The sequence below is a fragment of the Globicephala melas genome, chromosome X (genome assembly GCF_963455315.2).
Source record: "Globicephala melas chromosome X, mGloMel1.2, whole genome shotgun sequence".
Classification (NCBI taxonomy): domain Eukaryota; kingdom Metazoa; phylum Chordata; class Mammalia; order Artiodactyla; family Delphinidae; genus Globicephala; species Globicephala melas.
In genome coordinates, this window is record NC_083335.1 from 114,853,743 (window position 1) to 114,997,921 (window position 144,179).

Here is a 144,179-nt window from a genome sequence, read left to right on the forward strand (position 1 = left end):
ATCCAGATTGTAACCCAAACTCGTCATTTTGACTTACCTCAAAATTGTCCATTTCTCCCCATTTCCCTGCCTCTGCTCCAGGAGCCCCTCATCATTGTGCCCCTGGAGTGTCATCAGAACAGCCTCTTCTAGGGTGTGCTCTTGCCCCGGCCTTCCCTGCTCCACACTGCCCCCTAGGCTTAGTTCCCTGACCTGTGTCCACATCACCTCCTGCTTCTAAGCCTTCCAGCACTTCCTATCACCAGCAGGCTAGAGGGCAAGGGCCTCTCTGGCTGGCCTGCAGAGCATCACGTTTGGAACGTGTACTATCTACGAGCACGCTTCTGCTTCCTCCAAGTCACCAAAGCTGTAGCCACAAGGGTTTATCATCCCTTATGTGTATTCCTCTCCATGCCTCTACTTCCAGACCACTGTGCATACTGTTCCTGCTGCTAAGAATGCATGAGTCTCACTTCCAACCTCACGACAACCTGAGGAGACAGCCATTGTAGCACAGATGTTAAGAGAGAAGGCTCTGGAGTCAGACTGCCCAGGGTCACATAGGAGCCTGGCGCTTAGAAGGGCCCTGTGCTTGGTCTAACGTTCTGCTGCCACCATCTTGAAATTCTTAGCCACTTTGAAGAAAGGCACTGGGCTCACAGATTATGTAATGGTCCTGACTCTGACACTGACAAGCTGTGTAACTATAAAATAAAGATAACAGTAAAGGGCTTAGAACAGGGTGCATGACACTGGGAGTGATCAATAAATAAGACACATCGTTATCCCCCTCACACACGAGGAAACAGGCTCAGTGAGTTCATCAGCACCGCAAGGCTGTCACGTGATAGAAAGTGACATAATTCACTTTCACTTCTCTGTGACTGTGAACTTTCCTATGTAGCCCTGGCTCTTCTCAGCACGTGATCACATCTGCTCTCAGTGTATTAACTATGTGACAGTAGTCAAGGCCCGTCCATACCTCTTCTACTCCTTTTTCTAAAGCCTTGAAAGTTAGCTGAGCACAGAACTGGTAGTTCTCACATTTGATAAATGAGGACAGAGTAAATAAGTGACTGGCCTAAAAGCTCAAATCCAATTACCAGCTTTGCTGAAATAAAGATGGTGGCATCAGAGTCTGGGGCTCCTGGCACCCACTCATCAGGCTGTCTTGAGCCAGAACCCTGTTCCCTCTGCAAAGAGGCTAACAAACACACGATGGCCTGGGGGGAAAGGCTAATTACGGGGCCAATGGGAAGACATGTAGCCTTGATCTTTCCTGCAGCTCCCAGATTGCACTGCAGGAAGTGGGGTAGGTAGCTCCAGATGCTACCAAGAGATGCTTTTAATTGTCCTGTAGCTGTGACAGCTCAGCACCATGATTTCTGGTGATGCTGAGGTGCAGTACTATTGCTAATGTCAGCATTCATTCACACATTCATACGTTCTGAATCTAGTTATTATGTTCTGGTCTCGGGGAAGGTACCACGCTGGCAGAAAGTGACACAAAAGTGAGGAGAAAACTATCTTGCCTTTAGGGATTAGAGAAAAGGCTGACAGGGATGCCAAGAATTACAACCATATGGTAAACACTAAAAGCCAGGTATTATGGGAACTCAGGGGTGAAAGCAAAGGCCTACAAAGGGCAAGGGAAAAAAGACTCCCTCAGGAGGTGGAACGTGAGCTGTGACTTGAGGGGTGACGAGGCCTAATTGCCAGTCCACTGTATTCCTTTCCTATGGCTGCTGTAACAAATGACCACAAACTTAGCAGCTTAAACAACACAAATGTATCGTCTTACAGCTCTGGAGATCAGAAGTCCCTCACAGGCCTCACGGGGCCAAAATCAAGGTGCTGGAGGGCTGTGTCCCGTTCTGGAGGCTCTAGGGAAGAAGCTGCTTTCTCGCCTTTTGCAGCTTCTAGAAGCCGTCCACATTCCTTGGCTTGTGGCCCCTTCCTCCATCTTCAAAAACAGCAACATTGCATCTCTTTGACTCTTCCCCTGTAGCTACATTTCCTCTGGTTCTGCCTCCCTCTTCCCCTTGTGAGGACCCTTGGGACTACATGGGCCCCACCTGGATAATTCAGGACCCTCTCCCTGTTTTCAGGTCAGCTGACTAGCAACCTTCGTTCCAGCTGCAACTAAATTCCCTTCTGCCATGTGACCTTCATATTCATAGGTCCCAGACAGTAGGATGCAAACATCTTTGGGGGCCATGATTCTGCTTACTGCCCCCATTTTATAGATTACTTACTGTGTGGCCTTGAGCAGTTTGTTCTAGACTCTCTGAGCCTGAGGCTTCTCATCTGTAAAACGTAGAAATAACACCCGCCCTGCCCATCTCACAATGTGGCCCTGAGAATTGAATGAGATAGTGTATGTGAAAGAGCTTTAAAAAGAGTAAAGCCCTATGTTGGCATATATATTCCTACGGGGGGATGGGATGACAAGGATGTAACCTCTTGTGAGCATATGCTACATTCTAGGCAGGTTCTACAAGATGGTTTATCCAAGATGGTCCACATCTCTTCCCAGTTCCACATTCAGTGACGTCACACTGGTATCTTGAAATCAGCCATGGTGGGAGCATTGACACTACGGAAATTGGCAAACACTACAAACCGGGGGGCTTCCCATGCCCCGAACCAGTTGTTAAACTTTCCCAGCACATAACAGCTTTATCCCATTTATTTAAGACAAACCATCCGACATGGTTATGATTGCCTTAGAGTACAGATGAGCAAGGTGAAGCCCGAAGCCAGTGATAAACCTGCGTAAGATCACGCTCATGGCGAGAGGCGGGTGAGGCCAGCTTGTCACGTGCTCCAAGGCTCCGGTCCCTCCACCACACCCCACGACCATGCTACACCCCACCCCCCCACCAACTCTGCCTGCCCTTGAGAGGTCAGTTAGTCTAACTGTCCAAGAGAATCATGGGACTTAACAGCATGTTTAAAAATATAACCATCGGGCTTCCCTGGTGGTGCAGTGGTTAAGAATCCACCTGCCAATGCAGGGGACACGGGTCTGAGCCCTGGTCCGGGAAGATTCCACATGCCGCGGAGCAACTAGGCCCGTGCGTCACAACGACTGAGCCTGTGCTCTAGAGAGCCCGTGAGCCACAACTACTGAAGTCCACGTGCCACAACTACTGAAGCCCGTGCGCCTAGAGCCCATGCTCCGCAACAAGAGAAGCCACCGCAGTGAGAAGCCCGCGCACCGCAACGAACAGCAGCCCCCGCTCGCCACTAGAGAAAGCCCGCGCGCGGCAACGAAGACCCAACGCAGCCAAAAATGAATAAATTTATTTTTAAAAAATGTAACCATTGGGCTTCCCTGGTGGCGCAGTGGTTGAGAGTCCGCCTGCCGATGCAGGGGACACGGGTTCGTGCCCCGGTCCGGGAGGATCCCACATGCCGCGGAGCGGCTGTGCCCGTGAGCCATGGCCGCTGAGCCTGCGCGTCCGGAGCCTGTGCTCCGCAACGGGAGAGGCCACAGCAGTGAGAGGCCCGCGTAACGCAAAAAAAAAAAAAAAAAAAAAAAAAAAAAAAAAAAATGTAACCATCAATCTAAGGTGGTAGGCTTCACCGTCCAATGCGAAGGTTCAAAGGGACGTGATGCAAAAAAACTGCCAGATCACTCAAAAGCCGAAGTGCAGCATGGCTTCCTCTTAGGCAACGTGGAAGTATGTGAAGGTCAGCAAATACAACCCCTTCATTCACAGATGGATAAAGTAAATAACAGGCTGGTATTCTTTGGGAGCAGTGAATGGAGGCGATTTGAGAGAGAAAAAAACTGACTTTGCTTTATGCTCCATTTAAATCAGGTTCCCATTTCTCTGACCCTGTGCTAACTGTTCCTTCCTAAGGTTGGGGTTTTATTTGAAACTTGCTTAAGGCAGGAGGAATCTAGCTCGTGGGCGTGGGGATTTACTTAACACAGGAGCAAAGGCTCCCATCTAACAATGGTTCCCAGTCTTGGTTGAGCACTAGAATCACCCGGGGATCTTTGAAAACTCCAACTACCCAGGTTGCATTCAGACCAGTTAATCAGAAGCTCTGGGGTGGGAAACTCCCAGCTGATCCCCACGTGCAGCCCAGGAGAGACCCACTGCAGCCCAGTTTATTTTCCTCACTCCCACTTTACATTTCTGTTTCTGGGGTTTCCTGCTGTTTATAAAGTGTCTGTTTGAGAAAAGCTTAGCATCCAGTTACAGTTGGAGGCCCTGGCTGGGCAGGAGGTGAAAGGCCTCAGAACATTTTCTAGAACATGTTTCAGGGAATAAAGAAGCCCCACACTTAGAAAACCAGTTCTCCCAGCCTCGTGTAACTTCACCAGGAGCCAATAAAAAACTGGCACTTGAGTTTACTGGTTCCCGTCTAGATTGATTAAACCTAGAAATTGCTGGACAAACCATGTACGGTTTTATGAGAGAGAGCCCATTCTCTGATGTGCACTGATCCAGACTTTTATCAGCTCTCTTAGTCTCAACACATTTGCTCTGAGGCTGTAGTAGTACTGGTTGGAGGAGGATTTGAGTCCTCAGGCAGGTGAGAAGCTAGATCTCAGAGTAAACAATAAGGGTTTCCACACCCTGAGATCCTTGTGAAGCGAAAACCAAAGCTTTAGGCAGACCGCGGCTGCCACCTGTCGGCGGCGATGGGTGTTGACTGCTGTGGCAGAGTGAGTCGCACGCCCCCAGGTGGAGGTCAGTCCCAGCTGGACCCCGCTCACGCTGTCGCTCCACATTCACCAGCAATGCTGCAGGCAGAAAGGACTCTTCCTTAAACGTATCAGACGGGGTAATGCGAATAGGGAGACACACGCATCTAGTAGTTTACATTATCTTTGGACCACGTTCACTTGCCACTTAAATGAGCCTTCCTTTTGTAATGTTTCATGTTCTGTGATCAGAAAATCGTGATCATGTGTCCAGATTAGGGCCTAACTTGAAACTTCTGGCCACTGGAGGCTGGGAAGGTATGCAAAGCCATCCTGATGAGTTGAAGGGGCAGGGAGACCAGAAAAAGCCAACCTGTCACAGTAGCTGTTTGCTCAAACTATATCCCTTCAACATTGTTCAAAGGGATGTCATTAGAAATGCATTCGTTTGGTTTTAAGATACTGCCCTCCGTTAACAAACCATGGAAATCTCTGGAAAGGTTAACGTGTGCATCATTTATATAACAAACATATTCATCGGATTACTTTCCAGAATTTCACTCCCCATGTTTTAAACAACCGCTCTAAGGCCTTCTCACTATTTATAGAATTGTCAGCATTTCTGGGTTTACCGTATGTGGAACTATGGAGGGCTCCACTGCTTCAGTGAAAATGGCAGCCACTGAGGCAGGGCTGGAAGAGAAGTAATGGAATATCAAGAAGTATCGAGAAGGCTGAGTCGCACATAAAGTGAATGTGTCACTTTCTCCACCAAACTAGCCACTTTTAGGCCATGTGCATCATTTATACAATAAACATATTTATCAGTTCACTTTCCAGAATTTTATTCCACATTTATTAAACAAATGCTCTAAACTGTGCTTGGCACTTGGGAGGATACAGGTGTGAGCACATTGTGGTATAAATGTGGAATAAACTCTCTCCTGTTTTTTCCAAGTTTAATGACAAAAGTGGGCAACTTTTTATAATCCGTAGCCAATGGATAGAGACTTGGACTCTAAGAATTTAGTAAGTTTTCTTCTTGATAGGTGTAGCATATAAACTGTGGGAGGGGGCGCTACTGGCATGTAGAGGGTAGAGGCCAGGGATGCTGCTAAACATCCTACAGTGTACAGGACACCCCTCCCCCAACAAAGAATAATCTAGTCCAAAATGCCAGCAGTGCCAAGGCTGAGAAGCCCTGCCCTAAAGGCTCCCACCATCACCCAAAGTCAACAAGTCAAAACTGAAAACCAGTTCTCCCCAAAGTGGCCTGATTTTACAACTGATTCCTCATTCTCCTCCCAAATCTGTCAGCCTAAACCCTGGAAACCTTCCTGGGCTTCACTCCATAAATCCATTTAGTCTCCAAGGTGTGCGGATTTTTGCCTTAGAACCTGTTTCTGACTCATGTCTTCCCATTCTCCTGAATCTAGTCAAGTATCACTCTGCAGTATCATTTGTCCAGGATCATCTCTACTGGATTTGTACTCCTGGAGTTCAGGAATCCTGTACTTGCATCTTTCAGACCTCTGTGTCCAGTACCATGCCCAGTGGGTGGAACATTTAGGAAGAAATATATAGAAATATATAAGGAGAAAGATTTCTGGATCAATAAAAACAAATTTCTAACAATTAAAGAAAAATGTATACATAAAAGTTAAATGCTTTTTTTTTTTTTTTTTTTTTTGCGGTACGCGCGGGCCTCTTACTGTTGTGGCCTCTCCCGTTGCGGAGCACAGGCTCCGGACGCGCAGGCTCAGCGGCCATGGCTCACGGGCCCAGGTGCTCCACGGCATTTGGGATCCTCCCGGACCGGGGCACGAACCCGCGTCCCCTGCATCGGCAGGCGGACTCTCAACCACTGTGCCACCAGGGAAGCCCCAGACATAAATTTTAAACTTTCTTTGGGAAGCTCCACTCAATCATCGTTGTTACGTGCTCCTTATCTCTCAATTTGCTTATTATATACATGTCAAACAATAAGTTCTAGAGATCATAGGTAATATGTGGGTTATTACAGCCTGTGAAGCAGTTTATTTTCTGCTCCTTCCCTCAAATGCCTCTGAACTGTGACTTTTCCCACTCACCCCATCCTTCCTGTTCTTTCTCTTTCCCCCCCCACCACTGAACACAGCTAATACCTGTTCACCTTTAGCTACCTTTTAGCCTATGTGCTGAACCAGGAGAAGGAATTCCCTCTAAGGAAATCTTCAGGATTTTGTCTTTTTTGTGTTTTTTTCATGAGGTGACGCCTTTCAGTGGCCCTGCCATTATAAAATGGAGAGTAGGAAAAAACATGTAAACAGAAACAGAGAAATTGCTGTGTCATGCTCTCATTTTCCTCACAATTTCCTTGTTTTAAATTTTATTAACTAAATTTCTTAATATCTACTAAGCAGTCAATGATGACCATCTTTATGTATAGATACTTCTCCGCATATACTATATGTATACATTTTACATACGTGTACACATTTCATATTGGTTTCCAATGTAAGCAATATTGCTAGAGTGTCCAACCTTGGTTAGATCTGGTTGGCTGATTCAAAGGTGGAAATTCTTCCAAGATTAGAGACTAACTGCTTTAGTCATTCCCACTGGATCTGACATCTTTGAAAGCACAATATTCCTTAATAAGTCCCTAGAGAGCTCGTTAAGCCGCAGCAAAGTTTAGCCCAATCAATGGAAGTATCATGTCTGTTTTCAGTTCATGTCAAGTACTAAAATTATCCTTTGCATGGCCAATGATGCTTTAGAAATGAATATTAACCGCTTTATCCTATACCAAAGAAGATTCTATCATTTTTACAGTTTCATTATTTATTACTTCTGAATTATAATCTGCTTTGTTGTCACTTCTCTCTTTAGAAGCCATAATGTCCCCTCTGGAGACCCGGTAGGGCCAGTTCAAGGAGGGAATCAGCTGGATATAAAGGCCTCAAGGCACGTGGCCTAGACTATTATTTTGGGGGCTTTTAGAACAGAACAATCCATGGCAGAATAGCGACTGTCGCCGTGTACCCGGGAACATTTCCAGGGGCTCACTATGTTGGATGACTCTCTAGCAGGCCTTCAAATCCCTCTTGGAGATGGAAATGCCTGTTAGGAATACTCTGATAGCCAAGCCGTTCCCAAAGCTATTTGACCTCAGGAGAATTTCTGGTGGAGAACACACTCACTGTTATTATGTATCTGTTTGTGGATCATCACATGATCTCTATACTGTTGCACTCAACTGACTTCTTCGTCTATGCTGCACTTGCTCTGAATCACAGCCCAACAGTCAGAGAAGAATGCAAATGATTCTTGCCTGGGCGCAGAACCTCATGGACTCGGCATCACGGCATCCAAGATGGTTGGCGCTATATAGGACCCAACTGACAACCAGCATGCTTGCTACTGGGAGTGGGAAAGGGGGAAATGGAGGGTTAAGAAGCTCCCCACCACCACAGGCACTGCAGTGTGATATATGACAGTGTGACCTTCTGCTTATACCACATCTGTCCTGGCATGCAGCTGGAGAAGTCTATCTGAACCTTCATTCATACATTCATTCATTCACTTGAAAAGTATTTACTGAGAAGTTTATTGTGTATCAAGCATGGTAATGAACACTGGGGACAGAACGATGGATCAAAAGACATCTTCCCTCGTCCCTGGAAGCCACAGTCTAATGGAAGACCCATGTGTTAATAGCACTCTATCCATTTCTCTATCATCTACACAATAAAACTAGTGATCAATGCTAAGATGATAGTATAAGGGAGATTTAGAGGTTAGGGAATAGCCTCTGTAAGTGATACCTAACCTCTCCCTGTAGGATGAAGAGGAATTAGGTAAGTGAAGCCTGGAGGAAGAGGTGCCTCAGGGCAATAGCATGAGTGGAGGCCCTGACGCAAGAGGGTTTGGTGCGTTCTCAGCGTGAACCAAGGCCTGTGATGGGGACGCTTAGAGAGGAGGCTGGTGGGGCAGGAGAATGGGAGGTTATGGAGAGCGTTGTGTGCCTTGTTTAGGAATTAAGATTTTAAAGTTAATTCAGTACTCACACCTTTTACACGAATCACTGGCTACTACTGAATTGCAGGGACCAGAGTGGATACCAGGAAGCCAATGAGAGATGCTCGTAGCTTGGATAAGGCATGTTGATGATGGAGATGAAGACGGAGGACAGATGGGAGACAAATTTAAGAGGTGAAGTCAAGACTGCTAGATGAATGGTTGGGTGTGGGGGTGAGATGCAGGAGTCGACAGTGAGCCTCGGGTTTCTGGCTTGGGCACCTGCATGTGAGCTTTTCCTGCAAATCCAGACATCGCTCTTGGTCATCTCTGAGCTTCTGGTGTCATCATTACTGAGATAACTAGAGACTTATCCCTAAAATAGTCCAGGTAGAATGTCAAAGGAGAGGAAGACTGGGAAGGTAAGACAGAGGGGTCTTTTTTCTCTACTAGAAGTGCGTTTCTCACTAGAAATTAAAAGGCTCAAAAAATAAACAGCTTCCCAATGGCAATATTCTACTATCATAAGTGGGGTTTTTGTTTTTCTGTTGGAACCTCTAGTCTCTTCCCTTTGCACACTGAAGGGACATTTATAAAGACCATTTTCCATTTTGAGCCTTTGGCAGAGGAAGTCCTGAGATGCCTCCTGCAGGTTCAAAACACAGTTATCCCTTCCCTTGTTCCCCTAAGACTACAGTGTGATTGCTGAGTAAGACATGGGGCTTTACCAATTTCCCCATTCCCTGAAAGCACTCAAGGGCAGAAAGGAAGAGAACACAATTGTGCAAACTTCTTCTGTACTCACGGGAAATAATGGATACTATTATGGTTTTAAGTTCAAGGATAATGACGGTGGAAACCTGGCCATATCAGTATAATAGCTCTATTAATAGCTGAGAGGGAAATTGCCTTTATTCTTCCAATATTCATAAATGACTTTCCCTTTCACAAGGGCATTTTCAACTTTTGTGGAGTTCTGAGTGATTTCTAAAGAAGAAAAGCCATGGTTGTTGTTATGAGTTGAACTGTGTCCCCCCACCCCCAATTTTATGTTGAAGTCCTTCCAAACTCCCAGTACCTCGGAATGTGACCTCGTGGGGCTTCCCTGGTGCCGCAGTGGTTGAGAATCTGCCTGCCAATGCAGGGCACACGGGTTCGAGCCCTGGTCCGGGAAGATCCCACATGCCGCGGAGCCACTAAGCCCGTGCGCCACAACTACTGAGTCTGCGCTCTAGAGCCTGCGTGCCACAACGACTGAGCCCACGTGCTGCAATTACCAAAGCCCGTGTGCCTAGAGCCCGTGCTCTGCAACAAGAGAAACCACCGCAGGCTTCCCTGGTGGCACAGTGGTTAAGAATCCGCCTGCCAATGCAAGGGACACGGGTTTGAGTCCTGGTCCGGGAAGATCCCACATGCCGCGGAGCAACTAAGTCCATGCGCCACAACTACTGAGCCTGCGCTCTAGAGCCTGCAAGCTACAACTACTGAAGCCCGCGCGCCTAGAACCCGTGCTCCGCAATAAGAGAAGCGACTGCGATGAGAAGCCCGTGCACTGCAGTGAAGAGTAGCTCCCGCTCGCCGCAACTAGAGAAAGCCCGCGCGTAGCAACGAAGACCCAACGCAGCCAAAAATAAATAAATTTAAAAAAAAGAATGAGACCTCGTTTGGCAATAGGGCTGTTGCAGATCACATTAGTTAAAATGAAGCCATGCTGGAGTAGGCGTGGACCCTTAATCCAACATGACTGGCGTCCTTATAAGAAGAGAAGTGACACATAGAGGGAAGGCAGCCATGTAACAATGGAGGCAGAGATTGAAGTGATGCGTCTACAGCCAAGAAACGCCAAGGACTGCCAGCAAATACCAGGAGCTAGAAGAGGCAAGGAAGGATCCTCCCCTACACGTTTCAGAGGGATCACTGCCCGGTAGACACCTTGATTTCAGACTTCTAGCCTCTGGAACTGTGAGACAATAAACTTGTTTTTAAGCCACCCAGTTTGTGGTACTTTGTGATGGTGACCCTAGGAAACTAAATACAGTTGTAATGTTAGAAAATAACGTAGAGATCATGTAGTCCATTCTGCAAATGAGGAATCATGCTCAAAAGGTGGAGTGATTTGCTATGACCAGACCCGGGCATTTTACAGAGGCCAACAGAGATCAGTGCCAAAGAGGGATTTGGCAAATCTTAACCAGCTCCAAGAAAAAAGCAGAGGACCAAAGTGAGCTGATAGAGAGGACTTCAAGAGTGAAGAGTAGAAATGCCAGGAGCTTCAGACATGGTGGGGCGATGCTAGAAAAGCCACCCAAAAAAGGGCAAAGAAGAGAAATAAGGCTGTCAGTAGATCCACAGAGTTGTACAACCATCACTATAATGACTTTTAGAACATTTGCCTCGCTCCAACAAGAAATCCTGTTACCATTTGCAGTCACTTCCCATCTTTTTACAATGCCCCAGCCCCCAGGGAACCACTTATTGCTGTCTCTATGGACTTGCCTATTCTAGACATTTCCTATAAACGGCATCATACAGTATGTGGTCTCTTGTGCCAGGCTTCTTTCACTGAGCATCAGGTTTCCAAGGCACATCCATGTTGTAGTGTGTGTCAGTACTTCCTTCCTTTCTAAGGCTGAATAATATTCCGTTGTATGGCTATATCCCATTTTATTTATCCATTGGTTAGCTGATAGATTTTGGCCATTTTGGAACCAACACGTATAAGTTGTTCAAAAAGCATTTGTCCATTAAGTAGAAATTGTGAATTGAAGAAGATAGATGAGATAAAAGGTGAGATATCCCAGGCCCGATACTTTTGTATTCTCACCACCAAAAATGATAATGGGGGAGGATGGAGCCTTGAAAAAGACAGAAGAGGTTTGGAATGTGTGAGGCCTATTCTATCTCAATAGAAGGGGTCTGCGGACCTAATTATGGCTAAAGTGTTAATGCTCTAACTCTTGGCTCCTTTAGGATGTAGCAATGAGCATTGTGTGGAGGGTTTCCAGTACTGTGGTAGGACCAGCTGGAGCATGGAGGCCTGGCAGACCTCCCAGAGAGTCCTTCACACACACAGATGTTGACTGCTGGAACACAGCTGCTCCTTCCCACAGCTCTCTCTTCCTTCCCCTCTTTCACCCCGAGGAAACATGCTCACCTGAAGCCCGGACTTGGAGAGGGGAGAGCAGGCCAGCCACCATTGGTCCAACGACTCCGCACAAGTGTGCTCTGACACAGTGACATCTGGTGCACACAGGAGGTGCTCCCTCAATTTTTGTTGCATGAACAGTGTAAAATATTTGAGTAGGAACCAGCTGCATCAAAAGAATGGAGACTGCCCTCCGAGACGGAGTCTCCACGTGGCAGGAAACGGTACTGAGAGTGCAGAGAATGCACCCCAGGGTGCGACTCAGCATCAGTCTGCAGACCACTTTATCACTGCACTAAACTTAGTCTATAAAGATAGGTATACGTGAACACGAAGATATAAGTATTTTAGAATTATCTGTAATACCAAAAGATTGGAAGCAATCTAAATGTTCAGCAATAAAGGATGGGGAAAATACCTTCTGATACATTCGTATAAGTCAGTACCATTGCAGCCGTTAGAAAGAAAAATATACACTGAGAAATTGTAAGTGAAAAGAGCAAAATGTAGAAGAGTAGTATAGAGTCTGCTCCTTTATAGTAAAAGAGCAATTAAAGGCTTAGATATGCAAACTGAAAGCTTCTAGAAGTTGTGGCAGAGACTGCTAGCTATCTCCCAAATCCCTTCTCTTGCTTCCACAGTTATATTTGAAATATATATATTTCCCAGCATACCTTGCAGTTATGTGGCGTCAAATAGGTCCTCACTAATGGAAGGGGAGCAGATGTTTGCCGCTGTTGAGTCTAGGCCTTAAGACACTGGTCTGAGTATTCTTCCTTGTTATTTTTCCCCCTGCCTACAGTGGGAACCCACCCTCACTGGTGACCCTGCCTGGACGATGGAGGTGATGCCAATTCCCCGGGGGACAGCAGAGCAACAAGAGAAAGGAACATGGGATCTTGAATGGCCATGTAGAGCAGAGCTGCCCTGCCAACCCAAACTATTCTCATTGGAACTGTTATGGGTGTCTCAGTCCGTCCAGGGTGCTATCACAAAATACCAGAGATCGGGTGGCTTATAAAAAACAAACATTTATTTCTCAAAATTCTGGAGGCTGGGAAGTCCAAGATCATGGCACTGGCAGATTCAGTGTCTGGTGAGAGCACGCTTCCTAGGTAGCTATCTTTTTGCTGTACCGTCACATGGTGGAAGGGGCAAGGGAGGGTTCTTGGACCACTTTTATAAGGGCACTAATCACATTCATGACGGATCTGCTCTCATGACCTAATCGCCTCCCAAAGGTCCAACCTCCTAACACCATCACCTTGGGGGTTAGGTTTCAACATGTGAATTTTGGGAGGACACAAACATTCAGGCCATAGCGTATGGGATAAAGAAATAAACTTCAGTATTGTTGGATCTCTTGGTTACAGCAACTGAGCCTTTACACTTATAATACAAAAGGATACATAAGAACTATTTTTTTTTTTTCGCGGTACGCGGGCCTCTCACTGTGTGCCCTCTCCCGTTGCGGAGCACAGGCTCCGGACGCGCAGGCTCAGCGGCCATGGCTCTCGGGCCCAGCCGCTCTGCGGCATGTGGGATCTTCCCGGACCGGGGCACGAACCCGTGTCCCCTGCATCGGCAGGCGGACTCTCAATCACTGTGCCACCAGGGAAGCCCTACATAAGAACTTTTAACAGTGATTGGCTCTAGGAAGCGAAGTTGTGTTGGGAGGGAGACTGAAATTTAATCATACATCCCTTTGTAAAATTTGAATTTTTAAAAGCTTGTATATGGGTATTATCATATATTCATTTAAAAATAACAGAAGACAAAACAATGCTTTCTCTTTAACAAATTAGAGGTCTGGGAGACACCGCTTCGGCAAAGATCCCCGGTGCTCTCCTTACTTGCTGCAAGTAATAATCCTTCCTTCTCCCGCAAAACATAACAAAACCAACCAACCAACCAACAAAATTACAGTTCTGATTTTTCCATAATGGTATCTTAAATGAGGAATGAATGAGTTTCAAGAACAAATGTTTTTATTAACCATTGATTTCACTACCTTCACTTTATGAAGATGTTTGCTAAGGAAAAGGTAAAATTGTTTGTGACTTTCATTAACTTGTCATTCTGTCAACAGGACACTGCCAAAGTATGTGAGCTTAACATAGACCTGTAATCACTACCACTGAAAACATGTACATTTTTATTTTACCAAAACAATCAGAGAACACAGGAATGAGCTTCTACCAGACAGCAAGTTAATGTGGCATCCACAGGAACGAGCTGTAACTGCACCCCACCATGAATGGTCCTGCTTTTAGACATTTGTCTTCATGCCTCAACAAATGCAAGCATAAATACCTTTCTATTAACATCATGGGCACAGAACAGGGTTCAACGTGACAAAGCTAAAATCGTCCTTGACTGATTTCCACTTTGTCCATGTTACACTAAGACACATCATTTCGTTCAGTTCCTTAGAAACTCATATTTAAAGGTAACTCATGCTGCAAGATTAATTAAGAGACTGTACTTAAGGTAGTAAGGTGCACTGGAGATTTTTCTTCTTTTCATTCTAAAGGGACTTTACTTTCTTACGCTCGAATAATTTCCAGTTATTTTCAGTTCAAGTTCATAAGGTACCTCTTCAAGATTCATACTACACTGGATAGAAGATGCTATGGACAGATGCAGAGGAACCAAGGGGTAGCAGAGGTGGTAGGGAATGCCAACATTGTTACATGTGGCAGAACTGCATAAAGGGTACCGACAGGTAGGCATTCTGACATTACGTCTTCTGAGTAGGAACTAAAGATAGAATTTCTCTGTTAATAATTATCTTAATGTACAAACTTTATGAAAACTGTTCTCCCTTTGATTTCTACCAAAGCTTTTTCTTCCTAAGTATTCTCCAAAAACCCAGTGTTGATGGTATTTTATTTTATTTTTTAATCCCCCGGGCTTTTATTTATTTTTTAAATTATAGTTGATTTGCAATGTTGTGTTAATTTCTGCTGTACAGCCAAGTGACAGTTATATATACATTCTTTTTTAGTATTCTTTTCCATTATGGTTTATCCCAGGACACTGAATATAGTTCTCTGTGCTGTACAGTAGGACCTTGTTGTCCATCTATTCTATATGGAATAGTTTGCATCTACTAACCCCAAACTCCCAGTCCCTCCCCTTCCCCCTTGGCAACCAAGTCTGTTCTCTGTCCATGAGTCTGTTTCTGCTTCGTAGATAGGTTCCTTTGTGTCATATTTTAGATTCCACATATAAGTGATACCATATGGTATTTATCTTTCTCTTTCTGACTTACTTCACGTAGTATGATAATCTCCAGGTGCGTCCATGTTGCTGCAAATGGTGTTATTTCGTTCTTTTTTTATGGCTGAGTAGTATTCCACTGTATATATGTACTACATCTTCTTTATCCATCCATCTGTCGATGGACATTTAGGTAACTTATTTTATATTATAGATCTGTTTCCCTACTGTGTATTTATTATATGCTCATGATGTGAAATGAAGCACTTTAATCATTAATATCATGATTTACAGCAATAGCAATTGACAGATACTCCAAATGCTTCTAATTTAGCTACACACTTTTATAAAATGGTTAAGAAGTAAAAAAAACAAAAGCAAAACACTTTAAATACCATCCATCTTAGCCTTTAAATGGCATCTAAACCTTAGAAGTGAAATATTATAGCCAGTATTTATAAAAGTAATTGTAAAAGAAGGACTAATGCAAACACAGCGTAATATAACCACATGGCCATGGATATATGATAAATCTAAATAGCAACTTAACATCAGAAGTATCATAGTTGCAAAAGTTCTGAGATATTGAAATGAAGGTATAGTAGGCCAACTGCTAAGATGGCCACAATGGTCCCCTCTCCTGGCATTCACCATTTATGACCAAGATGGCAGGCTGAGCAAGGCTATCACAACCGCCCATCTCGGTCATGGACCACTTTTCCAGGACTGAGGTGATCACTCCCATGGTGCTGGCAGGGCCGGTGATTTAACTCTAACAAGCAGACTATGGCCAAGGTGATGGGTTATCACTTCCCTGATTAGACTACAAAGATGGCGACTTCCACGGTGTCAGCAATCTCTCTCTCTTTTTGGCTTTGATGAAGCAAGCTGCCACAGCAAGGAGTCCACATGGCCGGGAACTGAGGGCAGCCTTGGGCCAACAGCCCAGGAAGAACTCAACCCTGAAAACCACCACATGAGTGTGAGCTCAGAAGTGGACGCTAACCCTAGCAGATGCCTGTGGCCCTGGCTGACACGGCGATTACAGCCTTTGAGAGGCCCTGAGCAGAGGACCCAGCGATAAGCCACGCCTGGACTCCTGATCCAGAGACTATGATATAACAAATTGTATCATTTTAAGCCATTAAGTTTGGGGGTAATTTGTTACACACCAAGTGATAGCTAAGACAGAAGGGTCACTGCTGTGCATTCTTAGTATGTTGGTGAACCCAGACTTAACATCAGTTAGTACTGCTTAATGGAATCGACATACAAATTGTTATACCGTGAATCATTTGCAGTTAAGACGACATTTTTCAGACTCTGCCAAAACAAGCCTTCCGCCTTGGGGTTGTCGGGCCACTGGAGGATGGAGCTCTTGCAGATCCTCTGCCGCAGCCTCAAATACTGCGAATGCTGCAACACTGGCTCCAGCAGAATAAAGACGATCACATCCATATTCTCATCGATTAGCCTCTGCAAGGCCAAGTAGAAAGCTGTTTTAAAGTTCCAGTTTTTGGCATACTTTTTGGTTAGAACAAATATTGTTTTCCTGCTTTGGTTGATGCTCTGCATGAGGTTGTCGATGATGGCGAGTCCCGGGTCCCAATCCCTTTCCTCTAAACAGAGGAGCACATTTTTGTCCTCACTCTCTTCCAGGTGGAAGCGCAGCTCATTGATCACCCAGTCCGTGACAGAGGCATCTTTGGTGTCATAAGAAACGTAAGCATCGTAGAAAGTCTGGGATGTGGAAAGAGACCTGTAGCCTTTTACCTTAGCTAAGCACACATGATAGAGAAACCAAGCATCCCAGTAAAACCAATGATGAGCCAGGGCAGCCAGCATAACTGAGATGGTGACAAAAAAGGTGAAGAAACAGAATATTGCCGCAATGGTATCTGAAACACAAGTTGTGAGCTCTAGACTCACAATACTCTTGCCTTGTTGATCCCCAGGACTGGCGCAAATGACATCTGTCAATCTGGGAATTGTGACGTTCAGATTCCCATCCATCCATTCTCGAAAATCTCCGATGTCACAGGTACAGTCAAAAGGGTTTCTACCTAGTTCCAAAATGGCTAACTTGGTGGCGGTCTTAGTTTCAAACGTGGATTTGTTGATCATCTTGAGCTGGTTGGCACTTAAATCGAGGTGTGTCAGACTGCTGGCTTCGGAAAGAAAGCCGGACGGCAGGTGGGAAATCCTGTTTTGACCCAGGAGCAGTGTCTCAAGAGAAGATGTGAATTTCGATAGGCTGTCAGTTACAAAGAACAGCTCGTTCCCACTTAAGTCAAGCAAGCAGAGATGAGGAAACTGCTGTAGTAATGACCAGTTAAAGAAATTTAACCTATTATCATTTATATATAGTTCGGTGAGACTCCGGGGCAAGTTAAGGAAGGCTTCATCGGGGATACGCTGAAGGTTATTAGAGGCTAAATGAAGCCGTGTCAGATTGCTGAGATATTTAAAAATTTGCCAGTACCTGACATCTTGAGCATTCCACAAAAGGTCAAGGCGGTTTCCACTGAAAACTAATTCTTCCAGGGACATGCTTTTCAGGTATGGTTCTGTTAAAGTAAAAATACTATTGTAGCTCAAGTTTAAAACTTTCAGCTGAGTTAAATTTTGAATAAATCCTAGACGGTGTGTTACCCCTGCTATTCGGAAGTAGTGCGCATTGTAGCTCAGATCTAGAACTTCTAACAATGGCAATTCGCTGAAAGCAGCGTCATCGTCAAAGTCTAGTCTGTTGTTTGTCAAGTCCAAATACTTGATACCACGCAAAAGTGAAAACTCAGTTCCATTTAACGCTTGACCGTTGCCATTTGAAGACAGATTTAAACAGGAAATGTTCCTAAAACCTTCAAATTGCTTTATCCCAATAAAGAAAATACTGTTCAAGCTTAAATCTAAGGCTTTGCCGTAATTGGAACATTGTGGCTTTATCAAAGGATTGGTGTTATGATAAAAATTCGAATGTGGGTCAAACTCAGTAACTGCTGACCGTGGCTTAAGGATATGCCTTTGGAAAGAGGAGCCATTTGCATTTTGTTGCTTGGTATCACTGACCAAGGGTGATATTCTGTTTTCGGACAAGTAAATGATTTTCAGGTTGGAGAACGACTGGAAAACGGTAAAATCAATTTGCTTAATAAAATTAACGCCCAAGTTGATAGCCATTAAATTTGAGAGGTTCCTCAGGGGCTGGAAATCTTCGTTTCTAAGTTCCTGGAACACATAACCTCTTAAATGCAATATCTGGAGAGATGTAAGCTTTGAAAAATTTTGAGAAATATTAATGTACTGTGGATATTTTTTCAGCTCATAGTTGTAAGATAAGTCAAGTATTTCTAAGGAGGGCAGTTTTGCCAAAAATTCCCCAGAGGCTATTTCGTCCATTAAATAGTTGAATTCGAGATGCAGCACCTTTAGATGATGCATGTTGTCAAACCAGGTCGCAGGAACCTTCCGGAGCGAAGTGCTAGAGAGGTTTAGGTAGCGAAGTTGGGTCAGGGTTTGAAAAGCAAGAGGATGTATCTGAATTGAAGCACCTCCTTTGCAAGGTATGCAGGGAAATGGCGCGTTAAAACATCTCGGGCAGTTCCCACTTAAATCTAGTACTTTTAAATTTCTCAGTCCCTTGAAGTCTTCTTGACTGATGTTTTTGATCTTGGTGTTGCTAAGATAGAGCTCTGTTAGGGAGCTTGGCAGTTTGGGTGGCACGTGGAAAAGGGGATTAAAAGATAATGACAGCACCTTCAACTTGGTAAGGTTTTCAAAGGTTCCATCTTCTACGGCAAAGGTTTCATTACAAGCAAAGTAACAGTTCCAGCCCAAATAGAGACTTTCCAGATTCCTAAGTCCAGAAGTGTTCTTTTTCGTTAACACAGTTATTCTATTTTGAATTAGACTAAGTTCTTTCAAAGATTTTGGCAAACCAGCCGGTACTTCTTGTAACTGGTTGTCTTCAAGCAGTAACTCCCTTAGGTTTTTTAGGTTGAGAAATGCCCCGTCTGTAATAGTCATACCGTTCTTTACAGCAGGATTTTCATTCTGGGGCCACAGCTTGACGTTATGGTTTAGATCGATCTTAGTCAGATTTTGCAGCCCTTGAAATGATTCATTTGTTATGCGTCTGATGAAATTACCAGATAGGTCTAGTTCTGTCACACTTTTGTCCACTGTTTGGGGTACCTCGTGTAATCGACGATTGTTACATTCTGCAATAACGGAGCCATTTCGTTTTGTCTCATCGCAAGGATAGCTTCTAGAATAATTTGCTTCAGCGAAGAACTCACAGGAATCAGAGATTAGCAGGAAAAGGCAGGTCAGAAGCAAAAAGTGAAGAGTCATGTTTTCCTAAAGAAAATCAAAGTGGAGTCACAATATGAGAGGGGCAATATTTGCCGGGCATTTCATGATGAAATTCAGTGCTTCAACCATACTTGGCCTGAGCTTTGAAGTGGGAGTTCTCTTAACTGTTAAATACACTGCATTAAATTAGGTTCCAAACGATTTTAGTTTTTGACCGTGTTCAGCTTCATGGTGCTCAAAGAAGTGAAAGATGAAGCTATCTGAGATGTGATGACAAGAAAACCTGAAAAGCTTTTGCAGAAGCACTCATCAAGATGCCTCACCACCATAACGGGCCTGATGCTGGACCCTGGCTATGGTTCACGCCAGATCTATAGCACAGCAAGCTATACATCTGTCGCTTCGACCTATTAGCATAACTCGATGAAACTTTGGCCAGTCCCAAGGAGAGTCCAGATCCGGAGATGACCTTTCACCTACACAGCATATATTTTATTGGTACTTCCCACAATTTTTCTATACCTCTATGATGGTATGTATCAAATTCTCTTATGTCCTAGCATGAAAGTGGACATTTTCTGTCGATAATAATAGCAAACAAAGTGTCACGTTTTACGCCAAACGTAAACATTTTCTCACCGATGTTTATGTTCCCAGTAACAAACGGGACAGGTTCTATTATTATCCACATTTTGTAAGTGAAGAAACAAACTCAGAGACTTAACTAACTTTCAGAAGGATAACACACTGTAGAGGGGAGACGAGTCCATCTGATTCCAACATGGCATTTTTAATCACTAACCATCGTGCTATACAATCTCATTTTGAAATCTTTATGCCAGAACAGTTCCTCAAATGTAGACAGCACTCAAAAAATGTTTTCTAAGGAGGCTACTATTTATATGTCCCTTATCATACAAACATTGGCATGAATAGCTGTTCTTCTGCTTTTGTAAACTTCTGTGGGGAAGACATGACGCTTTATATTTTTATGCATCCTTTGTAACATTTAGTAGAGTGCCTCACTTTCTGCGACTCTTTCAGGGGCTGAATATATTATTTTGGTAATTATACGAAGCAATGAACAGATTAATGTGATTGGTATGATCAAGGGTTATAGTCAAAAAAACTCTCAAAATCTTATTTCGCCGGGTGTGGAGACCAATCTTTACTAAACTATTTTTCACTAAAGCCCAACTCACGTCCTTATTGTGAGTTAAACCAAGTACGTGCTTTCTTTTTAAATTCTCCTGGAATTCAGGGTTAGTGAACTAACAGTCACTGCCATACCCTTCCTATATTAGAAAAGATTTTTACATGGATGTTGAGTATTCTGAGGATCAATAATTACTGCCATTTGTAACAGCTAAGGAAAAGCCAGCTCCTTATGAGATGAAAACTAAAGTGGAACAGAACTTCCAGACATTTTCAGTCTCTCGTAGTTATCTCCAACTACAGCACCATCAAGGTGCCGCTGCTTAATGTTTAACTTTTACTAAAAGAAAGCCCTGCTTTACCTGGTGTGATAGGCAGAATTTTAAGATGATTCCTATGACTTTTGCCCCTTGGTATTACTCCTGTAATTATGTTACATTATGCGACAAAAAGGAGATTATCTAGATGGCCCTAATCTAATCATATATGCCTTTAAAAGCAGAGAGTTTTTTCTGGTTAGTAGCAGAAGAAGAGTCAGAGAGATGGGAAGCAGGAGAAGAATTGGACACATAACTGCAGACTTAAAGATGGAGGGGGTGGGCCCCTGACAAGGAATGCAGGCAGCGTGTAGAAGCTGACAGTGGCTCCCTGTTGACAGTTAGTAAGGAAATGGGGGCCCTGATCTTACAACCACAAAGAACTAAAGCTGACTGACAGCCCAAATGAATTTGGAAATGGATCCTCAGCCAGAGCCTTGAGATAAGAGTCCAGCTGGCCAACACCTTGATTTTAGCCTTATGAGACCTAAAGCAGAGATCCCAGGCAAGCCTAACCCACAGAAATTTAAGCTAATAAATGTGTATTGTTTGAAGTGTTTCAGTTTGGGGTTATTTGTTACACAGCAATAGAAGACTAATACATCTAGGTGGGCTTCCCTGGTGGTGCAGTGGTTAAGAATCCGCCTGCCGATGCAGGGGACATGGCTTCAATCCCTGGTCCGGGAAGATCCCACATGCCGTGGAGCAACTGAGCCTGTGAGCCGCAACTACTGAGCCTGTGCTCTAGAGCACCAGAGCACCCGTGCTCTGCAACAAGAGAAGCCACCGCAATGAGAAGTCCGCGCACCACAACAAAAAGTAGCCCCCGCTCACTGCAACTAGAGAAAGCCTGCGCGCAGCAACGAAGGCCCAACACAGCCAAAAATAAATTAATTAATTAAAAAAAAACACTTAAAAAAAAAAAGAGAATACATCTAGAAAATGTGTGTTAAAAGATGATTCACAGCTTGAAAATATGCAGCTTTTGCAGATGCCACTCCAGGTCTCAAAGTTCTACATCTCCACTGGGAGACACAGGTGTGCCAAGGAGGTAACGAAGCTCGGGGATGCGAGGAACTTTGGCAAGTAACCCAGGCAATATTACGTTTGCTCAGCACCTAAGCAGATCTGAGACTATGTGACTTCCAAGTGTGAACATTTTGGAAGTTACTTCCTGACTCTTCCTTGTCCTCTCCTAGCTAGTGGGTGGCCTTGGGGGGGTCTATTTGATGACACGCACAGCTTATTAGTTAGCTCTACAGTCTAGTGGGTTAAACAGACGTGAGTGAAACACAACATTACGAGATTTCAACGGTGACACAAAGAAGTAAGTGACACTAGAAGAGCCTAAAAAGAGGAGGATTTGACCTCTTCACGGAGGCTGGGAAAGGTTTCCCTGAGGAAGTGGAACTTGAACTGTGATTTTAAGGTTGATTTGGCATGTATAAAACAGAAAGAGGTCAAAAGAATGTCCCAGCGTATGCAAAGGCCCTGCGTGTATTCCTTTGATTTTCCCGTGCTGTGTCTTCAGAGGAGCCCTGGACAGGAATCAAGAGGGGCATGGTGTGGGCCTGAGACAAAGCACACCAGGTTTCAAGTCCTCAAAGTCGACTGAAACCTGCAGAGAACTGCTTGCAACAGTAGGACTCAGAATAAGAAGCGGGGCTAAGAGGATTGGAATGGCACGGGAGAGATGACAAACAGAGATGTTGCAGAGGTCCTCAGCATCTCCATGTCACTACAGTCAATGGACATTTTTCAGTCCTCGTCTGAACGAGCACGTGAATGTAAGGGACTGAAAGAAAGTCAGGGATGTTAAGAAAAGATGAGAGTGGATTTTGATCTTGATCTGAGGAGCAATGCAAGCCTTTGAAGGTGGTACCATGCTCATTATTCTACAGTCATCACTGGCAAGAGGGCACAGACCTTCAGGAGCAAGGTGATGGTAGCGTGAACCAAGTTGGTGGCAATGGAGATAAAGAGAAATGGATTCAAGAGATACTTAGGAAGTAACACTGAGAAACATGGCAATAGATTATAATGGGGAGGTTGGATTATGAGGGAGAGGGAAGAATTCACGGTGACTTCCAGGTTTCTGGTCTGTGCAACTAGATGAATGAGAGAGAGGGTGCCATTCACTGAGGGAAAAGATCATTTGGAGCTGGGGAAGCGGGGAGTGAATAGTATTAATTAAATTTGACATGCTGAACTTGAGCTGAGTTTGTGATCTTCCAGTGGAGACATCCAGTAGGCAGTTACATATGTGCATCTCCGACTCAGAGGAGAGTTCTGGTACAGGGATGAATTTGGGAGTCATGACAAGTACAGCCATGAGTGTGAATGAGATCATCCAGGGCAGTGTAAGCCATAAAGGATCTTCCACATTTCAGTTCTACAACAACAATTTTAGCACCTGTTTTTCTAGTACTTTTATGATTTCATTTTCTTCTATTGAAATATCTTATCCCACTGAAATTGTTTTGGCATAAAATGTGAGGTGGGGACCCACATTATTTTTTTCTAAATGGAGACCTGGTTGCCCCACCATCATTTATTGAATAATCTTTTGCTCACCAATCTGATTGCTCCCTTTATCATATGCTAACTTTCCTATGTATTTCGATCTATTTCTAGACTCTTACTCAATTTCGCCAATCTCTTCATCATTCACATGCTGGTACCACATGTCTTAATAATTACAGTTTTTAGGTATGCTGGCATCTGATAGGGCAAGTCCTGTTCATCATTCTTCTTTTGTGAATGGATCACTCCTATCTTACCTTCTAACAGGTTCTCACGGGTGTACACTAAAACTGTAGATTTCTATATATTAATTTTATACCAAATCGCTATACTAAATTCTCTGATTATTTGGAATAGTTGCCTCTCCATGTGATTTTCTTGGCTAAGCAATTAAACCGTCTACAAATAATGATGATCTTATCACCCTTTATGCAATCTAATTTATTTTTATTGTCTAATTGCATTGCCTAGTTACTCCAGAATCATGAAAAAATAATAGAGCAGAGGTCAAAAAAAAAAAAAAGCAAAGACTGACCAGTTAAACCACACACAGATGTAAATTCTGCCTTACAAAAAGCACAGTAAGCAATGCCAAAAGTGAAATAAAGTAGGAGAAAGTATTTGCAGTTCATATCACAGATAAGGGGGTGATATGTTTGATATGTAAAGACTTTTTAAGCATAACTGAAAAGACAAATTATTCAATAAAAAATGAACAAAAACATATTAACAGACAGTTCACAGAAAGGAAACACAAATGGCTCTTAAAGGAAAATATACTCAACTTCACTCAAAAAATTACAGAGATACCATTTTTCACTGATTCTACTGCGTAGGTGAGGCCACCTCTAAGATGGAGAGAAATCTGTAATATCTATCAAAATTGGAGAGATATACTTAGATTCAGCAATTTTAATTCTAGAAGCAGATTGTAAGAGAGACCCTCACATGTACAAATGCCTATATACAAGGATGTTCCATGCAGGGCTGTTAGCAATAGCAAAAGACTGGAAATAATCTAAATGCCTATGAGTAGTGGTCTTGTTAAATAAACCAGGATGTTATATTCATACAATGGAATACTATGCAGCAATTAAAAAGGAAAAGGTAGCTCTATATTCACTTATTCATTCATTCAAAAATATTTATTAAGCATGTACTTTATTTTGGGGACTGTTTTTTTTGTTTTTGTTTTTGTTTTTTTATGGTACGCGGGCCTCTCACTGTTGTGGCCTCTCCCGTTGCGGAGCACAGGCTCCGGACACGCAGGCTCAGCGGCCATGGCTCACGGGCCCAGCCGCTCCATGGCATGTGGGATCTTCCCGGACCGGGGCACGAACCCGCGTACCCTGCATCGGCAGGCGGACTCTCAACCGCTGTGCCACCAGGGAAGCCCCTTGGGGACTGTTTTCAAGCTGGGAATATAGCAATGAACAAAACAGATGAAATTACCTGCCCCTTCGGAGGTTACATTACAAGATGTTAGATGGTGGAAAGTACTAGGGAGCAAAATAAGGATGGGAAAGGGGATGGTCACGTAGACTGCCCCTCAGTTGGGATATGTCTGACATCTTTGTCGTGATTAGACTGGGGTAATGGGTTTGGGGGAGGACAACCTGAGAGGTCAAGTGCCACTTGAGTCACAGCTCACCTAGGGCACATACACAACTTTCACTGTTGGTGTGGACCCTGATCACCTGGCTGAGGCAGTGCTTGTCAGCTTCCTATTATACTTTTTAATTATAGCTTAATAAAAAAAATTTAAAATTCATTTTTAAAAAGTCCCCTGGGGAACAGATGGCCAGGTGGTTGCAGACTCTTCTCCTAGAGTGGTAAACAGAGTGCTGTTGGTAGGCAAGACACTTTTATGTGGTTACCTGGGGGGGTCCAGAGGACAGGGCGGTGCTGTGCAGCCTTCCTAGCCTCAAGTTAAGGCCTCAACATCTAATTCCAAACGTGACTGTCACACAACACTGAGCAATTGAGGAGAAAAGCCTCTAGGAGGCGCCGGAGACCAGAAGAAGAGCCTCTTGACACTTCAGGATGAAAACGGCCTCCCAGAGAATCTGAGGCAACTTAAAACAAAGCTTGGAACATGGAAATGAGCAGAACATTGCAGAAAGGATTTCTGAGTGAAGAGCTTGACGTTCCTAACTCCACCCTCCCGAAAATGTGTCCTGAGGTAAGAACAGGAGTTGACAAGTTCCAAATAACTTCAGTTTGAAGAGAAGTACATGGACAGGAAGAGTGGGAGGCGGGGAGCAGGCAGTTAGCAAAGATGCTGCAGAGAAAACCCTGATTGTTCAGGCTTCTCCATCCACCTCAGGGCCTCACAGATGCAAAACGGACTGCAAGGGCTCATAAACATTCAAGGGCTCTGAGGTGAGACAGCAGAGCCCAAAGCCCGGGGCAGCAAGAGCCCCACCTCTCCAGCCAAGTCCCTCCTCCTGGCCACACCCATGCCTCTGGCTTCCAAAAGCCTTGGCTCCAAAGGACATCAAAGGGAACCAGGTCCCAGAGAACTAAGAAGGATACTGGAGAGAATTTATCCCCATTAAGGTGTAACCAATGAATAAAAAACATCCAGCCTGGCAGAAGAAAAATGGCAACTCAGCAAATAAAATAGAGAAATGGCAACTACGCGGGAGACGCGGAAGAAAAAGAAGAGAAATGGCAACTCTGTAAATAGAGGGAAAAGGGGCAATTATGCAAATAAGGTAGAAAGTAAAACTATGCAAATAAAACAGAGAGAGACAGAGAGAGAAAGAAAGAGAGAGAGGAAGAGAGAGAGGAAGGAAGGAAGAAAGAAAAGAGATTTCTGTTGTTTGAGGCTGACAGCTGAAGGCGCCCATTAAAGTGAGAGCAAAGGGCTAGAAGCCTACAAGGTGAGAAAGGGCATGAGAGGAGACCACAGCAGACAAGGAATGTGTATGAAGTTGAGGAAGATGGAAAGCAGGTGGATGAGTGGTAAGTGGCACAGCAGAGCAGAGAAGGCTAAAGCCAACCAGAGCGAGGTCAATTCACAGCATACAAGCCCGGAAAGGCTCCGGGGCCGGCGGGCAAGAGTCAGGGCGGCGGTATGCCTGGCAGGGCTGCACAGGGGACGGGTTGAAAGTCTGCATGAGAAGTTAGACCCCTCCTGATTCACTCCCTGAGACTTACTACCTCGAAAGGTTGAATCCAGAGCCTTCGGTTCAGGAATTCAGGCACAAGTGAAGGCAGGGGCAAACTGTCAAAAAGCAAACAGGAGGGTTAAAGCACAGTGTGTATCTGGAGCGCAGAATCCCATCCTCTTCCCTCCTCTGGCTCTGGGGCCTCTGACATCCACCTGGTTTATAAACGCCCCACTCCAGCACCCCAGGCAGGAGATTGGAGCATCTCATTGGGAAGACGGACAGGCACAGCAGCAGGGCCATGAGTGTAAAATTTAAGGGGACCCCCAAAAATGTAGTCATCAAGATGAATATAGTTTTAAAAAAGTAAAGTCCCTGATGGACTATATATCAGCATTAAATAACGACAGAATCGGACCCTGCACTTGCAAAGCAGTGTTTCACCTGCCTCACCCCATCCCGGCTCTGGTTCCAAGAAAACTTGATTTACCGAAATAGGCAACCAGCCTGAGGACCAGAGTTTGCCTATTTGATTTTTAAAATACAGCACTAAGATATTATGTATGTTGATTGCTGAGCTTTTGGGGACCCTATCTCCCTGAAATTCTCCACCAAACCAAGTGCTTCACTCTCCTCACCCTAGCCCTTGCCCTGCACCACAACAAAAATCCCCAATCACACTGGCACACCCTAACCAGAAGCTGGCTCCCATCCTACGCTGGGACCTATCGTTGGGAAGGCCAGTCCTTGCAGCTGAAGCTTCTCATTAGCTGTTTGGTGTCCCACTCCTGAGTATGAAATAACCGTCAGCGCCAGTCACCTGGAATTCACCCAGCATCAAAGAAAGATGGACACAAGCAAAAAGAAAAGACAAATCACAGACACAGCAATTGATAGAATCAGGTCTTCTGGCACCCAGGACAGTGGTTGATGCTTCATTTTCTTAATGCACATCCTGTCTTGTACAGATGCTCAATCCTCCCTCTGCAATTCTGAAATCCTTAAAAATCTGAGCACCAGAAGATTTTCGGGCTTTATCGTAACTTATTTGGCAGCAAAACCTGATCCAAACTGACCTAAGGCTAGTATGATCTTTATTTATCCACTTAGCAGGAGCCCTCTGGTTTCACGGCAGAAATCGCCATTGTGCGTAATCATCAGGGCTGCCGTCGGCCCATCGGAAGTATTCTCTAATAAATCCTGTATATACCATCTTCTCTTGCTAAAATACAAATTCTGAGCTTTGACACAATTCTGGCCTACAGGTTTCAGGTAAGGGACTGTGAGTTGATATTTAAACCTCCTTCACTGGAAACACATTAGCGATTCCTGAATTGTCCTTGGCATATATTAAATCAGAAAAGAGAACGTGGTTGTCAATGGGACCAAGTTATGACTTTCATGGGCCTGAGATACTTTGGCCCTCATGTGCCCCTTCCTCCATAAAGAAAAAAAATAGTAAAAATTATATTTTATGACCACGTTGGTATAAAGACAAATATAATCCAGGCTGGAATATATTCATTCTTTTGCTGATTTTTAAAAGAAATTAAAATCTTTGCTTGAAGCATCATGGGCCCGAGGTCCTGTGTCTTCTGTGCCCAAAGTGAGACTGGCCCTGGTTGTCAATGATGGCATCTTGGGGCTCAGATCAGGTCCCCAGAAACTCGACAAGATAAGTAGGAGACACTTACTGAAAAGCAAGGTAAATATTAGATTGGGAGAGGCTGAAGGGAAGGCCGAGGGTTGAGTGTAAGTGGCAGGAAAGAGGACCAGAAAAGGAGAGTGTTGCAGGTTGAATTATGTCCCCCCAAAATGACATGTTGACGTTTTAGCCTCTACACGTGAACGTGATCTTATTTGGAAATAGGATGTTTGCAGATGGAATCAAGTTAAGATGAGGTCATACCAGACTAGGATGGGCCCTAATTCAATGACTGATGTCCTTATAAGAAGAGGGAAGTGTGGACACAGACACACTTCGGAAAGAAGACCATGGGAAGATAGAGCAGAGATTGGAAGGATGCAGTTACAGGCCAAGTAACGTCAAGGCCTGCCGGCCACCCCCAGAAGCTGGGAGAAAGGCATGGCCCAGATTTTCCCTCTCAGCCTCCAAGAAGGAACCCACCTTGTTGACAACACCTGGATTTCAGACTTCCGGCCTCCAGAATTGGGAGAGGATAAATTTCTGTTGTTTTGAATCACCAGATTGGTGGTACTCTGCAACAGCAGCCCCAGGGAACAGATGGGAAAAGCAGAGAGCAGGGGAGTAAGTGCTGACCGGTGGAACCCACTGCTGAGACAAGTTCAAGCTGCCAGAAAAAGCCCTTTGGTCAGGCCAGTGAGCTCAGTGCATAGCACACCCTGCTAAGGATGACTGGGTCTACACGGTCTCAGTCTTTCGCTGGGTGCTGCCTTGGAACACACAGAAAAAAAAAATCAAGACCCATTTCTTTAAAGAAAGCATATGGGGCTGCCCTGGTGGCGCAGTGGTTGAGAATCTGCCCACTAATGCAGGGGACACGGGTTCGAGCCCTGGTCTGGGAAGATCCCACATGCCGCGGAGCAACTAGGCCCGTGAGCCACAACTACTCAGCCTGCGCGTCTGGAGCCTGTGCTCTACAACAAGAGAGGCCGCGACAGTGAGAGGCCCGCGCACCGCAATGAAGAGTGGGCCCCCGCTCGCCGCAACTAGAGAAAGCCCTTGCACAGAAACGAAGACCCAACACAGCCAAAAATTAATTAATTAATTAAAGTACCCTTAATTTAAAAAAAAAAAAAAAAGCATATGAATCACACGCAAAAATGAAATTTGTGGGCTTCCCTGGTGGCACAGTGGTTGAGAGTCCACCTGCCGATGCAGGGGACACAGGTTCGTGCACTGGTCTGGGAAGATCCCACATGCCGTGGAGCGGCTGGGCCTGTGAGCCATGGCCGCTGAGCCTGCGCGTCCGGAGCCTGTGCTCCGCAACGGGAGAGGCCACAACAGTGAGAGGCCCGCATACCGCAAAAAAAAAAAAAAGAAAAAGAAATTTGCTTCACTTCCTGCACCCTGCCGAATATAGCATTGCATGCTACTGAGGAAGTAATTTCACAACCGTTTTTCTGGTTTCCACGGCAAATCAGATCTTTGGTTGGGTCCATGGTATACGATAAGCCCATCCTCTCCTTTGGGCTCTGAGGGAACCAAACGGCACAACGAAAACAACCTATCTCAGTCCCCACCTACATCTTCCTTTTCACCTTGGGCCCCAGTGGACACCAAAAACATAACTGTGAAAGGCCAGTGCAGTTTCAGGAACAGCTCAATAAAGCCTGCCTTAGCTGAGTGCACCCTGGGAGTCAGAGTGAGCCCAGGAGCCATGCTCAGAGCCCAGCCCATGGGGCGAGAGCTGTAGGCAGGGCAGAGACCACAAGTGCGGGGTGCAAAGGCAGCAAACCCCACCATGCGAGGCTAAAATAAACCCTGCAGGTTTTACCATAACACAATCTAGGGTGAAGGTGGTCTGTGAGGCATCTACAGCTGCCTTCCTGGAACAGACAGCTTTTTATCTTTTCACACCCCTTTCCTAGCCTGCAAGCAGTGATGTTGCAAAGCTGCCCCCTCCCTCCTCCCTCTTCGAAAGCTTCCTTTGCTAAGAGGTGATTTGCCTCAGACCATCTCCCCAGTTGCACCCCTTCCTCAGAATAGAGCCTGCTGATGCCCCCCTGACATGAAAGGATCAAGGGCACCTACTGATTATAAAATGTGATGAATCCGCCCAACTGAATGACTTAGCTGTGTGAGCATGACGCAGGACTCCACCAGAACTAAATGTTTGCCAAACTGGAAATATTTCTAATTTTTCATGGGTTCTGATGTGTTTGCAGTTGATATACTGATATTATGTATATTGATATTATTGATATTGATATAGTGATATTATGAAAGTAAATTAATAAAGAAATGGCTGGGCACACAGAATTTGTCACCTTACATGAAATTTACAGTTAATAATAGATACTTGACTTGATCCATTCCACGTTTGATGGATTCACTAACAGCTTTGGAAGACAAAAGAAACCACTACCACATTAAATGCACATATCGATTTCATACACATAAAAATATGAAAAATTATGCTGTTTGAATTCCAGGAAATACGGTAGCGTGTGTTTGTTGAGTGCTTTATCATGAAGCAAACACTGGGAGCACAAGTCATGCATTTTCTTGTCTGAGCTTCATAAAAATCAGTGAGGTGGGTGCTATCATAAGCCCCCATTTTACAGACATGGAACCTGAGGCTCAGAGGCTCATCTACCCAAGGTCACTTAGATGGTAGGTGGCAGACCGGAAAATTGAGCCTAGAGGTACCCACGTAGTTAACAAATTGGTACCAAGTGGCTGGTTGGCAGTGATGTGGTTTCAATTTTTGGCAGAAACACCAAAGCCATACCTGGAACCTTCTGGAATTAAATGCTGGGGGTATTACCCACCTTGCCTTTCCACTGATCAGTCTAACAGAGAGCACTTCCAGGTGCTCTGTAATTCCACAGAACAACTGGAAATCCACTGATTCTAGACATATTCACCAGCTAGTGGCTCTTCGTAACCACTTGAAGAGTCAACACAGCCTGTATTGTTAATGCCGATCCAGAACCATGGGTTATGCGTTTAAATGTACTGTGTCTGCATAGCCCTGAATAGTTCTAAATTGGGGATAATACTTTAAAAAATAACAAATCCCTCAACTCCATTTAGTAACTCAGTTGAACTCAAATGGTACTTCACTGGAATGACATACCCCTCAGTAGACCCCAGAGGTGATGCTGAGACACACAAATAATATCCAACTGAGTTTCCAAGCCTGACCCTGGGTCATGACGTCCTCCCCTGCGAGACATACCCTGATACTGTCAGTCTGGGTTTCCATGGGACTGCCTTCTCTCTCATCAACCCCCGTGCAGTTTGCAGGACTATTACATGAAAGAATGAGAAGCAGAATGAAGAATGGACTTGATCAAGTGCCCTCGCCCTGATCCACTGCCTCGGCTTTTCAGATAAGGCATACAAGGAACTTTGATTTTGCTTTCTGGAATCAAGCTAAGGGGCTAATGAATAAGCTTTGGGTCTTCCTGGAGGCCTTGTCAGCCCCTAAAAAAGTCTGTGCTCCTTAAGGAAAGGACCAAAAGAGCTGTTCAGATGCTGCCCGAAGACAGTGGCCCTCAACTTCAGCTGCCCATTGAGATACCTGGAAAGTTGAAAAGCTACGAATGCCCCAGCCCACTCCAGAGATGCTGATTCCATTAGTCTGTGGTTCAGCCTGGACAGCGGGATTTTTTAAAGCTCACTCTATGATTCTAGTATACAGTCAAGGCTAAGAACCTCTCCCCGAGGCCAGGAGTCGGCTAGGTCCTTGCCTTCCACCCTCCACCAATGACGGGGGTGGGGGGGCATTTTCCCAGTTTAGTTTTATTTTATCTTATTTCCACTTTCTTATAATACAATTATATTGGCTATCACAGCAGTTTACAAATATCAAGTCAAAACTGGATACGTTCAAATGCAATTCCATCTATGTCATTGGCCCTGCTGGCCTAATTCCTTATGAGCCCTTGCAGTCATTTTGTAAAGCATCAATTTCAGGGTAGACTTAATTTACTTTCAAGGTCTATAATGTGCATCACTGGATACAAAAAATGAACTTCAAGAGCTTATATATACATTAAATACTGGTAAAAAAAAAATAACTCCAAGAACTTCAATAAGCACTAAATGAGCGTGGAAAAAAAGATACTAAGGTAAATGTGGGATGGGAGTCTCTTGAAATCAGTCTTTGCAATGGCTCTTAAATCTCATTCAATTTTCTAGAAAACATACCATTTTTAAAAAATTGTAAAGGTTTTCAATCTGACAGTTCCTGACGGTAACAAATGCTGACCACCTGCTATGTCTAAACACTATAGAATATGATTACGGAAATAGTAACATCTTTACTTAAAAACTTTGAACAAGAAAAGTAGCAATTATGAATACACATTAAGCTCCTGGTAGCAGATGAAGTTTGGGCTTTGCCCAGGCACTAGCAAGCGGCCCGGAGTGAGCCAAGAGAGGCTGTCCTTTTCTGTGCAAAGAGCAAAGGACAAACACCTCCCCACCTGCTTTACCCCCAGCCCTTTCACTCTAGATGAGAATACCATTTCTGGCAGGACCAGAAAGTCATACCCCAGTTCAATTCCTAACTTGGAATTTGCTTCTTTTCCTCTTGAAAATGATAAGACCACTGCAGCATCTGATTTTTGAATTTCCTGCACACTGGACCACTCTGTCTACATTTAGAGTTGCCCCAAGACTTCGCCTTTTTATATTGATTTGCCCATCCATCACTTTCTTTGGTCACACCATTTGCCACCAAACCCTATTTCGGGGTCAGAAATCCTCTGTTTTCTTGGAAAGCTTTGTTAAAAGAATAGAAGGAGCTTACCACTCTTCTGGGGTCGTCCTTCCTAATAGCTCATTCTAGAACCTGCAGTGCTGCGGAGTGGTACCCGCTGTGCTACGGGCGCACATGGACAGAAACTAACCAACTTCCTAAAACTGGCCGCTTTACCATCAGCAGAACCTCGCCTGTGGTTTGCAAAAGCTTATGTGGGAAGAAGGGAACTTGTGATTTCGTAACTGTTGCCAAATCATTTATTGACTATGCTGTAAAATTTCAAAACTGAAATGGGGGCGTGTAGGAAAAAGTCATTTATAAAATGATTTAAATATAACCCGAGTCAGATCGATCCGGTGCATTTTTGTTAGTTTGGGTTTATCTGTGTGTACGTGAGGGCGGGTGAGGGGTGGCTAAAAGGATCCTCAGCAAAATGTTAAGAGCAGTGAGCTCTGGGAAGCAGGACTGGGGGGAAATGAGGGAGAAATGGGGAAATTTTTCCTTTTCCTTAAAAAATTTTAGTGTCTTTTCTTCAACTTTGTCACAAATGTGTACTTGATTTAGGATTGCACAAACTCATTTTTTCTCATAGAATTCATGGATGTAGTTAAATAACATCTGCACCGCTTCGTCTTTGTTCCACACATTTCCGGGACAGCACATGGTGAGGTGGGCATGGGTTCCTCACCAGGCAGTGGCCACAGAGTGTGCATCTCCCTCCTGGGTGTCCCTGCACCTCAGCCAGTACCCGGCACGTATTATAAGCTCAATAAATGTCCACTGAATGAGTGAGTGAATGGATGAGCAGAAGCATGAGGCAGGAAAATTTAATTTCCTGATTTGCTCTGATAAGTGAATTGGATTTTAAGCTCTCACAGAGAAGGCCCTGGAAGGTTTAGCCACAAGCAGGAGTCAGCAAACTCCAGCGTGTGGGCCAAATCTGCCCAGGGAGCAGAGAATGATTTTCACAGATGAACATTTGCCATCGATCTGATGAGACAGAACACTAACTGTAAACTCCAATGAGGCAAAAAGTTAGCATCCCCCCACCAAAGAATCCCATTCTTCTCATTATTAGACCTATATTACAAAAAAACTGCATTTGATGATTATATTTTAAATGTTATCAATGAAATAATTGTGTAATGTGCTTTTCTCTTATTCTATGAGTACCTACATAATGCCCTCAATTGGCCTCTTGGCCTGCAAAGCCTAAAATGTTTACTTTACAGAAAATATTTGCTGACCCCTGGCCAAAAGAATAGTCTAGAATGGGATATAATGTGCTTCATATTGCTTTCCTCTCCTTGAACCGGAGGAAACCACATTGGGGACAGGGTGGTAGGGACTGACATTTCTCTCTCTCTCTCTCTCTCACACTCACACACACACACACACACACACACACACACACACACACAATTATCATTTTTCCCTCAGGCCCTTGGTCTGCCTCTCTTGCATAACCTCTGTAAGACAATGTACGGGCTTTGGAAACCCTCTAACCACTGGTCCCTCAGGTGATTCAAGGCGTGACACATGGTGTGGGAAGGGATTCCTATGATGTCAGAGAACACGGCCCGTGGCTTCGTGGGCTCACCAAAAACCTGGGTAATAGTCACCTCAAAGACCTCATCTGGCCGCCACGCAGCCTCTTGCTTTCTCTTGAAACATTTGCTTGGAAATAAAGTTTAAGAAAGTAAGTCAAAATGACCACCAATATTGGAGTAGTGGAAAGCGATCAGCGTTTCTAGAAAAGCCAGACACACAGGGCCTGGCCTTCAGGCCACAGAATGTCGGCCAATCGTAGACCAGGCAGCTGGGATCACATAAAGCATGGCGCACACTTGGGTTATACTTGCCAACAGTCCAGTGCCCATGCCAGGCAAACAAGAAAAACGAGCTACTTAATTAAAATCAAATGAGCCATCACAGGTTTTTCCACAAAGCCAGTAACCATAAAAGATGAAAATGAAAATGGAATTGACACAAGGTCAGGACAGTCACAGCAAACCAGAAGTTTAGCCCACGTGGAAAGCAGTCCGAGGATCCGGCCCTCTGCCCAAGCCCAGAAACTGGCTATCAGGGGCCCAGTCTGCTCTCCCGGCCCTGCCCTGTGAGGGCACAGGGCTCCGGGCAGCTCTTCCCTGGTTCTTCCCTTTGCCATCCACGCTGACTCAAATCTTTATTTCGAAATGGAGATGATCGGTCATCAAGTGCTTCCACCTAGCAAGCCTACCAGACAGCACGCACTTCCCGGATGCACAAACCACCCTCTGGGGTGCTTGAGCCTCTCTGAGCCTCAGTTTTCTCAGCTCTCAAATGGGGAGAAGAATAACAGTATCTTTCTCTTACGGTGGCTTTAAGGATTAAATCATGCTTGCGGAACCCTTAGAACGTCCCTAACAGAGTGAACACTCAACTAGCAGAGCTAGGATTAATGTTACTACTCTCATTGTCATGGACTTCACTCACCTCTAGGCTGTTTCCCGCAGTAGGCCGGGAGGGCCACTCAAGGCGCTGGCTGTGACCCTTTCCTCTGGCGTCAATGAGCACCAGTGTACTCGTAGGGCCGCAGATGGCTTCAACCCATCAAGGCTGCAGTGAAATCCCGCGTGTGGACATACCGTGAAACCCTGGACATGGCTCAAGACCTAGGACAACATCAGGTGTTGGGAATCAGTTGTTTGTCCAAAATAATCAACATGAAATACAAAAAAGGCTAAAGCGGAAGGGGTGTTGTAAAAGAAACATTTCTCAAGCAAAGGATTTGGATGAAGAAATACACAAAAGGATTCCTCTACACAAGGCCAGATCTGATATGAGCCTGTTCTGGTTTTAAACTGAGGTGTAGAGCTCCTGAGGGGACAGCAAGCTGCCTTTTCCGATCAGTGCAGACACAGGTGACATGGGCCGCAGGAAGCAGGTATCGTCGGTCTGCTGGTTCTCCTGCTCTGGTTCGCTAAATCCTGAGCCCCGTAACCCACTTGCCCTGACTTACTCCTACCCCACTGCGTGCATCCCCACTGCAGAAGTTCTTGTCCATCTGTACTATCATTTCTCGTTTCAAACAAAAGCTTAAAGTGCTAGTCTATAGAATGCCTCAGTACCCATTAGAAAATGGCAGCCTTCTGCACGCAAAAGTTTGCTGAAAGCACTCTTCCTGTGGGCTGATGCATCCTCAAATCAGGGCACAGAGCTACATAAGAGGAGGTAGGGCTGGATTCCAGGCTCACTTGGTCATATGGCCAACTACCCTTGAGCAGTGGACAACCTGTGCAACTGTACATGGTGGCCCAGCTAAACCAAACTGAAACTCATTTCATCATGATGAATGGGACCATATCCTTTCAATAGCATCCCTGACTACCCAGAAACAGGGACAAGGCAAGGTCCCTGCAGTCCTCTGCAAATTCCCTTCTTGAGTCACTCAAAGGTTGCAGACCAGTTATCTGAAAACCTCGGTCTTTCCATCAGTTGAAACATCTTCCTGTGTTTCCTGACATCAGTGTCCCCCAGATGATGGGCCAAGACATCAAAAAAACCCAGAGCACTCTACAGGTGGAAGGGCCCCTTATTTCATGGATGAGGGAACCAAAGCCAAAGGTCAGGAGTGCAATGGTGCTGGAGAGGACTCTTGGAATTCTCACTGCTCCATTTCTGCTTTTGTGTTCTTTCTCCCTTCGTGAACGCCCTAAGTGAAGAGTCCAGCAGTATCAAGTACTCCATCAATATTTTGAGAAGAGGATGAGGGTGGGTTTTCTGGTCACATCAACCTTTTGTTCTTACTCCCCACCTCTTTTATTAAAATCTCATCATTATCATCAAGTTTCTCTTTCCAGTGACAGATTGTGTATACACCAATATTAATTCTTGCTGCTCCAGGTCTGCCAAAGCACATTTAGGTCTTGACAGATGTCCCTAGATCAAAAGGGATGAGTGAAGCAGAAAAGCCCCCACTCGAGACACAAACATCCTCCTCCCTAATGAAAACTGAATAAAGTATGGTGTTTAATTGATAATAATGTATCAATATTGGTCTGTTAATTGTGACAAATGTACCATAATCATATAAGATGCTAATGATAGGAGAAACTAGGCGTGGGGTACACAGAAACTCTGCGTACTGTCTTTGCAACTTTTCTGTAAATGTAAAACTATCCTAAAATTTAAAAGTTTATTTAAATATTAAAAATAAGTGACTATGTAAACTGAGTAAGGTTAAGATTCTCTCCATATGTGTCTATATATACAAATATATGTAAAATAAAATGTGAACTTTCTTGCTCAAAACAAGAAGAGGAAAGACAAAGCTGTTTTCAGAGGATCAAAAGCAGAAGGTGTGGACACTCATGATGTGTCCAGAAAGCAATGAACACAACGAAGTGGGCCATCGTGGTCCTTATCTCAGTCCTGGTTACTTGCACAGGGCCTGGCATACAGTAGGGACTCAATAAAAATTCCTTGTTGAGTGAAGGTGATGGAAGTAGAGCTATCAAAGAAGCCAGATAAAGAGCAGTCCAAGGAGAGGCAAACCTGGACCAAACAGTACTGGGAAAAACAGAGAGAAGAGGATGGTTCTTCTAGAATGCAGCTTTTAACACCTCAGCCACTGCCCTCCACCCTACCTGCTTACAAAAGCTCTCCAGAGGATTTCCCATTGCCTTCAATATAAGGTCTAACTTGCTTAGGATCACCAATGGGACCCTTTCTGATGAGCTCTGTCTCCCTTCCCAGCTCTTCAAGAGCCAAGCCCCCCTCTGACCCAGCACTCGTCTTTCAGACACGCTTGCATTTCCCCTTCCAGGTCCTGCTCATGCACCCCTCTGGGCGCACGCTCACACTGCCCCATCTCACCAACTCTGAGACGCGTGTCTGAATCAGTCCCACTCACGGCTGGGGTGGACCTCCTGCTCTGTGCTCCCAAAGGGCCAAGCCATCCTCTGCTTCCCTCTTTCAAGGCTCTTATCATTTATTAATTGACTATCCCGTGCCCCACTCTGGATGGGGGCTCCCTAAGGACAGGCATTTTATCATTTTATCCTTGAGCACCCACCTCAGTGGCTGGGGGATAGTAGAAGCTAAGCTCAGTGTTTTGGGAATAAAGGGAGGGAGGGATGAAGAGACAACGGAGGGTGGGAGGGGAAGAAAGGATGTGTTTCGTAGCCATGGCTGACCCTTAAGCAGAGCTTACTATGTGCCAGGGATTTTTCCTTGATTAATTTCTTTACCTCTCCCAGGAACCCTGTGATGGAGGGACTATTATTCCCAATTTATTCCCAATTTTCATACGAAGAAACTGAAGCACAAAGAGGTTAAAAAAGTCATGTTCCTGGAGGAATCAGGCTCCCTGACTTCAGACTATACTACAAAGCTACAGTAATCAAGACAGTATGGTACTGGCACAAAAACAGAAGGAGAGATCAATGGAACAGGATAGAAAGCCCAGAGATAAACCCACACACATATGGTCACCTTATCTTTGAAAAAGGAGGCAGGAATGTACAGTGGAGAAAGAACAGCCTCTTCAATAAGTGGTGCTGGGAAAACTGGACAGCTACATGTAAAAGTATGAGATTAGATCACTCCCTAACACCATATACAAAAATAAGCTCAAAATGGATTAAATACCTAAATGTAAGGCCAGAAACTATCAAACTCTTAGAGGAAAACATAGGCAGAACACTCTATGACATAAATCACAGCAAGATCCTTTTTGACCCACCTCCTAGAGAAATGGAAATAAAAACAAAAATAAAGTAATGGGACCTAATGAAACTTCAAAGCTTTGGCACAGCAAAGGAAACCATAAACAAGACCAAAAGACAACCCTCAGAATGGGAGAAAATATTTGCAAATGAAGCAACTGACAAAGGATTAATTTCCAAAATTTACAAGCAGCTCATGCAGCTCAATAACAAAAAAACAAACAACCCAATCCAAAAATGGGCAGAAGATCTAAACAGACATTTCTCCAAAGAAGATATACACACTGCCAACAAACACATGAAAGAATGCTCAACATCATTAATCATTAGAGAAATGCAAATCAAAACTACAATGAGATATCATCTCACACCAGTCAGAATGGCCATCATCAAAAAATCTAGAAACAATAAATGCTGGAGAGGGTGTGGAGAAAAGGGAACACTCCTGCACTGCCGGTGGGAATGTGAATTGGTACAGCCACTATGGAGAACAGTATGGAGGTTCCTTAAAAAACTACAAATAGAACTACCATATGACCCAGCAATCCCACTATTGGGCATATACCCTGAGAAAACCGTAATTCAAAAAGAGTCATGTACCAAAATGTTCATTGCAGCTCTATTTACGATAGCCCGGAGATGGAGACAACCTAAGTGCCCATCATCGGATGAATGGATAAAGAAGATGTGGCACATATACACAATGGAATATTACTCAGCCGTAAAAAGAAACGAAATTGAGCTATTTGTAATGAGGTGGATAGACCTAGAGTCTGTCATACAGAGTGAAGTAAGTCAGAAAGAGAGAGACAAATACCATATGCTAACACATATATATATGGAATTTAAGAAAAAAAAATGTCATGAAGAACCTAGAGGTAAGACAGGAATAAAGACACAGACCTACTGGAGAACGGACTTGAGGATATGGGGAGGGGGAAGGGTGAGCTGTGACAAAGCGAGAGAGAGGCATGGACATATATACACTACCAAACGTAAGGTGGATAGCTAGTGGGAAGCAGCCGCATAGCACAGGGAGATCAGCTCGGTGCTTTGTGACCGCCTGGAGGGGTGGGATAGGGAGGGTGGGAGGGAGGGAGGTGCAAGAGGGAAGAGATATGGGAACATATGTATATGTATGACTGATTCACTTTGTTATAAAGCAGAAACTAACACACCATTGTAAAGCAATTATACCCCAATAAAGATGTTAAAAAAGAAAAAAGTCACGTTCCTCTGGCTCCAGAACTGTGCTCTTAACCACTATCCAATATTCTAACTATGCACAGGATCGCAGGGACTTATAAAAAGTCACCTAATCTGGCAAAGAGAAGATTATTGGTGACACTCAAGAAAGTAGTTTTGAGTGTGGTAGAATCCAAAGCTGGGTTCTAAGGGGCTGAACAGTAGCGGAGGATGAGACCAAACATGATCACCTCCCAGCACCAACCCCAGCACACCAGATGAACTTTCCAGAAGGACTGCACTCATGACCATTATCTCGGCTCCAACTCCACCGTAAGCATGGACCCATGAGCCAGGAAGCAGGTTTCTCTGCAGTCTTAATCCAATCTTTCCCAATGGTCCCTCTCAATAGCTGTGGACCTCAGTCCTGCTCTTCAGTTGACGTGACCGCCCTTCACTCCTTGAGAAGGGCCTATGCCTTTCCCAACTCTGCAGCCTCTTGCTGCGCCTGTAGAGGTCTGTCCTTGCCCCACCTCACCCCAGCGCTGTGAATCACAGGAGCTTGCATTCTGTGATGGGTGGGTGCCTCTCGGCCGTGAGCATTTGGGACACAGCTGTCGGTGTCCTGCCCATCTCAACTGGCACCCACGTGGCCAGGCCCACCCAGCAGATGTGCGCTCTCCGTATTCAGTCCCCAGGCCCCTCCCTGCCTCGTGGCATTTCGTCTCCTCTGTGCCAGGCACCCACCTAAGGCACTACCCATGTACATTTCCCATTGTGTTTTGGTGGTTATTAAAATATGCACTTTTAGAGAAGGAAGCATGCTTGCAAAGGTTCAGTAATTCGCCCAAATGAACCGAAAGCTCTGTAGAACTTGTCACATTCTGCCCTGGATTATATTTTGGTAGGTCCATCTTACATTCTCTATCAGACCGTAAACCTTTTGAACCCAAGTGCTCTTTTTTTTCGGCCACGCCGCAAGGCTCGTGGGATCTTAGTTCCCCAACCAAGGATTGAACCCGTGCCCTTGGCAGTGAAAGCACAAAGTCCAAACCACTGGACTGCCACAGAATTCCCCCAGGGGCTGTTTTATTTGTCCAGCTTGGCCCTGTATACTTATCGGTTGACAAATGTTGGTGAAAATGAATGGGGAGCACAGAGGATTATATTAATAGAATTAAGGGACGTTTATTATATGTAAATCTTTTCTGATTATAATATTATCAACATTACATAGTTCTAAACATTCAAATTCAGGAATGTACAACATAGATGAAAGCCCTCCAAATTCCACTCCTCAAAGATAATGACTATTAACAGTTTGGTCTGTGTTCTTCAAGATTTTTCCTACGTATGTACTGACATATCATCACAAACAATTCTTTTACAAAAATGGGATCATATGATATACACTGCTCTTTACCACTTTTTTTCACCTAGCACTATTTTAGATACATAGATCTGTCTTATTATTTTTGTTTTGTTTTGTACCTAATAGTTATGTTATATACATTGTATGGACATAACATTTTATTTAATGACTCTCCTACTGACTGACACTTGGGTGTCCTAAATTATTTTTATTGAAGTATAGTTGACTTACAATATTGTGTTAGTTTCAGGTGTTTTACTTATAATAGCCAAGACATGAAAGCAACCCAAGTGCCCATCAACAGATGACTAGCTTAAGAAGATGTGGTATAGGGACTTCCCTGGCGGTCCAGCGGTTAAGACTCTGCGCTTCCACTGCAGGGGGCATGGATTCGATCTCTGGTCAGGGAACTAAGATCCCGCGCATGGTGTGGCAAAAAGAAAAAGATGTGGTGTGTGTACACACACACACGCGTGCGCGCGCGCGCGCTGGAATATTACTTAGCCATAAAAAAGAAAGAAATATTGTCTCCTGAATGTCACAACAAACATCTTTGGAGGGAAAATAATTTTAGAAGAACCACGTTCTGGTGAGGAGAAGCACCAGCAGGATGGAAGAGAGTGATTATGCCACAGATGGAGCACATCTGATAAAGCAAGTAGGCAAAAGGGCGTGAACCAGGAGCGGGGGTGGGTGGACTTGTAACTTAGGAAGGGGAAGAGGAAGGGACACCTAAGGGAGGGCCACCGCTCCTTGCAAACAGGATAGGCTGTTTGGGGAAAGAATCTTGGTTTTGTGAGCTGGTGCGGAGGACAGTTACATACAACATATTTTGATGTTGAGGGGAGGGGATTTGAAGAAGTGCACGTCAATGGGTCTCCAATTTCTTTGTCATTGATATAGGAGGTGAGGTTGGGTACTGGGGGGGAGCGCGGCTGGTGGGGGGGCGGGTATCAATACCAGAGGCTGAGAACATGCGAAAAGATTTGGGGGACAGCCACTTAATTCACATAGATGAGGACACTCTGAAAGCACGAGAACATTCTCTTAGGTTTGAGGCCCCGGGCTGGGTATGGAGAGGAAGACTCCAGAAGGTCTTAAATGGATTCCTCACAATCCCCAGGACCCCTTCTTCCCTCTCCGCACACCAACTTGTCTTTCTTTCCTCTTTCCTTCAAATCCTCTTTTCCCAATCTTCATCTCTCTCAACGTGGGGCTTTTAGAGTTGGAGGAAACCATTTCTGTTTCTCCCTTTCTGGATCTGCCACCTCCAAGGGACTTCAGAACCGCCTTCAGGGTCAGAAATTACTTCTGGAAGACCCAGCCCATGGCAAAGGAGTTAATAACCATCCTGCCACCAGGTGGCGCACCCTACCCAGTATTTCCCTTCCTGAACAGGCAGAGGAGTCCTTTTTGTGTGATATACATGGGATAAATTGAGTATAAAATTTTACACTGCTGCAAAGGTTAATAAACTACACATGTATAGGGGCTTCCCTGGTGACGCAGTGGTTGGGAGTCCGCCTGCCGATGCTCGGGAGGATCCCACATGCCGCAGAGCGGCTGGGCCAGTGAGCCATGGCCGCTGAGCCTGCGCGTCCGGAGCCCGTGCTCCGCAACGGGAGAGGCCACAACAGTGAGAGGCCCGCGTACCGCAAAAAAAAAAAAAAAAAAAAAAATTTACACATGTATAAAGGTCTTATTCTTCGTTTGGGGGCCGTTTCACGTTATGGCAATCCAAGCTTCCAAATAAAAACAAATTTTATTCACAATTTGCCATATGGGTCTCAAAGGTTTAAGATGCAAGAAAAGCAAAACCATGAAGCTTTTGCTCCCCCATTTGGGAATAGATAGAAAATTTTAACTAAGTAATGAGCTAGAGAAGTGTCAATTTCATAAGTTATGAAAGATGTGAAATAAAGCTCAGACTTCCCTGTATCTATTCTAAATTCACTTACTGAGTTAGATTTTGAGAAAACAAAACAAAACCAGATTACAAAAGAAATACTGCCAGGTGGAAAATGTTCCAAGAGTAGAACAGGTATCCGGTGTCTACCAAATGCGAGGTACACAAAGACAGCTTCATTTCTGTGAATCGAGTTCGTTTCTGTCCCTGAGCTTTCATCCTACCTGACTCTTCCGAAGGTTAACTCAGACCCTTGCCTCCCAGGAATTGTACACAGTTTCCGGCTCTCCTGTAGTGACACACGGGGGTGTGTCTTCATCTTCCACATGAAGTTGGCAGGTCCCCTCTTTTCTCTGAATCAACAGGCCTCCCCAGCCCTCCCATTCCCTTCCCTCTTGGCTTCTCTCTCCAAAAAAAGGTGGAGAAGCAACCTCGCCTTTTGCCATTCCTGGAGACCCAGATGTCCCTGAGTAGCTTTACCTCCACAAACCCCTCATGATCCCCTAAGACTATTAGGCTTTTAGAAGACAAAACTCCAAGAACTCACTTACCCCGCACATGTCCCCCGAGGCAATGGGCACAGAGCTTAAGGTCAGCGTGAACGGGAATGAAGGAAAAGGAAAGAAAACAGACGACAATCTCAAAGATGACTGAGCCTCCCAGTGCGATCTTACCCGCTAGGGCACGGTTTTGCATCTAGATCACGTGCATTGGGATCATCTAGCTCTTATTTAAAATGCAAATGTCAGGACTCAAGAAACTCAGGAGCTCGAGCGCAGAGCCAATGAAGTTTGAGGACCACTCAGTAGCATCAGCAGCCCCCGGGCCCAGCTTGTTAGAGATGCAAATTCTCAGGCTCCAACTTCAGACCTACCGAATCAGAAACTGATGTGAGACCCAGCAATCAGAGGTTTAACAAGCCCCTCAGGTGACTCTGATGCACGCTCAACTCTGAGAACCGGTTGCCTGCATATTGGAATCACCTGCAAGATTTCAAATCCAAACGCCCAGGCTCTCCCCCAGACCAGTTAAATCAGAAGCTTTATCGGTGGGGCCCAGGCATGGGGATTTTTGAAGAACCTCAGGTAATTTCAACGACAGCCAAGGTTAAGAACCACCGTAGCAAGTGGGGAAACAGATCTGAATCACCAGGACTGTCTCACAATAAATATCTCCTCCCTTCTGGGATAGCATGGTATTGTCCCCAGCCTGAGACTCTCTGCAGTTGTAGCCCTTGTTATTGATGGGACAGGGTCGTCTTACACCTGTGTGTTTGCATGGATTAAACCCTTAAATATAGGACTTAAACCCGTAAAACTCCTTGAGGAAAACATAGCAAAAAACCTCCTTGACACTGGTCAGTGTTTTTTTGGATATGACACCAGAAGCACAAGCAACAAAAGCAAAGATCAGCAAGTGGGACTACATCAAACTAAAGAGTTTCCGCACAGCAAAGAAAAACGTCGGCAAAATGAAAAGGCAATCTATGAAACAGGAGAAAATACTCGCAAACCATCCATCTGATTAGGGGTTAATATCCAAAATACATAAGGAACTCATACAACTCGATAGCAAAAAGCAAACAGTCAACTTAAAAATGGACAGAGGATCTGAATAGACGTTTTTCCAAAGAAGACATACAAATCGCCAATAGGTACATGAAAGGGTGCTGGGCATCAGTAGTCATCAGGGAAACACAAATCAAAACCACAATGAGATAACCCCTCACACCAGCTAGAATGGCCGTTATCAAAAAAACAAGAAATAGCAAGTGTTGGCGAGGATGTAGACAAAAAGGAACCCTTGTGCACTGTTGGTGAGAATGTACATTGGTGCAGCCACTATGGAAAACAGTACGGAGGTTCCTCAAAAAATTAAAAATACAGTTACCATATGATCCAGTAATTCCAGTTTTGGGTATTTATCCGAAGAAAACGAAAACACTAATTTGAAAAGATATCTGCACCCCCGTGTTCACTGAAGCATTGTTCACTCTAGTCAAGATATGGAAAAAACCTAAGTGTCCACTGATGGATGAATGGATAAAGAAAATGTGAGATATATATATATAAAATTCAGCCATAAAAATGAAGCAAATTCTACCATTTGGAACAACATGGATGAACGTGTAGGGCATCATGCTAAGTGAAATAAGTCGGACAGAGAAAGACAAATACTGTACGGTGTCTTTATAGGTGGAATCTAAAATAGTCAGACTCAGAATCAGGGAGTAGAATGGGGTGAGGGTGGCACTAAGGCAAACGGGAAGATGTCAGTCAAAGGGTACAAACTGTCAGTTATAAGATGAGTAAGCGCTGAGGATCAAATACACAGCATGATGATTACAGTTAATAAAACTGTATTTCACACTTGAAATTTGCTGAGTAGATGTTAAGTGTTCTCACCACACACTGCCAAAACTGGTAACTATTTCAGGTGATGGATGTGTGGTAATCATTTCACAATATATACATATATCAAACCATCACATTGTACACCTTCAATATATACAATTTTTATTTGCCAATTATGTCTCAATAAAATTGGGGAAAAAAGAAAAAGAAAACCGCCTGTCTAGAGTAATACACGTCAACAGCACGTCCACTGATAGAAACACAATTAGTAAAAATATTAAGATTCTGTTTACACCAAACTATACTAAATAGTCTTCTCTTATGAAAGCCAATTAGTTGCAAACACATGTTCATTTGTTCATGGGCACTAACCACCTGCATGAAAGTATAAAGTAACGGCTGTACTTGAGACTTTAATAAAATGAAATTCTGAAGCCATCAAGTACCTTGAAAACAGGAGTGCAACCAGAGTTCTGCTTTATGAGTTTGGAAATTGCACTTTCCTGTTTAAATATGTGACATGTTCAACCATATGTGGTTCCTTTAAATCTATTTCTAGACACTAAGTATATTTAAGGCAGTCACATGTAGCAAACCGGTTGTAGATACAATTGCACAGCATCTTGTTTCCTCTCCTTCACTACTAAACTAGCTTAAAGACTTACCTAAGTCTCTGTTAGCAGACTTTAATGTGTGTGTAGGAATCGCCTGGGGACCTGGGGCTCTTGTTCAAACGTACGTAGATTCTGATTCATGAGGTTTCGGGTGGGACCTGAGACTCTGTATTTCTAACAAGCTTCCCGAGGGTCACTTCCATTTCTCTCAATTAAATGGGCACTTTGCAGTCCTCATCTTCATTTCCGTGGCATGTGACACCATCCTCATCATCCTTGCTTCCTTGATTTCTTAGACACTGCTCTCCTCGTTTTTCTTCTATCTCTGTCTCCTCCTTTTCATTGTCCTTTTCAGGCTCATCTTCTGCCAGCTGCGAACAATTAGAATTCTTCAAAGCTCAATCCCCCTCATCTTTCCATTTACTCCATACCTTGCCCTTAGCTCAGTGGTTCTCAACTGAGGGGAGGTGTATCTTGTCCCCCAAGGGACGTCTGGCAGAGTATTTGTAGTTTTCACAACTCCAGGGGAGGGGAGGGAAGGGGCGATGCTCGTGGCGCCTAGTGGGTAGAGGCTGGGGATGCTAAATACCCTACAATGCACAGGACAGCTCTCCCCTCAAAAGCTCCCCCCCCCACACACAGACACCTCATCCCAATAAAGAATGCTTTGTCAGTAGCGCTGAGGTTAGTAAGGGCAGTGCTTCTTAAACTGTAAAATGCCTGGCAAACACCTGGGTCTGTTGCTGAAATTCAGATTCTGATTTATCAGGTACAAAGTGGGGCTTTTCTAAGGAACTCCCAGGAGGCGCTGACGATGTTGGTCCAGGGACCACTGTTTGAATAGCAAGTCCCTAGACTACATCATTTCTGCACAAGGTGTCCGTCACTGTCGTTGCTGCAGGAGACTTGAACTACGCATCTCTAGCTCAGCTCTCTTTCTTAGCTCCATAGACTGTGGCCAACTACTCACTCAGCATCTCCAGTTTGGGTATTGGAAAGCTCCCCAAATCAATATTACTAAGCCACACTTGTGATGTCCTACCTCCAAATACGGTCCTCTTCCAATGCTGTCTTGTCCAGTTAACTCATTTTTTACATCTCAGGTCGGTGGCTTTCCTTAGACAGCCTGCCCCTTCTGTTCCCCAACCGGACTCAGTTCTCTGATGTGTAACATGAGAATTACATAATCTTCTAGAACATTCCTCCTTTCCTTCAAAGCACTTGAATCCCCCTCAACACGACTATCTGATTGATGAGTTTCTGAATAAGCTCTGGGGAAACAGGGAATATTTCTATTTTTGCTCACCAGGGTCTCCTCAGCCCCTAGCACCATGCCTGGTCCATGGTGTGCACACAATAGTATTTATTGACTGCCTGAATAAAATGAATGAATGAATGAGTGAATGAATGAATGAGTACAACTGACAGCTTCTAAATACTACATCAATATAATGCAGAATACAAATTCTAAGTAACTACATCCTACACTATCTCATAAATGCTGAAATTATGGAACCCAATCAATAATATAGAGTCTTAGAAATGATACCTCTAGCGCCCCTGAAGGTAAGGACTCTCTACCTCCTGTAAGGATGAGAAACCTGTAAGTTTTGGTCTTAGGCTTTTAAAAGAAGAGTCTTCTTCATTTCATGAATCCAAGCATGGCCTGACGTTTTACAGACTAATTTATTAGTATAGTTCATTTAATTGAGATTTTACTCATTTATCATTGATTCAGAATGGCACTTTGGAAGGAGTTTTCTCTTCTCTTTACATTGTGACATCAACTCCTGAAATGGGGAAGGATGGTGACTAGAACTTCTTTCCTTTTACCCCTTCCTACGCTTCTCACGGGAGACAGAACGACTTGTCGGATTGGCGACAGTGGGGAAATGGTCACTGCGCCTGTTTGTTCCAGTCTCCTCCTGGCTCTTGTTCTCTAGGGGCAGCCCGAGCAGAGCAGAGCACACCCCCTCCTTGTTTCTACCGCCCTGAGGCAGGGTGCCCTCGCTCTGGGTTGAAAGCTTGTATTCCTTCTTCTTTTCTATCTGTAGCTGGGCGGAGCAACTCAATGGAGCCAGAGGGGTTGGAGAGTTATAAGACGACAAACGCAAGCTATTGGCATCAAATTTAGCAAATGCTGGGTCTTAACCCCCACCTGACGTCGGCGTGTATTGCTCAGCTGGAGAGAGGTATAAGTAACCAGGCTTCCCGCAGACCCCAACAACTCTGAAAAGTTCCCTTTCTAAATGGAATCCTAAATTTCCAAGTGAACTTCACCAAGGCTGGACTTGGTGCAACTTTGGTGTCCAGCGCCGCTTAGGGAGAGATCAACCCTGCCCGTCACATTCTCGGAAGAAAGCACTTTATACTTTTGTATATAAACCTCGGTATGGTCTCTCTCAACAGAGCTTTCTAAAAGAAGTTTTATGAAAACAGGCTATATCAGGAAAAATGTAAACTCACGTGTGACAATGGAGAAAACCAATTATACCTAGAGTCAGTGGGAATATCAGGAGAAGGTGGGGAGGGGTAAGAACGGGAAGAACTCAATTCTGATTCTTGGAGGTAAAGAAGCGTCACAGGGTCCTATGCAAATGAACATGGCACTCCTTCGTAATTCTGGCTTTTCTTCTTCTTCTTCTTGCAGGATCATAGGAAAAAGCAGAACTAGGGAAATATGGGAACTTGGATCAAGAAAAAGGGACTTTCCTCCGATAAGTTTTAAGCAGGAAGTGGTCAGCGTTCTCATGGTAGAAAGATTATGGAAAATGAAAAAATTATATTTAATAAAAAGCCTACAGAAATGAACTCTGGGTATCTGAGACATTTCTGGAAAGTCTGATGGACTTAAATTCAAAGAAAATGAGAGGAGACCAAATAGTGATTGAGAATACGTAATGCATGGAAGAGCTAACGAACGAAGTATCACCCTTTAAATTAAAAAAATTTTAATATACGATTATAATACATGAAATGTTGAGCATAAACTTTATACACAGCAGAAATGGCTAGTAGAAGAAAATTCCCAGATACTGTATGCTAAAAGAAAAAGATTAGAAATATTCACTGTATGAGGAATGTTCTATATAGGTATAATAGCAAGTGAGCATTCCATCATCTGTGACTTGCTTAATGTTGCCTGTGGGAAGCGGGCATGAAGCCCCCAAGCATCATGTCCACCCAGAGACAGTTTTCATGAACTCACAGTTCAGTAGGATGAAAAAGACGGCGAATCCTCAAACTATTAAATTACAACAGGCTTTAAAGATGCCATTTATGGGCTGGGGTGGGGATGAGGGGGTGGTGGAGGAGAACAGTTAGTAGTTAGATTATTCAGAAATAGACAGGGAGAGAGTGCTCAGTGAGTGAGACTGGAATCGAGAGAGCGACAGAGGGCACTAGAGAGATGCTAAGAGGGTGTCACTGCTACAAAAACCACGGTTTAACATGGGGGTCATGCTGTATGAAAAGAGGAAATGTGTCATACGGAAAAGAAGGCCGCTCACCCGGTTAACGCAGGTTTTTCATCTATGCCTGCACGTGCAAAGGGCAATGCACAGCCAGCCCCATCTTGAGACACCAAATCAAACAGTGGAAATAAGTGGTCAAAACAAAGATTTGATAGTCTGTGGTCTCCAGCATGTTTGACATTGCCGTCTCATCAATAAACAACATTGAACACACAGCCCGCCCTATTTCTGTATCAATGCACTGGGTATATGATAATATAGCCACAGACACACTTTCTAAAAGATGATTGTATCTATTCTTATATTTTCTTCCCACACCCCACTTTGGAGACCTAGCCAAGGGTCTCAGTAGCAGACCGGCAACACCCATGAGGTTCCATTAGGTGGCACTCTGCACCGTATAGGTAGAACCACAGTCAGTGTCCAATTCAGTCAGATACTAGGAAAATTACAGTCAAGACATCCTTTAAATCATGAACACAAGCAGCAGCTCTACTAGTCAGGACTTACGGGACTGCGCATCAGTTGTCCACCTGCCTCTGTCTCTACCCAAATCTGCTCAGTGTGCTTGCCCAAACTGTCTTCACATTTCAGCCCTGGACAGAACTGCCAATCCTGTACGGTTCGATTATATCCCTCCTGAAAACAAGTGCCTAATGGGAAGCAATTTGAGCTGAAGTGCAGCTCCATTTCCAAGCAGTGGGTTAAGAGTGCTGAGGGTTATACACAGAAGGAGAAAGAGAAATTGAGCATACCTGGGGGTTCGGGCTTTCTTTGCTGAAGTGATCCCTGAGATAACAGTCCCTGGTATCCCAAAGGAAGATGTGGCCCTTCCCAAACGGGGCTCTGCAGAGCAGCTGCTTCAGAAGCACTTGGGCTAGTTTCAGAAATGCAGAGTCCTGGGTCCCAGAGATCAGGACCTCTGGTGTGGAGGCCTGCAACCACATGGTTTCCAAGCTCCTTCGGTGATTCTGATTCCCTGTAAAATTGGAGAAACAGCTGACCTGGCTGGACAGAGCTGGGTCAGTTCGGGGCAGGGCCATCTACTGCCCCTGTGACCTTGGCAGTTGACTTAACATGTCTGACCCCACCTTCATCTCTGAGTTAACCCATCCTCTTTGACACGGGGCTCTTAATACCAGCCTCATAGAGCTGAGGTGAACATTTAACAGAATAAATGAAGCCTTGAACTTGGCTTTGCTGCTATTTTAATAAATATGATTCCTTCCCTCCTCTTCCTCCTGCAGCCCCCACTCGATAACACTGTCCCGGTACCAGTGACTTCACCCTCCGCCCTTCATCCTAAGATCCTCCTTGCTCTCTCCTCACCCTGTCATCCCCTTGGGGGCCTGTCCTCAAGAGTAGGAGCCAAATTGGTGATTATTTTAAAACTCATTCTTCTAATTCAGTTTCCTTCGAAAGGCAACTAAATGGTGGGAAATGAGGACCTAGGGCAGTGAGATGGGCACTGTAAACCATTTTATTTAATGCATATCACCTGCTTACAAGGTCCTGCTTGGCGGGCCTCCTCTTGGACCTGGCGCAGGAGTGTTACCCACTGTTCCAGGGTGACTGCAGGACAACAGGCTAGTTCTAACTGCCCAAACAGCCCCCCGACCCCTGCTCTTCTTAGCAGCTTGGTCCCCCTGGACAATGGGCCTCAGATATGGGTTCATGGAGATGTTCCTACAAACTTCTATGGCTCAAGACGTAAGTTCAGGAAATTCACTATTCTGAAAGCCTCTGGAATCTCTGACCCGCTACATCTCCTTGGCCAGTGAGAAGTGAAGTAGTCATGTGTATCATACAAGACAAAGATGGTGCCCTAGTTGGCTGTCTCTGTCTGGCCTTTGCTTCAGGGGTGTCACCAGCCAGAAGGACACTGAGAACCATTTTCTGTGTGTGGAAGCATCTGCCCGCCTCACCCTGACCACTGGCGGGCTCTAGGGATGTGTGAAAACTGCCACGAGGCCACGGGGGCTTCCTGTTATCCTCCAGAACCTAACAGACTCTCTCTGGAGGGTGCTTGTTGTGAGACACTGGGACTCAAACCTCCTCAGTCAGTTTGTCTGGGCTCTTCCAAAACAATTAATATAAATGACGAAGAGGGAGAAGGGATATATACATGAAGAAATACAATCATTGAAATGTCATGGCAAACACGTTAGAAATTAATTACAACCCAGCAGTAGGGTCATCTTGAGGCAGAGCACCAGATCTTACTCAGTTTCTTAACCCACATGCTTGAAAGTTGGGATAAGCTGAAAGAATATGAGTTTGAATGTGACAGAGAGTCCGGCCAGTGTCACCCAGGGAAGGTTTCACCATGCCAATTACAGAAGCTCGTGCTCACTGAAGCAGGTGGGGATTTACTCTGTATGTGTGGGAAAGAGACCAGTTTTAAACCAAAAGTACACACCAAACCACCGCTTCCGAACAGAAGAATCCACCTGCAACAACAGCTCTTTCTGTTCATTCTTGTGTAGGACACGAGGCTTGCCGTGGGTGCCTAAAGCCGAAAAGGAAACTGAGAGGGAGGGGAAGGCAAAAGAAGAGAGATGGAAAAACATATAAAACCCCAAACAGTGTGACACTGCCCTGTTGTCATCTCAGTGTCACCAGCATGGATGGCCCGTGTCACCAGGCCTTCTTCCACACAATCTCATCACAAGTTTGGGACTTTCTCCTCTCTTTGTAACCCTTCCCCTTCACTAGGTTGGTTGGTTGGTTGGTTGGTTGGTTGGTGCCTCTCGTGTTCTCCTTCATTACATTAACTCAATGACAGGGATTCACTTTCAGTCCTCGTGTTCTCCAGAGAACATCTTTTGAGTCGCCCTCAATCACGTTCTTTGGTCATTTCCCTCCCACACTGATATTTGTACTTCAGAAGATACAAAGAATTCCCAGTGCTTCTTAGGCTCAAGGGCTCGAGCTTCCAGCAGAGGTGACTGGTGGCATGTCCCACTACTAACTGCTCCTGAGGCCTGGTATCCCAAGGCTCTAAGGAGGGATGAGCTTCCACACCAGGCCAGTAAATCTGTCCCATAACCAGTGTTCTCTGCCCACTTGAGGGCGTGCAGGAGAGGTACAGGACAAATCAAACCTTATCCCCACCCCCGTTTTAAAACTGGGGCATAAATACCTCACAGGAGATGCAACCTGGTTCTCTCTGGTTAGGATGAGAAGGAGGAAGTAAATAAAAAGCATGTTTTATGGGGGTGGAGGGGGACAGGTTCCTGAAAAAGAAGAGTGTGCATCCTTGCTGTCCCCATTACAGTTTCCTTGGAGACTGGGGAACAAGACGCCCAGGTTGTTAAGTCACCACTGCCCCCCTCATATACTCTGTATTCCCTGACTACATTTAAGAGACCAGCTGGACCTAAGACCATTCAGACAGATAGAGCTGGAAGTAGATGTGAGGATGGGGCCAAGAGACCCTGAGTCAGCAGCAGGGCTATGGTTAGACTCATCTTCTCTCCGTTCTATGGGCTGCAAACACTTGCTTTGCCTTATTCTCAGCCTTAACACTTACCTGCCTAATGCTTCCCTTGGCTTGGATCCTAACAGATGCCCAAGTCTTGCTGAGGTACAGCCTCTATCCGAGGAGGAAGGACACACCCTGGCCAGGTTCAGGGTTGAAAGAGGTTGGGAACCCCTTGATGGTAGAGTGGGATTTATGGAGAATCAGGAGTCCCTTCTAGAGCAGCACCAACCAGAAGCGGGTCAGCTGAGAGCAGGACACTCAGAGCTTGGCAGGAGAACTAGCCATCATGCGCTCCTGGTGGCCTGAGTTGGTGGCTTTTGATCTGTGCCATCTATGAATGGCTCCAATAGAACAAGACTCCACAGAAGACTGTCAGGAGGTTCAAAGAGTGACTTGTCGAGATTACAAAGGAATTAAAATGAAAACCATCTGTTGAAGTGCTTTTGGTCATTTCTTACAACAAACCACTGTACACAATCTCATGTTGAAATACGTTGTGGTTTCTGAGTTGCATTGTTCTCAGTTTCCCTTCCTCTTGATCCATTTCAGATATTTAAGTTGTCTTCAAGTGCTTCATGAATCACCAAAATAGCTTAAACCTTATGTGTGTGTGTGTGTGTTTTGGCTGCACCTCGTGGCATGCGGGATCTTAGTTCCCCGACCAGGGATCGAACCCGTGCCCCCTGCAGTGGAAGCACAGAGTCTTAACCACTGGATCGCCAGGGAGGTCCCTGTATTTATGTGTTTTAATAGAAGAAAGTTTATCATGCCAAAGCCAATTTTTATGATGCTATCTTTGTTTTCACCGAAGAAGGCATCTATGAAGTACAATCAAGTTTATAGAGGTTGTCAGATCATTGGCTCTATTCAATCCAGAGATTAATTTGGGAATTTGTGACTCTTATTAATTGATTATGTGTCCTTTGGAAATAATTTATATACTGTGTATGGATAGCCATCCTTAAAGTAAAACCTGTGGCTTTTCCACATACGAGGAAAATACAGTATCTCCCAGCTCATACTCTCAGATGTGAACCCTTACACACTATCTTCCAAAGGGCACAGACACCTCTGTAGATAACTTCTTTCACGAAATAAAAGCAAATTGGTCACGTTTCAAACTTTGAACTCATGCAGATTTATACCCACTTGGAAGGTGTGTCTTCAGAACATCTTGGTCCTTTCTGTTCTTTTTCTGAGTAGTGAAGCCGAAGCTCAAGACTGAGGCTTTCTCAGTGTTAAGGTCGAAAAACCTCTGTTCCTCCCCCGACCCCCAAATTTAAAGGAATCCATGCAGTTGTCATCCCTGCCTGATAATTCTAAATAAATACACGCTCTTGGGGTCCTTCTTCAGAGTTTACCACCCAAATCGTCTAATGTTGATGGATCAAGGTTTCAGATGATTATAAATATACAGTATTAGTTAACAAAGCAGTTTGAAAGATCATTGGATGAGGCAATTTTTCTTTGGATACAGTACTTTTCAATGCAGATGAAAATATTTGTCTTAGCTTGGTTGCTATAACAAAACATCACAAACTGGGTGGCTTAAAGAACAAACATTTATTTCTCACAGGTCTGAAGGACGGAAGTCTGAGATCAGAGTGCCAACACGATCTGGTTCTGGTGAGAGTCCTCTTGTGGCTTGCAGACTGCCCACTTCTCTTTGTATCCTCAGTCCTCTGGCTGCTTCTTCTAAGGCAGTAATCCCATCATGAGGGCTCCACTCTCGTGACCTAATCACCTCTCAAAAACCCCGCCTCCTAATACCATCATATTGGGGGTTAGGATTTCAACATATGAATTTGGGGGTGGGCACAAACATTTAGTCCACAGCAATATTTAAGCAGGTAAATTATCATCAAAGGTGAAGAGCATCATTTTGCATAAAGGCAGAGCACTTTATTTTTCTCCCATTTGTAAGGAGACTATGTCCATCAATGGCAAAGATGTTTCTATTTCCCCACAGAACCCAATAACAGGCCCAGGGGAAACGAGCGAGGAGCACTTGAGCAGCAACCACCTGTTGGGTGCCAACACTCAGTCTGCACAGAAGGGGGTGCTAGATTACACTCAAGCAATTGGTTGAGGAGTTAACTGTTTTTGTTTTTGGTTTATTCCCACTAATTAACTCTGGTGCATTTTAATGTCATATAGGTAGACCCTGAGCATTTTTTTTTTACCCTATTTCCACACATACCAGTACTTCTTAAGGGTAGAAATGCAGTTCTTCTCAATTTAGTGACTGTGTGTTTACGTAATAATCACAATTCCAGGAGAATCAAAGTGCCATGTCCTCTACTTGCCACCCTTCTCCCAACAGTATTTTATACAGGAGCAGAAGGCAGAGACTCAACTGCAAATGGAGACAGAGAGAGCTAAGAAAGATGACTTGACGCTTATATAAATCCCAATTTTCCAGTTCCTCTGTCATCTATCGGTGACTCCTCTCCAATATGGGCAATCTCAGGGCTTGGAAAAGTTTAAAACACTCTTTTGGTGGGACACGGATGAGCCAATCTAGGCAGCCGAGCCTCTCCTTGGTAAGTTAGGCAGTCACATTTTGCAAAGAAGGGCTAGGCTGTCTCTTTGAACACCTGACTGTAGGTCACGTGATTGTCTGTGGCCAGGGCGTTTTTCAGACACTGCCAGAAGTACGGATGAGCCTGTGGGTTTGTTGGCCACTCAAGGACAGAACTCCCACAGAGCCTCTTCCGGAGCTGGAGAAACTTGGACTTCTGAAGGGGCTTCTCAAGGAATATCAAGATAATTACGTCCACTTTTTCATCCATGAGCCTCTGATGGGACAAGTAAAATGCTATCTTAAAATTCTCAGTCTTTGCATACTTGTCTGTCATGACAAACACTGTCTTTTTGCTAAGCTGTATGCTCTGGGAAAGATTTTCCAGAACAGGCTGCCCTGGTAACCAGTCCCTTTCCTCGAGACATAAATTAAAACATTTCTCTCTTGGGTCTTCCAATTTGGCCACCAGCTCATCCAAAACCCACTCTGTCACTGCTGGGTCTTTAGTGTCATACACAATAAAAGCATCGTAGCAAGAATTTGGTGATATCAGACGTCGATAGCCCTTTATTTTGGCCTTACAGAAATGGTAACTATACCACACATCCCAGAAATAGAGATGGTTTGCTGTTGTGATCATCATCAGAAAGAGAGCTGCCGATATGGAAAGTGAGAACAGGACAAAGTTAGTCAGATCTAACTCACAGGTATATAGATCCAGAGACACTACACTCTGGCCCTTGTGTGCTCCTGGTCCCATACAGGTCACATCTGTGGCCAAGTAAGGAATCGTCACCTCTGTATGGTTAACCCACCAGACAAACCACACAGCATCACAGTTGCACAGAAACCGATTGTGATGCAAAAACAGAATGTTCAGGTTGTTGAGGACGTTTTCTGGAAAACTAGTCTTTTGGATAACCTGGATTTTATTCGAGCTCAGGTCCAGATGCCGTAACTGGAAAGCATCTTGTAGAAAATACTTTGTCAGGTGCCTGATTTGATTGTTCTTAAGTATGAGTTTCTTGAGGCTGTGGGAACAGTTGGATAATCTCTCAGGGACAGTCTTCAGTTGGTTGTAGCTGAGGTCCAACGTTTCTAGATTGCTCAGGTACTGGAGTCTTCCCCAGTTGAAAGACGTGAGCCCATTTTTGGCCAAGGAGAGAGTCTTCAGATTTGGAGGCATACCATCAAAAACTCCACTAGGTAAGAAACGCAGGGAATTTTCAGAGATGTCTAATTCCTCTAAGCTCAGCAGATTCTTAAAGAGTTTTAAGTATCTATTATCACCATCTCTCCATAAAATATCCAAATGATTGCCTCTGAATTCCAGAATTTTAAGAGATTCGCTCTCCATGGTCCTGCTGGTGGAGGTAGCGATGTCATTGTTGTTCATCATCAGTTTCTTCAGAACCTTTAGGTTCTTGGTGAAGTTTAGCATGTGAGTTATTCCTTCTGATTGAAAATAATGGCTGTTACTACTTATATCTAGGACTTCCAGGTTGCGTAGCTCCTCAAATGCCGTTGAGTAGAGTAAATCAAGCCGATTGTTAGAGAAGTCCAAATATTTCAACTCCACTAAAGGCTGAAATTCACTACCATTAAGCGTCTGGCTAATGCTATTTCCCGATAAGTTTAGGCATTTGAGGAAAGAAAGATGCTGAAACTCAGAAGACTTGATAAAAAATATATTATTTCCACTTAGGTCCAAGGTCGGCCCATACTTGTAACAATCTTCATTAAGAGACAAGAGAGAAGGAGGCTCTTTGCTTTTGGACCTGCAACTCCTTGCAAATTCATCATACCTGAAATAATGTAATGCTTCAAGGACGTGGGGCCCATGACCTTCTACAGAAGTTCTCATGTTAGAGCAGAAGCCATCTTCACTTGAATCTCCTGAAGGTGATATTTTATTCACTGAGAGATCTATGAATTTCAATGTTTTAAATTGGTTAAATATGCTGAGGTCAGCGATTTTTATAAAGTTAGTGCCAAGATCAAGAACTTCAAGATTGGAAAGATTATGTAATGGGGAGAGGTATGAACTTCTCAGCTCTTTAAAGACATAGCCTTTGATCCGCAAAACTTTCAAGTTTTTCAGTGAAGAAAATGCATCTGACAGATTCATAAATGCACGATAGACCTGAAGTTCATAATTGAAAGACAGATCCAATTGGACAAGGTTGTGGAGAAGATGCAAAAATTTGGCATCCCCAATTTCTTTGGCCAAGAAGTTTTGGGAAAGATCTAGTTCTTTAAGTTTGTTAACGTTTTTAAACCATCTTTGGGGCACATGCTGAAGAGAGTTACTGTGTAGACGTAAAATTTGTAATTCTGTCAATGCATCAAAAGCATTTAGGTCGATATGTAGGGGAGAATTATTTTCACAGGGTGTACAAGGAAACGGAGCATTATAACAACGAGGGCAATTTCCACTTAGGTCAAGAACTTGCAGTCGATTGAGGTTATTAAAATCATCTTCTTGGATCTTCGCAATGATGTTGTTATAAAGATAGAGTTCAGTTAAAGTAGGTGGCAAAATAGTGGGGACAGCTGAGATATTGTTGTCTTTTAGGGAGAGCAATTTTAAATTTGTCATATTTAGAAAAGCATCTTTTTCAATGGAAAACGAAACATTACAAGGATTGCGATAGTAACAGTTTTGGCCCAGGTAGAGTATTTCGAGGTTGGCCAGTTCTGTTAGGTTCTCTTTCATGATCGAAAAGATGTTGTTGGCCTCAAGGCTCAGCAGCTGTAAGCTGGGAGGAAGATCCTGAGGTATTTCTAGAAGCTGGTTTCCATCCAGGTAAAGAGATTTTAAATAAGTGAGTTTACTAAAGCTGCTGGGTTCAATCTGCAGCCTTCTGGTGCACACATTGTCTTTTGGCCCCGGTCGAACAGGTACACAGTTGCATCTGAAATCGATCTCTACCAGGTGGTCCAGCCGGTAGAAGGACGCTGGAGAGATACCCGCTATATGGTTAATAGTGAGGGTGAGGTTGGTGGCATTGGTGGGAATGTCTCCAGGAATTTCTGTCAAATGCTTGTCTGTGCAGTCCACGATCACATGGGCGTTTGGAGCATCCAGAGTGACATCACAGGGCAGAGTTTTAGGAAACCATCTAGCCCCAAGGAGTTCGGAAATTAGGATCATGTTAAAAAGGATGAGGAATTGTCTCTTCGAGGTCCACATTAGAAACACCTGAAAGCATAAGAAAGAACAAATGGTCCTTCTAAAATACACCAAGAATCAGAATTTAAAATTCCCGTTTGCTGCCTCTCTTTTGCTACATTTGAAACTAAATAGTCCGGGTTGATGGTTCTCACCGGTCTAAACAGCACCCCGACCTCCACCCCATGACTGTAGTTGTCAATTACTGAGGTTCATAAAAAATTTAGTTACATATTTAGCTTTTAGCATCTTAGCTTTTCAGTATTATAGCTTTTAAGTTGGGAGAAGCAGCGTTTTCCTATTCACTGTTATTTAGAATGCTGCAATGGAAGAGCCATCAGTTAGCTGCCGAAGTCTGAAATTTGAGAGGGGTGTGCGGGGGTGAAGGAATGTTAAAATGCAGCTACATCTGGAAAGAAAAACTTTAGTGCAGTTAATGTTTGTTTGTTAAGCCTGCTCTGGCACACATTAGAAGAGTCCTTCACAATACTCGAGCCTCTTAATATTCTAAGGAGGGAAACAAAGGTGATCCATTACCCCCATTTTACAGATTAAGACACAGCTCAGCGATATTAACTGATTTGTCCAAGGTCGCACAACTCCCGCCATTTTGGCACTACTATCTATAAGCCGGGCTTTCCTCTTGGGCTGTTTTTGGAAATCATCTCCGAGATGATTTGGGGATGAACGTTTTCCCTACACATTGGGTTTATATTACACAAATTTGGAAAGGGGAGGGTAGAGAGTCAGGGCACTGCCTGGGTGACCCCCAGTGGATCAAACAGGATACTCATGGGAAGGAAAAGGGAGGGGCTGTTAATAATTTATGCCAAGACTACAGGCATAAACTAAGACTCCCTCAGGCCAACTGAGACATGTGGGAACCTACTCTTAATGGCGATTCTTGGGCATCCAGGTTTAGCATGAGAGACACTTGCACCCTGGGAAGAAAGACCTTAAAAGGGAACATGTGACACACTTGAAGAGCTTTACTAACCATCATATTAACTCGAGCTTGCCCTGCGTAGGGTGGTTTAACCACAGGCTTGCTCTCCAGTTTCAGGACTTGTAGCAGTATTTTCCTCCAGAACACTGGTTTTCATTTAACCGGTGTTTATCCATGGAATGATCCAGCCTGTGTCTCTACAGCAGACTTCCAGCTCCATTAATGCTTCTGTCCTCCCAATTGACTGAATCAACCAGTCATACTGATATCTAATAAACCAAGTGTCTACTTCCCTTAATTCCTCCAATGGAGGGTAAATAAGCAAAATTTCCCCTCAGTTTTCTTTTTTTTTTCCGGTACACGGGCCTCTCACTGTTGTGGCCCCTCCCGTTGTGGAGCACAGGCTCGGGACGCGCAGGCTCAGCGGCCATGGCTCACGGGCCCAGCCGCTCCGCGGCATGTGGGCTCTTCCCGGACCGGGGCACGAACCCGTGTCCCCTGCATCGGCAGGCGGACTCTCAACCACTGCGCCACCAGGGAAGCCCGAGCCCTAACTTTTGATCACGGTGTCCAAAGCCTTCCATAATTTGGCTCCATCTCCTTGTCTAGGTTGACCGCATACAACTCCCCTACCAGCTTCTCTAATCACTGAGCCCAAGACCAGCTTGCAGTTCCCTGACCTGCAAGCCCCTCCACCTGGAGTCCTCTTCCCTACCATTGCCACCCACCAGAATTCTGGTTATCTTTTAAGGCTATACTTCTCAATCTGGAGCAGTCAGATCCCTGGGAAGATGTGGCAAAGGCCGGGAGTATGGGAAGCCCTTAGCTAAATAGTGTATCTTCCTTGGGCATCAATCTTACTCAAAGATTCAGGAAAAGCATCCACCACTCAGGGAAGAGGGATTAAGTCAAGATGCGGGGGAAGGGTTTTAGAAGAGGGAAAGGGGATAAGTACAGTGAGCTATTTGTATGGTCCCTGATAACAGGATCCCAGACCCTGAACCCATCCTCAGCTATGCTTCTGTCGGAAGACATGATGGGTTCATGAATCCCACTATCAAAAGGCAATAAGTAATGCTGCTAAGAGTGATATTAAGGACCAGGGAGGTCCAGGCAGGGACCAAATGGATAAATGACAAAGACAAATCATGAACCAGGTGCCCTCTTCCGATCCCATTCCCAGGAGCTGGGTCCAGCAAACCACTGACCTTAACACACTGGAGACCATGACTGTGACATTCGCAGCCTCTATACATGGACATATTATAAATTACAACGAATGCAAAATTAATCAGGAAGTCTTTTTCTCGCACCTGTCCACTTTTCTCCTTGTCTGCTACCCCAACCCTACTCCACTTTGCCATGAGGTCTCACCCTGTACTACACACTGGCCTCCGACCTGCTCTCCCTTGCCCCCTTCCTCCTCCACAATTCATCCATCAAGAGCATCAGAGCAGTCTTTATAAACACGAATCAGATCAACTACAGCGATTTCTTATTACATTTTGAATGAAGTCCAAAGTCTTCACCATTGTTTATATCGTGCATGTTCTGACTCCAGCCTATCACTCTGACCTTGAACCACCTTTCCCCTTCTTGGACCACACACCAGACATCCGGCCTGTTTTCTGTTCTGCACTTGAGCCAGTCTTGGCACTTGCTGTTCCGTCTTCCCGAAGTTATCTTTCTCCTCCTCTTCCCACAGCCAGGTCATTCTCATCCCTTGGCTGTCTGCTTAAATGACACATCCTCAGAGAGGCCGTCTCTAGGCAACTTTTCTAAATACCCTCCCATGTAAGAATAGTGATAAAGGCAGGAACAGTAGGTAACTTAGGTAGCATTTACCATATGCTGGGCAACGGTTTCAGTGCTTTACATATATGAACTCATTTAATCCTCATAATAACTGCATGAGGTCTTCGACCCCTTATCCACAGCCTTTGGACCTAGATGTGTTTTGGAACTCAGAATTTTTCGGATCGTAGAAGGTAATATGGTGCATGTACCTCGTATTATGTAATACTCCAACTGGAGTCTGGGGCAGTATCTCATAATCAAACACACAAAAATTTGTGCAGTGAAGCACAGGACTGTCCACTCTAAGTGAGATTTTAAAAAAGGAAGAACAACAACTACTACTACTACTACATAATTAGGTTCAGGTCAAGATGCACTTCCAAATGAGTTCAGATCAAGTCGTGTTTGCCATCAACTGAATTAGGACAAAGCTTTCAGTTAGGGGATTTTGGAATTGTAGACCTCTATTATCATTTCCATTTTACAGATGAGTCAACTGAGGCACAGAGAGGTATATGTACTCTGCACTAGACTACTCTGCTTTATTTCTTTCATAGCCTTAAGCACCATCAGAAATTATCTTGTTGATCGTTTATGTGCTTCTGGTTTACGTGCTTACTTGTTTTACATCTATTCTGCATGAAAACGTAAGCTTCAAGGGAGCAGGGTCTTGTGTGTCTTCATAAAAGACAATGTCTGGCACTTAATGCTGCATTATGTTTGCTAAATACATGAATGAAAGAATGAATGCATACATGAATGAATAGTGAAACAGGAAAATAGTTAAAAGAAATTTCTCCTTGGAGTAGGTTCCTTCAGACTACACCCCCAGCCTCCTCAGGGTCACATTCTCCCTCTTCTATTTGCCCTGGGGTTCCTTGGGGGGAAAAGTTTAGGAAGCTCTGCTTTTATAATGCCCAGTTCAAACCTATCTTCTTCAAGAAGCTTTCTGGGATCAACCCAGACAGAAGCAGTTGCCTTCTCCTCTCATCTCCTACTTCACTGATTACATGTTGAGCTTGTGAAAAGAACTCCAGATGGAGGTTAGACGAACTGGGTCCTGCCCTGCCTTCATAGTTCATTCTCTGTGTACCCTTCAGAGGTGGGCACTGTGCTCAGGAGGAGATCCCCTACAAGAGGATGATGGACACAGAAATAACAATATGGGATACCAAGGACCCAGACAACCTTCCTAGATCAAGACAATGGGCTTGGACTAGGAAATTCCCCAACAGTTCTTTAGCTTGAAACTGTACCAAGTATCTGGTGAGAAAGAATTTATTTAAAAAAAATCAGAATTCTACTGACTCATTCATTCTTTCATTTGACGAATATTGATTGGATACCTACTAGGAGCAGCAGATATAGAATCTCTGTCCTTAAAGAGCTCAAAGCCTAGTGGAGGAGGGAAAAAATATACAGATTTAAAATAGAATGTGGGGGACTTCCCTGGTGGCACAGTGGTTAAGAATCCACCTCCCAGTGCAGGGGACACGGGTTCAAGCCCTGGTCCGGGAAGCTCCCACATGCCACGGAGCAACTAAGCCAGACACCACAGCTACTGAGCCTGCGCTCTAGAGCCCGCAAGCCACAACTACGGAGCCCACTTGCCTAGAGCCCGTGCTCCGCAACAAGAGAAGCCACCGCGATGAGAAGCCCGTGCACCACAACGAAGAGTAGCCCCTGCTCACTGCAACTAGAGAAAGCTCACACGGAGCAACAAAGACCCAATGCAGCCAAAAATTAAAAAATAAATGAAAAATAAAATAAAATAGAATGTGGAACACCATTAGTTCTTTCCAGATGAGATGCTGCCACTTGCATATGTGTAGATTAACTGTATGTTGTTCTTATTCCAGGAGTATTTCCTGATACTCCCAATTCCTTTTATTATTCTCAGAGGCTCCAGAGATTGTTCTATATCTATATATTTTTCCCCTTTCTTTCATCTCATAGTGATAGAATCTCCATTTAGAGTTGGGCATATGCCACTCTGAAAAAAGATTATATTTCTCAGACTCCCTTGCAGCTATGACCATATGACTATGTTAAAGCCAATGTGATGGGAGAGGAAGTGAGATGTGAAATTTCTGGGACATGTCCTTAAACAGTGAGACTCTTCCCCTTCCTCCTGTCTACTTCCATCCGGCTTCTTGTAATATGGATATTGTAGCCACCATCTCGGAATGATGCAAACGAGGAAAATGTGCTAGGGTTGGTGAAGCAACAAGGTAGATGATCCAGAGTATGTAGATCCTTGCATGACCTCATAGAGCAGAGTGGAAACAAAAGCTCTGAACTGCTGACTTCTAGGAGTTTATGAGAAATCACAAGATTGTTATGCTCAGCCAGTGTTAATTGGAATTTCTATTGCATGACTGCAAACCTAATTTTAGTGGCGTAGAATTTAGAAAGACACAAATGTACATATCTATGAAACAGAAACAGACTCACAGATACAGAGAACAGACTTGTGGTTGGCAAGGGGGGTAGGGGAGAGATGGACTGGGAGTTTGGGATTAGCAGATGCAGACTAATATATATAGGATGGATAAACAACAAGGTCCTACTGTTGAACATGGGGAACTGTATTCAGTATCCTGTAATACACCATAATGGAAAAGAATATGATAAAGAACATACACATTAATGTATAACTGAGTCACTGTGCTGTACAGCGGAAATTAAGACAACATCGTAAATCAACTATACTTCAATAAAATTAATTTAAAAAGAAAGAAAGAAAGACTCAGGTATTGGAAACTAAAAAACTAGTGACCCATGTTACGCTGTCACAAAAACACTTGATACTACTGTCACCTATGCTACCTTGGAAGGCAGAATACCTGCCAACTGTGACTTTTGTTTTCCCGGTCTTATTGAAATATAATTGACATATAGCATTGTATTAGTTTTAGGTGTACAACATAATGATTTAATACATGTATATATCGTGAAATGATCACCACAGTTAGTTACCGTGCATCACTGCACATAGTTACAATTTTTTTCTTGTGATGAGAACTCTTAAGATCTACTGTCTTAGTAACTTTTAAATATGCAGTATAATATTATTAACTATAGTCACCACGCTGTACATGACATGCCCAGAATGCCAACTGCAACTTTACTCTTAGGGGAAATGGTTTGACAATATTCATAATGATGGCATGTGTTGATGACTTCTTCTTGTTCTAGGCAATCTTATGAGAGAAATGACCTATAGGGCTGAAGTTAGCCTAGCAGGAATGGGAGGCTAACTTTAGCTCCAGTTCTGCAAGCAGGGATAGAAGGAAATATAGCTTTGCTAAGTGAGGTTTTCTCTGCCTGCAGCCTAAACTCTAAAGATGATTAAGACTTCCTTAATTTGGGGCCTTGTGGGGTTGAAAAAGCCAACTGCCTTACCCCAAACAACAGCAGATGTCACAGATACAGCTTGAAGAGGAAGTAAGTGTATGCTCTCATGCATTTTTCGAGCACTTTCCATTAAGCATTTTCTAGCAGACAGTGAACGCCAGTCCAGGGCCCAAAAAATCTGATTAAGAGTGTTGCCTTCCTCTTGACTCAGACAGCCTCTGGGAAGTTGATTAAATTCAGAGAGAAGAACGCTGAGAGAATACAGAATCTTTAGACTTAAATGGTCTAAAGCTGCTCTGGCCAATGTGATAGCCACCAGTCACATGCGGTTGTTTACATTTAAATGAATTAAAATTAAGTGCAATTTTGAAATTCAGTTCCTCAGTCACACTAACCATATTTCAAGGGCTCAAAGTCACATCAGGCTCATGGCTACCGTATTTGAGCATGCAGATACGGGAACATTTTCCATCATTGTAGAAAGTTCTATTAGACAGTGCTGGTCAGGGCCAGGGCTTGGCAAACTTCTTCTGTAAAGGGCCAGACAGCCAATATTGTAGACCAAATTGAGGCTGTTATGTGGCTACTTAAATAACTATTTAGAACATAACGAATTAAGGTGGTCAGAACCATTCTTACCTCACAAAATCAGGTGGTGGGACAGATTTGGTCCAGAGCTCATAGTTTTCAGGCCCCTGGTCTAGACAAAACCTTCCACTTGCACATGGAATTAGCTCTAAGATCCAGGCGACTCAGATACAGAGCTGGCCCTCAGCCATCCTGCTAGTTTACCTTTCCAGGGGTCTTGGTATCAACTCACCCATCGCCCCCTCTAGGTGCTAAACACTCTGAGGTTCACGGACTTGTCTTTACTTGTGATGATGATGCCTGCCACCTCCTGAGCACAAGATAAGTATCTGCTGAGTAAATCAAGGCTTTGAACATTCTTCAAATCCCATGGAAGGCTCAATGATCATAAATAGCAAAGTCTTTCCAAAGATCAGGTTTTTGACAAGGGGACGAGGAGAGACCAGGAGGGTTGGGGGCCTCTAAAAGAAGGGCTGAAATGGGAAAAGAGCCACAGAGGACAAAGGGGATGCAGTCAGAGGGAGGCTGTGGGAAGCAGACCCACAGAAGAGCTCTAGGCAATCTGCTGTCTCAGAAGTTCTGGCCCCTTGAGCCCGAAACCCTAGTGAGAGCACAGAGCTCATTTGTCTCTCCTGGGAACAGGCACAGCCAGGATGGGACTGTCCCTGTCTTATACTCAGTCGTTGAGTCCCAGCCCAAATGGCCCTTGGAACGCTGTATGCAAGGCAAGCCTTCTCTCGGCTCTCTGCGCAGGCTGCCTGGAACTCACAGATGGACCCTGATCAAGCAGGTGAGGAAGAAACCTGAGTCAATGAACAAAGCCTTTCTAAATTTGTTATTTACAGAGAAATAATACCTTTGAGGCTTAAGAACGAAAAGATATTCTTGAGAAGATGATTTTAAAATGTGAAATATTCCTTTATTCCCATGGAAATTTCTCCTTTCAAACCATGGGCAACTACCTGCTTCAGACTGAAGCTAGGACCTTCGCTTCAACTAATGCCATTTTCAAATGTAAGCGTTCGTTCAGCATAACGCCAGGCTTCTTTTTTTTCATTTCATACAAATAATCCACGTTATTTTGTTTTTTTTTTGCTTTTTTGGCAGTGATTGCCCCAAACATAAGTCTTTCAGGAATTTGATTTGTAAAATAGCATAATACACCATAATAGGCCCGGCTTTAGTCATGAATCATAGCTAATTACACATGCAAATACACTGGGTAAATTTGGATGCTCAATTTGTGAGCTAATTGTGGTAAAAATGGGAATGTTTGATTCTGTATGCACAGGTGTTCTGTTCTCTCAATAATCTCCTCCATGCAAGGCACTACGTGAGATGCAGGAGGGGAATGATGATGAGTTAGACACCATTCCTGCCCAATTAGGAACTAAATTCCTCCACCGCTGCGTCTCAGAAGCCGTGTATATTCCCAAGCAGAGAACTCTCTGCTTTCAGGGAAATCCATGGCAGGGGAGAAAGAAGAGTTTGTGGGATGGGGTCTAGTCAGGCCTAAAGGTAAGGCTGCCTGCCCACCCTTCAAACAGAAGCTTGAATACACAACCCTCTGAAGAGGCGACACGTGTCCCATTAGATGCCTCATTTTTGTGGCAGGACTGTATTCAGAAGTGTATTCTCCTGATGTGAGATCCATTTTAGATTCCTGCTAGAATGCCTACGGTTGTAGAGCTATGACTCCTCATAGGAAAACACATGGACTTAGATGAGTCTAACTTTGTGCTTTGCTGACTGTTTTTAGCTTCAAGACTTTGCAAGCTCCTGACATGGATGCAATCTGAGGACATAGAAGGACAGATGGCAGGAGGGAGGAAATGAGTTTCAGTGGTTTGAGTTTTGCAACAAGTTAGAGGAAGACCAGGATTAGTCTGACTTCTCATGTTTATGTATTCTGGGGCTTAGCTCCTGTGAACTCAAAGTCAGATCAGGAGTCAGCCTAGAGATTATCATACTAAGTGAAGTAAGACAAATATCATATGATATATGTAGAATCTAAAAAAATTATACAAATGAACTTATTTACAAAATAGAAAGAGACTCACAGACATAGGAAACGAACTTATGGTTTGTTTGGGAAAGGGGGGAGGGATAAATTGGGAGCAGCGGATTAACAGATGCACACTACTATATATAAAATAGATAAACAACAAGGACCTACCGCAGAGCACAGGGAACTCTACTCAATATTCTGTGATAACCTACAATGGAATAGAATGAAAAAAGAATATAGATACACACACACATATGTATGTATGTATAACCGAATCACTTTACTGTACACCTGAAACTAACACAATATTGTAAATCAACTATACTTCAATAAAAAATAAATAAAAATTAAACTTAAAGAAAGTCAACTGCTCTGATGAACATCTACTGACTGAATTCTCCTAAACCTTGATTTTCTCATCTACACACTATGGGGACTGAGCTAACTGACCTCAGTGCTCCTTCCTAGACCCCCAGAACCTCAGGCTGCTGTTCTTTCACAACGGTCTAAGCAGGGCTTCACTGGTGGCACAGTGGTTAAGAATCCACCTGCCTATTGGAAAAAGTGCTGCAATGAACACTGTGGTGCTTGTCTCTTTCTGAATTATGGTTTTCTCAGGGTATATGCCCAGTAGTGGGGTTGCTGGGTCATATGGTAGTTCTATTTTTAGTTTTTTAAGGAACCTCCATACTGGTCTCCATAATGGCTGTATCAATTTACATTCCCACCAACAGTGCAAGAGGGTTCCCTTTTCTCCACACCGTCTCCAGCATTTATTGTTTCTAGATTTTTTGATGATGGCCTTTCTGACCGGTGTCAGGTGATAGCTCACTGTAGTTTCGATGTGTATTTCCCTAATAATTAGTGATGTTGAGCATCTTTTCATGAGTTTGTTGGCCATCTGTATATCTTCATATATACACTACCAAATGTAAAATAGATAGCTAGTGGAAAACAGCTGCATAGCACAGGGAGATCAGCTTGGTGCTTTGTAACCACCTAGAGGGGTGGGATAGGGAGGGTGGGAGGGTGACGCAAGAGGGAGGGGATATGGGGATATACGTATGCATATAGCTGATTCACTTTGTTATACAGCAGAAACTAACAGAACATTGTAAAGCAATCATACTCCAATAAAGATGTTTAAAAAAAAAAGGCAAAAAAAGAATCCGCCTGTCAACACAGGGGACACGGGTTCGAGCCCTGGGCCGGGGAGATCCTTCATGCCGTGGAGCAACTAAGCCCGTGCGCCACAACTACTGAGCCTGAGCTCTAGAGCCCGCGAGACACAACTACTGAGCCCAGGTGCCACAACTACTGAAGCCCGCGCGCCTAGAGCCCGTGCTCCGCAACAAGAGAAGCCACCGCAATGAGAAGCCCGCGCACAGCAACAAAGAGTAGCCCCTGCTCGTCGCAACTAGAGAAAGCCTGTGCGCAGCAACGAAGACCCAACGCAGCCAAAAATAAATAAAATAAATCAATTTAAAAAACAAAGAGGGAGGGGCCCCAGGCCCACGCTGAGGATGCCTACAGGGCCTAGTCGGCCATCCCAACAAGGAGCGGCAGGCCGATCCATGGCAAGGTTTTCAGCCGAAGAGTGCTACGGTCTGACTTCATGTTAGAAGGATCATGCTGGTTGCTGTGTTGAAAGAGACAACGAGGGGAAGGGTGGAAGCGTGGAGACCAGGCAAGAGGCTATTACGGCAATTCAAGCAAAAGCCCCAGCTGGCAGGGGTGGAGGTGGTGAGAACTTGCCAGATACTGGATAGATTCTGAAGGTGAAGCCAAAGCAAATATGACTTCCAAGTTCTTGGAAGCATGTGAGGGGAGGAGCTGCCGGCAGCAAACATTTCTGGGAACAAAGATACCGGTGGTAGTTCCCGGGGCCAAGAGGGTCAAGAGGATATATCTGAGGATGGCAAGCATAACAGCATGTTGTAATGCTGGTGAGAGTGCGGAAAAAACTTCCCCAAACCCCCATCGTAAATAATAATGCCGAAGAAGATGCAGGAGAGACAGGGGAGGAAAGCAGGGAGGTGACCCAGCGCACTAGCGGGGAGACTGGCTTTGGCAGGGATTATAAAAATTCCATCCTTAGTTTAAGAGTCTGCAAATTGGTTCACCTATCTCCCATCCTCCTTTGAACCTGGGCAGGCTTTTTTCCGTATCTGGAGGAGAGCAGCCGAAGAAGCGATGTTGCAGGACTTGCCAGGCTGGGACAGAAAAGGTGGGAGTGTTTTCACCTCACCAAGCACTCCTTCTCTCGTGATCTCTTTGTCTCTCTCTCCACTTGAACTGGAGCTCTGAGCCACCAGCCTTGGAAGAAGCCCGGGGACAGCACAGCTTCCATATTGGAGAGACCACGTGGAGCCAGTGGCAGCCCGCAGCTGTGGAGTCTCCCCATCCAGGCACCAGAACTGTGCGGGGGTGAGTCCAGCCCCAGACACCGACTGCAAGTGGCGGACACACCCAGCGCCACAGACGCCTCAGTGAACCCAGTCAACCCGTGGGCCCACCACATATAACACTCCAGGACAGTGGTGGTATCAAGCCAGTGGGTTTTGGGGGGATCTGCTACACGATGCTGGGTAACTGGACAGGAGGTCAGGCAGGACGGGTGGGTGCAGAAGCTCTAGGCGGGCACACAAGCAGAGGGGAGCCAGTGGGCCATCTCTCCCAATTGCTCTTCCAATTCTCTGATGCAGTCGGGGAAGCAGGAAGCTGGGTTATCAGCTAAGAGTGAGCAGCCGGCACGAGGGGCTGCGGGTAGGAGAGGGGAAGGTGGAGAGAGCCCTCCAGGAAGACGAAGTTGGGTGTGATTACCTGGTGGCAGGTAGAACCTCTCACCTTTCTGTATTGCATCGGTATTCCCCTTCTGGTCTTTATTATATAATTTTGCATGGCTATGATCTGGTTAGATTTAATGACTTGCAGCAAAATTCTTCTCCATCCTCCGCTCATCTACCAAGTAGCCAGTCTGAAGGCCAACATACCTGCGGGCTACTATGAGCCAGACTTCAGGGGACAACAGCTAGGTGCCCTCAGCTACCCCTCCCATTTATTTTTAAGATCACAGAGCAGAAAAAAAGCCACGTTGCCTGAGTTGAAAAGGAAGTCCTGGAATATGCATTTCTGGTGGAGGGAGTCACTGAAACCAAGCTATGGAAGCAAAGGATGTCATGGCGCGGGGGGGATCCCGTAAATGGATGGGCTGCGTTGAACCAGAGGTGATGGCCAACTGGAGAATCAGGAGAAAGAAACCTGGAAGAGGCAAGGAGTGGGGAGCAATTGTGGGAAACCCCTGAATTTGAATTCACTAACCTTTTGTCACGTTGCCATGACATTGAATTGTTTGAAAACCAGATGTGCACTGTATGTATCACCCTAGGGGCTAAGGGAGGGGCAGAGAATAAGGGAAGTTATGTGCTATTGTTTTATAGGCCAGCCTCCACTGGGAATTTCCCTAAAAGACTTAGGACCAAATATCCCCTTTTTGCAAATTCTGAAATATTCCTAATTATAGGCTAACCTCTGTAAAATGTAATTACCATGGACATCAAAGTTTCATTATATAACAACCAAAAAATTAAGTACAAGGATATAACCCACTTACTTAAATAAAGAGACTTTGTATCATTTCCCTTCTACCATTTTAGCCCAACAGACCTAGCTTTCAAAATAAAAGAGTAAAATGATATAAAGTTGTCTTACATAAATTAGGAACTCAACAGCTACTACGCATCACAACAGGCACCCAAGACCGTAAGATATTAAATCTTACTTGACATTATACCCTATCCCCCTTTTCACATAAAGCACAACTGGCACATTTTTTTGTAATGGGCCAGTCACAACTACTCAGATTTGTCCCTGCAGCGCAAAAGCAGTTATAGACAATATGTAAACAAAGACACTAACAATAAAGCTATTGTGGGCACGAAAAATTGACTTTAATATAACTTTTATGGGCCACAAAACAGTATCTTCCTTCGACTTTTTCAATCATTTAAAGAGATAAAAAAAATTCTTAGTTTGTGGGCTATACAAAAACAGGTGGCAGGCTGGATATGACCCACGGCCATCATTTGCTATCCCAGGCCTAAACTTTGGTGGGCTTCAGAGATATCAATGATCTATTCGTGGGGTGCAAAGACACTGGTTGGTTCATCTGTAATGACTGTTTTTAATTTCAACACCATCTTCCCGACTTTTAAACCATCAATTTTGAATAATTTAGTAAACGAATTCCTTATTATCTCTCTGGCGATGAAGAAATTTGCTACAGTTAACTACTGTTACTTTGGCATGTTCCCTCTAACACTCATCTCCCTATTCCTGCATCTATTTCACACAGTGAGAAGCAGTTCAGTACTAGCGGGGGCTTCGTCAGTGGAAAGGTTTGATTGTAAATCCTTATTCTGCCACCTAAGCGCTCTCTGACTTTGGTGAATCACTTTCCCTCCTGAGCCTCTGATTTCTCAACTGTCAAATGGTTAGAACGCAGGGCTCTCTTGCGAAACTATTAAGAAAAATAGGTAACCCATTTACTCAGGCAAACCGTCATCACAGATTAACCAACGTTTAGTAAGTGTCTAGTACGTGCATTAAAAACATCAGGAATATACGATACTTAATTTCTAGCTTGCTTTTTCCATTTACCATTATATCATGAGTATTTTCTTATGTCATTCACTATTCTTTTAAGAAATATGATTTGATGGTTACATAACATTCCACTTAATGGGTGGACCACAATTAATTAACCCCTTCCCAACACTGGACGTGAGATATTCCCTTTGCCATGCTGCATAGACTATCTTTGTAAATTGTTTGTGACATCCCTGATTGTTTCTTTAAGAGTTTCTAGAAGTGGAGTTTCCATATCAAAGGGTCTGACCTATAAGTATTCATAAGATTGAATAATTTTCCTATGCTTTTTGGTCTTTTCTATTTCTTCTTTTAAAAGTTGTTTTCATCTTTCCTTATAAAAGATATCCCAATTTTTTTTCAGGAGTAAATTATCATAATTGAAGCCCACGGTGACTGACTGTGTCCCGGGTGGAAGTGTGTGCCGGGCCAGCTTGGTCGAGGTAGAGCAGAGGGGTCTCGCTACCAGAGTCGAGCTGCCCAGCCAAGATCACAAGCTCTTAACCCTCTTGAAGCCCCAGCTCCCTCATCTGTGCCTCACAAGGCTGCTTGGAGGGTGAAATCGACACAGAGACATCCAGCCCTTAGCATGATGCTCAGTTTGTAGTAAGTGGTCAATAAATGTGAGCTCTGTTTATTACAATCAACCCTACCATGCCATCCCTCAAGGGGCAAAGGCAGATGCGGGCATGGGTTGGCCTAAAAATAGACATCTGCGTTTCTAGGAAATGAAACTTTAAGCGGTTGCTTCTTTTGTAACATAGTGCCCTGTGGTTAACTCTTCATTAAACCTTAGACACGAAATGAGCCCAGGCGCCAACATTCAGATCTAGAAGTCAGAGTGGGTTCCTGGTGCAGGCACTCCATTGTGTCTAATTGGGGTGACAAAATAATTTCAAGAAAAGGTCACTGATGTCTTTTTGTGAAGAACTTTAGGCATACCTAATACCGCACAGCACTTGCAAAGGATCTGAACATATGTTTTGTTATCTGAGCCCCTACAACGGCCCTGCAAGGCAACTGGAGAGGTACAGCAATGCTCATTTTATAGCCAAAAAACGTTGAGCTTCAGAGGGCTGAGGTGATACGCCCAAGGTCCCCCAGCTAGTGACTGGGAGAGCCAGCACTGACAGACTCTCTCCTCGACTAAACTTTAGTCAGCCTTCTCTAAGTCACTAGGCCTTGATTTGGGGGCTTTTGTGTCCATGTGGCCAGTTTTAGCAAGAATCCTGTTAGGTCAGTTTAGCCAGAATCCCTGACCACGCTATCTGATCATCCCTGCTATCTGATCAAGTCTCTCATCCCTACCATCCCCCAGGTGATGATATCCCATCTCCCTGGCCTGCTTTCAGCAAGAACCCCGTCAGGTCGGTCCAGCCAGAACACCCCCTAACCCTGATGTTTCCTCTTAGTAATTTTCCAACCACTGACCCTCACTCTGTTCCTGGCCTATAAATCCCCACGTGTCTCTGCTGTATGTGGAACTGAGCCCAATCCTGTACTAAGGTCCCACTTCCCCGACTGCTTTACGTCCGGTCCGCTTCTGCTTTTCTGTGACCGTACGCGAGCCCAGGCTCCTGTATTCCTACTCCTGCCCGTCTGCCCCTGCTGCCACACACACATACTCGTTCAGACGCCACCAAACGCTAGAAAAAGCAGAAAGGAACTTCAGTGATTTCTACAGTTTTAAAGCTGAAAAGGTGAGGTGAAAAAAGTTAGACCCATAGAAGCTATTTCCCCAATTCAAACATCCACTCTTCCTCAGGGTGGGATGCAGTAACTCCTGTCGGAAGTTGCACAGAGCAAGTATTGATTAATCTGAAATTACAAAATACCCCCATGATTAATCTTGATTGTGAGAGATCATGGAAGAGGTTTTCCTCAGCAAATAACCGAAGTACAGATACTTAAACACACTCTCTTGCCGGCCGGTTTCAGTTCTTCCCACAAAAAAATGACAGATAACACTTTTTAGGGATCTCTTAGCTGTCCTTACCATTTCTAGTCTTCTTCCAAAATGAAACAGAGAAGTCGGGTTGAAGAGAGCAGAGCATGAGCGGTGTCAAGATCAGCCTGAGATGGACCCAATAGCATCAACTAAGGTAAAGAGAAAACACCAAACTTTACATTTCAGAGACAGCAAAGTACTGAAGCTTCAAAGCGTGCTGAGAACATGGCTCTAAGACATGCTGCTGAAAACACCTATTAATAGCATTTACTTCCTGAAAGTTATCTAGACTAGGGACGCACTCCAGAAAACCACTTCTAACATTATTAAAAAATCTACTTTATCTTCGAAGATATGACATTTGAGACTACAAAAACTCATTAGATTCTAAAAGAAATTTTTCTTTTGCATGTGATTTGGGTTCCCTCTCCTCCCCTCCCCTCTCTCTGAGAATGGCTCATAGGTCTAGTTATTTAAATGATCTGAGTTTGTCCCAGTGCTGAAAATACCTTTCTCGGCTGCATGGAGTGATTCGAGGTCTGGAGTCTTCTGAAATGAAGAGATAGGCTGCAGGAAACCTAGAGTCACAGAGACTCCAGGCTGCCAGCCGTGGAGCTTCCAAGTGCAAAGACAAGGTTAGGGGTTGGGGGGAGGAGCGTGAGTATTTAAGCTATCTCAGACATGAGGTCCGCAGAAGCAGCAGCTTCCTCTTATTTCTACCACCACAATCGGGGCAATGTCATGTCTACATCCAAGCAACCTGGTTGATCGATTTCCTTTTTTCTAGGAGTTTCTCCATCTCAGCACTACTGCCATTTTTGGTGAGATAATTCTTTGTGGCATTGTAAGATGTTTAGCAGCATCCCTGACTTGAACCCGCTAGATGCCAGTAGCACTGCCCCTTGACAATCACAGACATTGCAAAATATCCCCCGGGGCGCAAAAGTGCCCCAGATTGAGGACCACTGTTCTACAAGTATCTTAGAGACACGCCTAAATTTCCCTCATTCTGTCTTAGGCCCAGCTGAAAGGGACTCTGGTTTCTAAGCAGTGGCAGAGCTTCCAGTTGTTTCCCTCACTTCAATGAAACGAGGGCAGCTGCACTTGCAGTCCAGGGTCATGTAAAACCTGCTTCTCAAAGTGGGGTTCCCAGGAGAATCGCTCCCTTTTGAACTGATTATTGGTGCCTTTTGGAGGTAGAGTCAAAATATCAGTAGTTATGTTTAAAGGTCTTTAGTCTGCCCAGTTGCCCTGGAGAGAATCTGAAAACTGCCAAGTGTGTCACAAGAAAAACAGCTGACAGCCATCAGGGTTAATCTACTGAATTGAAAAATCAATAGTGCCCCAGATCAGCTGAAAAACTATTACATACAATAATAAGTCATCTTTATTGAGAGTTTATTATGAACCAGACACTTTTAACTGCCTAATATGTACGATCTCATTAAATACTAAAAAAATGAAGTAAATATCTTATTATCCTTCTTTTGTTTAAACAAATAATAGAATTAATGCAGAAAAGATACTGGACTTTCCCCAGGTCACATACCATGTAAGTGATAGTCACACAAGCAAAAATCAAATGCCCTCTTAGCAAACCACTTTGCCACACAATCAATATGTAAAAATCAATAGCTTTCTCACATATAAACAATAACTAATCCAGATGGATAATAGGAGAGATTCCACGCAAAACAGCAACAAAAATATGAAATACTTGGGAAGAAAACTGACATGAAACACTTGCGAACAAAGCAGGTGATAGACGGGTAGGGGACAACGATGCCTTACCTAGCAGGCTGCTTGCTATGCATTTGCCCCTCAAATCCACGCTCCATGCCTTCCCACCCGGCTCTGTGTCCCGAGAGGCTGAGCTGTACAAACTTCATCACTAGCTGGCAGATTTCCGGATGGGTTTGCCCAATGGGGAAAAGGTCAGAGTATTTACCCCTGGGCTCCCTCCCTCTCCAATGCTGTGGGATGGCTGCCACCCTGCAATGATGCTCTGGTCAGGTGATGCTCCCCCCTCATGGCCACTCTTCCTGAATTCCACTAATTGTTCCTTCGCCTTGCCACTTGAAGCCTGTGACTGTGAAGACTCAACCCGTGAAACGCCACACCATTGCTGGGGATTTCCCTAAATCCTGTCCACACTGTTATGAATAGTCACTTTGCTAAACTCATCAATTTCTGACTCAGAGTGTGCCACTTGTTTTCTCTCAGGGCCCTTGAAGATGCAAAGAAGATGTAAACAGATGAAGAGAAACAGATGGTTATTAGGGCTAGAGGTCACAGCTGGGCATTTTTCATTTATAACAGAGATTACGGTTATGTTATCCATAAATGTCATCTCCTCTGGATAGTAAAGGGTACATGACCAGATATCTCTCATAAAAATGAGGTATTGGATCTGACTGGGTTAAGACCCCTGGTAAGAACAGTCAGGTAACTTCTGAATGAAAAAGTAACAAAGGGAGGATTCCTCTTCTCGATCTATAAACGCATCATAAATGCTGCATTGCCTACAATGGCATAGTGCCAGTATATCAGTGAAAAGGAGGAGATAGCAAAGTTAAGTAAAAGCACACATGGGAGGGACTTCCCTGGTGGTGCAGTGGTTAAGAATCTGCCTGCCAATGCAGGGGACATGGGTTCGAGCCCCGGTCCGAGAAGATCCCACATGCCGCGGATCAACTAAGCCCATGCGCCGCAACTACTGAGCCTGCGCTCTAGAGCTTGGGAGCCACAACTACTGAAGCCCGAGCACCTAGAGCCCATGCGCCACAACTACTGAGCCCACGTGCCACAACTACTGAAGCCCACATGCCTAGAGCCTGTGCTCCACAACAAGAGAAGTCACTGCAATGAGAAGCCCACACACCGCCAACCAAGAGTAGCCCCTGCTCGCCGCAACTAGAGAGACAGCCTGCGCGCAGCAACAAAGACCCAACACATCCAAAAATAAAAATAAATTAATTTTTAAAAAAAGCACATATGGGACATTAAATTCACATCAATGGCAAAAGGAATTATTAAGATAAAGTTGGGCAACTGGCTTAAAGCTTAGAAAAAAATTAAGCTGTAGTCTTACCTTGTTTCTTACATCAAAATTAATCTCATATGGCTCAAAAATTTAAATGTAAGACATTGAACATTAAAAGTACTGGAAGAAACCCAGATAAATATTTTTATAATCTTGAAGTGGGAAAGTCATTCTAAGTATGACAACAACAACAAACGAAGACCAACAGCAACGACCCCAGAGTCTGAAAGAAAACATCAAAAAATTTGACTACATAAAAATAAATCTGCTTACTCATCTATAAAGTGAGGGATGAGGGTGTGTGACCAGTAAAGGCACATCCAGGTTTTATATGGTAAGATCCCAAGGGAATATACTATTATGCTTTCTTGTATTGTTATTTATCTTTGATTCTATCTGCTAGGTCCCTAATGATATTGCAGACCCCTTGAGTTAAGGATGCATTGTCCCCAGCATCTCGTTTAGAGTTGGTATTTAAAAATCATTCTTCATGATGATAAAAATGAAAGTGATTATGAAAATAAGAATAATTTGATCACTTAGGTCAGTTTTGAGAAGAAGAGCTAGTCGTGGCCCCCGTGAGCTACCCACATCTGGGTGACGTCGTGGGCCCAGGCCCCCCCGGGTTAGTTAGCTCAAGAGAAATGACTGGATGAAGAGGATAGAGTGCTTCTATTCATCTTGTGAGGACAGGCCTCTCATTGGCTGGGTTACCTCATACTACGTTTTCTAAGTCTCACCGCATTTCTTTTTTCCTTTTAGATGGAAATAAAGAAGATTGAAAGGGCCCTTGGTGGAATTAAACGTTGAAGGACTCCTAAGATTAAGTTTCTGAAATTAAAAGGAAGTCCAGGCTTAAGTGGCATCCAGAGTGGTGGGTGAACAAGTATACAGCTGGGTACAGAAACCCCAGGTTTGAGCCCCATTGCTGCCATCTGACTCTGACATAGACATCAAAGGGGTTGAATGGAAACTTAGCATCATACATACTCTCCTAAAGCTGTTGGGAACCTCAATAAAGCCCTTAAATAAATTGCTCTAGTCCAGTTAATGCTGTGTTCCCAGCATGGGGAAGTATAACATCTTAATGTTTCTCTATTTGGGCGAGCATGCGAATGCAAACAGGACCCCAGTGCTTCCCCAATTTCTGTTGGCTGTTCCCACTCCTGCATGCTGAAAGTCAGGGTTGGCTTGAGGAAAAGGAGAGAGAACTTTAATGACAAGCATCATACTATTTTTATAACAAGGTTAAAATGTTAACCCTTTCAGTTAGATACAACCATGAACGCTTTTCAAATAAAAATCTTTACTAGAAATTTTCAAACTAACACAACATTGTAAAGCAACGATAAAACTAATAAAGCTCCAATAAAAACTAATAATAAAAAAAGAAATTTGCAGATACCATGAGCCTGCTCTTTGTAAACGACACGTAGAAATAGAACACAGCTTCCATAGCTCCTTCATATATAGTATATTTTTAGCATTGTAAAGCCCCAGTGTCATAATTAACCTTGTCTTTTGCTTCATTCCCCCCTCCTTTTTAAAAAATTTTTATTTTATTTTTTTAACATCTTTATTACCCCCCTCCTTTAAACTGAAATGTGAAGCATTTCTCTGCTTAGTCCTGTAAGTTTCATTTTACCTTGAAATGAAAGTGTTCTGAAAAAGTCCTTGACAGGATATGCAAATTCATATAAAAAAAACCCTTCTTTCGTGTTGAGGGCTGGTCCCACATAAATATTAGAGTGTACCAGATGAGTCCAAAGGATCAAATGCTTTGAAAAAAGGCCCTGATGCAAATAATGGAGTGGATGACTTAGTTAAAAAGAGAAAAGGTTATTTATGGAGGTAATGGTCGCTAAGCAGCTCTGCCTCTTGCCTTGGAAAATCAGAAGCAGTTTTGCCAGGTGGGCATTACAGATAATCCCTCTTGCCATTTGGTTTTCATAGACTCATAAGTGGATTCATTAGTACTGAGGTATAGTGGCAAGAACACTTGCTTGGGATATGAGAGACATGGCTTTGTAATAAAAATGTGACCTCACACCCGTACATTCCTTCATGTTTATCACGCCATTGAGTTAGAAGCACCATCACTCTCAGAGCCTAAGAATAAAACACCTGTGAGGTGTCTATTGTTTTTATTTATTTATTTATCTACCTATTTATTTATTTATTTCTGCATTGGGTCTTCACTGCTGCACGTGGGCTTTCTCCAGTTGTGGCGAGCAGGGGCTACTCTTCACTGGTGCGCGAGCTTCTCATTGTGGTGGCTTCTCTTGTTGCGGAGCATGGGCTCTTGGCGCGCGGGCTTCAGTAGTTGTGGCACGTGGGCTCAGTAGCTGTGGCTCGCAGGCTCTAGAGCGCAGGCTCAGTAGTTGTGGTGCACAGGCTTAGTTACTCCGTGGCATGTGGGATCTTCCTGGACCAGGGATCGAACCTGCGTCCCCTGCAATGGCAGGCGGATTATTAACCACCGCGCCACCAGGGAAGTCCTGAGGTAGCTATTGTTAAAACCTGGTTTGCCCCCGAGGAAGCTGATACTTCAAGAAGTCATATATCTAATATGCAAAACCGGGTTGCAACTCATGCTTTTTTTGACTCCACTGCCCATGTTCTTTCTGAAAGTCATCTAATCAGCCAGGACCTCAGCAATTCAACCAGATAATAACAAAAAGTCCTTTTTGAACTTATATTTGACGTAACCGTTCATATTAAAAGCTATCATGTTTCAATGATTTATTGCTGTGTAACAAAGCACTCCAAAATGCATCGGCTTAAAACAGCAACCATTATATTTGTTCACCGTTCTGTCATTTGGCCGGGGCTCTGCTGGGCTGTTCTGTTTGTCGCGTTTGGGGTTTTCCACGAGACTGCAGTCAGATGGCTTTGTTCACCTGTCTGGTGCCGCAGTGGGGATGGTGGGGAGGCTGTGACTTCTTGCTCTTTTTCATTCCATGTGGCTAGAGCGGGCTTCTTTTCAAGGTGATTAGATCCTAAGAGTGAGCATTTCAATATAGATAAGCCCCAGTGTGCAAGCACTACGAAGCCTCGTTTGCATCATCCTTGCTAATGTCCTACTTATTGGCCAAGCCCAGAGTCAATAAGGAAAGGCACTCCAGAAGAACATGAATATTGGGAAGCACGGTTCATTCAGAACCACCAAAGTGATGGTCTACCACTTGTGATATATACAAGAGAAAGGTAAAGGGATATGTATTTAAGGCAAAAACTGCTGTTTCAGATTCTTTGAAGGATACTGGATTCAAAACATTTTACTTTAGAATACTATGCAGCCTCTAAAAGTCATGTATTACAATACTGAATGAGAGAGGGCAGACAGCAGAAGAAGAACTACAATCCTGCAGCCTGTGGAACAAAAAACACATTCACAGAAAGACAGACAAGATGAAAAGGCAGAGGGCTATGTACCAGAAGAAGGAACAAGATAAAACCCCAGAAAAACAACTAAATGAAATGGAGATAAGCAACCTTCCAGAAAAAGAATTCAGAATAATGATAGTGAAGATGATCCAGGACCTCGGAAAAAGAATGGAGGCAAAGATCGGGAAAATGCCAGAACTGTTTCAAAAAGACCTAGAAGAATTAAAGAACAAACAGAGATGAAAAATACAATAACTGAAATGAAAACTACACTAGAAGGAATCAATAGCAGAATAACTGAGGTCGAAGAACGGATAAGTGACCTGGAAGACAGAACGGTGGAATTCACTGCTGCGGAACAGAATAAACAAAAAAGAATGAAAAGAAATGAAGACAGCCTAAGAGACCTTTGGGACAACATTAAACACAACAACATTTTCATTATAGGGGTCCCAGAAGGAGAAGAGAGAGAGAAAGGACCTGAGAAAATATTTGAAGAGACCACAGTCGAAAACTTCCCTAACATGGGAAAGGAAATAGCCACTCAAGTCCAGGAAGTGCAGAGAGTCCCAGACAGGATAAACCCAAGGAGAAACACGCCAAGACACATAGTAATCAAATTGGCAAAAATTAAAGACAAAGAAAAATTATTGAAAGCAGCAAGGGAAAAACGACAAATAACATACAAGGGAACTCCCATAAGGTTAACAGCTGGTTTCTCAGCAGAAACTCTGCAAGCCAGAAGGGAGTGGCATGATATACTTAAAGTGATGAAAGGGAAGAACCTACAACCAAGATTACTCTACTTGGCAAGGATCTCATTCAGATTCGACGGAGAAATCAAAAGCTTTACAGACAAGCAAAAGCTAAGAGAATTCAGCACCACCAAACCAGCTCTACAACAAATGCTAAAGGAACTTCTCTAAGTGGGAAACACAAGAGAAGAAAAGAACCTACAAAAACAAACCCAAAACAATTAAGAAAATGGTAACAGGAACATACATATCGATAATTACTTCAAACGTGAATGGATTAAATGCTCCAACCAAAAGACATAACCTCGCTGAATGGATACAAAAACAAGACCCAACAGAGCCAAAAATAAATAAATAAATAAAAATAAGCTATCAAGTTAGATGTGAGATAAATAAAAAGGGGAAAATATCTGCAGAGTCTGTACTCAGATTGCTGTGCATATGTTTTTAAGTTCTCACTCCAATTAAAATTTTAAAAAATGTCTATTTAGGTCTTCTGCCCATTTTTGGATTGGGTTGTTTTTTTGTTATTGAGCTGCATGTAAATTTTGGAAATTAATCCTTTGTCATTTGCTTCATTTGCAAATATTTTCTCCCATTCTGAGGGTTGTCTTTTGGTCTTGTTTATGGTTTCCTTTGCTGTGCAAAAGCTTTGAAGTTTCATTAGGTCCCATTTGTTTATTTTTGTTTTTATTTCCATTTCTCGAGGAGGTGGGTCAAAAAGGATCTTGCTGTGATTTATGTCATAGAGTGTCCTGCCTATGTTTTCCTCTAAGAGTTTGATAGTTTCTGGCCTTACATTTAGGTCTTTAATCCATTTTGAGCTTATTTTTGTGTATGGTGTTGATTCACTTTGTTATAAGGCAGAAACTAACACACCATTGTAAAGCAATTATACCCCAATAAAGATGTTAAAAAAAAAGATAGATTCCTTACAAGCAAATTAAAAAAATTTTTTTAAAAAAGATAAATAATTGCTAATGCAATGGGTTTAAAAAAAGATAAATAATTGCTAATGCTCCTGGGTCGGGGACAAAGGACTTTAGCACTCGTGGCACAGCAGGTACCTGTTCCCTTTGTCCCCCCAATGCCACGGAGTGGCTCTGGGTGGATGCTATGCACGAAGTGGGTTTGCATCACAGCTGAGGAACCCCGAGTTTAGAGAACCCAAACATTTGTAATGGGTTGCAAGCAAAGCTCACTGAATTTTGCCCAGAGGGAGGCACTGTTATTATTAGACCAGACAGCAATCAAACCTGCCACCTGCCCCAGAAAGGGACGCTATCTCTGTCTTACAAAACTATCTACTATCTTCTGCTTGCTATATAAACATCCTTGAAAAGATTATCCAGAACCAAGGCTCTCAATGTCTCTGCTCATGAGATGTACAGAACTGCAAGAGACCCGTGGAGAACTGTCTCCCCAAATAAGTCCATTTATATAATTCAAGTTAAAATACAATATTTAAGTCACATACAGATCCTTTTTTAATAAGAGTCCCTGGGTGTGGAGAGAAGGGAACCCTCCTACACTGTTGGTGGGAATGTAAATTGGTGCAGCCACTATGCAAAACAGCATGGAGGTTCCTTAAAAAACTAACAATAGAACTACCATATGATCCAGCAATCCCACTCCTGGGCATGTATCTGAAGAAAACCATACTTTGAAAAGATACATGCACCCCAATGCTCATAGCATCACTGCTCACAATAGCCAAGACATGGAAGCAGCCTAAATGCCATCAACAGATGAATGGATAAGGAAGATGTGGTGCATATATACAGTGGAATACTACCCAGCCGTAAATAAAAGAATGAAATAATGTCATTTGCAGCAACAAGGATGGATCTAGAGATTATCATACTAAGTGAAGTAAGTCAGAGAAAGACAAATATCATATGACATCAACTATATGTGGAATCTAAAAAAATGATACAAATGAACTTACAAAACAGAAACGGGGGGGCTTCCCTGGTGGCGCAGTGGTTCAGAGTCCGCCTGCCGATGCGGGGGACACGGGTTCGTGCCCCGGTCCGGGAAGATCCCACATGCCGCACAGCGGCTGGGCTCGTGAGCCATGGCTGCTGAGCCTGTGTGTCCAGAGCCTGTGCTCCGCAACGGTAGAGGCCACAGCGGTGAGAGGCCCACGTACCGCAAAACAAAAACAAAAACAAAAACAAAACAAAACAAGAAACAGCAACGGAGTCACAGACACAGAAAACAAACTTATAGGTACCAAAGGGGAAGTGGGGGGAGGGATAAATTAGGAGTTTGGGTTTAACAGATACACACTACTATATATAAAATAGATAACCAAGGTCCTACTGTATAGCAGAGGGAACTGTAATAAATATCTTGTAATAAACTATAATAGAAAAGAATCTGAAAAAGAACATATATATATACACACACATCTATAAAAACTGAACCATTTTGCTGTACACCAGAAACTAACACAACATTGTAAATCAACTACACTTCAATAAAAAAAAATAGACTCCTTGATTTAACTGCTTTTTGTTGCTGTTGTTTAACTGACCAATGGTGCTGAAAAATACGGTGTTAAATAAAACTGCTTCTATTACTTTTCTCTTGGTTCAAGCTTCCCTCCTAAAAACACTTTTTTAAAGGAGATTCCCATATTAATAAAATCATTGGAAATTCCTTAGATATTAAGGAGTGTGTGCTGAACCCATTATTACAAATGATTAAGTACTGTTAATTTTAACATTTTTTTGGTAATAACTCTATTTTCACCAATGGAATCTTATACTTTGTGTTTCTAGAAAATAAACATTGTCTTTTTCTGTCCATAAAACCAAAGCATTAGAAACAACTCAAATATTCCAAGCTACTAAGTGCCTGGCAATCACAGTTTTGGGGTAAGTGAAAACAAGTATCAGAAATTTCTAATCTAGGTACATTTGAATCTTCAGATAAACTGAAAGCTGCTATTCTCTCCAAATGTCTGCAGAGTAGGCATAAGTTTTCAGCTGAGTACAAGAATTACAATTAAGCGTAATTAAATTGATTGTAACTTACTAGAGTCAGAACCATCTTCCTGAAGAAGGAAAGGATCGTCCCCTACGGGATGGTTCAAGCTTAGCTGCACAGTAGTATCAAGTCATCGAGGGTCTTTAATAATCCTGATACTTGGATGCTCCGCAGGCCAATTAAGTCAGAATCTCTGGGGGCAAGGCCCAGGCATCAATTTCATTTTCTTTAACTGAGATGTAATTGACATATAGAATTATTAGTTTCAGGTGTACAACATAATGATTCAATACTTGTATATATTGCCAAATGATCACCACTATAAGTCTAGTTAACATCCATCACCACACAGTTATACATTTTTTTAAATTAATTTCATTTTCAGCAATATTTTAAAAAGCTCCTTAGGTGGCCCCATATGCAACCAAGTTTACCAACTACTAAACTAGAGGACTTAGCCTTACAGTGTAGTTCTCAAACTTCAGTGTATCAAACCCCGTGCCTGCCACACCCCCACACCCAGAGTTTCTGATTCAATAGGTCTGGGGTGGGGCCCGAGAATTCGCATTTCTCCTAAGTTCCCTGGCAATGCCACTAGTCCAGGACCACACTTTGAGAACCACTGCCCTACAAAATTACCGTCACCTTAAAAACACCCATGACTCAGGGTTGTTATTTTAAATCTCCCCACGTTAGCATGACTATGAAAAAGGACCAGGCAAATGCCGTGAGTGCAACGAAAGACCTTTTTTTGGAAGAAGGAAAGCGAACAACCAAATCTGCAGAAGCAAGCATTCCAGGTTGATGGAAGTTACCGCACCATATTTTATGCTTTCTCTCACTGCCCTGAGGCTTAATGATAAACTCCTTCACCCTCGTGAGATACTGATCAGAATGTTGGAGGAAACACCTGGGCTACAGGAAACACCTCCAGCAGCAGAAACAAGAGGCCCGTTTACCAGCCACAGCGTTTCTTCTAAGGAACAGTGTGACCTTAACTGAGCCAGTCACTTCGTCTCTTTGGGCCTTAGTTTCCTCATCTGTAAAATGAGTCTCAAATGTTCCATCTAACTCCGAAATCTTATCAATTCCACGACATTTGACAAGAGAGGTGAGTTGCTCTACGGTTTGACCACGTTAGACTCTGGCCATCTTATGAGAGTTCAATCACGGAAGGGCCAGGATACCCACCACCTGCAAGGCGCACGGGAATCTCTGCTCTCTGGATGTCACCGTTGAAGTCAGACTAAAATTCAGTCACCTCTTTAAAGATTACCTTAATCAGTTTCTTGGTTCAAACAAAAACGTGTCAGGCATATGGATGGATCATAAAATAAGTGGCTTTCGTGTCAGGCATATTTCTTTTTTTGACCAGAACAACTCAGTTTGATAGCTAACAAGCCAAAAGAATAATAGATTCCACAAACTTGTGTGGCCTTGTCTTTTCCCATCCCAACCCTATTTTTTATATATAGGGTGATGTCTCCCATTTCCTTCTTGAGGGGCCTCTATTCTTCCCAAAGTCAGAATTATGCTTTTCAAACATATATCCCCCTTTTTATTTCACACAGATGATAATATGCTGCACATACTTCTTTGCTGTGTTTTTTAAAAAGCGTGTTCCGCCTTAGCAACGGTTCCCCAGCTGTGCAGTAGGGATCTCACCCCAATTCATGGCAGACGTAGGGATCGGTGTTTGAAGCCCTGCATCAAAAGGATAATGCAATTATTTTGGTGTAAAATTTCATGTCGTAGCAAACACTGGTGTTTACGTTTTTAAAGTGACTTATTGCCATTGTCTTATCCACTTCGCTCTAAAATGCTTTTCTACTTGAGAGTGGACCAGGGGCCAGGGGCCAGGATGGATCTCCTCTGGAATTCTGACCTGAACGTCAGGAAGAGGATTAAGGAAGAAGATCCTGGTTAAAATAAATCAGTGGTTCTCAACCGGGGGCGATTTTTGCCCCCAGGGAATATTTGGCAGTATCTGGAGACATTTTTTGGGTTGTCACAAATGTGTGTGTCTTGGCCCCATGACAAAGAATTATCTAGTGCAAAATGCCAATAGTGCTGAGCTTGAGAAACCCTGAAATAAATTATCCTGATATACACACTATTACATGTAAAATAATATGGACCTAATGTATAGCACAGGGAACTCTTCTCAGTACTCTGTAATGGCCTATATGGGAAAAGAATCAAAAAGAGTGGATCTATGTATTTGTATAACTGAGTCACTTTGCTGTACACCTGAAACTAACACAACATTGTAAATCAACTATAATCCAATAAAAATTTTTAATAAATAATAAATAAATATGTGTAATTCCCCTCCCTGAGGGGAGGTGTCTGACCCCAGGGGAAAGCTGCCGCCCCTTCCTTCATCCAGCTTCCCTCCCCCAAGCCCATTCTGAACTGCTTCCATCAGGGACTTTGAAACGTTTACTGAAGATAAAATTGGCTCTGAGGAAAATATGTAATAAACTTAAGAAGCTAATAATCATAGGAAAAAAATGATTAACAGCAGAAGCACACCAGAAATGGCTATGAAATCAATAGAGTATCTTAAACAGGCTTTTAAGCTGGAATAGATGTAGTCATGCACCTTTTAAACAAGCGCTCCTTTGTTCTATTTACATTTTAATGCTGAGTGTGACTGTCTTGGTAGACTTGACATCAATGATGCTGACTGTAGGTTTTTTTTTTTTGCAATACCGAAAGAGAAATACACCAACAAAAATACTTTAAAAAACCCCAAAAAACAAAACAACAAAAACCCCGCACTGTTGCCCTTGCTCCGAATGAATGATCATGTCTGCAAGGGCAGGGCGATCATCCTCCCATGTTGCCTACATCACATGCTTGTGTATAAAACAGTCCGTGTAAACTCTAGTGGCTTAATACATGTAAGCCTTGGTCACGTATTTATCTGGTATTTACCTCAGAGCCCCATCCTAACACAACGGTCTGCTAGTAACTGCTCCATCAGGAACGAATGGGTGAGTGAGTGTGAGACCCCCTCCTTCACTTTGCCTGTGGAAGAAATCATCAAGGCAGCCCAGAAGACTACAGATACAAATCTTCCATTTGACATCTGTCTGAACCAAAATGTTCATAAGAGTCAAAAGGCAGAGGAGCAAGAGGTATTTGTCAGATGAATTATAGTTCCTATAACTTGCACACATAAAACAAAACACCTCCAAATGACAAGGCTCAAGACTGCATTTACGGTTGCACCAGTGCAAGTCAGTAAGAAATTACTGACTCATCAAAAACCAGCCTTCTTCTGCCAGCTGGGGTTCCTCCATGTGCTCTTTTATTTTTTTTAATCTTTTAAAAATTTATTTATTTATTTTTGGCTGCGTTGGGTCTTCGTTGCTGCATGTAGGCTTTTAGTTGCGTCGAGCGTAGGCCACTCCGCCACGGTACGTGGGCTTCTCATTGTGGTGACTTCTCTTGTTGCGGAGCACGGGCTCTAGGCACGTGGGCTTCAGTAGTTGTGGCACATGGGCTCAGTAGCTGTGGCTTGCAGGATCTAGAGCGCAGGCTCAGTAGATGTGGCACACGGGCTTAGCTGCTCCACGGCATGTGGGACCTTCCTGGACCAGGGCTCGAACTTGTGTCCCCTGCATTGGCAGGCGGATTCTTAACCACCGCGGCACCAGGGGAGCCCTTTTATTCATAGGACACTGTTCATGAATTGTGTCTTCATTGAAGTGTTGCTCTTTGAAGGCTATGAAAGCCGTCAGTGGGGAAATGAACGCACAGTTACTGCCGAGAGGGGTCTGTCCCTTTCAATACTCTAGGAGGCTGCTCTGCAGCCCTGGTCCTAAAAACAGGATATTGAGGCTTGAGGAAATTTCGGGTCCTTCCTTGGTTCCTTAGACGAGAATACTGTCAGTGGCACTTCCTGAGTTCATTCTATAGCAAACACACTAAAATGTGCCTCCAAACAATTCCTCTGATGATTTGACAAAGTGACCCAAGTTCGGTCTAGGTCCTCACAATTTTTCTGTAACTCATGTTCAGTCTTAGCTTCGAGGCAAGAAGATAGTAGATTTAACACTCTCTGCATAGGGAAAATCAGAGAATCATGCATCCTCAGACACAGAAGGTCAAGTACTCACAGACGTAAAAGTCCCTCAAAGCACAGAAGGGTGACGTCCATCAGCAAATATTTAGGGCACTCTGCCTTCTGCCTGGACTGTTCCCCGGGGTCTCTAAAGTCCACTTATGGCTTTAAAGGCAGCTCTGCTCAAGGACTGGCAGTCAAGCCAGGTCTTGAATGCGTTTCCTAAAGGTGTCCCCCCATTTTCCTCTTTTATCTGTGACTACGGCCTTCAGCTTCTACAGTTAATTGACGATGGATTTTTTTAAAACTGTGACGCCACAGCTCGTTGGCACATTGTTGGGCTTGTCATATAGCTTCCTTTGTGTTGCAACTGGCACAAGATCAGAGCCACGCTTGTGAGATTCCTTAGCCAAGGTGGCGCTGGGGATCCAGAACTATCCACATTAGAAGAAAGAGAATTAGAGTGACCGAGCACCCTGGCGTGCCCAGGACTGCAGGCTTTCCTGGGATGCAAGACTTCCAGAGGTAGCACTGAGAAAGTCCCCTGCAAGCCCAAACAAGTTGTTCACCTGATGGAGAAGGAACCATCTTTGCCACATTAGGACCACAGCCTTCAGTTAGTAGTAGTCCAACTATATCTAGCATAGAGGTCATGGCCTGTTAAAACTGCTGGGGACTTTAGCAATCATCTACCCCCTCTTTTTCACAAAGATGCTCAGACTCAGAGTGGTATAGACATTTCCCCCAGGTCACACAGCTTGCTGGTAGCATATCAGGAACCAGACCCTAGATCGCCACAGTCCCAATTTCGGGCACTTTCCACACTGCATTACATTTTTTGCTTTGCCAGTCTCTTTCTATTGCTCTTGCAGAATGAGTTCAGCTGGGTTTTCTTCTGACCACAGGACTTAGCCGTTAGAACAGTGAAAACTGCTGTTTATATTGGGCACTGCTTTTTTTTAATGTTGGGATAGTGAATGGAATCAGGTTGCTGTAAACAGCCTCAATTGGTCACCATCTCCATTACCACACGTCATCCATTCCTGTCATTTCTACAGCCCAGCAAAGTGTCTTCAACATGCAACCATTTGTCATCACCAAATGCTACCCTTGGTGGAGACGGTCACGTGCCAGGACAATGTACCCCTGCGTGGGTGGATCGTGTTTGTGACTAGCTCAGAGGCACATGGATTAGCATCTAAAAGTGCACGAAAATCTTGCTTCTTCATACTTAGATTCTTTCAAAGGGAAGAAATAAGATGCCTGTTCTAAAAACTGAGGTTAATGTACACAACAATCGGTTCTAAGCTCTTTACAGATATCATCTCATTTACTCATCACATCCTCTGAGAGAGGTACTATTATCCCATTTCACATACAAGGAAACTGAGGCACAGAGGGGGTAGGCAACTAGCCCAAAGAGGTTTTGTTGTTGTCGTTGTCTTAACTCTAGTAAGTGGTGGAGTCTGTTTCTGAGCATCACGCTCTTTCAGGAGAGAAAACAAGAGCTCAGAGGTGACAGTAGATCAAACCAATCCAGAATGTGGACTTGGGAAGCAAGGGAAAAGGTGGAGGGCTGTGTTCCCGGGGTGCAGGAGATAAACCAATTAGGTGAAGATCTGCAGTGAAAAGGAGCGACTCTGTCAACTTCTGCATGCAATGTACACAAAGGATAAGGCAGTACGTTTCAGCCCGAGTTCCATCTTCATTGGCTATCCTCACTCTAACATAGTAAGTACCAGACACCCTGTGCTGTCCTGCTTCAGTCCATGCTGGAGTACAGCCAGTGGTTCTGGAAAATTCTGCCGTGAAGTACCATCGGTAACAGCAGTCCCTTCACAAAGCCCTTTCTCACCTCCCCAGCCTCATTCGACCCTCTGAACCTCTTAGTGTTGCATCTTCCCCTTGGACGCTTAGCCTGTCCAGCCACTAGGTCAGCTGGTGGGTTGGATAGGACCTGCCATATGAAATCAAACACTTCCGAGGAGGTGTGTGTGACAGGATTAATGAGGTGAAACTGTAACGCTGGTGACGTGATTTTGGTGTTTCCATCTCTCCATTTTCTTCCTCCCTTCTATTACATTTTATCCTGTTTTGTCTTAAAACTGTGATCTTCTCCAGTGGACTTGGTTTTAGTTCTTTATATTTCACTGGGACTTTTTAAGACAAACTGTTGTCACTCTCAGCATTACCCACACTTTAAAGCTGAGCTTTCCTGGGAGAACCATAATTAGAAGTTTACTTTGTCCAGGACCTCCCTGGCGGTCCAGTGGTTAAGACCCTGCACTTCCACTGCAGGGGGCACGGGTGTGATCCCTGGTCGGGGAACTAAGATCCCACATGCTACACGCAGGGTGTGGCCAAAAAGAATTTTTTTTACTTCGTCTCCACGAGAGTAACTTAAAGCATCACAGAATAGGTGACAGTTCCTGGTGCTTCTGAAATCAAAGCATGTGAAAAACTTCTATGGGGCCTACATTTAAGTTTGGTCCATTCTAACCTATGGGTATTGAACACGACTACTCTGATGTATAAACACACAGTGCAATCTTCAATTTTATAGGAAACATCTAGCATTCTTACGTGGCCCAGATATTATGCTTTGGGGCAAGGAGAATGCTCATCAGTTCTTCGGAAACACCTTCAAAACGGAGAAGAGCTGACTTCAGTGAACTTCTGGCTTTTCTGTAACTTTATATGCTGGGCTACAGCCATGATGCGGCAAACACTTCAAGGTACCCATCAGAACACATCACTCCGTCAAAACATATTACTCCACAATGATGATACAAAGTATGAAAGAAAGAAGGAGCATGATTTTATTGAAATGTTTTTAGTACAGTGTTGGAAGATCTTCGAATCCTATATTCTAAACCAATACAAGCACTGCAAATGACGTAGTTCCTCAATCTATTTGACATCATATCTACCAAAGGAAAGTTATACTACGAACCTCTTTAAGTTGGTTAATGTAACTTAAGTTGGAAACTGAGCAACTTTGGTATATTCATATTTCTCTGGCTCCCCTTTTTGGTTAGATGTACGCCAAGTCAACTGCCATGCAGCAGAGTCAGACAGGAGCAATATATTTGGTGGTTTCACTGAAATGTTTCCGCATAAGCAGCAAGGGACGCACAAGTTCTGGGATTACGCTGCTCTCAAGGCTGTCTTCATCATCTTTTTTGAACTGGACCATCAAATAGTTAAGGGCTACATTGCCGCCGTGCAGGGCTACCTCTAGTCTATTTAGTTGACAGATGTACCAGAAGTACTTTAAAATACAAAAGTGGAGATAAATAACCATAGAAACAATCAGTTCTTAATTCAGAGAATGACAATACCGATTTTTATCTCTTTATCTGAAGATCATTATTTTAAAACTAGCTCTATGTGTTAGACTCTTAAATCTTAGATGAAATGACTACCTTTAAATCAACTGGTTTTAGTCATTGTCATCATGTCCACACTGGGATGCGAAGCTGTCTACCTGCGTGCGTTCATAACTACATTTTCATTTCTCTATGCATAGAAATTTCAAGAAATACAGATATCACTCATTTGTCCAAAATAAAAATTACATACATCTAAATAGGCTCTTCACATATCTCAAATCAACTCTTGTCTAGATAACGTCCATCGTATTGAATAGCTGACCTTAACCAGGCTACACTAGGATTTTTTCTCAAAAGCCCTCTTAAGGTACAGCAAAATGCTAGTCTCTGCGATGACTAAGATGATACTTTTAAACTTTGATTCACCCTCTGCTGTACTGAAGTCTGAAACCTTAAAGACTGTTATTCAGGTTTGTTAACAACTTAAACAGATTTCATTTTTCCACCCACAGAATTTAGATCAGAGACTTTCTTCTCTCCAAGTTTTGAGATTCAGCAGAAGGAGATTGTTATTTATTATTCCTGGGCTTTGTCTGTGCAGGCACATTTTCTTCTTTGGGGGCGGAAGCGCTCAGTTGGTTGTCCACCAACGCGCACTTAGGAAAATTCAGAGTTGATGCTTGCCGCCTGCCACCGGAGATGGGCGCGCCTCACTCAGCAGCCGTCAAAAGCCACCTGTGGATAAAGCTATCTCCCCTCCACCATCACTCCTGGGCCACCATTTGAACATTAACTTCATGGAGCAACTAATGTTTCCTTATTTGTCCTTTTTTTTCTAGGCCTTTCTCACCCACACTTTTCAGGTAACTGCTTTAGTTACAATAATCTGTTGCCTAGAAGGCTTGATACTTGTGAGTACAAAAGGCAAAAGACCATGAGATCAACACTAAGGAAATAATATTTAAATATGTATTTGGAGGCACCCACAAACAATTCATCTTTTTCTCATGTTAAAAGCAAAACAGAGATCAGACTAGTAAATGTGAGGGGACTTAGCGAAGAAGTCTTTGTTGTGACGGAAATCCACAACATGAAACTCTTGGAAAAAAGGCAAAGTAAAAGCTAGAGCTAAAAACAGGACATTAAAAAAAACAAGATGGCAGGACATGAGGTGCATCTGGGATGGACACAGCATGAATGTGACAGTGTACTTGCAGACTACCTCAAAACAGTTTCTCTGTCAGCTCTATTGCTGAACATAATTTTGGAATTTTAGAACAAGGTATTTCAGATAAGTGACAGTTACGATTTTTAGAAGTGGCAATAAAAAAATACTGAACTACATTGCCTCTGATATGTGTAATGTTTACCAGAATTAAACGTGTCAGTGGCCATCTTCAGCTACATAAAATTTGGTCCAAATTAAGCATAATAACCAAAATGGTTTCTTGGAAACCTGATCACTAAAACAAATACTCAAAATTCAGGGTATTAAAAATTCTCTAAGGTTGACTTAGAAGCAAAAGGCTAATTCTCTACAGGGTTTCACCCAAATGTCCACAGGCATTATCATTTTATATTTACACAGAGGCTTTAATCTGAGCTGACCTTTGGTAACCCTGAAATACATAAACTGTGAACTTCCACAATGGAATTATAAACTTAAAAGTTGTGGCCTCAAAGCACTGACAGAACAAAGGAAAAAAAGGTCACCTATCAGAACAAATCACGATAACAGAAACATTTCTCATTTAAGACTGTTCACTTAAAGATCAAATAACCACTGCCCTCCCCACCAAACTGAAAATAAATGGTCGGGAGCTTTAAGAGGGGGAAAACCAGTGGCCCTCGGAGTATACAAAGATCTGATGCTTTTGCATTAATATAACTACTTAGTCCTAAAGCTAATAATCAGACAAATGCACGCAAGTCAGAAGCCAGAGCAGGCTTGCTTCCACACCTCACATCCTGGATTTACAGTGGGACGTGGCTGAACAGGTAAGACACAGATTCACCGTTGTGGGTCCTTCGAATCGCCTCGGCCAGGATCATCGAAATGTCAATAACCTAAACACCAATGAAAAGACAGAAAAGAGGAGAAGAAAGTGGGACATCTCAGTGATGTTTAATTGGAAACTTAGAAGCCAGAAAGCCTAGAAACGCTTTCTCCAGCACATAAGATGTGCTACTATCGAACCTCCCCACAGCCATTTCTTCTGAGAGGACTGACAGTTTTGGGTCTGTCTTCAAATTACAATCCTGTACGGGATCCTGGAAGTGAGATTTTTCAGTGCAGATACTTCAAAGGCTTTTCAGGGCCGCTGTTAACCAGAGACATCCTTTACTTTCAGTGTTTGTTGTTTTAAAATTAATTTTACTCAATCATCATGTGGAAGGTTTTTCTCTCTCTTGGTTTCTGAAAACACAGAAACTGTAACGTCTGACAGCACAGCTGTAATCATCTAACTCCGGGGTCAGCATGAGAACAGCCATAGACAATACATAAATGAATGGGCATGGCTGTGTTTCAGTAAAACTTTATTTACAAAAACAGATGGTGGGCTGGATTGGGCCCGGGGGCCTTAATTTGCTGACTCTCAACTACTGAGAATCAGACATGAAAATCTAAGGCATAGCTATTCTGACCATTTTCTAATGAATCTCCTGGTGCCGAATGAACTGTGTTGCTCTCCGATGGATGAGAAATCACGAAGCAGATCACTGATCCACCTTCATGCTCTAATGATGGGCATGTAGGCTTCCAGCAATGAAAGGACTTGCCAAGGTTCACCAAGACACAGAGGCAAAACGAGGACTCAAACCCCTTCAACTTATTTCAGGCCAGCTGGTGTAAAGTGATCACTGCCAACTCTCTGGGGGCCTCCCAAGGCAGGAGGGATAGAAGGAGTAAAGCTAAGAGACCCCTGGCACAGCCAAGCTGCTTGTTTTCCTCCCCATTTAAAAACCTGTGGCAAAATACATGTACCACAAAAGATGCCATTTTAACCATTTTTAAGTATAGAACTTACTGGCATTAACTACATTCCCAGTGGTGTGTAACCATTTCCCAAACTTTTTCATCGTCCCAAACGGAAACCCTGCACCATTAAACACCCTGCTCCTGGTAACCACCACTCTACTTCCCCTTTCTATGAATCTGACTACTCTAGAGCCCTCAGCTAAGTGGAATCTAGTTTACGTATCACACAATATTTGTCCTTTTGTGACTGGTTTCTTTCACTTAGCATACCGCTTTCAAGGTTCATCCATGTTGTTGCAAGTATCAAAATCTCCTTCCTTTTTAAGGCTGAGGAATATTTCATCGTATGAAGAGGCCACACTTGGGTTAACCATTCAACTGTCGGTGGACATTTGGTCATTTCCACCTTTTGGCTACCGTGAATAAGGCCTGCTGTGAATGTTCGTGCATAAGGTTTCGTTTGAACAGCCATTTTCAGATTTGGAGGAATAACCCTAGAGGTGGACCAGGGGGGTCATGTGGTAACTCTGTTTAGCTTTACCACAGCCTGTTTCTTAATGTTCTTTACTTTGGCTTTATTCACTTACTATTTATAACTTTGACCTCTGCTGGCCCCAGCCTTTCCCAGACATCTAACATGTATCATACCTTCCCATTACGGGAAGCTACAACCTCTACTGACATCTGCTTAGCAAGTGGTCACACACACAAGATGCGAGTTGCCTCCCTGCTTGGCTCTGCCTGCAGTGTAGCCAGTACCTGAATCTTGGAGCAGTGTTTCATTTTGTCCTCTTGGGGAATAGTGTTTGTCACAACAACAGCCTCAAAGGCAGCATTATTTATTCTGGAAATAGCTGGCCCAGAGAAGATCCCATGGGTAAGGATAGCATAAACTTTGGTGGCTCCGGCCGAGAGTAGCCTATAAAATAAAAGAGAAAAAAACTAAGTGCACACAAATATTCTTGAAGCATTCTCCCCTCAGCGTGAATTTAAAAGCAATAGTGTGTTCCATAAAGGAAAACAGGGAACCAATTTCACTCACATTTATCAGTCTAAAACAGGATCTTTTAAGGTATGTGCTGGCCAAACACTTTACATTCCCTTAAATCAGGGATTATCAGCCTTGACGTTGGGCCCGGATAATTCTTTGCTGTGCAGCACATCCCTGGCCTCTACCCAACAGCAACACCCGTCCCCTCAGTTGTCACAACCAAAAATGTCTCCAGATATTGTCAAATGTCTCCCAGGGAACAAAACTGCCCAGGTTTAAAAGAGTAAAGCCAAAATGTCACCATGTTGCCATACAATCAATACACAAAACTGAGGTATTATACACTCTTTGTTTCGTTCTGTCTCTGAAACCGGCTGTGCATTCTACCCTCCCAGCACATCTCAAGTCAGACGGGCCACAGTCCACGCGTTCTGCAGCCGTGCATGGCTGGGTGGTGGCTCCCACGCGTAACAGCCCAGCTCTAAGTCCCTGGAAGCCAACGCTGAGAAGGCTGGAGTGAAGGCAAGCCAAGGAAGCGAGGGCCTGAAGAGGCCGAAAGACTGTCTTTTTCCTCCTGTGCTCAGTTTCAGGAGAAGCACCTTCCCTGAACTTCTTTAAAAATACACTGAAAGTTCAACCTTGAAAATGAAAACCAGGCCATAAAGGACAACAGTTTTTTCCCTACCGAGAAAAAAAAATAGGCCTAGAATTGACTTTGGTCTGAAAAACTACTACTAAGCTATCAGTAATAATTAGGAAAAGTGAGCCGAGTTTTTTAACAGCTGACATTCTTCCTTTCTTAATGAGACGCCCTGACACTCTCCTCAGGGGTCCCAAACCACACGCATACTTGTCCGCAGCATGGCAGATGGTGCCACATGTGTCGGCCATGTCATCCACAAGGATGGCCACGCGGTCCTTCACATCGCCCACCAGCACCATCCGGTCCACTTCATTTGCCTTCTTCCTCTCCTTGTGAATCAAGGCAAATTCCACATTCAACCTGTCTGCGATTGACGTGACCCTGCTCAAAGACACAGACAGACACGGACTTAGAGAACAAGCTTATGGTTAGCAGGGGGAAGGTGGCAGGGAGGATAGATTGGGAGTTTGGGAGTGACATGTACACACTGCTATATTTAAAACAGATAACCAACAAGGACCTACTGTATAGCACAGGGAACTCTGTTCAATATTCTGTAACAACCTAGATGGGAGAAGAATTTGAAAAAAGAATAGATACATGTATATGTATAACTGAATCACTTCGCTGTATACCTGAAACTAACACAACACTGTTAACCAACTATACTCCAATATAAAATTAAAAGTTAAAAAATATAGATAGGGAAAAAAATTAGACTAATTCTGAAAACGTATTCCCAAAATTATATTAAAAAACTCTAGATTCATTACAAAAAAAAAAAGACACAGACAGATACATCAAACACTGTCAATACAAAAAAACTTGTGTTCTTCACAGCTGTATTTTAGGACTGTCGTGACCAGCCATACTCAAGATAATGCAAGAACCAGGCCTCCCTTGCAAAGCCAGGCCTGGTCTGGGATATGTATTAAGCGACGCAAGGGGAGAAACATGCTAGGATGTGGCCTTGCATTTGTGGCAGCTGGGGAAGAAAGCCAGGGCGCCTTGACCATGGGCTAAAACTCCTGGCTAAGCAGCTGACACTCAACAGGTTAGTGTTTATGGGTACCTTTATTTATTTATTTATTTTTTTGCGGTACGTGGCCTCTCACTGCTGTGGCCTCTCCCGTTGCGGAGCACAGGCTCCGGACGCGCAGGCCCATCGGCCATGGCTCACGGGCCCAGCTGCTCCGCGGCATGTGGGATCTTCCCGGACCGGGGCACGAACCCGTGTCCCCTGTATCGGCAGGCGGACTCTCAACCACTGTGCCACCAGGGAAGCCCTTGTGGGTACCTTTTAAAGTCAGGGGCACAACTAAAAGCAAGTTATTTAGAAAATACTAACTGCTCAGTGTAGGGAGCAGCCAGTGGGGACAAAGTCCGGGTGAGCGCAGCCATGTAATCTGTACGCTTAGGACAACGGGCTTCACGGGACACGAGGCCTCCGGACACGGTAATCACAGTCCAGGCCTCTGCACAACTAGGGCAAATGCTCAAAAGTGATCAGCTCTGAAAGGCCTGAACTGGCAAAAGGAGGAGAAGGTGGCAGGCCAGGCTTGCTAGTGAGCCTGGAACATTCCAGATTTTTCCTGTGAAGAATAGACTTCAATGATGAAACAGTGCAAAATAACACCATAGACATAAGGTGACATGAAGATTTTCCCGTTTCACTTTTTGAAATGAGGGTCACTCCTGATGCAATTCAGCTGAAAAACTTTTTATCGAGGGACCAAAACATACACACTCACACACCCTAATTTAGTATGCAGCGACTGGAGGATGCAACCTCTTGGACGCTTTTTAAGTCGTGGTCCCATTCACTGCGTCCTCCTCAGCTGGTAACCACGAGTGGCGCCCCATGCGTGCTCTGATCAAGCCGAGTGTGGCCAAGGCGCTGAGAGGAACCCACTCTCTGGGGCCAAGAGCGCAGCATGAAGGGGACTGTGTACCACAGCTTACACCTGCTTGTTTCTGAGAACATTCAACAAGTATTTTTTTAAATTGTGGCATATATATAACTAAATAGAATTTGAATGCTGACCAAGATTTTGCCCCATAATCGCCCTAAAACATATACTACTATCTATATGCCAATTCCATAAAAGATAAGCCATTTAAACTCCCATTAAGGAAAGCTAGTTTCTCAGAACGCAAGACAGGTTTTCCCAAGAAAGACTCTTGAACACCTTATGTACGTGCGTATACATTAAAATTCTGTTTATTTGTAAGGACCAGGAAGATCTCAGTGCGGTGGGGAAGCGCCACCACTGGGGCTGAAGTTTGAAGCAACTCAAGTCCAAGCATAACCTGCGTTCTGCCATGTGATCCGCTCTCCTAAGCCTGTGCACAAACACACCAGCAGGGGCGCGGAGGCCTGCGTGGGAAAGAAGCTCAGGTTTTGGGGGGTTGGGGACAGGCGTGGAACATGAGTGGGGGAGCTCCAGCCACTGCAGGTACCCAATGGTAACATCAGAAGCAGAGAATAAAGGAAAATATCCCTGCAAAAAGCCCCCTGGGTTGCGAGAACATTCCTATTTCTCCGCAGGTTCCAACTCTTCTTTTCCTGATGTATAACTGAGACTTAATACCTATTCCTAACATACGATGCTGAGACAGTGTATCATATAGAAATCTTGGGTGGAAAAAGCTAGGACAAAAATAATACATAGTTTGATTTCCATTTCTTCTGGATACACTATTACATTCTCTTTAAAAGAAAAGAGAAAAAAGTCAAATCTGAATTATTTAGTTTCACCAACTTCCCAGACCAGTTTTACGTTAATACTGACTATCTCAACAGTGGTGTGTTTCCTAAGGTTTATTTTTTTCTACCCACAAGTGACCTCTTGTGGCGATATTAAGTTTTGTGGGGATACTAACTTGTACCTGGAACAAATCAAGCCTCAAAGTTTTTTCTATGACAACAAGTTCCAATTTGTCAGATAGATATCTATTTTTCTTGGTGAAATACGACTTCTTGCATCAAACAAAGAAGCCACAGATAATGTCAACTGTACGTATCATGCGTTACCTGCGAGGCTATTTTGTCGGTTGGGGAACAGCTTACTCCAGGATATGAGGATGACAAGAATGTGTAGCAAAAACTGGTGAGGAATGGAGGTGACAAAAAACCGGAAATGCATGCCCCTAAAAAGCCTGCCTCTCCCGGCAGAGGGGGAGCAGGGGTGATCGGAGCGGAACTACTCTGAAGGGGATCTGAACAAAAACAGCATCTTGCTACTGGCCATTTCCTCTGGCTAGCTGACTCTGCATTTTTTGAGCAGGAGTTGGCAAGTAGATGGGGGAGCCTGGTATATAATAAAAGATGGTATTTCAAATCAATGTGAGAAAAATTGATTACTGAATAGTTCTGGGGACAATTCAGATAGCTGGGGACAGGGGGAGTTGGATTCTTAATTCACTCTTTATTCCAAAACAAATTTCAGATGGAAGAAAAATCAAAACATTAAAAAGGAAAAAAGCAACCCTTAAAACATATGAAATCATGGGAGAAGAAAAATGTTAAGGGTGATCCTTCATAAACCCAGAAGCCATAATGTGAAACAGAGATAAATGTGAGTACATAAGCATGTTTTAAAAGTCTTGCAGAGAAGAAAAATACAAAAAGGGAAGAAGTGAAAAACTTGGGGACTTACTTGCTACACACGAGAAGAAAAGATGTCATTTCCTGCCTGCACAGAACTCCTAACAAGCCAGAGGAAGAGGCCTCCAGCTGACAGAACATGCAAAAGGTATGAACAAAATATGAACATGCTAGAAGGAGCGCTCAACCTTATGCACGCAACTGCAATTTACAGGAGGAGATGCCATGTATCACTCAGCCGATCTGTAAAGTAAAAGAAGTCCGATCATCTGCTGTGTAAGCAAGCCTGTGTACAAAGTCACTGGCATCCATACTTGGGAATGTCAACTGGTCTATCTTCTTTTTTTTTGGTACACGGGCCTCTCACTGTTGTGGCGTCTCCCACTGCGCAGCACAGGCTCCAGATGCGCAGGCTCAGCGGCCACGGCTCACAGGCCTAGCGGCTCCGCGACATGTGAGATCTTCCCGGACCGGGGCACGAACCCATGTCCTCTGCATCGGCAGGCGGACTCTCAACCACTGCGCCACCAGGGAAGCCCTATCTTCTTTTTTTTAAATTGAAGTATACTTGATTTACAATGTTGTGTTAGCTTCTGGTGTACAGCAAAGTGATTCAGTTATACATATATATATATTTATATACTCTTTTTCAGACTTTTTTCCATTATGGTTTATTACAAGACACTGAATATAGTTTCCTCTGCTATACAGCAGATCCTTGTTGTTTATCTATTTTATATATAGTAGTTTTATCTGCTAATCCCAATGGTCTTCTTTTTTTTTATATGTGAATTTTGAGTTCATATATTTTTAAATTAATTAATTTATTCATTTATTTAATTTTTGGCTGCACTGGGTCTTCACTGCTGCACGCGGGCCTTCTCTAGCTGCAGCAAGTGGGGGCCACTCCCCGCCGCGGTGCGCAGGCTTCTCATTGCAGTGGCCTCTCCTACTGCAGAGCACAGGCTCTAGGTGCACGGGCTTCAGCAGTTGTGGCGCACGGGCCCAGTTGCTCCACAGCATGTGGGATCCTCCCGGACCAGGGCTCGAACCCATGTCCCCTGCATTGGCAGGCGGACTCCCAACCACTGCGCCACCAGCGAAGCCTATCTTCTTTCAAAGACCAAATTTTGACCCTGTCCATCAAAACCTAAATAGCTCATGCCCCTGGACTTGGCAACAGCAGTTCTAAGAACGCATCCTACTTGTACAAGTATATGAAATGTGAAAGTGAGTGTCGTGCTGCAGGAATGTGCCTAAGAACATAAACAACAGCACCTACTAAAGAGGAACGTGAGACTGGTTAAAGGAATCACTACATCCGCACCCAAGGGCCTATCACCCAGCTGCGAAAACCAAGAAAGCAGACCTACTGCACAGCTGGGGAACTGTTGCTAAGGCGGAACACGCTTTGAAAAAAAAAACAGCAAAGAAGTATGTGCAGCATAACATCATCTGTGTGAAATAAAAAGGGGGGGTATATGTTTGAAAAGCATAATTCTGACTTTGGGAAGAATAGAGGTCCCTCAAGAAGGAAATGGGAGACATCACCCTATACATAAAAAATAGGGTTGGGGGCTTCCCTGGTGGTGCAGTGGTTGAGAGTCCGCCTGCCGATGCAGGGGACACGGGTTTGTGCCCCGGTCTGGGAGGATCCCACATGCCACAGAGCCTGAGCGTCCAGAGCCTGTGCTCCACAACGGGAGAGGCCACAACAGTGAGAGGCCTGCGTACCACCAAAAAAAAAAAAAAAAAAAAAAATAGGGTTGGGATGGAAAAACACAAGGCCACAGAAGTTTGTGGAATCTATTATTCTTTTGGCCTGTTAGCTATCAAACTAAGTTGTTCTGGTCAAAAAAAGAAATATGCCTGACATGAAAGCCACTTATTTTATGATCCATCCATATGAACCGCCCAGGGAGACAATTCCCTAGACACAATGGAGATTAGTGGTGGCCACAGGCTGGAGGGAGAGGGAGTAGGGAGTGACTGCAAATGTTCTGGAATTAGACAGTGGTGACAGATGCCTAACTCTGAATACACAAAACCCACTGACCTGCGCACTCTGAATGGGTGAATTGGAGGTATGTGAATTACATCTCAATAAAGCTGTTACTAAAAACAAGTTACGCCTTATGCTCCCTCTCAACCCACTTGCTCACCTCTAACCTTCGAGCAGGCCAGTGCATTCGCCTGCAGATGCCACTGTGTGACTTCAGTAAGTTTCTAAGTAACTGCAAGCATCTCCAAGAGAAATTACTCCAAAACGTTGCTCTCATTCCCCTGTTGCCTTAAGCAGACAACACTCTGGGTTGCTTGCACCCGAAGGGGAGCTTTTAAGTTCGATTCTAGGTCCTTAGCTTGGCCGTGGAAGGGATGAGGGATGGGCATTTGCATTTTAAAGTTGTCCCCAAGCTTGATGGTCACCACTCTCTCGTGGCAGGTTTACTAGCGTGCACAGACTTACGAGCTTCCTTGCTTTCTCACAGGACTGGTGGACGGAGCTCTCTTTCACCTCTCCCTCCCTGACGGAGGCCCCTGCCCGGGCATTAAAACTTCATTCCGCTCTTCTCCCCGCCAGAGAGCAGCTGCACAGTTCTACAAGGTGACTCTGACTCACTGAGTCTCGGAGCACAGTAAAGCACTCTGCATCAGCGTTCCCTCATCTTCACCCCGATCCTCAACTGTCTGTACTGATTGCTCTTTAATTCCTTGAGTCTCTGTAAAGCCCTCTGGATTTGCTTCTCAGTACGATTATTTATGCCATTCAGTGCACCTGCGCTCTGATGCTTTTAGTGCCATGTCAATTTCCGTCCAGCATCCTCCTTTTACAGCCCAGTAACTGTCCTGTTGAGCCCACGGGGCTGGCTGCCCGCCGCCCTGTTATCTGCAGGCGCTGGCTCTCGGTGGGCTGCGCCCCCTCGGCTTCCTAACTGGGATAGTCAGGCACAATGAGGTGGTCTTCAGCGGGGAGTGCTTACTGAACAGCTGGGCTTGTGGAATTCTCCCTCGGCCGTGGCTCTGTGGCCTGGGGTCAATTTTCCCAGCATCGGGAAAGACTGGCTTTCCTCCCCAGGCTGCAGGGAGGGGTCTCCCTGCCATCTCCCTTCTGTCTGGAGGCCCCCATGAGGGCATTATAGCCTCTCCCAAGCCACCCGCCTCTTCCTGGATCTGACACCCATACCCCAGGCCACCCCGAGCACGGCCGTCAGCCTTCTTTATTTCTGGGCCACAGACACCTCCCTTTCTTTCCGGCTGCTCTGCGGACACGCATTTTAAAATTGTTCTATCTTGGCTTCCATTTCTAAATGTTTGTAGTAAGAAGAACTAGCTTGGTCAATCGTGTTGTTAAGTAAAAGCCTTATTTTCCAATTAGGCTCATTGCTTTTATAATCAGAAATGAAAACTTAAAAAACTCAAAACAGGGCTTCCCTGGTGGCACAGTGGTTGAGAGTCCGCCTGCTGATGCAGGGGACACGGGTTCGTGCCCCGGTCCGGGAAGAGCCCACATGCCGCGGAGCGGCTGGGCCCGTGAGCCATGGCCGCTGAGCCTGCGCGTCCGGAGCCTGTGCTCCACAACGGGAGAGGCCACAGCAGTGAGAGGCCCGCGTACTGCCAAAAAAAACCCCCAAAAAAACCTCAAAACATTCTTTGCTGAAACCAAACGTCTGTGTGTATTTTTTTTTCTTTCATGAATGATGAAATGTTAAAGATGACAGCTCTCTGCTCTGGAGGTGAAGCCTGTTGGCTACTTACTTGCTTATTTGCAAAATAAACTGTTCAGTAATTGAAGACATGCTTCCTTATCTAACACATATGGAAAGGAAAAAGCAGTCGGCAAACACACAAATCTAAATCTGCCTCATGCCGCCTGGGCCTGTGCAGTACCTTTTGGCGCCCCCGGCGTCAGGTGAAACAATGATGCAGTTTCTCCACTCGGTGATGTTCTCCCGAATCCACTGCAGGACCGCGGGCTCCGCGTACAAGTTATCCACGGGGATATCAAAGAACCCCTAAGGGGAGAAGCGGGTGTCACGTTATTGCAGGGTTTTTAAAAAGATCTCTTTCATGAGATAAAACTTGAATTTTTTATTCAAAAGAAGCCTTTTCAACTGACTCCCCTTTTTTTCTTTTTTTTTTTAAAATTGAAGTATAGTTGACTGACCAGGTTATGTTACTTTCAGGTGTCCAGCAAAGTGATTCAGCTATTTTTATATATATATATATATATGTATTCTTTTTCAGATCCTTTTCCATTATACAAGATACTGAATATAGTTCCCTGTGCTATATAGTAGGACCTTGTTGTTTACCTAATTTATATATAGTAGTGTGTATCTGTTCATCCCAAGCTCCTAATTTATCTCCCCCCCACCTTTACCCTTTGGTAACCGTTTTTCTATGTCTGTGCAGACACCCTTTTCTTAATTCAAACAGAATTAAATCAAAAGACAGATATGTTCCAGAAGCAGATTTCAGTTCAATACGGGGACATGGTCTGTTATTTTACGATCAGCTCTATCCTAAGGAATAGGAGAATGGTTTCGTAGATCAATGGGTGAGAGATTTGCTGTTTCTTAAACACCTTATTATAAGCCAAATAAGTCAACATTCACTATATCACAGAGTATGCATAGTGTAATTTGGCCTGTTTACCAGATTACGGAACTAAGTTATGAAGAGTTTTAAAAAACCTACATTACGACTCTCCCATTCTAATTATTTTCCAGAAGTGGAGATGGAATTATAGAGTTTACTACCAAGAAGCCATTCCTGCTCCTCCAAAAGTGAGTAGAGGGAAGGTGGTGCTGGATACAGGCGATATCAACATTAAATATATTTCTAAGTTCAGTAAAAAAGATGAAAATCCAAGAGTTGCCATATACAAACTTAAAAACACATGTAGTGTTACCTCCTTCAAAAATTATTTAACTTAACAGGGCGTTAGGATTTAACCACTTGCACTAAGGCCCCACCATAACCAAGGACAACAAAGAGAATTCTGGAACCTGGATCTGAGAGGCATGCAGGTCCATGGTGATGATGTGATCCGCCCCAGCGACCGAGAGCATATTGGCCACGAGTTTCGCCGAAATCGGAGCACGACTCTAAAATATAAAGGCACGGATTTTATAACAGGGGAGAGATGGAGACCTCCAGGTTTCTCCCACTAAGATTTATAGAAGAAAGAGGAATCACAGATGCTTTATTACACTTGAAGAAAATTAACATTAATAATTCAAAATTAATACTTCAATAATTTAAACTTAGTAATTTAAATGATTTCATTATTAATAAAGAAATTTATAGCTTATAATAGCAAAAGATACTCATCCCGTTTTATTCACCAAATATTAATTATTTACATCTACTACTGTGAGACAGTGTGCCTGACACTGGGTATAGAAAACAAATATCAAAGAAGCAAATAATTAAACATAAATACATGTAACATCACAATTTATATAATTCCAATTGTGACAACTGTGCAGAATAATAGGTCCCGGGAGAGAGACAGACAGACAGACAAGAGCATGAAGGACATCAAGTTAAAAGACACTGGTTGTCAGAGGCCCCTCTGAGGAAAGTGCTTTTTAAGGTGAGGCCAGCAGAAGCGGGAGACCAGTGTGGCAGCAAGAGCAGCCCATGTGACGTTATGGAGGCTGAGATCATATCCAGGGACGGAACGAATCCTAGCGTGGCTACAGGCAGTGGTCCAGGACAGAATGTGAGGGCATGCCGGGAGAGAGGCAGGGGCGCATCCTGCAGAGCCCTGAAGGCCAAGGCCAGCCCTAAAGACAAGTTTCTGCACTACAGCTGGGAGCGAAGGCTGTTACAAATTCGACAAAAACCATATCCAAGAAAGAACACCTTAAGGTGATGGATAATTTGATATTCAGAGAAACACACGCAGCGTGACACCGTATCCTCTCTGAAGGTACCCAACTTCTCCATAGCTTTAGGTTCCACACCATAAATGACGGACAGTAACTCTGTCCACGTCAAAACAATCCAAGGGATTATAGAGGCATGATTAGACCTAGGGAAAGAGTTCAGCATTTTGCTGTAAACAGTGTTATTTCTATACACCACAAAAAAGGAAATGTAAGCTTAATAGAAGATTTCATTCAAACTTACAATGTCACATGTCAATTATATCTCAAAGCTGAAAACAAAAAAGATTTCATTCAAAATAGTAACAAATGATCTCTGTTAAATACACACACACACATACACAGTATATTCATGTAAAAACACACAGGAATTATATCACAATGTGAACAGATTATTTTTATTTTCTCTAATAACACCATTCTTTTATAAAAAAGAAACCTATTACTTGATGATAATACACACACACACACACACACTTTTTTCACACACAAAGAATGAGAGGTAACAGCCCAAATGTTACCAGTAGATGTTTCTAGAAAGTGAGATTATGGGGAAACAGTTTTCTAATTTTTAAAAAATTGTTCAACCTGCTCAACTAAGTCACGTTTTCATCGTGTTAGCTCCCCTGCTCTGGTCCACGTTGCCTTTGGGATAAAAAGCCCTCCCGCCAGCGCGGCTCTAGCTACTAAGACCTGGTCTGCCCCACCGCCATCCCTGCGCCTCCAGGAGGGGTCCTCCCTGCAGTGGGGACTGGGCCCGCTCTCTCCCTCTTCCGGAGAACACTCTAAGCCTTGCCATCTACACCTGCACACCCACCTTACCCTTATTCCACCCCCATCTCTGCAGACCCAATGTGTTTGATCCTCCAGATCTGGTTCCAATCTCCAAACTTTAAGGTACTCCGAGAAATCTAGAGAGAAATGATCTGTCCCTTCTAAAGGGACACAGCATTTGGTCCCCACCATATGGGACCACCTTATGCCGCCTGCTTAAAGATTGACATCAGAAGGTATTTTATGTAGGATGCATAATTCACAACTAGACTATGCGTCCCTCAAGGACAAAGAATTGGTTTTGGAGATTTCCACATCACCTGCAGTCCCGGCTCTGTATCTTGCACATGACAGTTCTTCGATAAATATTTAATAACAGGATCTCTGTAACAACAAGTTTCCGAGGCTTAGTCATTCACCTCACTAACTATGAGAATTATTGAGTCTAACAAAATTCCAAGATAATTAAAAAGAACAAATTGATAGCTGGGAATCTGACTCACAATGCTCATCAATTTGGGGCTCTTTCTCTAAGCTGATAACCTACGAGAAGAGTCCTCTGCTCTCCATAGCGTTCTCTCCATGGCGTTGAGCATTTCTTACTTCTGAGAGCCAAAGCACAGGGGTAATTTTTAAATTCATACTTTCTGATCTCCTTCTTCAAACTCTGTTTTCAAATTTGGTTTTTGGACCATCTTTCGCAATTTGCCTCAACCCCCAACTGCATCTTGCAGGAAAAATGATCCACAAGTTTCAACTGACTTTATAGCCAAGACAGAGAAAAATTTGTAAGACATTTCAACAAAGGTAGTCAAGGTACAGCAACCGAAAATAAAACGTTCGACTCCCCTAATGAAAAACGGATAAAGGTCAAATATTTTGTGAGCCAGACCAACCTCGACAAAGACTCTCCAGAGTCCAGATTTTATTTAATGTATCGGCTGCTGCCCCGCTAAAAAGTGTAAACTTCGCAGGCTTTAAAAATTGACGAGATTGTAGAAATTTGTGTCAGCACAACTGTCCTCAATTTTTCCAGTTAAGAAATCAAAAGAAACTATTTGATCATTGAAAATAGAACATAACCTTGAAAATCTGGGGGGGAAAAAAAGCTCCAAGTCTTCTACCCCCTCAAAAGTAATTATTTCCAGCTGTGCCCACATCATACGGTTTTTAGCAGGGAAGGAAACTAGCAATTATTGACCACCCACTATAGCAGAGGTCAGGGGACTGGTGCTCATGGGCCAAGACAGCCCATGCTCTGTTTCTTCACAACCCGTGAGCTAAGAATGGTTTTTAGGTTTTAAAGTGGTTGAAGACCAATCAAAAGCAGTACTTTGTGACATTTGAAAAGTATGTGAAATTCATATTTCAATGTCCATAAATAAAGTTTTATTGGAACACGGCCATACCCCTTCGTTTACATATTAAATATGGCTGTTTTCACACCAAATGGTGAAGTGGAGCGATTTCAACAGAGTCCCAGTGGGACACAAAGCCTCAACAATCTGACACCTAGTTCTTTTGGGAAAGAGTCTGCCCACTTGTGTGCCAAGCACTTTATAAATAGTACCAAATACCATCCTTAACTTCCAGAGGAGGAAACTAAAGACACAACGGAACAAGAGTAAGTAATGGCACTAAAGGTCAAACCCAAGTCCACTTGGCTCCAAAGTCTTACCCCAAAACTCAGACCACTCTGCACCACACTTTTTACAATGAATACTATATTGTCATCTTTTTTCCATGTTAGTATTACATTGTGCTGACGTGTCATCATGAAACCTTTCCTTCACTGTCAGAACTTGTCCCTGGTTTCTTGCACATACAAATAAAAGCAAAAATAAAATTTGACAGATGTGCAGCCTTGCTTAAAAACAAGCAGTGAGGTTAAAAATAATGAAACAAGCTTTAAATCTGGTTAAAAGGCTCTAGCTTTTTCTGCGCTTCTTTGCAGGTAACTCTAAATAGATCGACTGCGCAGAATTCCATTGTGTCTTAGATGCCATAGACAGTACAGTCCTATGGGAAGGAAAGGACAAGTCTGTGGGGCTCCCCAGGGCTCCTCCAGTGGCTGAGGAGGAGAATTTCTTTCTGAGCCCATAGAACAAGTGTGGCCGACGACTTCCCATCACATTTGAACACTACGTGGCCTTTAGCCTACCTAAGTGAAGCCAAAAGCGGGGAGAAGTGTTTTCCCCCATCACCCTGGGTTTCCTCATCACTAGCCCTGGCTGGTACATGAATTACATATAGGCTCAGGCCATTTCTCTAAGGTGCTTACTAAATCCTTTGCTACCCTCATTTCAAAAGTTTCCTGATACAAAGCCAGCCCAGTTGGTCTAGGGAAAGAAATGAGTAGTTAGAAAAGTTATTAGCAGCAATTTAAAAAGTCCAAAAGCACACCTCAAATGATAGACAAAATTAAAGATTTCCCTTTCGAGCAGCATGGTGAGAGAAACAGTCTCTCTCCTTACTGCAACACGAGTCAGCTTGACTAGAGATAGGTCAGAAATGATGGTGCCAGAACAATCGACATGTCCTGGCCGCCTCCGAGGTCAGTCCCAAAGAGCCAGGCTCTACAAAGGGTGGTCAAGAGTCAGACTCACCTGGGACAGCTGGGTGAACACTTGTTTCCTGGCATCATTATTCACAGAATCCCCTTTCAAGCCCTCAAGTAGCCTGACTTACATGATAAATGATGTAATAATGACACTATCTCAAAGCTTGAACTGTCCCTAAATACCCACTTATTCACACATCAGTGACCTATCAAGGCCCCCTGGAGTGGGCTGAATGGTGGCCCCAAAGATATCAGGTCCTAACCCCTGGAGCCTGTGTGACTGTTACTTTATTTCGAAAGAGGCCCTTTGCAGATGTGGTTTTACTAAGGATTCTGAGATGGGGAGATTATCCCAGAGGGCCCTGGATGCTATGGTATGTATCCTTAAAGAGGGAGATCCGACAGAGGCAAGAGAAGCCACGTGAAGATGGAAGCAGAGGTCAGAGGGATACGGCCTCAAGCCAGGCAACGTGGCAGTTGCCAGCAGCTGGAAGAGGCCAGGAAGGATCCTTCCCTAGAGCCTCCAGATGGAGCATGGCCCTGCCGCACCTTGATTTTCAACTTCTGGCCTCCACAACTATGAGAGAATCCATTTCTGTTGTTTGAAGCCACCCAGCTTATAGTAATTTACTACAGTAGCAATTGGAAACTAACACAGCCCTCTGTGATTCCTTTTTTGCTATGAGCTTTCTCCAACAATACGGCGCACCATTTCTGAACTCCAGATTCCCTCTGCTGCTACTGGTGCCATCTCTCAACTGCTATCATGGCCTTGCTTCTGTGCTGCTGACGGTGACCACATCTTATCTCTTCCATCAGCGGTTAAGTTCAGAAAGTCGTGGAACTGTCTGATTGGAGTAAAAACGAAAAGCAGCTACCATATTGTTTCCAAGAAACACACTTACAGCAAAGCGACTAAGGAACAGTGAAAGGAAGGAAAGAAACTGGTACTCAAAATGGCCCCCAAAAGAAAACCCATCTTGGGCTTCCCTGGTGGCGCACTGGTTGAGAGTCCGCCTGCCAATGCAGGGGACACGGGTTCGTGCCCCGGTCCGGGAAGATCCCACATGCCGCGGAGCGGCTGGACCCGTGAGCCATGGCCGCTGAGCCTGCGTGTCTGGAGCCTGTGCTCCGCAACGAGAGAGGCCACAACGGTGAGAGGCCCGCGTACCGCAAAAAAAAAAAAAAGAAAACCCATTTCAATGTCCAACAATAGGAACATGGATCAAGAGACAGTTGAACAACACGGTTCCAGGGAACAGTTAAGCCCACTGGGGCTGCAAGAGCTCTGGAGGGCTCTTCATCAGCGTGGTGACAGAGGGCAATCCTGGCAAGTAGAGGCCAGAGGCCAGGAGTGCCGTCACATCCCCTGTGTGGGGGGCAGGACACCAGCCATGCAGACCATGCTAGTTTCTCTATGCGACAAAGACTTCATTATGATTAAACATAAGAAACAAAGTTTGAAAATACAATATTGGAACAAGAGGTAACTGCCAATCAAATACTTGCAAACAAAAAATGCAGGCGTCTCAATATTTGTATCAGTTAAAAAGAAAGTTAGGGTTTTTAAAAAAAAAAGAAAAAAACAAACAAAAAAACCCAAAAAACAAGTTAGGGTTCCAAATCGTTACACAGTGGGAAAGGGCCAAGTAATAATAAAAGGAGGAATTTACCAAAGAAGAAGCAACGTATCAAATATCTTCATGCCAAGTGCAAAAGCTACTAGAAAAAAAAGGAAAATCTGATGACAAATGACAGAATACAGAATTTACTAAACCCCCTGTTACATGGAAGAGAAATGGTAGCCGGATATGAGCTTCTCTATGCCACAGACAAGAACCAAGATGCTGAACAAGCCCATAGAAACACCCAGATGGGAGGAAGAGCTACGACAACAGACTACACTGATGCGACAAAAGAAATAAATTGAAACACACATAAAACTTACAAATCAAGTTTAGAATAAAAGCAGCTCCATAAGTGACAAGTGGGACGTCACATGCTTCACAGGAGCAGGTGGGACCTCAGGTCTGGGCTGCTCACAAGCTAAAGGCAAGTCACAAAGTGACAGACACACACACAGCCCCCCCAACACACACCCCAACATTTCACGGCATGTGGCAATTATCTGAAATTCACATTTCAATGTCCATAAATACATGTTTTATGGATTTATGTTATATGGAACTGAAAGGATTCCCGCGGAACCGACCATCTATTCATAAAATACAAGGCGGACAACAGCTGAAGAGTTGCTCCCCATAGAGGCCTGAATGGTATCCCCAAAACTCACGTCAACCCAGAACCTCAGACTGTGACTTCATGTGGAAATCGGGTCTTTGCAGATGTAACTAAGGTGAAGATCCAGATGAGCTCATTCTGGATTAGGGCGGGCCCTAAATCCAGTAACTGTCCTTTTATAAAAGACAAAAGGACACACAGAGACACAGGAAGGCAGCCATGTGAAGACAGGCAGAGATGGACATGATGCTACCAGAAGCCAAGGAATGCCAGGAGCCAGCAGAAACAGGAAGAGGCAAAGAAGGCTCCGCCAGAGTCTTCAGAGGGACTGCAGCCTGCTGGCAGCGTGACCTCTGACATCTGGCCTCCAGGACTGCAAGAGAGTACATTTCTGGCATTCTAAGTAAGCCTCCCAGTTTGTGGTCATTTGTTTTCGCAGGCCCAGCAAAGTAATACATTCCCCTTTCAAGTTCCCCTCCAACTCCAACTTCTCTGATTTTTCTTGAAGGCAGAGGCCGTATCTTCAGTTTTTCTAGAAACTCACAAAGCCTCCTACAGTGCTAGTGTTACAAAAAGAATAATTCAACAATATTAACTTCATTCCTCTTGCAAGGTTAAAAAGAGATAACGGTATAAATTAAACTTGGTATCTTGAGATAACTGTAGACTCATATGCAGCTGTAAGAAACAATGCTGAGATGGTGCAACCTTGCCTCAGGTTCTCACTTGCAAAAGTAAGGTAGGATAACACAACTGGGATCCCGACATGGATGCAATCCAGTGGTCTGCTCAGGACTTCCCGCAGTGTTTTATACTCACCGGGTGTGTGTGTGTGTGTGTGTGTGTGTGTGTGTGTGTGTGTGTGTGTGTGTGTGTGTGTGTGTGTGTGTGTGTGTGTGTGTGTGTGTGTGTGTGTGTGTGTGTGTGTGTGTGTGTGTGTGTGTGTGTGTGTGTGTGTGTGTGTGTGTGTGTGTGTAGTTCTATTCACCACCACAAAGGTACACAATAATTTCATCCACTTTCATTATATGTAAAGTATAATAATTTTATATTATAGCAATGGTATTTTCATACCTGCAAAAATACACTTTCTCTGTTTCTATATGTACAAATATTAACGTGATGGCTGGTCCAAAGACAAACCTTTGGTAGAGCCAACCAGAGAAGGCATATTTACTCCATCCTGACAGGAGAGAGCAGGTATTTCCCAGGGATTCAGAGGTACAAAGTGAGAAAATCAACGTAGCCGTTAAGGCAGAGCAGGTTCCTCCAACAGGAGCCCCGCCCCCATACCTTGTCCTTTTTGTCTTGGCGGGCGTAGGGGAAGCACGGGATCACGGCGGTCACCCTGGAGGATGACGCGATCTTGCAGGCGTTGATCATGATGAGGAGTTCCATCAGGTTGTCGTTGATTTCTCCGCAGCCACTCTGGATGATGTACACATCTTCTCCCCTCACACTTTCGCCAATCTCGACGCTAGGGGAAGGAACATGCCACCCATTAATAGGAAAGCATCCCTGTGACCACCCCCAGGGTTGTGATTCCCTAGGACTTGGCAGGCAGTGGTCCTCGAGGGTATGACTTCTTCCACTGAGAGGAGACAGAACAAAATCAGCAAAGGGAAAAGTCACACGGGCGAGGTCTGGGTAGACCAGGCACAAGCTTCCAAGAGTCCTTACCCTCGTGGAGTCACAGAGGACGTGTGAATTCCCCCGGCAACGAGCTGTGACAACACACGTGAAGCACTGTCTCCCGGGGAAGCTCATTAGAGACTCAGTGCCTGGGGTTTTACGGGGGGCCAGGGACTCGGTGTTAACCACGTGGTTTACACCGTTCAGCAGTGAGCTATTCCCACAGGGAATGGCGGGAAACCTCACGAAAGCTAAGCTCCCAGAAGCCAGCCAAGGGCCACCTTGCAAAGGGACCTTTTCCATATATGAGGGGATCCCATATGCTCTTCAGAAATTGTCTCAGGCCTGTTACATTAACTCTTTTTGGCTCAATACTGTATTTTAGTTTTTCACTTTCGTTAACGTTACACATAACACATTGCTTAAAAAACTCCAATCCGTTCTGTAAGGCTTAAAACAAATAAACAGCGCAGAGGCAGCCAATTTCAACTCTTGACATGGTCTTTAGATATTTATTTTCAAAGTCCCTCCCTTACGTTTGTATTGCTTCATCTGGATTTTTTTTTTTTTTTTTTGGCGGTACGCGGGCCTCTCACTGTTGTGGCCTCTCCCGTTGCGGAGCACAGGCTCCGGACGCGCAGGCTCAGCGGCCATGGCTCACAGGCCCAGCCGCCCCGCGGCATGTGGGATCTTCCCGGACCGGCGCACAAACGCGTGTCCCCTGCATCAGCAGGAGGACTCTCAACCACTGCGCCACCAGGGAAGCCCGTTCATCTGGATTTTTCATCCTAGGCATCACGTGTTGACCCCTATCTCCTCCCCAACCCGTCGCCCGCACCCGTGTGCAGCCTTCCCATCTCATCTTGCCATCTTCCTCACATCGATCAGCATTTTCCAACTAAATCTGAGAGCTACAATTTTAACTGTGTCAGTGCCATTCAGAGCTGAGTCATTCAGTAAACTGAAAACCAAGTTCGTATTGCCCTTCTATGCACAACTTTTGGGGGTCTGTTTACCCTGGAGGAAATTATCCAACCTCTTCAACTACTAAGTTTTCCGAGTACTGCATACAAATGGCAGCCTCAACACTTGGCTAACAAACTAAATCCCACAATGTCAACGTCAAAGGCCTCAAGCGTGATCTCCATTCCTCGGCCTGCCCGAGGCTCTCCCTGAGCTGCCTTCTCTTTCCAGCTGTGCACAGCTGTCTCCTGGGGATTGCTTCCACCCCTTTCCTGCCCTCGAGTTCCCACTTTCTGTACCCTTTCTTGGTGCACTTCCTTGTTTTACTGATGGGCATCCTCCAGTAGCTTCTTGAGAAAGCAAATAGGAGCTAAAGTCTTTGAAAATTGCCTACCAGGAAGCTTCTGTATTTCAGGTACAGGATTCTGGGGGTTCAACAAGAGAACGAGTCAGCACAACACTGGCATACATACACAGTTACCTGTATCCCGTCTCTTGCAATCAGAAACCCATTATACCCAATGGTATTGTTTTATTAAAAGAGCTAATTATTTCTTAAGAAAATGTAAACACAAATGGCATTTCGAATACCATATAGCAGTCTATCTGAATCAACAGAAGCTTCTACTCAACTTTAAACAGAATAATTAGAAGACAAAAATGCCATTTTTCAAGTTGACAGGATCTGAAAATGAGTTTTGATAACAGTGGGTCTTAACCTCGCACGTGCTCTGCCATGGATGGAAAGAGTACGATGCCAACCTCGGGATGAGCATGTGACAGACCGAATTCTACATACTCCCTCCGATCCGAGTACTAAAGAGCTACGTGTAATTCCTTCATGAACATCACATCAACTGCGAGGTGAAGTCAATCTGGAAATCACAGTATCATAAAGCTCAGGGGTCAATAATAGCCCGTGAGCTGAGAATGGGGTGGGCAGAATAATGGCCTCCCAAAGACGTCTATGTCCTAATCCCCAGAACCTTTGAATATATATGTTCGTTTATAGGGCAAAGGGGAAGCAAGGTGGCAGATGGAATTAAGGCTACTAGTCAGGTGACCGTAAAACAGGGAGATTACCCTTGATTATTGTAGTTGGCCCAGTGTGATTACAAGGGTCCTTAAAAATGGAAGAGGGAGAGAAAAGAGGTCAGAGAAAGAGATGTGAGGACTGACGTAGGGTCAGAGACGTGCTATGTGGCTGGTCCCGAAGATGGAAGAACGGGCCAAGAGCCAAGCAAAGTAGGCAGCCCCTGAGAGCTGGGAAAGCAGGTAATGGATTCTCCCCTAGAGCCTCCAGAAAGCAACACTGACCCATGATGCACTTCTAACCTACAGAACTGTAAGACCTAACAGCAGCAGAGCCACCATGGGTCCACGAAGGCTAAAATGTTGTCTGCCCCTTACAGAAAAGGTTTGCCAACAACTGCTGGTGTTATGACTGTTTAATCCCCGAATTTCAGCTTCTCTGGCCTAGTTTTTCTAAGGAACCTCAATCCCCATATGACTAGCAGTCCAGGGGAAGACAGAAAATACATACAATCACCATGGCAACTTTTCCCCAAAGCTATTCCTGCTTCTACTCATAAAGATGGTTGCGACTGATCTTTACTCTAGGTCTTTTAAAAACTGTGGCCAGGAGGCAGCGTCCACTGCTCTTTACTGACCCTGAAATAAGAAGGCTGATGAGTTTATCTGAGCCACCAACGAATGGGTGTGGTAATTAAAAGACGGGCCACAGACTAACACTTTTCCCATCAAGAAGTGCAGTCTATGGCCTCTTCCCCGGATCTGGGAGGACTCCGTGCTTGACAACACAGTGCGACAGAAGTGACGATGCACTGACTTTGGGGCCCAGGCCTTAATAGACTGGGAGCTGCCACTTCCTGTGTTTTGGAATCCTTGTGCTTGGACCTCAGTTTCCACGCTCTAATAAGGAAGCTCCAGCAGCCCTGTGGGGAGAGATGCTGAGGTTCCTAACCAAGCTCTCAGGCCAAAGCTAGTGCCAACTTACCAGCCATGTGAGTGAGCCAGCTTAGAAGTGGACCCTCCAGCCCCTCCACCACACAGGATAGAAACAAGCCTTCCTTGCTGAGCCCTGTCCAAACTGCAGGTCTGAGAATCAAATAAACAATTAGTTTCAAGCCGTTGAGCTCTGGGGTGACTTGTTACACAACAGATAACCAGAACTTTGGGTCTCAGGATCCAGCTAGCTGCTCTGGGCATGTTCACTGACCAACATAATGGGTTACAGTAGACTTTCAGACACCATCATCAGTGCTGTCCTAGGACATCACTGTGCTCCTTCAGTGGTCAATTGTAAAGCTGGAGCCAATGTCTCCCTGCAGACCTTAAATAATTTAGAGATGAGAAGGTAAAATCATGAGGCTCTGTGTCCAATTAGTGTTTTTAAAATGGGTAATGGGAGGAGTTGAGGACCAGGCGCCACACCAGATTTCTCGTCTTGGTTCAGGGAGAGGTTCAGGAAGGGGCCCCTGGACATGAATTGTATCAATTATCTCTTCCTTTGCCCTTCTGCTTCTCACCTCTAGGACCCCACGGTAAAAACCGGATCACTAGTGCAGTATCTGATACAGTCCTCCTTATAAAAGAATCAACCTCCGGGCCTAGACAGTTCATGGGAAAGAGAAAAGTCAGGAAGTTAACCTTTTATAGTCTAGATATTAAAAACATAAAATGTAACTATATAGCAATTCCCAGACTTCAGGCTGAGTGGTTTCTCACACCTCATGATTTCTAATTATCGAGTGGTAGTTATAAAATACTCAAAACCAAATAAAAATTTTTCCTTGACTTATATGACACTGCCGCCAGGAGACAAACTATCATCCCATTCTTCTGAAAGCTACTGCAACTTGAACAGGACTGCCAGATATTGTGGCATTCAAACATAAATACACTATCCTTCTCCAGAGCCCTGGACTTCCTCTGAGACCTCTGGATAAAACTCTGCCAAGTGGAATTCTTTAGCTGAAGGACTCGTGCAGTAACACCACCTGATACTCATTCACAAATGTTTCTTCACTTATATTATCATCAGGGTTATGCAGTGGTGATTTCCCACCTGGAATAAGGGTTTCCCATATCCTAACAAGCTGAAAACAGCAACCTCCACCTTCTCTCCATGTAATAATAATAACCCCTCGGTATTTAAGCAATCTTTGCCCACCTCAAGGGCATCAAGATTCTCCTCCGATGTTTTCTCCTAGAAATTTCTAGTTCTAGGTTTTACATTTAGGCCTGCGATCCATTTCAAGTTCATTTTTGAAATGGTGGGAAGTATGGATGGACTTTTTTGGGGTTTTTTTGCAGCTGCCAACAATTGTTCCAGCACCGCTTGTTGGAAATGTTGCCCGAACTGAATCTTTGCCAAAGATATCAAAACGATCGGTAACTTAAAAAAAAAAAAAGAAGATCAGTAAGTGAGTACAGTGGAAGATACTTAAGTGGGGGGAGAAATGGGACCAACTTGTAATTAGTCAAGAGCTGCGTGGACTCAGGAAAGTGGAAAAAAAGGAGCTGCTGGTCCGGCTTCAGAGGGGGCCACCAGCCTGACTTCACTGGACAGAGGCGACCGCTTCCTGTGGACCTGAGACATGGGCAGCAGTTACATTCAAGCCATGGCCTTGCTACGGGACACAGCAGAGTCGCAGGAAGACGAAGAAGCTGAAAAGAAAAAGTCCATCATCTCTGAAGCAGAAAAGTTAGCACAGGGGATCCCAGCACGTGGGCCCTGGAGTTCTCAGGTTCTTTAAACCCTTTGCAGGACCACAGCCTCTGGAGAACTCAGAAGTCTGCACTCTGGCAGCTCAGGACTATCACCTGGGAGCTTTTAAAAAGCCGACCCCGCAGCCCTCGGACCGGAATCTCTGGGGCAGGGCGGGTAAGAGGCACTTTCAACGGCCCCAGGCGAATCCAGCGCGCAGCCAGGGCTGGGGACGTGGGCGGGACGTTCCCTCGCGCGCACGGGGTTTGGGATCGGCCAGGCAGGAACGCGCTCGCCCCGGGCCGTCCCTCCCCGCGTGCCCCGCGGTTCCCGCCAGCTGCGCCTACCTCCTCCCGTGCCCTGTGACCGCCCGGAGGTCGCTCTTCCGGGCTGGGGCCGCCCTCTTCGGCTTCTCCCGGACGCCGCGGCGGTGGCGCGGAGGCCGCGTAGTGGCCGTCCCGCCCCGGAAGGCGGAGCGGGCGGCCGCGGAGGGGGTCCCAGGTAAGCGCCGGCGCCGGCCCGGCACCGCAGCCGCGCGCCCAGCGCCCTCCCCGGCCCGGCCCCCACCTGGTCTCCTGGTTGCTGAACTTCTTGGTGACCACCTTGCCCAGCTCCAGGCCCAGCCGGTCGGCCACGCGCTGAGACAGGTCCTGGTGTGAGCTGCCGCTGAAGAGCACGATGTTGGGCATGGTCAGGCGCGGGGCTCCAAGCGGCGCGGGGCGTCGGAGGCGGCGGTAACACGGAACCCTGTAGCGAGAGCTGGAAAGCGCGACTGGCAGACACCGGCAGGAGCGGAGCTAAGAGGAGCTGGAGGGGGCGGAGCTGGAGGGGCGGAGCTGGGAGACAGGAGCGGGAGGGACGGGACTGGGGGAGGAGGAGCTGGAGGCGGTGGAGCTGAGGGAGGAGGAGCTGCGGGGTGGGAAGAGTGGGAAAGCGCAGCCGCGGGTCCCGGAGGCGGAGCTGGAGGGGCAGAGCTGAGGGAGGAGGAGCTGCGGGGTGGGAAGAGCAGGAAGACGCAGCCGCGGGCCGGGTAGGAGGAGCTGGAGGAGCTGAGCTGAGGGAGGAGGCGCTGCGGGGTGGGAAGAGCGGGAAGACGCAGCCGCGGGCCGGGTAGGAGGAGCTGGAGGAGCTGAGCTGAGGGAGGAGGCGCTGCGGGGTGGGAAGAGCGGGAAGACGCAGCCGCGGGCCGGGTAGGAGGAGCTGGAGGGGCGGAGCTGAGGGAGGAGGCGCTGCGGGGTGGGAAGAGCGGGAAGACGCAGCCGCGGGCCGGGTAGGAGGAGCTGGAGGGGCGGAGCTGAGGGAGGAGGCGCTGCGGGGTGGGAAGAGCGGGAAGACGCAGCCGCGGGCCGGGTAGGAGGAGCTGGAGGGGCGGAGCTGAGGGAGGAGGCGCTGCGGGGTGGGAAGAGCGGGAAGACGCAGCCGCGGGCCGGGTAGGAGGAGCTGGAGGAGCTGAGCTGAGGGAGGAGGCGCTGCGGGGTGGGAAGAGCGGGAAGACGCAGCCGCGGGCCGGGTAGGAGGAGCTGGAGGGGCTGAGCTGAGGGAGGAGGCGCTGCGGGGTGGGAAGAGCGGGAAGACGCAGCCGCGGGCCGGGTAGGAGGAGCTGGAGGGGCGGAGCTGAGGGAGGAGGCGCTGCGGGGTGGGAAGAGCGGGAAGACGCAGCCGCGGGCCGGGTAGGAGGAGCTGGAGGGGCGGAGCTGAGGGAGGAGGAGCTGGAGGCGGAGGTGGAGTGGGAAAGTGCCGCAACAGGCCCCGGAGGAGGAGCTGCAGGAGGCGGAACTGGGGGAGCGGGGCGGGGGAGGAGGAGCTGGAAGGGAAAGGGAGGAAGGGGGGCGGGAGGGGAATGGGTGTTGGAGCGGATGGGGGCGGGAGGAGTAGCTGGAGGAGCGAGAGAGGGAGGGGGGAGGATTGGAGGAAGAGCCCGAGGGTGCTGCGAGGCGGGTGCTGCGAGGCGTGGGCTGCTACACACCGAGGGCTGCTACACACCGAGGGCTGTAGGATGAGAAACCCTGGAGGGCCTGGCTCCGTGGGAGAGCTCCAGGCCCTAATCCTGACCTTTCTGTCCTGCTTCGCGGGGGAGAGTCAATGAACCAGGTTAACTGGGCACAGAGGGAGGGTGAGGGAGGGGCGATGAAGGTGCCTCGCAACCAGGAGCGACCCCCATCCTGGAATACCCCCAAACCCACTGCAGATCACTGGTGCAGATCACAAGGGTCTGCAAGCTGGCCTGCAGGCCAGATCCACATGCTGCCTGTTTGTACGAGAGAGCTAAGCATTATTTTACACTTGAACATTTGTGTATGTATGTGATAATAGCTACAATACCATTGAACCCCAATTAAGAGACACATTATCCCCTTCAGAAAGGAACTCCTTTCCTCTCATTAGTGGGTGTGTACTGCAAAAAATTGTACTCTATTATTACAGTTTGAATTTCATCAATAAAAACATTGTGAATTTTTTTCTCTCTTGTTATATAAGTACCTACATAATATCCTCTCCATTTTGCCTCTTGGCCCTCACAGCCTAAATTATTTACCATCCAGTCCTTAGTCAAAGAAAAGAACTGTCCAGGGTTCTTGAAAAATTCACAGCGCCAGTGACCATCTGAGCCCTGACCCCAGGTGGAGGGGGCAAGGTTGCTCTCGATGTGATGTGCGATCGAACAAAGGCCCCTCCAGATTCCTCATTTTTAGGTAGATGTGGTGGTCCTCGTGCCAGCTTTCACAACCTCCTGCCTGTCGCTTTCTCAAAGGCCTGACCCCAGGAACGCAGTCCGCCCCGGTGGCCCCCAGCCGAAGCCCTCCACGTCCCTGGAGGCCCCGCTTTCCCTTCCCTCCCTGCAGACAGGAGCAAAAAGCCTTTCTCAAGAAGCAAATACACTCCCAAACCAACCTCTGGGCACAAACCAAATGTTGGGGAAGGGAATGTGTTCCATGGGCTTGGAGGGCTCGCACGTTGATGATGCTGGTCACAGTTTAACGTTCCTCAATGAAAACAGATTAAACAGGTTGGATAAATGGCTGGGTTTTACCTAATGTTGCCAAGAATTGGCTCTCCATCAACAAGGCCACTCGCAGGTGGGTTGTAGCCTACTCTAATCTGACTTCATATTTTGGGGATTTGGGGGATTGTTGGGATTATTCATATCATTGGAATTTTTCATCTGGGTCCATGTACTTTGCAAATCAGACTGCCTAGCACATCACGTGTTTCTTTTAAACTCCTGCATCTGCCTGCTTACCAAAAAACTGTCCGAAGCGTTAGTTATGGCAGCACCTCTGCCCCATTTTCATTCCGCCGGGAGATGTATATGTGCTCTATTAATTTGGGGGGGGGGAAACCCCTTCTTGCAGTGCCTTCTTATATGTATTCTATGGATAATTACCATAGCAATGAGATTTATACTCATACTCAAACATGTTTAAAATTTTTATTGAATGAGTCTGCCAATGTAATTATTTTAAATTCTCCTAATAAAATTTACTAGCAACAGTATTACTATAATTTTTATGTCCTTAAAATTTCTCTCATAGACAAAATATATACACATTCTTCTCAGAGGGAAAGTGGCTTCTTGTTGGCATGGTGGGGCTGCAGTTCTTTGCTAACAAAACGGACGGACTCTATAAAACAGTAGACGTTAAAGCCCCTGTCCTCCAAGTCTGTTTATGGTCGGGCACTTGGAAGCTATGATTGAATTGTCACAAACCATGACTTCAATACTACCAGGGAGAAGCAATATCTGGGTTGGGGCAACTAATAAAATGGTTGTTGGTACAACACTTTGATGAGTTACTATGCTTAAATGCTGAGGGTAAACAGGGGAAATGTCCCACTGGGATGGACGAGAGTCATCTAAAATCACCATGAGCAGCAGACTGTCCAGAAAGCTGCTCTTTATTTAAGCGTGAACACTTTCTCTCCCAAGCCCCTTTATCCTTGATCCACAGCATCCAGGTTGTGGGGACCTTGGTCTAGAGCGGGCCTCTCAGCCTTGGCACTACTGACATTTGGGCTGGGTAATTCTTTGTTGTGGGCCCTGTCCTGTTCCTTGTAGGATGTTTAGCAGCATTCCTGGCCTCTACCAGTAGCACCTCCCCACCAGTTGTGACAACCAAAAGTGTCTCCAGACATTGCTAAATGTCCCCTAAGGAGTAAAATCACCCCAGGTTAAGAACCACTTGTCTGAACAAACCACTGTCCCTTTCTTCCTCCATATGAGCCTTTCCTTGGAGCTGCTTGGGCTTCCTCACAGCATGGCTGCAGGGTTCCAAGAAAGAGGGTTCTAAGAAGATAAGCCTCAATGAGCAAGAGCTCATCCAGCCTCTGCTTTTATCCTGTTTGCTAATGTCCCATTGGCCAAAGCAAGTCACATGGCCAAGACCAGCATCAAAGTGGTATGGGACAACATAAGGGCATGAATATTAGGTCCACCGGTCCACCAGCTGTCTACTCCAGTGCACTGACTTCTTGGACAGAACGTGGAGTTGAGGAAGCCCCCAAGAAAATGGAACACACGTTCAAAGACTCAAGACCCAGAGGATGAAAAGAACATCTACTACGTGTACATAAAATCTTAGACCATGAACATATTATAAAATATTCATTACTTTAAGATAAAATGTTAGTGGAGAAAATTAAAATGATAAGATATTTCCATTGTTGACTTCTGTCTTCATTGACTCATGGATAGGGCTGAAATGGGAAAGCACTCATTTGAGTTTGTGAACAGTTTCACATCTTGTATTCCCCGCATCACTTAGCCAGGTTCTTTCTGTATAGTGAGAGCTCTAAATATTTTCTGAATGAATTTATTTTCAACTATCCTAGGGCTGAGAAATGGAAGAAATGGCCCGAAGTCACATGGCTAGTAAAAGGCAATAAGGGGATTAGAATGCAGACCTTCTAGCTCAGCCCTTTGTTCTCTGGAACAGTGCTGTCCAAAAGAAATGTAATGCAAGCCATGTATGTAATTTACATGTTTAGTAGCCATATTTAAAAAGAGTAAAAAGAAACCACTGAAGTTATCTTAACAATACACTTTAACCTAATATATCCCCAAACATTATTACTCCTACTTGTAATGAATATTAAAATTATTCATTAGATATTTTCCAGTTTTTTCATACCAAGTGTTTGAAGTATGACGTATACTTTACACCTACAGCGCATCTCAGTTTAGATTTACCATAGTTCAAGTGTTCAACATCCGCATGTGACTGGTAGTTGCCATATTAGAGTGAGAAGCTCTAGAACACTGGTTCCTAAGAGCAATGCCAAGACACCCTGATGCATCCATTCTATCAGGTGTTTTTATTAGGAGTCTGACACTTTACAGCTAATTATAAAATGCTAATGTTTATAAATAATTTAAGTTAAAGTGGATGCAAGTTTATTCTTCAAGTAGTGGCATTTTCACTCATAATCAAGTATTTTTCCGATTTTTATTTCTATATCTTTTACTTTCTATTATTTAAAGAAAAATATTTTTTAAACAGAGAGGAGAGTAAAATGAACACCCATAAACCGATCACCTAGATTTGGCAGCTGTCACAATTTTGCTATATTTGCTTCATCTGTTTTTTTCTGAAGTGTTCTAAATTACAATCATCGTATATTCAACTCAAAATTATTTAGTCTGCTGGGCTTCCCTGGTGGCGCAGTGGTTGAGAGTCCGCCTGCCGATGCAGGGGACACGGGTTCATGCTCCGGTCCGGGAAGGTCCCACATGCCACGGAGTGGCTGGGCCCGTGAGCCATGGCCGCTGAGCCTGCGCGTCCGGGGCCTGTGCTCCGCGACGGGAGAGGCCACAGCAGTGAGAGGCCCGCGTAGCGCAAAAAAAGAAAAAAAAATTAGTCTGCATCTATAAAAAGATACGGATATCACATAATGTATAAAAATTAACTCAAAATGGATCAAAACCCTAAATGTAAAAGCTAAAACTATAAAATTCTCACAAGAAAACATAGGTATAAATCTTCATGGCCTTGGATTAGGCAATGATTTCTTTATTATGACACCAAAAGCACAAGCAACAGCAGCAACAAAAATAGATAAGCTGGACATCAAAATTAAAAACTTTTGTGCTTCGAAGGATACCATCAAGAAAATGAAAAGGCAACCCAAAGCATGGGAGAAAATGTTTGCAATTCATATATCTGATGAAGGACTTGTATCTAGAATGTATAAACGTGCCGACAACTCAATAAAAAGACAAATAATTCGAAAACGGGCAAAGGAACCTGCACATGGACATTTACAGCATCTTTATTCATAGCTGCCAGAACGTGGAAGCAACCAAGATGTCCTTCAGTAGGTGAATGGATACATAAACTGTGCTGCACCCAGACAGTGGAATATTATTCAGTGATACAAAGAAATGAGCTCTCAAGCCATGAAAAGACACAAAGGAACCTCAAATGTGCATTACTAATTAAAAGAGACGGAAAAGGCTACATAGTATATGATTCCAACTGTATGATATTCTGGAAAAGGCAAAACTACGGAGACAGTAAAATGATCAGTGGTTGCCAGGGGTTAGGGGGAGGGAGGGATGAATAGGTAGAGCACAGAGGATTTTTTGGGCAGTGAAACTATTCTGTATGATACTATAATGGTAGATACATGTCTATACGTTTGTCCAAACCCATAGAGTGAACCCTAATGTAAATTATTGACTTAGGTTGATGATGATGCGTCACTGTTGGTTCATCAATTGGAACAAATGTAGTACTCTGGTACAGAATGTTGATAGTTGAAGAGGCTATGCGTATGTGGAGGTATGCAGGAATTCCCTGTACTTGCCACTTGATTTTACTGTGAACCCAAAACCGCTCTAAAAAAGTCAAGTCCATTAAAAGAATGAAAAAAAAAGTAGGCCAAGGATCTGAATACATATTTTTCCAAAGAAAATATACAAATGGCTAATAAATACATGAAAAGATGATCAGCAAATGAAAACCATACTGATTCCACTTCACACCCATTAGGTTGGCTATAGTCAAGAAGACAGATAATGACAAGTGTTGGTGGGAATGTGGAGAAGCTGGAACCCTCGTATACTGCTGGTAGGCATGTAAAATGGTGCAGCTTCTTTGGAAAACAATCTGGCAGTTCGTCAGTTAAACACAGAACTACCACCTGACCCAGCGATTCTACTCCTAAGTATATAGCCAAAAGAATTGAAAACAAGTACTCAGAGACATAGTTTACATGAGTGTTTACAGCAGCACTATTCCCAATAGCCAAAAGATGAAAACAACCCAGATGTCTATCAACTGAGGAGTGGATAAACAAAACGTGATCGTTCCATACAGTGGGATATTATTCAACCATAAAAAGGAATGAAGTTCTGATACGTGCTGTGACATGGATGAACCTCGAAAACAGTATATGCCAAGTGAAAGAAGCCAAACACAAAGGACCACATACTGCACGATTCCGTGTCCAGAATACGCAAATCCATAGACAAGTAAATTAAGGGTTACCTAGGGCTGGGGGATGGGAGGATGGAGGGTCTAGGGGGTGACGGCTAAGGCGTGTGGGGTTTCTTTGGGGGTAATGAAAATGTTCTAAAATTGACTATGGAGATGGGTGCACAACTCTGTGAATATACTAAAAGCCATGGAATTTTATACTTTACATGAATAAACTGAATAGCATGTGAATTACATCTCAATAAGAGATATTTTAAAAGATAAGGACATTTCTTTATGACTCCAATACCATGATCACATCTAATATATTATGTCAGGTTGTCCTGCTACTAGGGATATTGAGGATACTATTGATTTAAGGTGGTGATGGTCTGATTCCTTCATTGTAAGGCTCTTTTCTACCCTTGCAAATGCTGATTTTCTAATTCTATCATCCTTTCCTGTCTACAAATATTCACTGGAATTCTCCAGTAAAGAAGAGCATCCCTTCATCTCCTACAGCTATACGTGGTTACCCTAAAATATAGTTTGTACTAGAAAATCAAGACAAAAGTTTCGTTTTCTTCCTTTTAATGACCAGTTTTCAGAGTACGGAGTTTGGTATAAATGCTATCTCCCACTGAAAGGAACCAGGGTCCTTGGAGATCTAGCAGGTCCAAGGTCTGGGGCAGGGGATGGACAACATGAGCCAAGACACCCTGCGTCAGCTCGTTCCAAGACAGGGACGGGTGTGTCTACAGGATCAGGGAGCAGGCTTAACGTGGTTACATCTTATCAAAAGTGGGACAGCGTGAACAGCAAAATTCATGGACTGATAATGGCCTGAAATGTACAAAATATCTAAAAAACAACAAGTTCATAACAATAGGCAATAAAATGAAAACCAGAAGTCAACTTCACGTGGACCCAATGAAGATGAATATTAAACTAATTCCTTTCCGTGAAAATTGGTCATTAAAGAGTTCGCTTTCTTGAGAGGCAAGGTGAAGGTGGAATTAGCCGATTTCTCGGGTAATTACATATAATCTGAGGCTGCCCAGGGGAATTTCCTTTTCACGTGGGTTGGATCAGTCACTTGGGTTGGAAATTAGATCAAAGATAAAGACTCTGGTGCCCTCAGTGAATCTAAGAGAGCTGGATACGGCATACATAATTCAAGCAGAAGAGTCCAGCAAGTTAAGCAGCACAGGAATACCCAACCAGGGCAAAGATGGAAACGTGAGGAAGTTAATTGAGCTTCATTTTAGTGTGAGCCAAACAGAGAAGTGAAGGGTCTAAAGTAAGGACCAGAAAAGCAACTTGCTGCAAACCCTTTCTAGAATAAGGTAGCCACTGAGAGAAGGAATAATAACGTCACATGTGCATGTAACACTTGCTACACTGCAGGCCTTCACATCAACCCTGTGAGGTTGGTCTTATGACTCTCATCGCCATTTCACAGGTAAAGAAACTGGGAAACAGAGCAGTTAGGTAACTTGCTCAAAGTCACACATCTATGTAGTGGAGCCAGGCAGCTTTTACTACTGCACCCACTGCCTCTTACATCATTCCACCATGTAAGTGGGAGCAACTGAAGAAGGCTTTCCATTTTAGATCAATGTGATGTATAAAAAGGGTACTTCTTCCTTATGATAATATTTCTCGCTTCTAAAATATCACAGTAACACAATCTTGATAAAGATTATCCCTCCCACCCAACGTTTCTTGGGATGTTGTTGGAATGCCTCGGCCTCTCTTGTCTTCTTTGATCTTTCTACAAGCTCTCTTTGCCAACATCCAGGCCCATGACCTGGTAAATCCTGATGATTTACATGCTCACATCTCCAGCTCAGACCTCTCTCCTGAGGGCTAGGCTTGAACAGCCAACTCTATAATGGGTGGGCAAACCAAGGCCAAATTCTGTTCACAGCCTGTTTCATTAAGAAAGTTTTACACACTCACATACAGATGAAAATTTTCATTGACATGTTGTCTATGGCTGCTGTGCCACAAGGACAGAGTTGAGGAGTTGTGGCAGAGATCATGTGGCTTTAAGGCCTAAATATTTACTATTTGGTCCTTTACAGAAAAAAATGGGCCTCTTCAATGAGAAGGCTTCTTCTCCCCCCACTCCCGCCTGCCCAGCTTTATTGAGGTATAATTGGCATATACCTTGTGTAAGCTTAGAGTGTACGATGTGTTGATTTGATACACTTATATATCACAAAATGATCACCACCATAGTGTCGGCTAACACCTTCAGCACATAATTACGATTTCCTTCTTGTGGTGAGAACAACTAAGATCCACTTTCTTAGCAATTTTCAAAAATATAATACAGTATTATTAGCTATAATCACCATGCTGCACATTAGATGCCCGGAGCTTATTAATCTTACAGCTGAAAGCATGTTCCTGTGGCCAATAGCTTCCCCTTTCCCCCACCCCCCAGCCCTTGATTCTGATCTTCCCATTACTTTTCCTGTGCCGAGGCTGTTAGTTCTGTGTGCAAAGTCTCAACCTCAAGTCCGTTCACTTCTGTCCATCTCCATGGCCACCAGTCAGCCCCGGCCTTGGCCTCCTGCGTGATATTTGGTCCCAAGATCTTTGCCTCTCCAGTTCCTTTCCACGCAACAATCAGAATGATTTTTTTTTAATCAAAGCTAATTATATCACGTCACTCCCCTGCTTACAACCTGTCAATGGCTTCTCATTGTGCTTGGAATTTGGCCCTGCTTAACCCTCGAACTTCATGTGCCCTCACTGAACTTCAGCTTCTCTTGTCTCCTTCCTACAACACAAACAGCCCTCCTGGCCACAGGACCTTTGCATATGTGCCTTCCTCTCTCAGGAAGCTCTTTCCACTGACTCCTCCATCACAGGCTTGGCTCCTTTGATCTCCTGGCCTCAGTTTATAAATGTCACTTCTTTAATCTCCCCACAAACCACAATTCTCTTTCCTCTCCACTTTTTCTTTACCTCCTTGCTCCTTGCGTTGGCTGCCTTCATAGCATTTACCTTAATCTGTAATTATCATCTTGCTGCTTTTAGCTGCATATTACCTATTGACTAGACTGTAAGTAACACAGTCAGGGATTGGGTCAGTCTCGGTCACAGATTTATCTTCAGAGTCTAGCACAGGGGTTGGCCAGATGGTAAATACTCTCAGCTTTATGACCATAGGGTCTCTGTTACAACTACTCAAGTCTGCAGTTGTAGCACAAAAGCAGCCACACGTGTAAATAAATGCACGTGGCTGTGTTTCAATAAAACTTCATTTATAGACACTGCAATTTAACTGTGTGTCATGAAATATTATTTTTTCCCCTCCATACTTAAAAATGTAAAAACCATTCTTAGCTCAAAGGCTGTACAGAAACGGGGGCAGGTTAGATCTGGCCCCCAGGCTATAAGGAGTTGGACAATCCTTCATCTAGCACATGGCTTGCCAGAGTCTCATCATTTTTGTTTCTCTTTTTTGGGGGAATAAAGAAGACAGGCAGGGAAGAACTTAAAAATCAGAAATATTCTCCAACCAATACTCCTTAAATTTGTGTGTGGAGAGAGCAAACACATGGTTAAATGAAAATGTGATTATTTTGCAATTGACATGATCAACATAGACAGCAACCAAAAGTCCCTTCATCATCTGGCATCCTCCTAAAGATCCGTTTCTCTTTATGCTGTGCAGACAGAGCCACTCTCATAAACACTGCAGCGATAAAATAGGAATTAGTATCAAGTGCCCCCTAGAAACTTCTTAGAGCCATGAGGAATAACTCAACAAAACATGTTTTTCTGGACACACACACACACACACACACACACACAAACACACCCTTAATCTTTCCAGTTCGATCACTGACTTTTTGTCCCTCTGGATTCTGAATTGCCCCATCCTTTTCTTCTCTTTCCCCAGAATGTTGAGACACTTTTCCTTGGAGGAATTGGTAGTGAAAGCAAAACTAGCACCCAATTTAATGGTGCATCTGCTCTTAGCTGTGGTTGTTTTATTCTTGGCCTCGCTCTGTAGACCACCATCCTCTTTTCCTGCCATCATCCACGCCATTAGGGCTGTGATGTAACGCGATTTCTCTTTATGCTCCCATATTACAGATCTCTTTTTCCTCAGGCTCAGAGGAGTCATTTAAAAATATACAAACTGTTTACGCCACCTAATTAATTTAGCAAAGGTACTAGGGAAATGTTGAAAACAGTGTTTTCTTTGTATTCATTTTAAAAGTGTTTATTTTTTAAAACAGATAAAATGAATACCTTTGGAAATCTTTTTCTCCAAAATAAAATTCTAAAGTATGTCAACGAGTTCAGCATGTACTTTCTGAGGGTTTATCATATATAAGAATGTGATCTACAAGCACAGCTTTTGTAGTGGAATAACTGAGGACATGGAAAGGAGATGTGACCCATGAGCCTCCCCCCCCCAGCAAACTGGGGGCTGGCGAATAAGCCAGAACTGCAAACAGTCCTGATTGCTTTGAGCGCACCCCCCCCCGCCCCGCCCCAGCAAACCGGGGGCCTGCGAAGAAGAATTGAGTGCTTTGGGCACTGATCCATGAGATGTCCTCAGTATAATCAGAGTGGTGGGAACACAAGGAAATGTCCTTGTGCTACTTCAGTATAATCAGAATAATGGTGGGAACTTTGTGCTGCTTTTGCGCTCAAGGACGAAGCACGGCAGGTTCTCAAGAAAGCCAATTATTGCTTGTATAATTAATAAAAACATAGGTTGCTGCTTTGGCATTTCTGGAATGTTAAGAAAACAAGTCTTAAAGTGTAAACCTAGATAATGCTTTAATAAAAGCTACCACAGCAGGACAGACGGCGCTGTTTTGCCTGAGCGAGCGGCAGCCCTCTACTGCTGTGCTTCCGCACAATTCATCTCGTGTGACGAGCTTACTTTCGGCCCTGTCATAAGATAAACTACAACAGCTTTTTAACAAAAAAAAAAAATGTTCATTTCCCTGAATATCAACGTATGATAACTACCTATCTATCAGTTCTCAGAAGCGTGATATGATTTTCCTGATCTTTTAAAAGAGGAATAATGTGACCTTATTCAGGCTTGAGAAAGCTTCAGCTCAAGTGTCTTTGGGGAAAAAGCCACTCTTAGTCAATTATTAAACTCCATTGGCACTCCTTCAAGGTTACACTATCATAGCAAGAGAAAGGCTGCAGCAAGCCACGATCAGGAATTTTAGTTCCAACACACTCCTCTGGAATATTTAGACCCTTAAATTGCAGGTGCTTTAAATTAAGTTAATAAAATACATTTAATAAACACCCATCTTGTGTGAAACACAAAGCATCAAGTATAAATCCTATCAGTTTAATATAGAAAAAGTAAGGCAGCCAAGGTTAGTGGTGGGCAAGGATTTGAACTCCCTGTTTTCTGTGTATAAGTATGATTTTTTTTTTTAAACATTGAAACACAGAAGATAATTGCTCACTCTTCGATATTGGATCGGGTGAGATGTCCTCTGGGAACCAGTGGGATGCTAAATATCTGATGACAGGCCACTGGTGAAATGAATGTATTTTATGACTACAACGGGAATAAATATAAAAATCATACATAAATAAAATTATAAGTATGTTCCCTTTTAGTCTCTAAATAAACTAAGCTGTATCATCCAAGACTGCTTACCAAGTAATCTAAGGGGTACCACACTGCTCCTTAATTTTCTAATACTTTCCAAATCATTCCTGATTTTTAGAAATTGTCCACATGACCTTTTGTTTGATGCAGCCATGACCAGCTAAACGATGTCCCTGTCTGAGCTGTGATTTGACACAAGGAACCACATCTAATTCATCCAATGATGTCCCCCTTATACAGATGTCACTAGGGCCCCAATGGCAGCTCTTGGATTTGTTGCAGCCTAGGGGCCACCAGGCTAGGTACTCCAGATCTGAGCTGGCTCAGCCTGTGGGTACATGGCGTGGACCACGAGAACTATGGTTCTTCAGACATGGGGCCACCAACGCCCCCTGTTCCAGCCTGCTGGGCACCGTACACTGGCACTGACCCCTCGCCTGCCAGAGAGCCGTACTGTCTGGTGATTTCGTACCTAATCAGCAGAGAATGTATGTTAATAGCAACCATATTATTCTCAGTGCTTAATTCACTTTCAACTTTTGATGAACCAATAGCAAATTAATAAGAACATTTTCCAGCCACTTTTTCTAGCTGGGATAGTAACATATTTAATATCTCTATTAATTTACCAAGTCACGCAGCCTCCCCAGTGATTGGTTGTCATGACATTCAATGACATGGCAAAACCTGGTACTAAGTTTATATTAGAATGCACGTTATTAATTATTCTTACTAGTCATAGCAGCTGCTATCTTGCTGTTTACCAATAAGTAGAGAAATACAACAATTTCAGGTTGAAACATGAAATGACTGATACTGAACCATTTATGACCTACAAGAACAGCTATTTCATGTGATTCCACCTGGGAGTTCTAACAACTTGAAGGCCAGTACTGTAGAATACACTCCCTGATAAATATGCTTTTCTCGTGGCCAGTGGTTCTCAATCAGGGACGCATTTGCCCCCTAGGGAACATGTGACAATGTCTGGAGACATTTCTGTTTGTCTCATCTTGGGAGCTAATGCTAGTGAGCAGAGACCAGGGACTCAGCTAAACATCTTACAATGCACAAGACAGCCCACCACAAAGAAGTATCCAGACCAAAATGCCGAGATCGCTGAGGCTGACAAATCCTGATCCAGGAGGATTTGTAGACTAGATGGCCATGTATGTGTGCGTAGCTGTGTCTTACAGCTATAGCTCTTTCCTCTTCTTCTGGCCCTTTATCTGCGTTTAATCTTTACTAGTACACACCTTCTGTTTGATTAACTTGGTGAAGAAAAATCCATTGAAATTCAGAAGGTAGGAAACTGGTAAACCAGAGATCAATACAGAAGCCTTCCTGTGATGATAAAACAATCTTAGGGCTTCCCTGGTGGCGCAGTGGTTGAGAGTCCGTCTGCGGATGCAGGGGACACGAGTTCGTGCCCCGGTCCGGGAGGATCCCACATGCCGCGGAGCGGCTAGGCCCGTGAGCCATGGCCACTGAGCCTACGCGTCCGGAGCCTGTGCTCCGGCAATGGGAGAGGCCGCAACAGTGAGAGGCCCGTGTACTGCAAAAAAAAAAAAAAAAAAAAAAAATCTTAAGAGAAATTAAATGAGTGATGCCACTGTCTGCTGTGCCAACACGGAATTCAGGTCTATACCAGTATGCTCTCATTTTCTTCCAAACTTGTCACCTACAAGATGCCCTAACAGACCCTCTGATCTACCGACATTGGTTTACCTAATTGTCTTAAGATATCATGTTCTTTCTGGAATTTTTGCTTTCATCCTCCCTACACCTGAACTCAGTTGTATATTAGACCTTATTTCTCACTTGTGCCACTTACTACAGTAATGTTCATGGACAACTTGTTCAATGTGCGTTTTATGAAGTGGTTGATTAGACATATTTCACACATGTTCTTTTACATACAGTTGACTCTTCAACCAGTATGGGTTTGAACTGTGCGGGTCCACTTATAAGCAGATTTTTTTCAATAGTAAGTACCAGAGTAAGGGGTTGATTGAATCATGGACAGAAATGAATCTCAGATCTGGAGGTCTAAATGGCCAGCTATAAGTTATACAGATTTACCACTGCGAGAAAGGTCTGGCCACTAACCCCTGTGCGTTGTTCAACGGTCAACTGTAGTTTATTTTTAAATAAACTGTGTTGTGGAATCATTTTAGATATACAGAAAAGTTGATGAGCTAGCATATAGAGTTCCTACAAACCCTTCACTGAGTCTCCGCTCACGTTCAAATCTCACAAACCAGGGGCCACTTGTTAAAACTGAGAAATTAACAGCGCTTCAATGCTACTAACTAAACTCCATATCTGATTTGATTTCACTACTTTACCATTATGTTTTTGGTTATTTTCTTCTGTTCCAGGATCTGATCCAGGACATCACATTGCATTTAGCGTAGTTTTTCTCCTTTTCTTTTCTTTTCAATTGAAGTATAGTTGATTTACAATGTTGTGTTAGTTTCAGGTGTACAGCAAAGTGATTCGGTTATACACACACACACACACACACACACACACACACACACACACACATGTTCTTTTTCAGATTCTTTTCCATTATAGGGTATTACAAAATATTGGGTAGAGTTCCCTGTGCTTTACAGCAGGTAGTTTTTTTTCTTTAATATTTCTTATAGAGAAGAGTTTCTGAAAGAATAGCAATTGCCTCAATTTCTCTTTCAAGGCAAAATGCAACCTGGAAGAAAACTTCATGCTCTAGGCCACAGTTAGGAAACGAGTGTCCTGCGGTTCTGTTTTCTTTGGTCATCGTAGCGATGTCTCTGCATTGTTGCCTTTCACCTGAACAAGTTGCTGACTTTTAAAATAGAGGAGATTTCATCTAAAAGCCAGATCTTTGACTTAACTTGAAAAATCAGAAGATCTGGCAGCAATGGCCCTGCTTTTGTGTTGAGCCACAGTTGTTTGTCCCCAAGTCGAGGCTGTCCCCTTTTGGGGGGCAGCAATCTCCTCTCTGCCACGTCCCAGCAGGCTTTATTTTATCCCCACGGAGGCCGAATGTCGGCTGCCACTTTTCGTCTCTTTGTGCCTGTTTGTCATTCCGCCCAGCCCCAGTCACACATTTCCTTTGCTGTCTTGGCCCTTGCAGGCGGCTGATTGAGCTTGTCTACCTCTAAGCCTTAGGACCCATGTAAATTAGAGGGCAAATAGCTGCCTGGCTCCAATTATCCTGGGTCTGCAGCTCAGGACGAGCCTGCATTTGGAGAAATTTAATTATCCTCGTAGACAGTGAAAGTGCTTTCACTGTTGAAGAAAAAAAACCCCAAAGAGCATATCGAGTAGGTCTGCATCAACGTTGCCTTAAGATGGAGGCTGTTCTTAAGCAGGGGATTCTGCACCAGCCTCAGCAGAGCCTGGCAGTCAGGCCTGAGATGGGGGAACGGAGACCCAGACTGCACTCCTTATGGCAAAAGACCGGCGCCCTGCCCGGTACTTTTAGAGGATTAAATAACATTCCAATTTTAAAATGAATAATGCAGCCCTAAGAAAACAGGTAGCAGTGGCATTGCCTAATTTTAGATTTTTGTTTCAGATACTGTTGGTGGGTAATTCTCCTTTCCCTTTGAATTGTATGCATATATAGCTTGAGGTTTGCAATTTTAGTTTAATTCCCCAAATAATCCTTATTTTAGAAATATGTTTATATTTTCAATTTCTTCCAGAGAAAGGCCTTCTTATTGTATCATCATTGTTTTGGTAATAATTTTCCATTTTTATTGTGCCTTTTCTGTATAATTTGGAAAACCTAAAATATGGAAAGTATATTGGTCTCATGGAAAACCATGTTGAAGGGAAGGAACTAGAACTTACTATTTTAGTATGACTTCCAGTGAACTTGTTTTTCTAACAGTAAAGGAAATTCACAAATATTTCACTTCTTGGTTTTAGTGATATGTCTACTAAGATCATATATTGTTAATTTTTAAATGTGGGGGAAAAAACTCCAAAGAAATAGCTGCTTACTGTCTTGAATGAAAGATTACTGTATGCAAATCAGACCTTTAACTGTCTTAATAAACTAGTGTTTGACTACAGTTACAAAGACAGAAAAATTCTGAAAAATACTGGGGAGACTTCTGAAGAGAGAAACAAGGTTTTCCCTAGAAGTTTTCCTTACCACGGCTCCCATACTTTTTCGTAAAGGAGAACAATTTGAATTGTGCCTGTTATTTTGAATGATGAAGAATAAAATCGCCAGGCACAAACTGTTCTCCAACTATCTTCTGGAAACAAAATTATAAAACTATACTTATCATATTTGGCTTTAACGTATATTAAGCCCATATTACGCATTCTCCAAGCACTGTGCTAAGCGTTTGCATTCATTATCTCAACTAATCCTCACAAGGGCAGAAGAACTGTGAGTTACTATCCCTATTTTACACATGCATAAACTGCAGGGCAGAGAGGGTAGGTCAGGTGATGGACAGCTGGCAAGCGACAGAGCTGGGATTTGAACTCACGTGTCTCCACTCTCCCGAGCCTGTCCAGTGAACTACTGCACACACCATCCCTGCCCACTGCTATGGCTTTATGTTCCGTGCTTCCTACCTGTTAAGAAAAAGGAGCACAAAAGCATTTTTGTGTCCCCAGCCCTAGTCACCCCTGCCATTTCCATGAGCAGGAAGCTGGGTTCAGGGGTCCCCTGGCCTCCGGGTTCCCTGGCGCCTGCCTCCTGACCAGATCTCAAAGGCTCAGAGCTGGAAATACAGTAAATGCATATTTCCAATTCATATGCTTGTTTAGTCTATCCCCCTTCCTAAAGGGATCTGGGGCAGCACAGAAAGATGAAAACTGAACATACTAATACAAGATTAAAAACAGCAAGTGGATTTGGAAGAACTACGTTAGAAAGCCAATAGCAAAGAGAACATTTGAAACCCAAAACAGCTCAGAACTTCCGGGTGGGCAAAGGAAGCCAAGAAGGCAAAGTAGTGTATGTGACTCCCCCGAGGAACGCTGGCGGGATGAGGGCCGATCCCCAGACTCAGGATTCTGAAAGAAGCGTTTTGACATTTACTAAAGATCTGGTTGTAGGAAGAAGTGAAAGGACCACCTGGCTAGAAGCTGGAAAAGCTCAGCTGCTCTGTTCTTAATCCATCAATTTTACGAGCTGTTATACACGAGGACGGACAATCCAAGGCAGCAAGACAGGTTCCTTCCCTTCTCTCCCAGGAATTGCCGGGTGATCCCCAGCTGAAGGAGGCTTATGCTCACACATAAACATACTTCAAAGGTCATTTGAAACACAAAACTGATAATATATTTGCGAAGAGATCAAACATGTATTTGAAAATAAGGAGAATCAGTCTTTGCACAGAAAAATAAAGGCGAGAATGACGCTGAAGGTTGAGAAAGGGTCAGTGTGGATGCTCAGGGGAATAAACAAGATCTTTCCATTAGCTGAGTTGTTCATGTTAAGAGTACAGGCATGAAGTTCTTTTGAATATGGATGAGCTGAAACAAGCTTTTTTTTAAAAAAAGAAACGTCCTCAGAGAAAGTATTTTTAAAAAGAAAGCAAGAGGGCTTCCCTGGTGGCACAGTGGTTGAGAGTCCACCTGCCAATGCAGGGGACACGGGTTCGAGCCCTGGCCTGGGAAGATCCCATGTGCCGCGGAGCAGCTGGGCCCATGAGCCGCAACTACTGAGCCTGAGTTCTAGAGCCTGTGAGCCACAACTACTGAGCCCACGTGCCACAACTACTGAAGCCCCTGCACCTGGAGTCCATGCTCCGCAGCGGGAGAGGCCACCACAGTGAGGGGCCCGGGTGCAGCAGCGATGGGTGGCCCCCAGCTCGCCACAGCTAGAGAGAGCCCGCACACAGCAACGAAGACCCAATGCAGCCAAAAATAAATAAATTTATTTTTAAAAAAAGAAAAATACATATTTTTCTACATTCAATTTTCTTAAAATGAAGACCATTGAAATGCGTGGCTCTGGCTCTGTGAGTGGAGCCCTCTGCCCTTTCCACTCACACATCCAAGATCCCACTCAGACCCTCACACTCTCAGTCGTCACAGTGCTACGTCTGCTAGCAACTTGTGCTGCGTCAAGGAAACAAGAGGCTCCTATACGGAAACTTGGAGCAGCCAAGGAGATGGCTGTGCTTACTGCACACGGATTAGAGGAGATAATCTATGCCGAGCGCTCTTGCAAACAGGCAAGTGTCATAGTCACATAAGACACCATTGCATGGAATTACAGGCTAAGTACCCGCAGCTAGTGGTCCCTATGGGTGCCTGCACATGGGAACCCCTGGGGGAATTTCAAAAATTCTGATGCCTGGACCCCTCCCAGTGATGGAGATTTCCTTGGTCTGGGATGTAGCCTGGGCTTTGGAATTTTTTAAAGACCCCCAGGTGATGTTAATGTGCAGGCAAGCAAGGAAGAAGAACAGGTTTAAAAAAAAAAAAAAAAAAAAAAAGAAGAACAGGTTTGCTCTGCAAACTTAGCTTCCAGCCACACCCGAGCTCCCACCACGTGGCTTGACAAGTGTCAGAACCCACTGCCACAGTCCATTTCTCCCCCTTTCTCCAGGCAAAGCTGTCACTGGTCCCTTTTGCATGGATGACTATGACAACAATGATGAAGGTACCAGAATAACTCAGGATGCTTCCCTGCCTGAGGATTTCTGAGGGGATACACCCCTACTGGATCACAACACACTGGACAAGGAGCTTAGCCATCAATTGTTCTGATGTCTGTTTTCCTTCCTTTCCTTGCATGTGCCATATACCACCTTGAAACTTTTGGTTGAACTACATTTCATGTTTGCATCAAATATTGTTGACCATCTGCTCTGCATAAGTCACTTAAAACTCACATTTCAACAATCAGATCACAAATAACGGCATGTTCAAGGGAGAAGATGTGCTATTACTTTGGCCACTAGATGGCAAGAACCTTAAGCCCAAAGCCCACAGTAAATCAGAGCATTGTTACTACAGAAACAAATCAATGGCCCCTAGGGGAGGACGGGACAGGCTTAGGTGGTGTTTTAAGGGAAATGCAGTTTATCTTTGATGCCTCTAGACTCCCCTTTCCCCCGTATGTCTGGGGGGCTCTGCTCCCATGAGGTACAGCCGGACCCCACCTGGGTGCGTGCCTCCCCGTCCGCTCCTTCTGCTGGGAGCTCCATCTCTCCTGGTGATCAGAACGGCACAGTGCGCAAACTAAACGGTGGACCACGGGGATTACGCCAATCCCAGGCCAATGTATGCAAGACCAAGGAAAGGGAGTTTTTACCTTTTCCCAATCCGTAGTTTCTTTCAGGCAACGATGCGACTGGTAGAACGAGGATGGAAACGTGGGTATGCTGCTGACCCATCAGTGGAGGGAACCACAGGCCTGTACGACCCGAGGCAATCAGGTGCGCTGGCTGGGGCCAAGGTGCCGCTTTAGCTGGGATTAGGATTGTCTCCGGGTCTGAACTCTGGTAGGTATGTAAGATAAAGGGATTTCCACCCATCATCCTAGACTTTTCCTTGTCAGTTCTCGCAGGTGAATATGGCTTTTTCTGCTTCCGTTTCTGTAGCCTCAGGTCAGGTAGGCCCTCTCCCTAAGCCTGACCCCTTGCGGAGACTACGTCCTTTTTATGCCTCAACTAAAATCCCCGCCCCCTAATTTTCAGCCCCCAAGTTATAAATTGGAGCCGCTCTTCTCTAGCAATGACTCAAAGTGGTTTTGATACAGTTCGGTGGGACAAAAGAGGCCTGTAGGACACCCATCTGACTCGTTCCCACTTTCAATGGAGAAAAGACATAAGTGATAACAAGCGAATGTTGCTTCATAAGCATTTTTGGCTATAAACCTCCTCTTTAGTCATAGGAACGGTGAAAACCACCAAAATCTACCTAATCCTTCCCGGGGCCCTGGCCAGACCACATATGAAAAGGTGTTTGGAAGTTGGAAAAAAACCAGTTTGAGCATGTTATTTGAAAATGCATATAAAATATTGTTTTAAAATAAGTTCATCAGAGGTTTCCTGTTTTTTTTCAGATACCTGTAAATCTCCCAGTGGCCTTTGCTGTGAGGTGCGGGCACGTGGCTGAGTTCTAGCCAGTGGAACTTGAGCCGAAGCGACAGTGAACCTCAAATACTCCTCCACGGCCTTCGTCACGTCCTGCTGGCTGGAATGATGATGATAGAGCATGCTGGGAAGCCAAGTGTTGAAGATGGGGGAGCTGCCGTCAGCCTGGGTCCCTGAAAGCCCCCCTGTTCCTTCTCCCCACTAACCCCGTACACTGCACCCACCTCAACTCCTATCCCTTCAAGTGTTCTGTGAATCAGAAACTTCTCTGAGTGGGAGTCATTACATTTTGCATCTACTTGTTACAGCAATTTAGCTTATAACAAAGCACGTGGATGACTATATCTCAACTAAAAACAAATTGACAAGAGTTGGGGGAAAAAGCAAGTGGATGATTCCTATTTGGAATCTCAAGCTTAGGCACCTTAAACCTCGCTCAGGGAAAATGATAGGTCTCTCATCAGCATATATATACTTGGGTGGACAAAGTAACTGACAAGCTAGAGTAACACTTTACAACGGAAAGCAAAGAAAAGCACATTCAGGGCAACACTGATTGTGTGCTCAGATCAATATTCTTCCTGAAAAGTTTGGGAATTTCAGCTCTGTGCAAGCTGTACGGTTCACAGCTTTCATTGTAGAATGCTAAATTAGAACTCTTGGTGAACCCTAGTCACATGCTAATTTTAATTCATGAATACCTTACTTTAGTAACTTTTTATGACTTACTTAGATGGAGAGCCACTTGAATACAGCCATAGATTAGAGGGAGATAGCAGCCTGGCGGTGGGTATGGATTGAGAGGAGAATCAGTGACCTGGAGAATTCTCCTAGATTTCCCACTACCCCGGACCCCGGATGAACTGTTTCGCCTCCCAGAAGCTAAGTCTTCTCACTTGGAAACCAACGCAGTTCCAAGTACTGTAATCTCTTCCAGCACGAACGTGTTACGATTCTCCAGTCATTCATCTTCTGGTTTTGCTTTTTTTTTCAATTGAGTTTTACTTTTTATCAGTTAAACACTGATGGTTTAAAACAGGGGTTGGCAAATTTTTCTGTAAAGGCCAAGATAGGGCATATTTAAGGCTCTGCGGGCCACAGGAACTAACCCAGCTACTTAACTCTGCCCCTGTGGTGCGGAAGTGGCCAGAGAAAATAGGTGCCAATAAAACTTTGTTTGTAAGAATAGGCAGCTGGCTCGCCGGCCATAATTGCTGACCCCTGGTTTAAAGGGCCAAATACTCTCCTGCCAGGGCCCACAGTGCTTATCTGTGCAGTTGCCTACACTGCACGCCCCTGTGCTCCCCAATCCCCCCCTCCTGCAGCTTCAGTGTTTCTTCCCCAGATACAGCCACTTTCAACCCTTCCTTTTTTCTCCCTAATTAACCTCTGTATCTCTCAATAATACGGATACAGAGCGAGCTCTGCCCAGGAAGCTCGTGCTGGTTCAATAAGCCGTCCAAGTGATTTACTTAAAGCTTGAGACTCCCCGGCTCCAGAGGATTTGCTTGGTTATTTCCAGTATATGTAAAATATTGTTTAAAAATACATTTGCTTTTCTCTTAAGCCCAGTCTTCCTGTCACTAGCCCCACCTTTATCACTAGTTCTAGAATTTTCCTGGAACCACATCCTCTTTCTTTCTTTTGAACTCGCTCCCTCATTTGGGGGGAGACTTTCTTCCGCTAGCTTCCTGAGAAATGGGGCCTGGGAAATATATTTTTTGTGGTTCTACAAGTCTGAAAATGTCTTGAGCGTACATTCACACTTAAATTCAAACTTGGCTGGATGTAGAATTCTTGACTGGAAATCGTTTTCTGTCATTTTAAAGGCTCTGTTTGATATACTCCTAGCTTCCACTGTTTCAGTCAAGAAGTTTTTGTATGAGGTTCTTTCTTTCTTCACTTTCCCTCTCTGGAAGCTTCTGTGAGTTTTTCTTTGATCCTAGCATGGGTCATAGCGTGGTTTTTTCCACCATTGTACCAGTCCCTCAGTGCATCCTTTCATTTATGGCCTTCAATTCTGGAGCAGTTGCTTTTTTAAAAATCATTCACTGATTCATTCATTCATTAATTTATTGCTGCCTTGGGTCTTCGTTGCTGCACGCAGGCTTTCTCTAGTTGCAGCGAGCGGGGACTACTCTTCATTGTGGTGCACGGGCTTCTCATTGCGGTGACTTCTCTTGCTGCGGAGCACGGGCTCTAGGCGCGCGGGCTCAGTAGCTGTGGCACACGGGCTCAGTAGTTGTGGCTCGCAGGCTCTAGAGCGCAGGCTCAGTAGCTGTGGCGCACGGCCTTAGTTGCTCCATGGCATGTGGGATCTTCCCGGACCAGGGCTCGAACCCATGTCCCCTGCATTGGCAGGCGGATTCTTAACCACTGCGCCACCAGGGAAGCCCTGGAGCATTTTCTTAAATTAATTCTATAATGATTTCCTTCCCTCCATTTTTTCTGCTTTCTGTTTCTGGAACTTCTCTCATTCTCTTCCTGGAACTTCTCTCTCATACAGTAATGTCTCCTGGAGACATACTTTTTATATCTTTTTATTTTCCATTTCTTTATCTTTTTGCTCTACTCTCTGAGAGCTTTCTTCAATGTTTTCCTCTACTGAGTTTTTCATTTCTGTGTTTATATTTCATTTCTGTGTTTCCTCTACCGAGTTTTTCATTTCTGTGTTTACATTAGGTTGAACTGTATGAAATTGCCAAAGTTTGGATGACTTTCCATCTTTAACAACGGCAATTTCATGTGCTGCAGACTGATATTTGAAATTTCCAAAACATGCTCTTGTTTCATGATTGCATCCTTTCATTTTGACAGTGTCCACTTCTCATTTCATGGATGTAATATCTCCTCTTATCTCTCTAAGGCTCTATGAATGGTAGATTTGTTGGTATGTTTTTATCTTCCTGTGTCATCTTTCTCCCCAGTTACTTTTTTTCTTTCTAATTGTTTTGTTCTCTAATTTTCACATTAGAAGTTTTCCTTCACTGATAATAATATCAACTAATAAAACCAAACATCTTTAGAGCACTTACTATAGTAAGTGCAAAAACTCTTTTAAGTGCTTTAAGAATATTAACTCAATCTTAACAACCGTCCCAAGCTGTTGGAGATGAGGAAACAGGTTCAGCTATCTAAACTGTCTGCTAATATTTAAGACAAGGCACCAAAGAGAAGAAAAGTAGCTCTGTGCAGTGAGTGGGGCTTGTCAACCATGGGTGTCATTGAGAGTGATGGGGCCACCTGTGGTGAGGAGAATAATGGCCTCCACAGGTATCCTTGCCCTAATCTCCAGAACCCCCAAGAATATATTACTTTACATAGCAAAGGGGGACTTTGCACATGCAATTAAGTTAAGGATTTTGAGATGGAGATAGTCTCCTGGATTACCCAGGTGGGCCTGATGTATTCATAAGGGTCCTTACAGGTGAAGGAGGCAACCAGGAAAGCCAGAGTCAGGGGAGATGTGACGACGGAAGCAGAGGTTGGGGTGTTGCAGGTCCATGAACCAAGGAGCGCAGGCAACATGAATCATTATGTCGTACATCTTAAACCAACATCAATATAATGTTATACCTGTCAATTATATCTCAGTAAGAATGAAAAAAAACCAGACCTATTCTTTGCTTAAGGGGGGTTTGGAATGGAACAGTGCTTCATTTTAATAGACCATGTTTAACTGGAAATCCCAGTCATTGAATTGATTTTTGTGTGTTTCAGCAGAGACCAAAGGAAATTAATGTGAAAATCTGAGTTTTCAAAACATACACAGCGTCCTTTGAAAATAAGTCAAATTAGCTATAGTATTCCATTTTAAGCTTTCTCAAAAAATATATTAAAATTTTAAAGTTAGTAAAAAGTCTGTATTTGAATATATATATATATTTTTGGCCCACTTAGCATTTATTGCTTTTGGCTCCACCGCGCAACCTGTGGGATCTTAGTTCCCCGACCAGGGATTGAACCCGGGCCCCGGCAGTGAGAGCACTGAGTCCTAACCACAGGACTGCCAGAGTTAACATTTCAGACCAAGTCTTTCTGATGCGGGAGCCCAGAGCCATCAAGCTGCACAATACCCAGAGGCTCTATTTGCACAAAATAATAGAATTCCGTATGACTGCTGCTCGTTGGAGTTGCGCAGCGTCCCAGAACTGCGAGGCTCCCCCTTCCCCAAACTCCTTGTGTCTCTTTTTTTCCTTCTAGTTTTATTGAGACATAAGTCATATAATTAAACCGAGATATGACTGACATACAGCACTGTATAAATGTAAGGTGTACAGTGTAATGACTTGACATACGTACATCATGAAGTGATTATCACAGTAAGTTTAGTGAACATCCGTCATCTCATATATGTACAAAATTATAGAAATAGAAAAATTATTTTTCCTTGTGATGAGAACGCTCTCTTAACAACTTTCAAATATATCAATCAGCAGGGTTAATTATATTTATCATGTTGTACAGTATCTTCCTTATTCCTTATTATGTATCTTATAACTGAAAGTTTGTATATTTTCGCCACCTTCATCCAGTTTCCCCTCCCCCTAACCCGTCTGTGGTAACCAAAACTCCGACTTCTTTCTCTAGAGCATGTTTGTTTGTTTGTTGTCAGAGTATAAGTCACCCACAGAGTTATTTCTTGGTGCACAACATAGTGATTTGATATCTCTATGTATTTCAAAATGATCACCATAAGCAACTTAAGATCTGTCACCATACAAAGATATTATGTAGTTATTGACTATATTCCCCACACTGTATCTTTCATACCCCTGACTCATTTATTTTGCAACCGAAAGTTTATATTTCTTAATCGACCTCACCTATATCTTTCCTTCACCCTCCCCCCCAACCCCTCAGGTGATGACATGTTCATTCTCTGTATCTATAACTCTTTCTGTTTTGTTATATTTGTTCATTTGTTTTGTTTTTTAGATTTCACATATAAGTGAAATCATACAGTATTTGTCTTTTTCCGTCTGATTTATTTCACTTAGCATAACCTCTAGGTTCATCCATGTTGTCACAAAGGGCAAGATTATATTCTTTTTTATGGCTGAGTAATATTCCATTATATATGCATATAGATATAGATGGATAGATAGATCAGAATTCCTTTATCCATTCATCTATTGATGGGCACTGAGGTTGCTTCCATATCTTGGCTATTATAAATAATGCTGCAATATATCTTTTCGGGGTGCATATATCTTTTCGAATTAGTGTTTTCATTTTCTTTGGATAAATCCCCAGGAGTGGATTTTCTGGATCATATTGGTTACATTTTTAATTTTTGGAGGAGTCTCCATACTGATTTCCATAGTGGCTGCACCAATTTACATTCCCACCAACAGTGCACGAGAGTTCCCTTTTCTCCACCTCCTGGTCAACACTTGGTTATTTACTGTCTTTTTGATAATGGCCATTCTAACAGGTGTGAGATGATATCTCATTGTGGTTGAAGGTGTTTCTTTGAAGTCTACATAGCAAATGACAGATTCATGGTCATGATCTGGAGAACATATGGCAAAAAAGCATTGTGAGGCTCCAT

General features: G+C 44.2%; 3 protein-coding genes across 3 annotated transcripts; all 3 read right to left on the reverse strand.

Annotated features, from left to right (window-relative positions):
* Positions 1–14,840: 14,840 nt before the first annotated feature.
* On the reverse strand, positions 14,841–32,983 carry TLR8 (toll like receptor 8). The gene is made up of 3 exons (XM_030845199.2): positions 32,895–32,983; positions 26,483–26,546; positions 14,841–19,367 (listed from the first exon to the last, which is right to left on the reverse strand). The coding sequence occupies exon 3, from the start codon at positions 19,359–19,361 to the stop codon at positions 16,254–16,256; it is 3,108 nt and encodes a 1,035-aa protein (XP_030701059.1). The 5' UTR covers positions 19,362–19,367; positions 26,483–26,546; positions 32,895–32,983; the 3' UTR covers positions 14,841–16,253.
* A 21,513-nt stretch (positions 32,984–54,496) lies between these two features.
* Positions 54,497–74,557, reverse strand: TLR7 (toll like receptor 7). The gene is made up of 3 exons (XM_060292899.1): positions 74,439–74,557; positions 73,978–74,078; positions 54,497–58,668 (listed from the first exon to the last, which is right to left on the reverse strand). Exons 2-3 carry the CDS (start codon positions 73,978–73,980, stop codon positions 55,519–55,521), a joined length of 3,153 nt encoding a protein of 1,050 aa, XP_060148882.1. The 5' UTR covers positions 73,981–74,078; positions 74,439–74,557; the 3' UTR covers positions 54,497–55,518.
* Positions 74,558–90,974: 16,417 nt separating this feature from the next.
* On the reverse strand, positions 90,975–118,422 carry PRPS2 (phosphoribosyl pyrophosphate synthetase 2). The gene is made up of 7 exons (XM_030845203.3): positions 118,095–118,422; positions 112,496–112,679; positions 104,743–104,841; positions 103,622–103,746; positions 96,334–96,507; positions 95,252–95,411; positions 90,975–93,579 (listed from the first exon to the last, which is right to left on the reverse strand). The coding sequence occupies exons 1-7, from the start codon at positions 118,214–118,216 to the stop codon at positions 93,487–93,489; spliced, it is 957 nt and encodes a 318-aa protein (XP_030701063.1). The 5' UTR covers positions 118,217–118,422; the 3' UTR covers positions 90,975–93,486.
* Positions 118,423–144,179: the final 25,757 nt, after the last annotated feature.

What these genes read in the sequence shown, in the direction of transcription:
- TLR8 (XM_030845199.2), bottom strand. Translation starts at nt 19,361, where the DNA reads ATGACTCTTCACTTTTTGCTTCTGACCTGCCTTTTCCTGCTAATCTCT.
- PRPS2 (XM_030845203.3), bottom strand. Translation starts at nt 118,216, where the DNA reads ATGCCCAACATCGTGCTCTTCAGCGGCAGCTCACACCAGGACCTGTCT. An exon ending in GCCAAGACAAAAAGGACAAG is followed by an intron (nt 104,842 to 112,495) that starts GTATGGGGGCGG and finishes TTTATATTTTAG; the next exon opens with AGTCGTGCTCCGATTTCGGC. An exon ending in TGCATGCCTCTCAGATCCAG is followed by an intron (nt 103,747 to 104,742) that starts GTTCCAGAATTC and finishes TTCTCCCCTTAG; the next exon opens with GGGTTCTTTGATATCCCCGT.